Source organism: Chroicocephalus ridibundus, chromosome 14 (assembly GCF_963924245.1).
Source record: "Chroicocephalus ridibundus chromosome 14, bChrRid1.1, whole genome shotgun sequence".
Taxonomy (NCBI): Eukaryota; Metazoa; Chordata; class Aves; order Charadriiformes; family Laridae; genus Chroicocephalus; species Chroicocephalus ridibundus.
In genome coordinates, this window is record NC_086297.1 from 15,634,777 (window position 1) to 15,776,727 (window position 141,951).

General features: G+C 50.9%; 4 protein-coding genes and 1 non-coding gene across 16 annotated transcripts in view; 2 read left to right on the plus strand and 3 right to left on the minus strand.

Moving 5' to 3' along the window:
• Nucleotides 1–6,870: 6,870 nt before the first annotated feature.
• TRNAS-GCU (transfer RNA serine (anticodon GCU)) lies at nt 6,871–6,952 on the minus strand. The gene has a single exon. It is a non-coding gene; the product is annotated as a tRNA-Ser (tRNA).
• Nucleotides 6,953–17,374: 10,422 nt separating this feature from the next.
• On the minus strand, nt 17,375–63,840 carry LOC134523570 (NACHT, LRR and PYD domains-containing protein 12-like). Of its 12 annotated transcripts, XR_010073350.1 has the most exons (17): nt 63,777–63,840; nt 62,795–62,908; nt 62,184–62,486; nt 60,327–60,353; nt 58,041–59,754; nt 50,930–51,022; nt 49,707–49,877; nt 48,992–49,162; nt 44,263–44,430; nt 43,689–43,859; nt 43,143–43,313; nt 39,191–39,361; nt 35,443–35,613; nt 33,871–34,041; nt 32,174–32,344; nt 30,867–31,036; nt 17,375–19,033 (listed from the first exon to the last, which is right to left on the minus strand). XR_010073350.1 is itself a non-coding variant. In XM_063352617.1 (16 exons), exons 3-16 carry the CDS (start codon nt 62,464–62,466, stop codon nt 31,021–31,023), a joined length of 3,669 nt encoding a protein of 1,222 aa, XP_063208687.1. In that variant the 5' UTR covers nt 62,467–62,486; nt 62,795–62,908; nt 63,777–63,840; the 3' UTR covers nt 28,489–31,020. The 12 variants fall into 12 exon arrangements, 11 of the variants coding, with proteins under 11 accessions (XP_063208687.1, XP_063208689.1, XP_063208686.1 ...); XM_063352617.1 differs by lacking the exon at nt 17,375–19,033 and having other exon boundaries at nt 28,489–31,036; XM_063352616.1 differs by lacking the exons at nt 17,375–19,033; nt 30,867–31,036 and adding an exon at nt 31,088–31,632 and having other exon boundaries at nt 62,803–62,908.
• A 2,052-nt stretch (nt 63,841–65,892) lies between these two features.
• Nucleotides 65,893–80,071, plus strand: LOC134523527 (E3 ubiquitin-protein ligase RBBP6-like). Its single transcript, XM_063352493.1, is given in 12 exon segments — nt 65,893–65,952; nt 69,638–69,682; nt 71,832–71,920; nt 72,038–72,134; nt 72,960–73,099; nt 73,370–73,551; nt 74,313–74,416; nt 74,859–74,954; nt 75,447–75,472; nt 78,660–79,786; nt 79,789–79,932; nt 79,935–80,071. Coding segments are annotated over 10 exon segments (2,091 nt in total). The 5' UTR covers nt 65,893–65,952; nt 69,638–69,682; nt 71,832–71,882.
• Nucleotides 80,072–105,761: 25,690 nt separating this feature from the next.
• On the plus strand, nt 105,762–106,884 carry LOC134523414 (kelch-like protein 10; the record flags this gene model as incomplete). The annotated part of the gene is made up of 2 exons (XM_063352347.1): nt 105,762–105,898; nt 106,410–106,884. Coding segments are annotated over 2 exons (612 nt in total), but the record flags the coding sequence as incomplete, so codon positions are not given.
• Nucleotides 106,885–138,930: 32,046 nt separating this feature from the next.
• LOC134523528 (E3 ubiquitin-protein ligase RBBP6-like) overlaps nt 138,931–141,951 on the minus strand; it is an 8,237-nt gene continuing 5,216 nt past the window's right edge. The window contains 3 exon segments of the mRNA XM_063352494.1: nt 138,931–139,067; nt 139,070–139,213; nt 139,216–140,342. Of these exon segments, the coding sequence (XP_063208564.1) occupies nt 138,931–139,067; nt 139,070–139,213; nt 139,216–140,342 (1,408 nt within the window).

Consider the following 141,951-nt stretch of genomic DNA (forward strand, 5'->3'; position numbering starts at 1 on the left):
CCTCGTGCACCAGAGGAATGCCTCCACAGCCTTCCCACATCCATCAGCGGGGCAGGATGGCAGGCCAAGGAGGAGAGCAACCCAGCCACGCTACTCACTGCCTGCTGTAGCAGAGCTGTGAGGGGCTGTGTCTTGCTCCTGTCTGGTGGCAAAGGAGGCTACGTGAGGAGCAGGGTGTCTGTCCTGGCGTCTGCTCCTCTTTGCACCACCCCTCAGTTGCCAGAAGGGAGAGCAGAGAGGGAGGAGCAGCAAGGCTGTACTCAACCTCTCTCCTTACCCACGGTGGCCTTTGGCATTTGCTGGTGCACATGAGTAGTTAGAGCGCTCATCCCTCATAGAGCACAGGCTGGGAACAGGGCAGCCATAGGGCAGGTCGTCCCATTTGGGGAGTTCCCCTTTGAGGCTGGTTCCTGCTGGCAGCTTCCCGCGCAGACATTGCTGTGGGCAACCCGTGCCTCTTCTGCGGAGCTGGGCCACGTCTCAAAGGGCCACATCTCGGGGCTTTGGGGGTTGGAAGACAGAGGCAGCCACTTCCCTGCCCTTCAGTTGAGGACATGCTGAGGGTCGAGGGCCTCGCAGGTTCCTCACAGAGCCTCAGAGCCTTTCAGGAGGGAGCATCACTGGCTGCTTTGTCGGTGAGTGCACTTCCAGTTCCACCTGGAAAAGAGGCATGGGTGGCTGCCTCCCACCCTGGCACCATACTGATGCCTGGGACCTGTTTCTGCCTGTACGGAGCGAGCATGTTTCTGCTGTGAGCCGTGGCACTGGGTCGACCTTCCCGGCAGGATGGCACAACAGCCCCAGAGCATGGCCCTGCTGGAAACGATGGCAGAAGTAGAGGCAGAGCCATCGATCCCTTGCAGGAGAAGACAACATCCCCCTTCCAAGACCCTTCCCCGCAAACAGCACGGCCACCCGGGTGAAAGTGGGGCCCATCTTCCCAAGCAGCCTGGGCAGTCAGTGGCGGTTCTCAGTGCTGGTCACAGGCGGCTGGCCTTTGAGCTGCCCCCAAACCTTTCCAGACCGGCAGTCTCCTCTGTGTCTCATAGGGCAGCACCAGTTGCTGCCGCCTACGTCCGGTGGTCTGTCACACCAGTCCATCAAAAAAGCAGGCTCCCCAGGACCTGCGCACATAGAGGTGGCAACCTTCCTCAATTTGGTCTGTGCTCCAGAAACGTCTGGGAGTGGGAACGTCAGGGCACGTCCCTGCTGTCCTCCTTTGGCTGCTGTTTCACCAAGGAGCATGACAGGATTTCAAGGAGTCACTAAGTGGTTGGGCAAGATGCTAACAGCCATGACAACGCTGTACATAAAGCTGCATTTCTGCAGGAATGCGGACATGAAGTTGTGCCTAGGGTCCTCTGCACATCTGAAGCCATTTCCCCCAGAGCCCCTGATGCCAGTGCATGGATGATTCGCACCGCGGTGTCAATGAGGTCTCTCATAGTGCCTCAGCACTTTCTGGTGACTCACAGGTGACTCCAAGGTGGTCTGCTGGTGACACCTTGTAATTAAAGGGCCCTGAATGTGCCAATTCGTCCCTGAGCCAGGGAAAAGAAGCCAGACCCTCTGGGTCAGTGACCTGAACGAGCCCCCGGCAACGATGCAAAGACGAGTGTTGTTTGGGAAGACTGCGCCAAAGCAAACTGGTCCACTTGGTCATGGCTCTCTTTCAGGCATGAGTCAGCAGGCTCCTTCATCGCTCTGCAGGGCCACGCTGAGCCATTGATTCTCCTTGGCAGAGTAACGAGCAAAGTCCTGGCAGGCAAGGCAAGGGCTGCGCAGTTCCCAAAGAAAACGCTCTGGCCTTCCCCGACTGAAGACAACAGCTGAACTGCTGGGCTCGTTTTGCATGCCTGGAAAGCGTGTGCATCACTGAGGCGCAAGGGGAGCAGAGATCGGCCACCGAGCAGCCTGATCCACTCCAGCGATGGCCTCCGTGTCCCCATCCCTGAACACAACAGGGTTTCTCCCCAGACAGCAGGAGGACCTTGTTTGACCATCACCTTCCAATCACCCTGGGGATCTGAGTCTCCTCCATTCTCTGTCCCTCAGTGGAACAGCCATTCTGCAGAGGCTTGGCTGGGCTGGTCTCTGCGCAGCTCCATAGCCTGCAGGCACTGCTGTTGCTCAGGGTCGGCCTCAGCCCGTCAAAGAGAGACCCTTCTGAGTGGCCTTCACGCGTGCCCCACAGGCAAAGTCCTAGGTAAGCGGCGGCCACCTTCCCCAGGAGCGGCAGAAAGCGCACAACACCTACTCGTGGCCTGAATCTGCTGGGAGGCTTCACCAGCAACTGGAATGAGACCTCAAACGAGCATTGGTCTGGGGAAGAAACGTAATTGCTATCAATAAAATCCCTTCAGTGCTACCCAGGATGAAAAGGGAGCCAAGCATTTCAGGCAAAGGAGGCATCATCAAAGAAGGTCTTTCATCTACCGTCAGGGCTTTGAGGAGCCAAGATTGCTGTTTCTCAACACGCTTCATGTTTGTGTCATTTTTCAGCTCCCCTGGGGCTCTGGGCCGCCGTTTAAAAGTGTGCCCAACTCCCAGCTCTTCTATCCTCTCCTTGTGCCTTCCTCTGCTCTGCGGAGTTGGTAAGTCTCAGTTCATTTTGCCTCTTGTCTCCTTGGTTGGCAGGACAGTTTTTGTGGAGAGGGCTGCATATATTGTGCCTCCCTTGTCCTCATGGAACGGTCTAGGATGTGAAACAGGGCATTGGTAATGCAGCAACCGGAGGCAGCAGAGCGCCTCCATGGGGCCTCCATGCCTGGGAGTGGCAAGGCCAGCTGAGGTATAGGCTGCAAAAGATGTTGACTTGGACAGGGGCAGCTTCCCTGCGTTTGGACGCACCCTCTTGGGTCACCCTGCAATTACAAACCAATACAGCACCGCAGGCCCACCAAAATGCCCAGAAACCCCCTCTCTGCAGACACTGCAGGTCCATCAACTCTTGGGCCGTGCCATTGCTTCTGCCTTTGACAACGTTTACCGAGTGGGACCCTTGCATTTTGTGGGGCTATTGCAAGTAGCTCTGGCCAGGTTAGCCCAGGTCCCTGTGCCTGTCACATCCCAGGTGGGTGAGAGAAGATGTCTTCAGATACAGCAGGGTGTGACCAGGCAGCAGGGAGGCTCAGGTGGTGGAGAGGAGGGTGTGCATTGTGGAGTTTGGCCAAAATCAGAGGAGGGCACCATTGCGGGCCCTCCAGCTGGACACGGCTTTCTTGACTCGTGCCCCAACTCCAGTCTCTCTCCACTGAACTCCCAGCCGCTGCCCGTCGTAGGAGAAGCCGAGCCAGGCTCTGAAGGGGCCCGACAGCTAATGCCCTCTGCCCGCTCTTGCTCTTGCAGGGTCGCCTCCCTCCGTGAGACATGTCGTGCTACGGCCCGTGCCTGCCAGCTGCCTGCGGCCCCACCCCGCTTGCCAACAGCTGCAACGAGCCCTGCGTCACCCGGTGCGCTGACTCCAGCGTTGCGATCCAGCCCTCGCCAGTCGTGGTGACGCTGCCAGGCCCAATCCTCAGCTCCTTCCCTCAGAGCACAGCCGTGGGATCCACCGCGTCGGCTGCCGTGGGGAGCTCTCTCAGCGCTGGCAGTGTGCCCATCGCTTCTGGGGGCTCCCTGGCTCTGGGGGGCTTTGGGTGGTCCGGTCTGGGCCGTGGGCTCTGCGGGCCCCTGGCACGGGGCAATCTCTTATGCTGAAGCCCGTGGACTGCCTGCCCATGGTCAAGCATCAGGAGCCTCGAGGAAAGCCCTGGAGCCAGCCCTGAGAGCGCGGCCATGCTCTGCCGAGGAGCCGAGCGCGCACGCCTCTGCCTGGAGGAAGGGCCCGGCGCTGGCCTTCCGTCTCTTCCCAAGGGAGCCTCTCTCTTTCCCCCTCTTGCTCTGCTTTACCTTGCGCTCCCCATGAAATACGTCCTCTTTCCTTCTGCAGCGATAGGTCTAGGTGATACGTGGTTGCCAGAGCCTTGAAGAGGAATCGGAAAGGAAGCATCCCTGGCGTGGGGACTTTCCTTCAGATGGCAGCACTTCTCTGAGCTTTGCTCAGCCTCCAAACTGCATTGCTTAAGCTCTCGTCTTTTCCATTTTCCTTTGATTGTCTCATTAAAGGCATTGGGCACCAGCTTTGCCAGAGAGTCGTCTTTCATTCTCCCCTCTTCTCCAATACCAACCACCTGAGTATCCAAAAGAGTTCCTCCCTCGGTAGAACTAGAGGTTCCTCCTGAATATTCATAGAATCATAGAATCACCCCTATTGGAAGGGGCCGCAAAAGAGCATTTGGTCCAGTGTTCCGTGGGCAAGGGAGCCTAGACGAGATTACCTAGCACCGTGCCCAATTGCATCTTGGACACCTCTAGCCATAGGGACTCTACCATATCCCTGGGGAGACTGACGCAGCGCATGATCGTTCTCACTCTAAAAAATGTCTTTCCTACGTAAAGGTAAATCCTCTCCCGGTTGCTCTTTGTTCTCTCCACACGGTTCTTTGTGAAGAACTTCTGTCCTCTTTGTAGTGGCTTTTCAGCCCTGGAAAACTGTGATGAGGGCAGGGGAAGAGCATCACAGGACAGCACGAGAGCTGTATGAAGTTTAACAAAGACATAACCAAAGGGCCTGGTACAGGCTAGGTTGTATGTGGCTGAGGAGCTGCCTTGCTGAAAGGTACCTGGGGGTCCTGGTGGACAACAGCCTGAACGTACGTCAGCGTTGCACCGCTGCAGGAGCAAAGGCAAATCAGATCCTGGTCTGCATCTGAAGGTCCATTACTACCAGAGGTAGAGAAATGATCACCCCATTCCACTCAGCGCTTGTCAGGCCACATGTGGAGAACTATGTCCGGTTCTGGCCCCCACAATTTGAGAAAGACGCAGGCAGACTGGAGGAGGTCCAAAAGAGGGCCACAGAGATGATCAAGGGGCTGGAGAACCTGCCCTGTAAGGAAAGGCGGAGGGACTTCGGTGTTTTTGTTGTGAAGAGAAAGCTTGGGCAGGGAGGGCTCATCACAGTTTTCCAGTGCAGCCTTTGGCGCTGTTTCCCACAGCATTCTCCTGGAGAAACTGGCTGCTCATGGCTTGGACGGGTCTACTCTTCACTGGGTAAAAGACCTGGCCGGACGGCTGGGCTCAAAGGGTTGTGGTGAATGGACTTACATCCAGTTGGTGGCCGGTCCACCACCACCACCACCACCAGAACACCAGCTGTGTTCCCCACGGCCCAGTATTGGGGCCTGTTTTGTATAATACCTTCATGGCTGATCTGGTAAACTGCTGTGATGAGTGCAGGGGAAGAGCATCACGGGACAGCACGAGACTCAGCATGGGATGTTTTGGGGGAGGAACTAGAGGTGGGGGAAGGGAAGGCTCGGGGTGGTACTGGCAGGAAAAAACATGAGAAAACTAGAGGGAGATGTCATAACGTGTTTGTCCCTCAAGAACTGGTTGCTGTTCAGGATGCTTGCCTGGCCATGGCCTGCTTCTGATCAGTGCATCCTGTCTGGTCTTTGTCTTAAGTTCTGTTCTGAACTATTTGCCCTGGGGAGGGGCTCCCTATTCTGCGTGCACGTGTGTGTATGGAAGTCTATGGGGCAGCAACTGGAGTCACACCACAGGTCGACGTGGTTCCTGTCTCCTTGGTGACAGTCACTGGAGTGGGACCAGAGGTCATAGGGACTGTTTGTCTGGGGTGCCGGCACCTGGACAGACCAGGGCGAGTGGAAACAATGTGCCAGCTTGTGGAGTGTGAGAAAGCGAGTGTGTATAATTGCTGTCGAGTATCAAGCCAGATGATGCAGCGAGTGGAGCACGCCCAGGGGAGAGCATATCCCAAGGAAGAGATATCCCAAGGAACTGTCCAGGGACTGGTAGAGGGAGGCGGGTGGCCAGAGAAGTAGAAGTGCAAGTGTGTGTAAGAGCAGGGAGATCGTGTGGGCACGAAGAGGCTCCAGCCACCCCGCTGGATCGTCCCTGTCCCTCTGACCCCTGCCAAGTCGCTCCTGACCACCCGGGACAGCACATCCCTTTGTGGCATGGCTGGCTGCTGGCTACTCCTGCCTCCACACAGGTCTTCCCTGCAGATCCCCGCTTTGTCACAAAACTAGTTAAGGGCTTGGTGTGTCTGAAATATGAGGGGAGGCTGTGATAGCTGGGATTTTTCCCATACCTGGTGGAAGGGAATGAAGAGGGAGCACGACTCTTCTCTGTTGTACCAACTGGCAGCGCAAGAGGCAATGGGCACAAATTCCATTTCACGAAATGGAAACACGAAATTCCATTTCAAGGCCAGAAACCCCTTGTTGAGCCTGCTGGAGCCATTGGCTTGGACTACAGGATCTCAAGAGGTCCCTTCCAACTCCAACGATTCTGAGACTCTATGAACTGAGAAGGGCGATGTCTCCCATAAAAAAAGACGTTACTTGAAATGTTCTGTGGCAGAAAGTGGTTTACACGTATTTTGCTTTTTGTTCCTGTGGCTGCTTGAGCCTTACTGAAGTCAAGGTAGACAACATCCACTGCTCTTCCCTTCTTCACCAAGCTAGTCACCTCACTGTAGGAGGCTACCAGCTTGGTGAAGCATGACTTCTCCTCTGTCAATCCATGCTTACTACTCCCAAGCCAGCCCAGCCCACCTTCCTCGCTACCCGTGTTGGGAAACTGCTTCCAGGAGGTTTTGCTCCATCATCTTCCCAGGGACTGAGGAGAGGCTGATTGGCCTGATCCCTCCCTTCTGGTTCCTCTTGCCTGTGTGGAGACAGAAGCAGTCAAGGTGCGTCCTGAGCCACTTCAAACACTTGCAAGTTCCATCCCAAAATAAAGGCTACTTTGAGGGCACACATCCAGATGCTGGCAACTGAAAGCAACATTGTTGGAGCTGGTCGACAAGGATGGGATTCGAACCCATGCGTGCAGAGCACAATGAATTAGCAGTCCATCGCCTTCACCACTCGGCCACCTTGTCAGCATGTGACTGTGGCTCCTGCCACTGCTCCCACTGCTCCTGAGTGATGCTGCTTCTCCACCTCCTGATGCTGCTTCTCCTGTTCCGGCTCCAGCTCCAGCTCCAGCTCCTGCTCCTGCTCCTGACGCCTACACCTTTGTGTACTGCTTGGCAGCGGAGAGAAGGAGCCAGCCTCCGGCTTTTGCCTTTTGGGACTGGTCCACTCTCTCAACAGCTGGGCTGAGCTCCGGATACCTTTCGTAGAATCATAGAATGGTTTGGCTTGGAAGGGACCTTAAAGATCATCTCGTTACAACCCCTCTGCCATGGACAGGGACATGTCCCACAAGACCAGGTTGCTCAAAGCCCCGTCCAACCTGGCCTTGAACATCTCCCGGGATGGGCCATCCACAACTTCTTTGGGCAACCTGTCCTAGAGTCACACCACCCTCACAGTAAAGAGTTTCTTCCTAAAGTCTAATCTGAATCTACCCTCTGAAAAGAGGGTAGATTTAAACTGAAAAGTTTAAAACCATTACCCCTCGTCCTATCGCTACACTCCCTGATAAAACAGCCCTCCCCATCTTGTGGGGCATGCTGCCTCATGTTGAGCTTCTCAACAACAACCAACACCCCCAAGTGCTCCTCAGGGCTGCTCTCAATCCATTCTCCGCCCAGCCTGTATTTGTGCTTAGGATTGCCATGTGCAGGACCTTGTATGTGGCCTTGATGACTTCCACGAGGTTCAGGCGGGCCCAGCTCTCAAGCCTGTCAAGGCCCCTCTGGTTGGCATCCCTTCACTGCACCACACAGCTTGGTGTCATCAGCAGCATTACCGAGGGTGCACTCAAACCCACTGTCCATGTTGCCAACAAAGACGTTAAACAGCACCAGTCTTCTACCGTTGTAGAAGGCCACCACATTTGTCAGGCACGATTTGCCCTTAGTGAAGCCACGTTGCCTGTCACCGATCACCTCCTCAATTCCATTTGCCTTAGCACGGTTTCCAGGGGGATCTGCCCCATGATCTTGCCGGCCACAGAGGTGAGACTGACGGGCCTGTAGTTCCCCGCGTCTTCCTTTTTTCCCCTTTTTAAAAATGGGGGTTATGTTTCCCCTTTTCCAGTCAGCAGGAACTTCACTGGACTGCCACGACTGCTCAAACATGATGGATAGTGGCTTGGCAACTTCGTCCACTAGTTGCCTCAGGACCCGCGGATGTATCTCATGAGGTCCCATGGACTTGTGCACCTTCAGGTTCTCACGTGGACTCAAACCCAGTCTTCTCCTTACAGCGGGTGGTTCCTCACTCTCCCAGCGCCTGCCCTTGCCTTCTGCGACTTGGGCAGTTTGGCTAGGGCACTGGCAAGTGAAGGCAAGAAAGTCACTGATTACCTCAGCCTTGCCCATATCCTGGGTGACCAGGTCTCCTGTTTCCTTCCGGAGAGGGACCACATTTTCCCTAGTCTTCCTTTTGTCACCGACATTCCTATAGAAGCCTTTCTTGTTGCCCTGGATGTCCCTGGCTGGCCAGGTTGAACTCTGTCTGGCCTTTAGCTTTCCTAACCTGATCCCTGGCTGCTCGGACGATTTCTATGTTTTCCTCCCAGGCTACCTGTCCTTGCTGCCACCCTCTGTAGGCTTCCTTTTTCTGTTTGAGATTGTCCAGGAGCTCCTTGTTCATCCATGTAGGCCTCCCGATGTTTTTGCTCAACTTCCTCTTTGTTGGGATGCATCGCTCCTGAGCTTGGAGGAGGTGATCCTTGAATATTACCCAGCTTTCTGGGGCCCTTCTTCCCTCCGGGGCTTTATCCCACAGTGCTCTACCAGGCAGATCCCTGAACAGGCCAAAGTCTGCTCTCACAAAGCCCGGGGTAGCGAGCTTACTGTGCACCCTCCTCGCTGCCCTAAGGATCTCCACCACCACCACCTCACGGCCACTGCAGCCAAGGCTGCCCTTGAGCTTCACATTCCCTCCCCACCAGCCCCTCCTTGTTGGTGAGAACAAGGTCCAGCATGGCACCTCTCCTTGTTGGCTCCTCCATCACTTGGAGAAGGAAAATATCATCAAGGCATTCCAGGAATCTCCTGGATTGCTTATGCCCTGCTGTGTTGTCCCCCCAACAGATATCGGGCTGGGTGAAGTTCCCCATGAGGACCAGGGCTAGTGAACGTGTCTACAGAGGGCCTTGGTCTGCCCGAATGGATGGCCTGGAGCAGACCCCCACTATAACATCACCCATAAGCTCTTGGTCGGCTCCTCATCCCTCCCCAGGTGGAGCTCCATGCAATCCAGCTGGTCATTGGCATAGCGGGGGACAACCCCTTCTCGTCTCCCCTCCCTGTCCTTCCTGAAGAGCCTGTATCCTTCCATTCCAACACACCACTCACAGAAGCCATCCCACCACGTCTCTGTGATGCCAATAAATTATAGCCCTGCAGGCGTGCTCGCGTCTCTAGCTCCTCTTGTTTGTTCCCCAGGCTGATATTTTGTGTATCAGCATGTTCCCCGTGCTGATGCTTTTGGATACTCAGGTGGTTGGTATTGGAGAAGAGGGGAGAATGAAAGACGACTCTCTGGCAAAGCTGGTGCCCAATGCCTTTAATGAGACAATCAAAGGAAAATGGAAAAGACGAGAGCTTAAGCAATGCAGTTTGGAGGCTGAGCAAAGCTCAGAGAAGTGCTGCCATCTGAAGGAAAGTCCCCACGCCAGGGATGCTTCCTTTCCGATTCCTCTTCAAGGCTCTGGCAACCACGTATCACCTAGACCTGTTGCTGCAGAAGGAAAGAGGACGTATTTCATGGGGAGCGCAAGGTAAAGCAGAGCAAGAGGGGGAAAGAGAGAGGCTCCCTTGGGAAGAGACGGAAGGCCAGCGCCGGGCCCTTCCTCCAGGCAGAGGCGTGCGCGCTCGGCTCCTCGGCAGAGCATGGCCGCGCTCTCAGGGCTGGCTCCAGGGCTTTCCTCGAGGCTCCTGATGCTTGACCATGGGCAGGCAGTCCACGGGCTTCAGCATAAGAGATTGCCCCGTGCCAGGGGCCCGCAGAGCCCACGGCCCAGACCGGACCACCCAAAGCCCCCCAGAGCCAGGGAGCCCCCAGAAGCGATGGGCACACTGCCAGCGCTGAGAGAGCTCCCCACGGCAGCCGACGCGGTGGATCCCACGGCTGTGCTCTGAGGGAAGGAGCTGAGGATTGGGCCCGGCAGCGTCACCACGACTGGCGAGGGCTGGATCGCAACGCTGGAGTCAGCGCACCGGGTGACGCAGGGCTCGTTGCAGCTGTTGGCAAGCGGGGTGGGGCCGCAGGCAGCTGGCAGGCATGGGCCGTAGCACGACATGTCTCACGGAGGGAGGCGACCCTGCAAGAGCAAGAGCGGGCAGAGGGCATTAGCTGTCGGGCCCCTTCAGAGCCCGGCTCAGCTTCTCCTACAACGGGCAGCGCCTGGTTAGGGCCAGATCTCCCTGCAAATTTTCTTTATGTGCCAGGAGTGACCAAGGCAGGGCGTTGCACCATGGAAGTCGGACGAAGCACCTGTTGAACCAGTTAGTTGGTACGGGTGGTCCAGCCTCAGACTTCAGCAGAGCCACTGCTATAGAAGAGCCCAACTGAGTCCCTCTCGGAAAGGAAAAAAGCCTTCCCTCTTCTCTCACCAACTCACCTCCCAGAAGAGGGGAGCCCAGTGTATTTTCAAGCCTGAACCACGTATCAGAAGGCAAGCGGTCCCCCTGACAGCAATCCTACCGGCAGGAAGAGGAGTGGAGTTCAGACTTACCAAGTTCACCGTGCAGAGCAAGGGAAGAGCTGTGGATGGAAGGGCCTGGAGTGGCACGGGCTTTTTATATGCTGATCCAGCGCCTCAGGAGGCCTGGAACACGCCTTCTTTGTGAAGCGCGTTAACAAACAGCAATTTGAGGCTTGCAAAGCACAGCCAACAGACGAAGAACTTGTCTCTCTCATCCGAGAGGTCTGGCTTGCATTTCCCTACTGGGTTGAGAGCACAGTGATGCCTCACGTGCTGGCTCCTCAAAGCAACAGTCATCTGCAGTGCCATGCCAGTTCCCAGGAAAAGGTTTCAGTAGCTTCGGGCTTCAGGCCCTGTGTGTGGGTTGTGCCCATCCTTGGTGCGGAACATGACTACCACTCTCAGTCAGCCCTGCATCTGCGGAGCACTCCTGATGAAGGCCACTCAAGCAGGTCTCCTGCTGAATGGCTGAGGCTGACCCTGAGAAACACAAAGCCCCGCAGGGCCGTGGAAGGGCTCAGTAATCAGCCCAGCCCCGGCTGGATGCCTGTCCAGCCAAGGGACACCAAAAAGGAAGGGACTCGGATCCCCGGAGCTGGTTGGAAGGCAAAGGCCAAAGAAGGACTCTCTGTGAGATGGAGAGAAGCGCCTCGGTGTCAAGGGATGGGGGCACCGGGACCATTCCTAGAGGTGCCAGGTAGCTCCGAGGTGGCCCCAAAACAAAGGTAAAAAGGGGAAGGGGGAAAAAAAAAGGGTCTTGTTCTATGGAAATCTTTCAATTCTCATTCTTAAGGCGGGTAGTCAGCCCCAAGGGTGCAAGGTCAAAGTGGCGGACGAGTAAACTCGTAGGCATTTGGCTGAGGGAGCTTTTCCCTTTTGGTTGCCTTGCCAGCCCTGGGAAGGACATGTCCTCTTGTGGCTACAGTTCAAAGCAGAGCCTTCCTGCCCTCTGGTGTTACCACACGCCTGCTGAGGCAGGCGGATGCATGTGGCCTGCCTCAGCTTTGCTCAGGCACAGCAAATGCCTGGCTCCTCGTGCACCAGAGGAATGCCTCCACAGCCTTCCCACATCCATCAGCGGGGCAGGATGGCAGGCCAAGGAGGAGAGCAACCCAGCCACGCTACTCACTGCCTGCTGTAGCAGAGCTGTGAGGGGCTGTGTCTTGCTCCTGTCTGGTGGCAAAGGAGGCTACGTGAGGAGCAGGGTGTCTGTCCTGGCGTCTGCTCCTCTTTGCACCACCCCTCAGTTGCCAGAAGGGAGAGCAGAGAGGGAGGAGCAGCAAGGCTGTACTCAACCTCTCTCCTTACCCACGGTGGCCTTTGGCATTTGCTGGTGCACATGAGTAGTTAGAGCGCTCATCCCTCATAGAGCACAGGCTGGGAACAGGGCAGCCATAGGGCAGGTCGTCCCATTTGGGGAGTTCCCCTTTGAGGCTGGTTCCTGCTGGCAGCTTCCCGCGCAGACATTGCTGTGGGCAACCCGTGCCTCTTCTGCGGAGCTGGGCCACGTCTCAAAGGGCCACATCTCGGGGCTTTGGGGGTTGGAAGACAGAGGCAGCCACTTCCCTGCCCTTCAGTTGAGGACATGCTGAGGGTCGAGGGCCTCGCAGGTTCCTCACAGAGCCTCAGAGCCTTTCAGGAGGGAGCATCACTGGCTGCTTTGTCGGTGAGTGCACTTCCAGTTCCACCTGGAAAAGAGGCATGGGTGGCTGCCTCCCACCCTGGCACCATACTGATGCCTGGGACCTGTTTCTGCCTGTACGGAGCGAGCATGTTTCTGCTGTGAGCCGTGGCACTGGGTCGACCTTCCCGGCAGGATGGCACAACAGCCCCAGAGCATGGCCCTGCTGGAAACGATGGCAGAAGTAGAGGCAGAGCCATCGATCCCTTGCAGGAGAAGACAACATCCCCCTTCCAAGACCCTTCCCCGCAAACAGCACGGCCACCCGGGTGAAAGTGGGGCCCATCTTCCCAAGCAGCCTGGGCAGTCAGTGGCGGTTCTCAGTGCTGGTCACAGGCGGCTGGCCTTTGAGCTGCCCCCAAACCTTTCCAGACCGGCAGTCTCCTCTGTGTCTCATAGGGCAGCACCAGTTGCTGCCGCCTACGTCCGGTGGTCTGTCACACCAGTCCATCAAAAAAGCAGGCTCCCCAGGACCTGCGCACATAGAGGTGGCAACCTTCCTCAATTTGGTCTGTGCTCCAGAAACGTCTGGGAGTGGGAACGTCAGGGCACGTCCCTGCTGTCCTCCTTTGGCTGCTGTTTCACCAAGGAGCATGACAGGATTTCAAGGAGTCACTAAGTGGTTGGGCAAGATGCTAACAGCCATGACAACGCTGTACATAAAGCTGCATTTCTGCAGGAATGCGGACATGAAGTTGTGCCTAGGGTCCTCTGCACATCTGAAGCCATTTCCCCCAGAGCCCCTGATGCCAGTGCATGGATGATTCGCACCGCGGTGTCAATGAGGTCTCTCATAGTGCCTCAGCACTTTCTGGTGACTCACAGGTGACTCCAAGGTGGTCTGCTGGTGACACCTTGTAATTAAAGGGCCCTGAATGTGCCAATTCGTCCCTGAGCCAGGGAAAAGAAGCCAGACCCTCTGGGTCAGTGACCTGAACGAGCCCCCGGCAACGATGCAAAGACGAGTGTTGTTTGGGAAGACTGCGCCAAAGCAAACTGGTCCACTTGGTCATGGCTCTCTTTCAGGCATGAGTCAGCAGGCTCCTTCATCGCTCTGCAGGGCCACGCTGAGCCATTGATTCTCCTTGGCAGAGTAACGAGCAAAGTCCTGGCAGGCAAGGCAAGGGCTGCGCAGTTCCCAAAGAAAACGCTCTGGCCTTCCCCGACTGAAGACAACAGCTGAACTGCTGGGCTCGTTTTGCATGCCTGGAAAGCGTGTGCATCACTGAGGCGCAAGGGGAGCAGAGATCGGCCACCGAGCAGCCTGATCCACTCCAGCGATGGCCTCCGTGTCCCCATCCCTGAACACAACAGGGTTTCTCCCCAGACAGCAGGAGGACCTTGTTTGACCATCACCTTCCAATCACCCTGGGGATCTGAGTCTCCTCCATTCTCTGTCCCTCAGTGGAACAGCCATTCTGCAGAGGCTTGGCTGGGCTGGTCTCTGCGCAGCTCCATAGCCTGCAGGCACTGCTGTTGCTCAGGGTCGGCCTCAGCCCGTCAAAGAGAGACCCTTCTGAGTGGCCTTCACGCGTGCCCCACAGGCAAAGTCCTAGGTAAGCGGCAGCCACCTTCCCCAGGAGCGGCAGAATGCGCACAACACCTACTCGTGGCCTGAATCTGCTGGGAGGCTTCACCAGCAACTGGAATGAGACCTCAAACGAGCATTGGTCTGGGGAAGAAACGTAATTGCTATCAATAAAATCCCTTCAGTGCTACCCAGGATGAAAAGGGAGCCAAGCATTTCAGGCAAAGGAGGCATCATCAAAGAAGGTCTTTCATCTACCGTCAGGGCTTTGAGGAGCCAAGATTGCTGTTTCTCAACACGCTTCATGTTTGTGTCATTTTTCAGCTCCCCTGGGGCTCTGGGCCGCCGTTTAAAAGTGTGCCCAACTCCCAGCTCTTCTATCCTCTCCTTGTGCCTTCCTCTGCTCTGCGGAGTTGGTAAGTCTCAGTTCATTTTGCCTCTTGTCTCCTTGGTTGGCAGGACAGTTTTTGTGGAGAGGGCTGCATATATTGTGCCTCCCTTGTCCTCATGGAACGGTCTAGGATGTGAAACAGGGCATTGGTAATGCAGCAACCGGAGGCAGCAGAGCGCCTCCATGGGGCCTCCATGCCTGGGAGTGGCAAGGCCAGCTGAGGTATAGGCTGCAAAAGATGTTGACTTGGACAGGGGCAGCTTCCCTGCGTTTGGACGCACCCTCTTGGGTCACCCTGCAATTACAAACCAATACAGCACCGCAGGCCCACCAAAATGCCCAGAAACCCCCTCTCTGCAGACACTGCAGGTCCATCAACTCTTGGGCCGTGCCATTGCTTCTGCCTTTGACAACGTTTACCGAGTGGGACCCTTGCATTTTATGGGGCTATTGCAAGTAGCTCTGGCCAGGTTAGCCCAGGTCCCTGTGCCTGTCACATCCCAGGTGGGTGAGAGAAGATGTCTTCAGATACAGCAGGGTGTGACCAGGCAGCAGGGAGGCTCAGGTGGTGGAGAGGAGGGTGTGCATTGTGGAGTTTGGCCAAAATCAGAGGAGGGCACCATTGCGGGCCCTCCAGCTGGACACGGCTTTCTTGACTCGTGCCCCAACTCCAGTCTCTCTCCACTGAACTCCCAGCCGCTGCCCGTCGTAGGAGAAGCCGAGCCAGGCTCTGAAGGGGCCCGACAGCTAATGCCCTCTGCCCGCTCTTGCTCTTGCAGGGTCGCCTCCCTCCGTGAGACATGTCGTGCTACGGCCCGTGCCTGCCAGCTGCCTGCGGCCCCACCCCGCTTGCCAACAGCTGCAACGAGCCCTGCGTCACCCGGTGCGCTGACTCCAGCGTTGCGATCCAGCCCTCGCCAGTCGTGGTGACGCTGCCGGGCCCAATCCTCAGCTCCTTCCCTCAGAGCACAGCCGTGGGATCCACCGCGTCGGCTGCCGTGGGGAGCTCTCTCAGCGCTGGCAGTGTGCCCATCGCTTCTGGGGGCTCCCTGGCTCTGGGGGGCTTTGGGTGGTCCGGTCTGGGCCGTGGGCTCTGCGGGCCCCTGGCACGGGGCAATCTCTTATGCTGAAGCCCGTGGACTGCCTGCCCATGGTCAAGCATCAGGAGCCTCGAGGAAAGCCCTGGAGCCAGCCCTGAGAGCGCGGCCATGCTCTGCCGAGGAGCCGAGCGCGCACGCCTCTGCCTGGAGGAAGGGCCCGGCGCTGGCCTTCCGTCTCTTCCCAAGGGAGCCTCTCTCTTTCCCCCTCTTGCTCTGCTTTACCTTGCGCTCCCCATGAAATACGTCCTCTTTCCTTCTGCAGCGATAGGTCTAGGTGATACGTGGTTGCCAGAGCCTTGAAGAGGAATCGGAAAGGAAGCATCCCTGGCGTGGGGACTTTCCTTCAGATGGCAGCACTTCTCTGAGCTTTGCTCAGCCTCCAAACTGCATTGCTTAAGCTCTCGTCTTTTCCATTTTCCTTTGATTGTCTCATTAAAGGCATTGGGCACCAGCTTTGCCAGAGAGTCGTCTTTCATTCTCCCCTCTTCTCCAATACCAACCACCTGAGTATCCAAAAGAGTTCCTCCCTCGGTAGAACTAGAGGTTCCTCCTGAATATTCATAGAATCATAGAATCACCCCTATTGGAAGGGACCGCAAAAGAGCATTTGGTCCAGTGTTCCGTGGGCAAGGGAGCCTAGACGAGATTACCTAGCACCGTGCCCAATTGCATCTTGGACACCTCTAGCCATAGGGACTCTACCATATCCCTGGGGAGACTGACGCAGCGCATGATCGTTCTCACTCTAAAAAATGTCTTTCCTACGTAAAGGTAAATCCTCTCCCGGTTGCTCTTTGTTCTCTCCACACGGTTCTTTGTGAAGAACTTCTGTCCTCTTTGTAGTGGCTTTTCAGCCCTGGAAAACTGTGATGAGGGCAGGGGAAGAGCATCACAGGACAGCACGAGAGCTGTATGAAGTTTAACAAAGACATAACCAAAGGGCCTGGTACAGGCTAGGTTGTATGTGGCTGAGGAGCTGCCTTGCTGAAAGGTACCTGGGGGTCCTGGTGGACAACAGCCTGAACGTACGTCAGCGTTGCACCGCTGCAGGAGCAAAGGCAAATCAGATCCTGGTCTGCATCTGAAGGTCCATTACTACCAGAGGTAGAGAAATGATCACCCCATTCCACTCAGCGCTTGTCAGGCCACATGTGGAGAACTATGTCCGGTTCTGGCCCCCACAATTTGAGAAAGACGCAGGCAGACTGGAGGAGGTCCAAAAGAGGGCCACAGAGATGATCAAGGGGCTGGAGAACCTGCCCTGTAAGGAAAGGCGGAGGGACTTCGGTGTTTTTGTTGTGAAGAGAAAGCTTGGGCAGGGAGGGCTCATCACAGTTTTCCAGTGCAGCCTTTGGCGCTGTTTCCCACAGCATTCTCCTGGAGAAACTGGCTGCTCATGGCTTGGACGGGTCTACTCTTCACTGGGTAAAAGACCTGGCCGGACGGCTGGGCTCAAAGGGTTGTGGTGAATGGACTTACATCCAGTTGGTGGCCGGTCCACCACCACCACCACCACCAGAACACCAGCTGTGTTCCCCACGGCCCAGTATTGGGGCCTGTTTTGTATAATACCTTCATGGCTGATCTGGTAAACTGCTGTGATGAGTGCAGGGGAAGAGCATCACAGGACAGCACGAGACTCAGCATGGGATGTTTTGGGGGAGGAACTAGAGGTGGGGGAAGGGAAGGCTCGGGGTGGTACTGGCAGGAAAAAACATGAGAAAACTAGAGGGAGATGTCATAACGTGTTTGTCCCTCAAGAACTGGTTGCTGTTCAGGATGCTTGCCTGGCCATGGCCTGCTTCTGATCAGTGCATCCTGTCTGGTCTTTGTCTTAAGTTCTGTTCTGAACTATTTGCCCTGGGGAGGTGCTCTCTATTCGGTGCGCATTTGTGTTCAGAGGCTATAACTAGCCCAACTTATGCTCTTTTTGCTGTGATACACACTGTCAAATTCATGCTCGGATGGAGTCCAGAATTTTTTACCTAAATTTGTTACCTAATTTACCCTGTTGCCTTGGCTCTGTGTGGAAGAGGATGCGGAAGCAGCAGCCCTTTGAGCACCATGGACTCACAACTTCATAGGTATTGTCACTGACATCTCTGCATTGGTCACAGCAGGGGCCTGAGGTGTATTTTCAGCAATAACTGAAAAATTAAATGCACGAAACCCCTCTTTTATTGCTCAGAGTTTAGCCCCCTCCATAGATGTGATGAGTGGTGTCCTTCCCCATACCCACAGAGCACATCCTCTTTGCCTGCTGTAGATTTGATAAGATAAGTTTTAAACAGATGAGGTTTAACGGCTCCCCTTAGACATTGACTTCATTCTGTGCCTGTCTGCTGGAATACTAGTGTATGCAAGGAAGGGTACATATTCAACACACACACACGTGCGTATGCGTGCACACACATGTGCATGCACACTTGCAGCAGGAAAATTTTTGCATGTGAGGAGAGCAGGTCTGCATGACAGAACTTTTTTTCACAGCAAAAGTAGATTGAATAGAAGTTAACAGGTTGACAATACCTGTGAAGAAGGCACAGAAACATCTGGCAGAGCACTGTGCTGCTGGTTACACCAAGTCCCCTTAAGCAGCTGAACTAGGAAACCAGAGAATAAATCCAAAGTGCTGGGGAATGCAGTCTTCCTGATTTGGGCTTTTTTGTTCTTTTTTCAAAGGTATGAAATTGCCCCAATTGATTTGACGAGGAGGTGGCTAAGGAGAAGCACGCATAGATTTGTGATCCACTTTTGTTCTTCAGACCTGCCCCTTTCTCAGCCTCCTCCTGCCAAATCTCAATGCCAAGGGGAAGGTGTTTGGGAACTCAGTCAGGCCCTTGTTGGCTGCCCTCAAGGATTTCCTGACATGTGCCCACAGCTGGTACGACAAGCCTGCTGAGTCATGTAGAGAGGCATGCTCTCTCCTTTCCCCTCAGATTTGCTCAGTCTCAGCATAAAACCCAAGCTTCTCGGAGGCACCACTCGGGCAGTTTGACCTTGGACAGCCAATCTAAGCTTGGGTCAGCATGGACAGAGTGCTACCTGCCTGCCCGCCTTGAGGTAGAAAGAATTATGTTATGCTCTCATTTAGTGGGATAGGATGGAGAGGCGAGAAAAGGTATCTCTGTCCTGGATTTTACCTCTTTGCAAGGCTCCTGAATTGCACTTTGCAGGGAGGGCAGAGGGAGAGGGGAGCAGAAGGGCTGTACTCAACTTCCACCCTTACCCACAGCTTTTTTGGCACTGGTTGCTCAGTGAATATCACTGGTTAGAGCATGTAATAGGATGCAGGCTTTAATTGGACTCTGTCCTGGTTCCAGTGGGGATAGGGTTAATTCTCCCCAGGCTCCGGCAGGGACACAGGTATTCCATCCCGTGGGAGCCGTGCCCAGTCGGAGCTGCCAGGGGAGGCAGCAGGAGGTTGTGGCTTGGCAGCAGGCTGGGGTGTCCCGGGTCCAGTCAGTGAGTGGTGAGTGGTGGTACCGTAATCATCTTTGTACATTCCCCTATCCGTGTTATTGTTGCTGTTTTCTTGTTCCCTTTGCTGTTCTGTTAAACTGCCTTTGTCTCAACCCAAGAGTCTTGCCTTTTTCTTCCAATTCTTCCCGTGGCAGGGGAGGCTTTGAGAGAGTGGCCACATGGTTCTTTGTTGCCACCTGAGGACAAAACACTACAGTCCTTTTTGGCACCCAGCATGGGGCTTGAAGGGTTGAGATAACGACAAAATCCAACTAGAGCTTGGAAAAATGAATTTGTTGTGTGCATTTATTATATTAGGCAAATAGTCACTAGTCACCATGTTGTTTGATTTGTTCTCGTGGCTGTGTTATGTAAATTTCTATATGGCTTCCTGTGTATACTTCCCGTGATGCTGTTTATCACCTCTGGGAGAGGGATCAGGATTATAATTTTGCTGTCCTGTGTGATATCAGCTTATGATATGATAACGTCATTGTTCAGACGTATTTTGGGGTGTTTCTGTGGTTTTGCTGTCCTGCCTGTACCTTGGGCACCGTCTCTCAGAATTTATTAATAATTACACCCAGTCTATGGGGAAACAGGGGGGGACACTTTCCCCAGCTCTTTTGCCTCCCTTTTCTCCTTCGGGTCAGGTATGACAACTTTTAAGAATTTTGAATATCCTTGGGATGCTCAAACCAGCATGTTCCTAGTGTTATGTCTCCTGAATACGTTCCAGGTCTCGTTTAGGGTTACGCGACTATTTAAGACTACCACCCGGAGATCTGCTCCGAGGCTGGATAGTCAGGGGTGGCACGGCATGTGGGAGAGCATGGGCAGGTACCTAGAGAACTACTCACCTCCTGAGTGAGACTTCATCCCTGAACAATTACAGAACGCTGATAAAGTGGTAGAATATTTGAAGGGAAAATGCTGTGGTTATTCTGGAGAGGCACAACTCACCGCGCTGTGCTGGGCCCTGGCCAGTATCTACCAGGCACTGCTCAGTGTTACGCAGCACCCTCAGGGGGAAGAGATGGAGACCAGACCGACAGACACTGCGGCTACTGCAACCCCTGCGACGGACACTGCAACTACTGCAACCCCTGCGACAGACACTGCGGCTTCTGCAGCCCCTGTGACAGACTCTACAGCTACTCCAACCCTGGTGGCTGCCACTGCAGCTGAACCAGAAAACCAACCCGTGCCAGTATCAGTTGCCCCTCTACAGAAGAAGTACACGGAGAAATCAGTTGGCTTAGTAAGGGATGATGATGAAGCAGGGCCATCACGAGAACAGGAGGAAGAGGCAGAACCAGAGATAATCACCCCATCCCTATCCTTGATTGAGCTGTGGGATATGCGAAAAGATTTCAGCCAACTTTCAGGTGAGCACATTGTCACCTGGCTGCTATGGTGCTGGGTTAACGGGGCCAGTGGCCTGGAATTAGAAGGTAGGGAAGGCAGGCAGCTGGGATCCCTGTCTAGGGAAGGCAGCATTGACAAGGCAATTGGGAAGAAGACCCAAGCCCTCAGCCTTTAGAAATGACTCCTGTCAGGTGTGAGGGAGAGGTACCCCTTCAGTGAAGATGTTGTATGCCAACCAAGCAAGTGGACCACCATGGAAAGAGGTATCCACTACCTGGCACATCAGACCCACAGGAGTATAAGGCTCTAGTGGTCACGGGTGCACAGTGCACCCTAATACCATCAAGCTAGAGAGGGTCAGAACCCATTTGTATTTCTGGGGTCACAGGGGGATCCCAAGAGCTGACTGTACTGGAGGTGGAAGTGAGCCTAACTGGGAATGAGTGGCAAAAGCATCCCATTGTGCCTGGCCCAGAGGCTCCATGCATCCTTGGCATAGATTACCTCAGGAGAGGGTATTTTAAGGACCCAAAAAGGGTACAGTTGGGCCTTTGGCATAGCTGCCTTGGAGACAGAGGAAGTTAAACAGTTGTCTACCTTGCCTGGTCTCTCGGAGGACCCTTCTATTGTGGGGTTGTTGAGGGTTGAAGAACAGCAGGTGCCAATCGCTACCACAACGGTGCATCGGTGGCAATATCGCACTAACCGAGACTCTCTGATTCCCATCCATAAGCTGATTCATCAACTAGAGGTTCAAGGAGTGATCAGCAAGACTCGCTCACCCTTTAACAGTTCCATATGGCCAGTGCGAAAATCTAATGGAGAGTGGAGGCTAACTGTAGACTATCGTGGTCTGAATGAAGTCATGCCACCGCTGAGCACTGCCGTGCCGGACACGCTAGAACTCCAGTACGAACTGGAGTCCAAGGCAACCAAGTGGTATGCCACGATTGATATAGTGAATGCATTCTTCTCGACCCTTTTGGCAGCAGAGTGCAGACCACAGTTCGCTTCCACTTGGAGGGGCGTCCAGTACACCTGGAATCGACTGCCCCAGGGGTGGAAACACAGCCCCACCATTTGCCATGGACTGGTCCAGACTGCACTGGAACAGGGTGAAGCTCCAGAACATCTGCAATACATCGATGACATCATTGTATGGGGAAACACAGCAGAAGAAGTTTTTGAGAAAGGGAATAAAATAGTCCGAATCCTTCTGAAAGCTGGTTTTGCCATAAAACGAAGTAAGGTCAATGGACCTGCACAGGAAATCCAGCTGTTAGGAATAAAAATGGCAAGATGGACGCCATCAGATTCCAATGGATGTGATCAACAAAATAGCAGCTATGTCTCCACCAACTAGTAAAAAGCAAACACAAGCTTTCTTACATGTTGTGGGTTTTTGGAGGATGCATATCCCAGATTACAGTCTCATTGTGAGCCCTCTGTATCAAGTAACCCGGAAGAAAAACGATTTTAAATGGGGTCCTGAGAAATGACAAGCTTTTGAACAAATCAACCAGGAAATAGCCCATGCAGTGGCCCTTGGGCCAGTCCGGGCAGGACAAGATGTTAAAAATGTGCTCTACACCACAGCCGGGGAGAACGGCCCTACCTGGAGCCTCTGGCAGAAAGCACCACGGGAGACTCGTGGTCGACCCCTGCGGTTTTGGAGTCGGGGATACAGAGGATCCAAAGCCCGCTACACTCCAACAGAAAAAGAGATATTGGCAGCATATGAAGGGGTTCGAGCTGCTTCAGAAGTGGCTGGTACAGAAGCACAACTCCTCTTAGCACCTTGACTGCTGGTGTTGGGCTGGATGTTCAAAGAAAGGGTCCCCACCACACATTGTGCAACTGATGCTCCATGGAGTAAGTGGATTGCACTGATCACACAGCGAACTCGAATGGGAAACCCCAGTCGCCCCGGAATTCTGGAAGTGATCATGGACTGGCCAGAAGGCAAGGATTTCAGAATGTCACCAGAGGAGGAGGTGACGCGCATGGAAGAGGCCCCACCATATAATAAACTGCCAGAAAATGAGAAGAAATATGCCCTGTTCACTGATGGGTCCTGACGGATTGTGGGAAAGCATCCAAAGTGGAAGGCTGCTGTGTAGGGTGCTACGCGACAAGTTGCAGAAGCCAGTGAAGGACAAGGTCCATCGAGCCAGTTTGTAGAGGTTAAAGCCATTCATCTTGCTTTGGACATTGCTGAGTGAGAAAAATGGCCAGTACTTTCACAGAATCATAGGGTTGGAAGGGACCTCTGGAGATCATCTAGTCCAGCCCCCTGCCAGAGCAGGGTCACCTAGAGCAGGTGGCACAGGAACGCCTCCAGGCGGGTTTGGAATGTCTCCAGAGACAGAGACTCCACCACCTCTCCGGGCAGCCTGGGCCAGGGCTCTGCCACCCTCACAGCAAAGAAGCTCCTCCTCATGTTTAGGTAGAACTTCCTATGCTCAAGTTTGTGCCCATTATCTCTTGTCCTGTTGCCGGGCACCACTGAAAAAAGACTGGCCCCATCCTCCTGACACGCACCCTTTAAGTATTTATAAGCGTTGATAAGATCCCCCCTCAGTCTTCTTTTTTACAGACTAAAAAGACCCAAGTCACTCAGGCTTTCCTAATAAGAGAGGTGTTCCAGTCCCCTAATCATCTTGGTAGCTCTCTGCTGCACCCTCTCCAGCAGTTCCCTGCCCTCCTTGAACCGGGAAGCCCAGAACTGGACACAGTACTCCAGGTGCGGCCTCCCCAGGGCAGAGCAGAGAGGGAGGATGACCTCCCTCCACCTGCTGGCCACACTCTTCTTGATGCACCCCAGGATGCCATTGGTCTTCTTGGCCACAAGGGCACATTGCTGGCTCATGGGCATCCTGTTGTCCACCAGGACTCCCAGGTCTCTTTCAACTGAGCTGCTCTCCAGCGGGTCATCCCCAACCTGTCCCGGTGCAGGGGTTATTCCTCCCCAGATGCAGCACCCTACACTTGCCCTTGTTGAATTTCATAAGGTTCCTCTTTGCCCAGATCTCCAGCCTGTCCAGGTCTCTCTGTATGGCAGCACAACCTTCCGGTGTGTCAGCCACCCCCCCCAGCTTTGTGTCATCAGCAAACTTGCAGAGGGTGCACTTCATCCCTTCATCCACGTCATTGATGAATATATTGAAGAGGACTGGACCCAGTACTGACCGCTGGGGAACACCACTCGTCACTGACCTCCAACTAGACTCTGTGCCCCTAATCACTACCCTCTGAGCTCTGTCTTTCAACCAGTAATCTATCCACCTTACTGTCCATTCATCAAGCCCACTCTTCCTAAGCTTTCTCTCTACAGTGATTCATGGACAGTGGCAAATGCTCTGTGGGGGTGGTTACAGCAGTGGGAGCAGGGCAACTGGCAGCGCAGAGGCAAATCCATCTGGGCTGCTGAACTATGGCAAGATGTTGCTGGCCGGATAGAGAATCTGGTTGTGAAAGCATGTCGTGTAGCTGCCCATGTACCCAAGAGTCAGGCCACTGAGGAACATCAGAACAACCAGCAGGTGTGTTAGGCTGCTAGGATTGAATCAGGTGGATCTGGACTGGCAACGTAAGGGTGAACTATTCATAGCTTGGTGGGCCCATGACTCCTCAGGCCATCAAGGGAGAGATGCGACATATAGATGGGCTCGTGACCGAGGGGTGGACTTGGCCATGGACACTATTGCACAGGCCATCCATGAATGTGAGACATGCGCTGCAATCAAGCAAGCCTCTTTGGTGTGGAGGACGATGGCTGAAATATAAATACGGGGAGGCCTGGCAGCTTGATTATATCACACTGCCACAAACTCGCCAAGGCAAGCGCCATGTGCTCACAATGGTGGAAGCAACCACCGAATGGCTGGAAACATACCCTGTGCCCCATGCCACTGCCCGGAACACTATCCTGGGCCTTGAAAAACAAGTCCTGTGGCAACATGGCACGCCAGAGAGAACTGTGTCGGACAATGGGACCCATTTCAGAAACAGCCTCATAGACACTTGGGACAAAGAGCATGGCATTGAGTGGGTACATCACATCCCCTGTCACGCACCAGCCTCTGGGAAGATAGAACGATACAATGGACTGTTCAAACTACACTGAGAGCAATGGGTGGTGGGACTTTAAAACATTGGGACGCACATTTAGCAAAGGCTGCCTGGCTAGTTAACCCCAGGGGATCTACCAATCGGGCTGGCCCTGCCCAATCAAAACTTCCACGTGCTGTAGAAGGGGATAAAGTCCCTGTAGTGCACATGAAGAATATGCTAGGGAAGACAGTCTGGGTTAGTCCTGCCTCAGGCAAAGGCAAACCCATCCATGGGATTGCTTTTGCCCACAGACCTGGGTGCGCTTGGTGGGTGATGCGGAAGGATGGTGAAGTTTGCTGCGTACCTCATGGGGATCTGATTTTGGGTGAGAATAGCCAATTAATCAAATTGCATGATATTAATTGCTAAATAACCCTGCCACTGTATGTTCTTGTTACTTACTATAATTGCTATCAATTGTACTACAGTAAGAATCACCCAAATCAATGACAGATGGACTTTGATGAAAAACTGAGTAAAGCACAGCGGTGATGGGATCAGAACTGACCTCAGCAGCTGGTGCCCAGCAACTTCCTCGAGATCTGCATCTTCAGCCCATGGACCGTGGGCACCAGCTGCACTGGGTACACCAGCCGCAAGCTCCAAAAATACAACATGCAACAGTCCAGCACCACACACCATCTCACCTGCCCTGAAAGACTGTTCTAACGGACATTTTAGAGGGATGGCCCATAGGCTAAGGGCATTATATCTGTATGAATATATATGTACATATATATATATATAAAAAAAAAAGACAGGGGAAAGCGGTGGTAATTCATTGGAACCTGTAAGATCTGGACATGACGTAGATGGTATGGAATAAGGGGTGGATAACATCCTGGTTCCAGTGGGGACAGGTTAATTCTCCCCAGGCTCCGGCAGGGATACAGGTATTCCATCCCAGGTGAGCCGTGCCCAGTTGGAGCTGCCGGGGGAGGGGGCGGGAAGTAACCGCTGGGAGCGAGCTGGGGGTCCCAGGTCTGGTCGGTGAGCGGTGGTTCCGTAACCGTGTTTGTACATTCCCCTATCCGTGTTATTGTTGCTGTTTTCTTGTTCCCTTTTGCTGTTCTGTTAAACTACCTTTGTCTCAACCCACAAGTTTTGCCTTTTTCTTCTGATTCTTCCCTGTGGACAGGGGGCGGGAAGCTTTGAGATAGTGGCACGTGGTTCTTTGTTGCCGTCTGAGGCCAAACCATGACAGATTCCCACTGGGGGAGCTTGAATTTGGTAGCAAGAGTGAAGGGAATGGAGAGGGCAGACACTTACCCCTGAACAAACAGGTTTCTCTTGCCAGTTTGGGGTTTATGCTTGGGAACACTTCAAGGCTGGAAGCAGTGGCCACAGCCCTAAAAATGCTTCACGGCCTAAAAAGGCCTTGGGAGCATTTTTTTTTTGTTGCTTCCATAACCACTTGCCTTTTCTCTTCTCCCCTCCCCCTGTGATTTTATACACAGGGCCTGTTCTCTGGCCCCTGCCCGTGGACACACTCCAGTATTCCACACTAGAAAGGACAGAAAGCTGGGAAAGCTGCAGGACCACCACTTCCTGTGAGTGAAGACAGCTTGTCTGGGAGGCATCTTCGCTTTAACATAGCATTGCTTCATTTCATTTGGGTTTCAGCTAAAACTTCTTCTGGAGCTTCTAAGCTGTCAACACCTCAAGGCAATCATGGCCACGGTTTGCTGTCATGCTCTTCTTTCTATCCATAGAGAACATGTGGGTGTTTAGTTTAGTTTTAGGGGTTGGTGGGCACACCTGAGTGTCACAATTCTTGGTGACTCCACAACAAGCTTCTGGCCTGTGCTGAAATGTCTTCACATGTTTTAACCCCTTTGACACCCTAACCCGCACCACTGGGACGGCCAGGGTGGCTTTGCTCTTCATGTTCTCCACAGCCCCTTGTGCTGCCACACCAGCAGCCCTCCACACCGTCTTCTCCCCAGGCCTCTTGTCAGGGTATGAGCCCTCAGCACAAATCTGAGCCATGCCATGTAGCCCAGGAATGCCATATTGCCATTGCTGGTAAAGGGCCACGGGCCTGGCATGGACTGTGCCAGGGTCAGGCTTATCAAGCTTGCTTTGCATGAAATTGTCTCAACCTGCCCAGAGCTCTGTTTTCATGTGACTTAGCTGTAACAGCAATTTTTCTAATAACTAGGTGGCTGTCTAATTTTATCTTACTTTGCTTTGTATGGTACAACCCTCTTTTTTGTTAGGGAGTTGTATTATTGCAAGAATACAACTCAGCTGTATTATCGTATTGTTGTTGCTCCCGTAATTTTGTACAGTTATTCCAACAATAATAGAGCTATTCTGTGTGGAATGAGACACTTGCTACTCAGGTAATGACACAATGTAGAGGAATGTGAGACTGAGACAGCAAAGGTCTTGAGAAGAGGAACACGGCATGTAGTGTGGAGGAGTAACAGGCACAGGATGAGAGATGGGACGCAGCGTGGCCCTGGACACGAGTGTTGTCCCAAATCTGAGTTCCTTTAACCTGGTGTGCAAGAAGCCAATATACACCCAGAGGTGAGATACTGGTTTATCTCATTTCTACGCAGAGATACATGCTAGCTGGTTGACCCAAAAAGGTAGCACGACCTGGTAAGCTCAGAGTTAAGTATTATACATTTGAAGTAATGGTTAAACAATAGTTATCAGTACTTCCTACAGTTACACTTAGCCTTCCTCATTCCCATTGGTTCTTACTCTGCCTCATCTCTACTTAAAGTTGCAGCATCCTCTCTTTTCACTAGTCATGCGCCCCAAGGAGGGGGCTTTCCCTGCCTGAGGGTGGGTTTTTTTACTATGTTAATTAGGATAGTTCACTCAACTATTAGGATAGTTCAAATAACCTTGTTAGCAGTTCTGTTCCTCTTGAGCTTTTCTTGGTATTCCCTTATTTTGGCTAATTTATGGTATCCTCCTGCTCTGTTTCCAGGGTCACCTGTTGCTAACTATTTACAGTGGTTAATTGTACCCTTTACTTCTAGTATTTCTCCAACACCAAGGGCCTAAAAACATCTCACCATTGGACGGTGAAGTAAATGCAGCCCTGGGGCTGGATAAAACCATTTTCAGGGGAGTAGCAAAGAGGACAAAGAACAAGTGACCAACCTACGTAAAATGCACCACGTATAGTACCTGCAGATGTAGCGTGAACTTGCAGACAAGTGAAGAAAGACCAAGGTGTGAACGTATGGTAGGAAACATACCAAGACTTCCTAGGAGGAAGAATCAATCATCATCAAAATTACTTGGTTTGGGATGACTTTCAAGCAAGCACTCACCAGTCTCTCATCCCTCTCCAATGCTCAGTAGTTTTCTCTTACATACTCTCCACTTCTCCAGCAGGATGGGTGTCCCCACTTGAAAAAGTAAAGCCGAGAAAGTCAAGTCTATAGAGCAATGGCTATGCAATTTGCAGAGAAGAGTTTGACCTTTCTTCACTTGAAGAGGTCACAAAACACCTTGCATGGCAGGAAAATGTGTGAGCCACAGAGGCTGGAGGTAAGCAGAGTCCCACTGTGAAACGGACTGGGGATCTGAGCCTCCTTTGTTCTCTGCCTTTCAGGCAGACAGGCATCCTGCAGCGGTTTGGCTGTGCTCCGAGCTCGTCCATGGCTCTGCAGGGACTTGTTTTTCTCAAGTCAGCCTTGAGGTCAGCCTCAGCCCCTCAAGCCGAGTTACATCAGGAGTGCTTCACACCAGAATCCTAACTGAGCGGTGGCCAAATTCCTGTGGTGTGCTGGCCCCAGCCAACAGCCAGGCACACACAGCCACTCACTCACTCACCCCTCTCTTCTCCAGGACACAGATTAAACAGAAGGAAGGCAAGAAGACTTGTTCATGAAGATAACAGGAGTCTAATAGGTGAAGAAAAAGCTGCACATGCAAACAAAGCAAAAAAAGTAAAGTACTCACTCCTTCCCATCAGCAAGCAGGTGTTTATCCACTTCCTGGAAAGCAGAGCCTCAGCATGCAAAGTGTTCCTTGGGAAGACAAATGACATAACCACAAACATCCCCCCACTTCCTCCTTTCCTTGAGCTTTTCTTGCTAAGCATGTGTCGTGGTTTGGCCTCAGATGGCAACAAAGAACCACATGCCGCTCTCTCGAGCTTCCCTAATATGGGAAGAATCGGAAGAAAAAAAGGCAAAACTCATGGGTTGAGACAAAGGCAGTTTAACAGAACAGCAAAGGGAACAAGAAAATAATAACAATAACATGGATAAAAGAATGTACAAACACGATTACGGAAGCGCTGCTCACCAACCAGACCCGGGACCCCAGCCCGCTCCCAGGGGTGACTTCCTGCCCCCTCCCCCGGCAGCTCCAGCTGCAAACCGCTCACCTGGGATGGAATACCTGTATCCCTGCCAAAGCCTGCGGAAAGTTAACCCTATCCCTGCTGGAACCAGGACAGCGTGACATAACATGGTATGGAACATCCCTACCCTACACCCTTGGGCAGAGTGGGAAAAAGAGAAAGCCTTCATGCTGTGTAAGCACTGTTCAGCTGTAAGAGACGGCTCGTGAATTCCCTGACAGGAGGGAGAAGGTCCTCCAAGCCTTCAACGGAATGCCTCAAACACTCGCAAGAAGATAAATAGGTGTTCAAAGAACGGATAAGGCTAACAGGCGCCTGAAAAGCAGTGGTAGGACTGTCTTGTGAAGGCAAGATAGTTCTGCCACTGGTGTGATGAGCTTGCCAAGTTCTCTGTTCTCAAGGCCATTGTGTCCAATAAGTGACCTTTGCTTCATTATCCACAAAACGCATATGAAAGTGCACAACCCTGCATATGCTAATGAAGATTATAGAGATCATGCTAAACTTGTATGACTATGACACTTGTCTCTCCACCCACATCTTGCTACACGTCACCTGGGAGAAGGGAGAAACCTGAGACGAGGCTCTCCTCAGCAAGGGGGGTGGACCGTGCTAATTCAGCAAACATGAAATGGGAAAATAAGTGCCTCTGAGGAGGGAACAAAGAAGAGAAAGAAAGACAACGACCGTGCCTGGGAAGATTTTTCCCAAGAAAGAAGATTACGCCTGGGAAGATTCCCTGAAAAAGACACCGGAACCAGGACCAATGATCTCTTTATCTCTGTCTTTTTCTCTGTCTTTTCCTTTCTCTATCTCTCAGTTTCTCTTTCCTTTTTGAGTTGTTAAGTTACGACCTTAAGTACCGCTTGCCATAAGTTGTTGTATACCTGTTGTTAAGCAACACAATGCATACCTCACCATTTGCTATAATTTGTTATGTACCTAACTGATTATTGTCAACTTGTTAAGACCTACACTAATCATTTTGGGAAACTGATAAATGTTTGTATGCAGACCCTCAGATTTATCTCACCTTAGTCCACGCTGGTGGGGATTTACGAATCTGAGTCACTTACCGCCCCTCTTTCCTGAGAGTGGGACATGACAGGCCTGGTCACAGGACAAGAGTTAACAGGCACAAACTTGAATACAGGCAATTCCATCTCAACACGAGATGGAATTACTCTAAGGGTAACAGAGCACTGAAACAGGCTGTCCAGAGAGGCTGTGGAGTCTCCTTCTCTTGAGGTATTTTAAACCCGCCTGGACACATTGCTGTCCAACCTGCTCTAGGTGAACCTGCTCTGGCAGGGCGGTTTGACTAGGTGATCTCCGAAGGTCCCTTCCAACTCCTACAAGTCAGTGATTTTGTGAGAGGTGAACCATATCACTTTAAAACCTAGAGCAATGGGACTGTTAGCCCTTTTACAGTCAGGCTCCCCACATCTGTTCAAAAAACAGTATTCAGTTAATGTTCCTCTTTACATACATCACATCATACTCATACATGCCATCATTCACTTTCCTGCTTTTCTCCTTCAATCATGCACTTCTCAGGCATGTGTAATTGGCTAATTACTTTCTCCATGAGTTAAGACACATACAAACCTCACTTCACCATCGGCAGCTGACGATGGAACCCGTCACACAGCCTAAGGCCTGTACAATACAGATGTCTTGTAGTCATCCTTTATACTCGGTGAAAAGGAACAGAAATTTCCAAGGCATGGTTCCACCACGTCTAAAACAGGCTGCCCAAATAATGTTCTAGCAGTTCTTACTCCTCTTTACTAAGAGGAGTATATAAGACATAAGCAGCTGGGGAGAAGTTCAGTTGCCTGAACATAAGGGCCATTTTAGACACTTTATGGTGTGACAGTCATCTGCGTGGGGCTGGGAGGCATAATACAGGGTCTATGGGAGACCTTCACTGTAATAAAACAGAGCCACAGGCCAGGTGGGATATCGCAGGGTCTCGCCAGCTTTGTTTTGTGCAATGGTGTTTCTTGTCTTGAAGCAAGTGCTGCGCAGAGGGAAATGTAAAAGCTGCATGACAGCAAATATATTTCTTTTCTAGCAAAAAAGTTTTCTCTATGATCACCAGATTTTCTATTAAAGAACACATCTATTTGTAAACTTCACCAATCCTAAAAACCGTAACTGGGTCATTCTTTGAGAACCCAATTCAGCAAAATATCAAGTACCTAGCATACCATATAAATTCACAGGAAGTTTCCAAAACCAGTGATGGCATCACTCAGCCAGAGAGCCTGGCTGCAGAGAACCCTGCTCAAGAAATGTAGCATTTATTCCATCCAGTCTTTTCTTCTCTCAGGGAGCTAGCTTCTGTTGTGTTTCTTCATTTAATTATGATCTGATCCACCTTTGGAGAGAAGTAGAAAGAACTGTTTAATGTACCCCAAGTATTGACTACTGCCTGACACCTGAGAGCACTGCACAATTAGACACACATACCATTCTTACTTCACAGCACCATGCCTGCCAGACCCCCGTCTTGCTGTCATCCCCATTCCCCAGCTGCTGCTCTCATAGCCCAGAAGTATCATGTGGAGGGCAGTGGGGATCAAAAAGCCTGGTCTGGTCTAAGCTTTTTTGCTTCCATGAAGGCCCTTGACCAAGGCGATTTCTTCTCGTTCAGAGCACACAAATCTCATTCAGCACACACTTAACTACAAGTAATTCAGACCTAACTGTGTTTCAGTCAGAAGAAATAAGTGGGGTGTCCATCTTAGTTGCATCCTCATCTACAGAGCACAGTGTGAGACCTGTGGTCTTCAGAAAAGCACCTCACTAGACCTAGGAATGATCCAGCTCTCTACAGTCCGTGGCCTCTGCAGGGTCTCCTTCAGCATGAGGGCCTGAAAACACTCCTTCCACTGAAAGGAGACAGAATCCACCAAAAACTGCAGCGTGAGGATCTCCACGGGTTTAAGAGATGGAGTCCTAGCTCCTTGAAGGCTGTGAAGGAATAGACATATAATTCTAACTCCTGATCTTACACCATGAGAAAGCAAAGCAAAGCAGTAATTCTAACTAGTTCAACCCCTACTTCAACCCCTATGACATCAACACCCTTGAGGAAGGGACTGATACGTGACTGGTAATTTTGGAAATGGGATATGATTCTCCAGAAAGAGTAGTAACAAGGCCTGAAGCAGATAGCTGGACAAAAGCAATGACAGATATCAGAAAAGTTCACTGGGAATCAAGTGAGAATTCATCTTCTTCATAACGTGCTTCTGGCATTTAGACAGATTGTAGGACTTGGGTACAGGAAAGAAGATGCCTGCCGGGGCATCCTTTTCCCAGACTATTCTTGCTCTCCCTCCGAGGAGTGCAGGTAGAAACCATGGGATGACCAGGGACCCAGTGCTGCAAACAAACCTTGCTTGCAGCCTTCTCTTAAAGAAGCAGCAACACACATTCTCAGTGACACACCCCATTGAGAACTGCCCACAGGGCAGCTGGAAAAATTCCCCATGGATCCCTATGTCCTTACCGCAGTGTCTGCAGCTGCCAGTCAGGATGTTTCAGCTTCTCACATAACAGCTGCACTCCAGAGTCTTCCAGGTTGTTAAAACTAAGGTCCAGGTCTCTCACGCTCAGATTGGTGCTGAGCACCATGGCCAGATAGCCACAGCAGGCACCGGTGAGCATGCAATTCCACAGCCTGCAGAAGACACATCGTAAAAAGGTATGAGGCTCACAATAGCTGTGACGACCAATGCACCCTCTCACAAGGCCCCTGACTGTAAGCCTAGCCTATTCCACACCCCACCCACACTGACTACATGCCAACCACTTTGTCAGTGAGTGACCAGCACTGGAGCCAACACCCATTCTCAGTCCAACCTGAAGCCAACCCTCAGCCAGCCCCTTCTCAGAGATGCACACAAGAGGGAATGGGTTCAAGCTGCAGCAGGGTAGGTTTAGACTGGACATTAGGAAAAAATTCTTCACAGAAAGCGTGGTCAGGCACTGGAATACGCTGCCCAGGGAGGTGGTGGAGTCACCATCCCTTAATGTGTTTAAGAGTCGTTTAGATGTGGTGTTGGGGGATATGGTGTAGGGGAGAACTTTGGAGAGTGGGGTTGATGTTGGACTCGATGATCCCAAGGGTCTTTTCCAACCTGAATGATTCTACGATTCTATGATAAGAGTCAATCAGCGCAAGCTGCATAACACAGGAAACTCTAATTAGATTTTAGAAAAAGTTTCTTAACCATGAGTGTGTTCACCAAGGCTCCAGAGAGGCTCCAACCTAAATCATTTTATGATTCTGGGTTACGATACCACCATGGGCAATACCCTGCTGGCTGACAGCCCTTCTTGCCTGGAATACAGATCTGTGGAGACACTGCTACAGTCGTTCGAACCCTCCCCGCATTCATGATATAAATCCAATGATGCACTCCAACAGAAAACATGGTAACAGGAATTCCGCTTTTGCCAATCTAATCCTTATTGCAGGACCTGCTCATTCCTGGCAACGTTTCAAATCTCTAGACAAAGACCTCCACTAGCTTCTGCCCTGCATCCTTCCACTGCCCAGCTACTCTCCTGGCTCAGGTGGGAGAGCTGACAAGACTGTTAATTAACCAGTTCACCCATCTGTGTGTGTTTCAGGATCCACTTCCTCCTTCATTGCCTCCACATGCCCTTACACAACTCCTTCAAACTTCCACAGCACTGCTCTATCCCACTATAAAAGCTGACTTTCGAGCTCAGCCCCATAGCACAAATCCCAGAAGAGATCCCTACATTTCAGCTGATCACACAGAGGCCCCTGCACTATTTCCAGACACAATGACACCCCAAAGGGGTGGACATACCCCTAGGGAGCCACAAATTCACACACACTGGACCGAGGAGTCAGACCCGACAGCAGAGACCTTTCACAGGGAAGGATGCTTGGCCCTCTTCCACTGCTTGCTTACTTGGGCCTGTGCACCCCTGAGGCTACAGAGACCAGGAACACAGCAGGAGCTGGCTGGAGGGACACCTCTTTCACACACTCTGCATGTTCTCCTGTCATGGCACGCATGGAGCATGGGCTTAGCAGGGACCCAGTGCTGAAGATATCTGAATTTTAGCACCCTCACACCTTTGCAAGAAGCAGCCAGAAAGCCCAAGTCCCACTGAGTGCTGCCCATGGTGTAGCCAAGGAAAAGCCCGACAGAGCCCCATGTCCCTCACCGCAGCGTCTGCAGCTGGCAGGAAGGATGTTTCAGCCCCTCACACAGCAGCTGCACTCCAGGGTCTCCCACTATGTTAAAAGCAAGGTCCAGGTCCCTCAGGCTCTGGCTGGTGCTGAGCACTACTGCCAGGTCCCCACAGATGGTGCTGGTGAGTTGACAATGGCATAACCTGCAGAGGACAAAAATGGACAAGATCCATCGAGTTGTCACAGACACCAGGACAGATGCTCTTGCTCACCAACCCATCATCAAGTCAGCGACCATATGCCAGGGCCATAGCACTGCTCACACTCACCACATGCCCGCCTCATGGCTAATGACGGGCCAGCACCCCAAGCCACCACCTGCTGCCAGCCCAGCCCACGGCCTCCCCCATCCCCTCCCCTTCCAGGAGGCTCTGCAGCCCCTCAGCCCAACAGCTCTGCCCCCACCACGTAGGACCCACCCTGGGGAGGGCTCACCATGAACCCACCACCACCCTCTCCACCCACCGATCCCAGACAGCCTGGCCACCACATGGCCCATCCAGTCCTGCCCAACTCAGGACTGGGACAATAAAGGTAGCAGACACTGACAGTTCAGGTCTGCCACGCTTTCCTTCAGAGCACCTGGAAGCATTGTTCCCTGAAGGTGATGCAAAGGGAAAGCACCCAAAAAGATCCAGAGTGTGAACATCACACCTTCCACATCAGCACTTCTGCCCTGTGCATCTAGCCCCGTGGCTCAGCACTATTTACAATGGTGAACACTGCCTTTCAGTCCCCCAACCTTCTTGATTAATTCCCACCACCTCCTGCCCCTGACCCTCTTCCCCACTGACCGGGTACCTCCAAAGGCTAGAGACAACAAGCGGGGACTTCTGTGAACTCCAGGTTCTCCACAGACACAGTCACATCAGTGTGCACACCAGTGCTCCCACTGCCCCATGAGGGTGTGCACAGCTGGATTTCACTCTCTGCCTAGAGGGTCCCAGTGCAATGGGGCATACCCCGTACAACTCAAACACCCACCTGGGGCTCACACTGACGAGACAGCATCTATGCAAGAACACTGACATCGGGAACGGTAGCTCGGATGGCAATGCGAGTAGAAAGGGAAAGACTGGAACGGCAGCTGAGTGACTCAGACCATGTGTCAACACATGTCTGCAAAGGCAGACACTGTGCACCCAGGAGATCAGGACGGACTCTCCAGCTCAGTCCCCCTGGAAAGGTCAAAAGGATAGCCCTGCCTTTCCACTGCTTGCCCACAAGCCTCTCTACTGCAGTAGAAGAGGGAAGCATGCCCAGAGAAGCATGCATCCCCCTGTGGTACTACAGAGACCAGGGCTGGGGCAGAAGGCCCCTAGCCAAGACACCTGTCACAGCTATTAGTGCTGTCCTGGCAGGGCAGGGCAGGGCAGGCGGGGAGCATGGGCCGAGCAGAGATCTCACCCTGCAGATGCACCTCACTGGTAGCCTGTCGCCACCCCTGCATGCAGGCAGCAGCTGCCCTGCCCCAGCCACAAGCTACACTGAGTGTCACCCATGGGGCAGATGGAAAAGGCCCCGAGGAGCCCCATGTCCCTCACCGCAGCGTCTGCAGCTGGCAGGAAGGATGTTTCAGCCCCTCACACAGCAGCTGCACTCCAGGGTCTCCCAGCTCATTATCAGCAAGGTCCAGCTCCCTCAGGCTCTGGCTGGTGCTGAGCACTGCTGCCAGGTCCCCACAGATGGTGCTGGTGAGTTGACAATGGCATAACCTGCAGAGGACAAAAATGGACAAGATCCATTGAGTTGTCACAGACACCAGGACAGATGTTCTTGCTCACCAGCCCATCACCAAGTCAGTGACCATATGCCATGGCCACAGCCCTCACTGCTCACACTCACCATATGCTCACCCTATGCTCCACCTTGCCCATTTAGGCCCTTTGGTTTTTGCTCAAGACCTTCCAGGTACTGCTGGCAGCTTTTCAGAACAGGCCTTCTTGATTATGCTTTGAGATCTTATACATGTTTTGTTCCGCCATGAGCAAGAAAACCTTCCCTTTGTAGAGCCCTTCCCAGAGCAAGGCCTCCTTTTAACTTTGCTCTGATCTAGGGAAAGACAGCTCTTACCACCTCAATTTACAGCGAGCTGCCCCTTATGTGTTTATAGGGTGGACAGGGAAATAAACCTCCATATGGCTCAACAGTGAAGCCACCAAATGAGCTCTCCCATTTCAATATCAAAACAAAACATTATGCACATTGTCTGAAAATCAAAAGAAATACTGGTGAATGGGGCTCTGAGGTATACAATTGGAGGGAGGATAATGCAGGAGAAAGCACAGCTCCAGCTAGGAGAAAGACAGAGAACCCACTTGTGGTGCACTGTGGCATAACGACACCCACGCGTAGTCATAGATGAGCAGCAAGTACAAGAGAGTGACGAGAGAGGGCTAGAGCTTTAGAGACGTAAAAGCTAGAGAAGAAGTAAAGAAGTTCTTGCTTAACTAAGTCTGAAAAGTAGAAAGGAGAGCAAATGCCCTGAGCACCGAGGGAATGCCGATAGCAGTTGGAAGAAAGAGACCTCCTCGGTAATAATGTCCCCTGGAAAGACAATGTGACTATGAAATATGGCATAATTCCACTCAACAGGACGGGCATGACCATAAGTAGTTAGAAAGCAGATTAGCTTGGCAAAAGAAGACCTAGGGTCTGGTTAACCACCCTTCTGCAAATGTGAAGAGCAACAGGTATTCTGGAAAACAGGTCTGTGAGGACCTTCAGACAATTCTTCAGACCCTCCTTGCATCAACAATTTAAACCCAAGGATGCAAGATTTTGACAGAAAAAACAGCATCAGTGACTACTACTCGGTCAATCTAATCTTTGCTGCTCATTCCTGGCAGCATTTCAAAGTCTTCAAGCAAAGACTGATGTAAAGATCTCTGTTCATCTCTGCCTTGCATTGCTCTGCTGCCCAGCTGCTCTCCACATGCACAGGTGGGAGAGCAGGCAAGACCATTTTAATAGCCCAGTCCAACTGCACACTTTTCTCAATCCATTTCCTCCTGCATGGCTCCACAGATTCTTGAACAACCCTCCCAGCTCCCACAGTATTCCTCCTATGCTCTGGTATAATAGGTGGGATCACAAGCTTAGTACCACTTCCACCTGCACAACGACCTTGGAAAAGCAGATACCACTCCCTCCCCTTCACAAATCTGCCCAACTTCTCCATCTGATGAGTGCCATTTCCAATATCAAAATTCCTCGGTTAGCCACCCCGGCTTACAAGATGAAAAAGGCTGAACGGAGCTGGATGCCAGGAGGACTCTGAGGGTAAAGGGACAGACTGCATTACATAAGAAAAAGTTATAATGTAAAGATGGCTTCAAAAACATACACAACAGAACGTGACTGACAGTGACCTCACCTATACAAGGGGTTTGCTCCCCTCTTTCAGTTTAAAACCGTTACCCCTCGTCCTATCGCTACATTCCCTGATAAAGAGTCCCTCCCCAACTTTCCTGTAAGCCCCCTTCAGGTACAGGAACACTGCTATAAGGTCTCCACGGAGCCTTCTCTTCTCCAGGCTGAACAACCCCAACTCTCTCAGCCTGTCCTCACAGCAGAGGGGCTCCAGCCCTCGGATCATCTTCATGGCCCTCCGCTGGACCCGTTCCAACCAGCCCATGTCCATCTTATGCCGAGGACTCCAGAGCTGCATGCAGTACTGCATCTGGGGTCTCACCAGAGCAGAGTAAAGGGGCAGAATCACCTCCCTTGACCTGCTGGCCACGCTTCTTTTGATGCGGCCCAGGATGTGGTTGGCTTTCTGGGCTGCAAGCGCACATTGCCGGCTCATGTTGAGCTTCTCGTCCAGCAGCACCCCCAAGTCCTCCTCAGGGCTGCTCTCATGCCATTCTCCGCCCAACCTGTATTTGTGCCTGGGATTGCCACGACCCAGGTGCAGGCCCTTGCACTTGGCCTGGCTGAACTTCTTGAGGTTCTTATGGGCCCACCTCTCAAGCCTGTCCAGGTCCCTCTGGATGGCATCCCTTCCCTTCAGCGTGTTGAGCGTGCCACACAGTGGTGTCGAAGGCAAAGTTGCTGAGGGTGCACTCAATCCCACTGTCCATGTCTCCGATAAAGATGTTAAACAGCACTGGTCCCAGTACCAATCCTTGAGGGACGCCACTCATCACTGGTTTCCACTTGGACATTGAGCAGTTGACCGAAACCTTTTGCGTGCGGCCATCTAGCCAGTTCCTTATCCACCATCCATCCATCCATCAAATCCATGCCTTTCCAATTTAGAGACCAGGATGTCATGCGGGACAGCGTCAAATGCTTTGCATAAGTCCAGGTAGATGACGTCGGTTGCCCTCCCCTTATCTACCAATGCTGTGGCAACAACATAGAAGGCCACCAAATTTGCCAGGCATTACCTGCCTTTGGTGAAGCCATGTTGGCTGTTACCAATCACCTCCTTATTTTCCATGTGCCTTAGCAGGGATTCCAGGAGGATCTGCTCCATGATCTTGCCAAGCACAGAGGTGAGACTGACCGGTCTGTAGTTCCCTAGGTCTTCCTTTTTTTCCTTTTTGAAAATGGGGGTTATGTTTCCCCTTTTCCAGTCAGTGGGAACTTTACCAGACTGCCACAACTTTTCAAATATAATGGAAAGTGGTGTAGCAACTTCATCCACCAGCTCCCTCAGGACCCATGGATGGATTTCATGAAGTCCCATGGACTAATGTACCTTCAGGTTCCTCAGAGGGTCTCGAACCTGATCTTCTCCTGCAGTGGGGGGTTCTTCATTCTCATAGCCCCTGCCTTTGTCTTCTGCAAATCCATTTCAGTAACACTGGAAAGGGACCTGAGTAACCCAGCAAATGTCTCGATAAATGACCATGGCCACCCTGTGCTAATGCAGATATTAGCATGCTGGGAGATCAGGACGGACTCTCCAGCTCAGTCCCCCTGGAAAGGTCAAAAGGATAGCCCTGCCTTTCCACTGCTTGCCCACAAGCCTCTCTACTGCAGTAGAAGAGGGAAGCATGCCCAGAGAAGCATGCATCCCCCTGTGGTACTACAGAGACCAGGGCTGGGGCAGAAGGCCCCTAGCCAAGACACCTGTCACAGCTATTAGTGCTGTCCTGGCAGGGCAGGGCAGGGCAGGCGGGGAGCATGGGCCGAGCAGAGATCTCACCCTGCAGATGCACCTCACTGGTAGCCTGTCGCCACCCCTGCATGCAGGCAGCAGCTGCCCTGCCCCAGCCACAAGCTACACTGAGTGTCACCCATGGGGCAGATGGAAAAGGCCCCGAGGAGCCCCATGTCCCTCACCGCAGCGTCTGCAGCTGGCAGGAAGGATGTTTCAGCCCCTCACACAGCAGCTGCACTCCAGGGTCTCCCAGCTCATTATCAGCAAGGTCCAGCTCCCTCAGGCTCTGGCTGGTGCTGAGCACTGCTGCCAGGTCCCCACAGATGGTGCTGGTGAGTTGACAATGGCATAACCTGCAGAGGACAAAAATGGACAAGATCCATTGAGTTGTCACAGACACCAGGACAGATGTTCTTGCTCACCAGCCCACCACCAAGTCAGTGACCATATGCCATGGCCACAGCCCTCACTGCTCACACTCACCACATGCCCACCTCATGGCTAATGACGGGCCAGCACCCCAAGCCACCGCCTGCTGCCAGCCCAGCCCACAGCCTCCCCCATCCCCTCCCCTTCCAGGAGGCTCTGCGGCCCCTCAGCCCAACAGCTCTGCCCCCGCCATGTAGGGCCAACCCTGGGGAGGGCTCACTATGAACCCACCACAACCTTCTCCACCCACTGATCCCAGACAGCCTGGCCACCACATGGCCCATGCAGTCCCACCCAACTCAGGACTGGGACAATCTGTAGCAGTGATGAATCAAGGATCCTCTTGCCCTCCAACCATTATCTTCTACTGCTTTTCCCTGTGGGCACCAATTGTACAGAGAGGGCTGAACTACAAAGTATCAAACATGTCTCTGGGGGCAACAGTCTGGGGCTTGTGGGCCCAGGTGATCTTCTCCTTGATCCTTTATTGAGGGGGAAGGATTGAGGAGGTGTGGAGGTATCCCATGGGTCAACAGTGTATTGTTGTCAGCTGGTGTTGACAACAGTCTTCAGGTTTTTACGATCACGGGGTCATCTTTGAGGCCTGATATGTGCTTTAAAATAGGTGGGATCCAGTTGTGTAAGTGGGATAAAACATTCTTGCCAACAGGCTGTCCAAGGAGAGCTTTAAACTAGGCACAATCGGTAATGGAGAGGATCATCAAGAAACAAGTGAGGAAGTGCTGGACAAGGTTGGCACGTAATGTGTTTTCAATGACGCAAACTCAGAGACCTTCTAATCAAGAAAAAATGTCTGAGAGGTGCCCACCCCAAGTGCATCTGCATACATACATAAGGAACTGCCTACAAGACAGAACTATGGGGAAAGCTCTCACATCCTTTTTTGGACATCAGCATGGCTGTGCGCGTCTCTGAAGTCCACACACACTAATGCATGACCACAGGGAACAAAAAAGATAAATTAGATGTGTGCATACAGTAGCACGTCTATGATCTCTCTGGAGTTAGAGAGACATGCTGGAATTCCTCACGTGACTGGACTGCTGCAATAGATGGATATAGGCCCTTTAGGAACCTGTCTAGAAGGTGGCATGAGGACTTATGCTTTACATGAGATCAGCAGAGATCCATGGAGTTTTGTCTGGAGACGGACATTAAGCCAGTTAAGAGCTTATAGCTAAGGATTAAAGGGCAGACCAAGAGAGGTGAGACTGTGGTGATAACCATCTGATCAGCAATTGGAAGCCCCTGGTCCTCATGAGGAACTTGAACAAACCCGATATCTGCTGAAAGGAAAAAAACATCAGGAAACAAACAAGGTGAGAGGTTTCTGGAGTGCGTTGACAACAGCTTTCTGATACAAGTGATGGAGCGGCTGACAAGGGGAGGCGCTCTGCTGGACTTCCTGCTTACAAACAAGGAAGAACTGATCAGAGGTGTAAAGACTGGGGACAGCCTTCGCTGTAGTGACCATGAGATGATGGAAGTCAGGATCCTGAAAAGACTGGTTAAAAAATTGGAAAAAACCCCACACCAAACCCCCCAAATATAAAACAACCTCCCCCCGCAAAAAGCAACATCATAACCCTGGACTTAAGGAGACATGACTTTGGCCTGTTCAGAGATCTGCAAGGAAGAATTCTTTGTCTTGGAAGAGATCCTGATATTGAAGGATCACCTCCTCCAAGCTCAAGAACATTGCATCCCAACAAGCAGGAAAACAAGCAAAGGTGGCAGGAGGCTTGCATGGATGAATGAGTTCTGTCAAAACTCAGTCATAAAAAGGAGGTGGAAGCAGGGGCAAGTGACTTGGGAAGAATATAGAGACACTGTCCAAGCGTGCAGGGACAGAGTTAGGAAAGCTAAAGGTAACCTGGAGATGAATCTGGTAAGGGACATGAAGGATAACAAGAAAAGTTTCTACAGGTCCATTAGCAGCAAAAGGAAAACTAATGAAAATGTGGACGTACTGCTAAATGGGAATAGGGACCTGGTCACAAAGGACATGAAGAAGACCAAGGTACTGAATGCCTTCTTCACCTTGGTCTTCACTGATAAGACTGGTCTTCAGCGATGCCAGCTCCTTGAGACAATGGAAAAGTCCAGGGCAAGGGTAGACTCATAATCTGTTGAAAGGATCACATTACAGAATATTTAAACAAACTGGACATAAACAAGTCCATGGGGCCTGATGGGATGCATCCATGAGCACTGAAGAAGCTAGTCATTGCCACTGCAAGGCTTTGCTCAACTATCTTTGAAAGGTCAAGGTTATCAGGCTTTCTTCCTGTGGACAGGAAGAAAGCAAATGTCACTGTTAACTTCAAGAAAGCCAAGAAGAAGGATCCAGGGAACTACAGGCTGGTCAGCCTTACCACCATCCTGGGAAGCTGATGAAGAAAATAATCTTGGAAACCATTTCCAAACATACAAAGGACAAAAAGGTAACAGAGTAGTCAGCACAAATTTACAAAGGGCAGATCATGTCTGACCAACCTGTAAAGGATGAAATGATTGGATGGATGGATGAGCAGTGGATGTTGTTTATCTCAACTGGTTTTTGACTCCCCTAACATCTGCATAGAAAAACTGTTGAGTAATATCCAGAAAACTAAACAGCAAAGACTGAAAAGTAGATTTTGATCAGTTGCACAAAGTTCACCTGGAGGCCAGTAACCAGTGGAGTATCTTCAGGGTCAATACTAGACAAATGCTGTTTAACATCTTCATTAACGTCCTGGACAATGGGACCAAACACACTCTCAGTGAGATTTCACATGAGCGAGCTGCGATTCAGAGAGACGTAGACAGGCTGGAGAAATGGGTAAACAGCAACCTTAAAGGCCAACAAGGGAAATACAAAGTCCTTCATGTGAAGATGAATAACTCCGTACATCAGCAGAGATGGCGGGCTGCTGGAAAGGAGCTTGGCTGAAAAGGACCTGGGGGTCTTGGTGGACACAGAGCTGAACAAAAGCCAGCAATGTGCCCTTGTGGCAAAGGTGGCCAAGGTCATTCTCAGTAGCATTAGGAAGAGTGTTACAAGATGTTCAGAGAAGGCAAGTATTCACCCTTTACTCAGCACTAGTAAGGCCACATCTGGAGTGCGGTATTCACTTCTGGGCTTCCGAGTACAAGAAAGACAGGGACATATTGAAGAAAATCCAGAGAAGGACCACAGGCATGATTAGTAAACTGAAGGATCTGTCATAGAAGGGGAAGCCATGTGAGCTGAGACTGTTTAGCCAGGAGAAGAGAAGGCTTAAGGGCATCTCATCAGAGTAAAGAAGAGAGTGACAGACTCTTCTCAGTGATTTCCAGTGAACATTTAAATATAAGAAAAAAAACCTTTTAATGGTGAGGGTGGTGAAACCCTCTGGGGTATTTTTGTCCATAGAGGTTGCAGAGTCTCCCTTTTTGGAGATGCTGAAAATGTGATGGAACACTGCCTGAACAACCTGCCATAGTAACCCTGCTTTGAGCAGAAAGATTAGACTACAACATCTCCAGAAATCGATTACAAATTCAACCACTCTGTCATTCTATGATTCTGTGAACGTGAGCAATGCTGGAAGAGCAGCTAGAGGCAGAGACGGCTCCGGAAAGGAGGCTGAGTGAACTAGAGTATGTGCAAACAGTAGCCAGTGAAACAACCACAACCTTAAGGAGCCCCATGTCCCTCACCGCAGCATCTGCAGCTGGCAGGACGGATGTTTCAGCCCCTCACACAGGAGCTGCACTCCAGGGTCTCCCAGCTCGTTTTCTCCCAGATCCAGCTCCCTCAGGTTCTGGTTGATGGCGAGCATTGTGGCCAAGTCCCCACCGCAGGCACTGGTAAGTTCACCCCGAAACACCCTGAAGGGGAGATACATTGATAAGTGCTGTGGAGCTCATCACAACCTCAATGGCAGATGCAACCGCCCACCAGTGCCTCGCCACACCGATGACCATAAGCCATGACCAACAAACCCTTCCCACACTTGCCACATGCCCACCACTTGGTTAATGAGGGACCGGGGCTGCAGCCACTGCCCAATCCAAGGACAGGCCGATGGCCTCCCCTCAGCTTATCCCTTCCCAGGAGGCACTGAAGAGCCCCCCTGGCCCTGCAGCTCTGCCCCAGCCATGCAGGAGCCATCCCTGAGAAGGGATCCACACAGCCGTACAACCCATCATGTCCTGCCCACAAAGATGCTGGAGGACATCCTCAAGAAGACCCGTGTCCCTCACCGCAGTGTCTGCAGCTGGCAGGAAGGATGTTTCAGCCCCTCACACAGCAGCCGCAATCCAGCATCTTCCAGCTCATTTCCCTGCACATCCAGCTCCCTCAGGCTCTGGCTGGTGCTGAGCACTGCAGCCAGCTCCCCACAGCAGGCACTGTCAAGTTGACACCACCGCAACCTGCAGGGGAGACACAAGGAAAAGAGCTGCAGGACTCATCACTGACAGGTTGACAGATGTAATGCCTGCCAGCTCCTTACCATGCCAATGACTGTAAGCCATTGCGACAAATCCTACTCGACACTTCCCCAGCAGCAGGGAGCTCAGTAGACACACACCAAGCAGGGACCCCTGTGACCAGGGTGCCTGGAAGAGCTGTGTGAGGAGCACCGTGGAAGGCACAGCCACCAGCTCCACCTGCACAGTGCTTCTTCTTCAGGATGAACAGGGACCCAACACTGCAGACTCACCTGGCTTAGAGCCTCCCCTCATTCTTGCAAGAAGCAGCCTCCCAGCACCAGCCTCATTGTGTACTACCCACAAGGCAGCTGGGGAAAAATCCAAGGAGCCTCCTATCCCTCACCACAGTTTCTGCAGCTGGCAGGAAGGATATTTCAGCCCCTCACACAGCAGCTGCAATCCAGGGTCTCGCAGGTCATCAATAAGGTCCAGCTCCCTCAGGCTCTGGTTCGTGCAGAGCACCGCAGCCAGATCACCATAGCAGGTGCTACTCTTTATGCAATTCAACAACCTGCAATGGAGACACATGGAGATGAGCCAAGAGGCTTGTCACTGCTGTAGTAAGAGACAGAGCCACTCACCAGGCTCATACTCATGAACAATGGGCAGAAACACTGCCCCACACTGTCTGGAATACAAGCGCCCATCATCACTCCCCCTCTTCAGCTAAGGGGACCAAAAGATCTCAGAAACCTCAGAGGGCTGCCTCCTCTGCCTCTCTCCACAGCCCAGGAGAAAAGCCTGAAGAACTGCATTGTTACCCTTTCTCATGGCATACAGAGGAATGGCTTCACCCAAACGGGTGAGAAGTCATATTTAAAAGGCAGGACACAGCATACAGCAGGAAAGCCAATGGTGTCTTTACGATGGTCCCTCACAACCAGGAACAGTCCCAGAGGGCACACATGGCCAAAAACTATTGGAACTGAATAGAGAGCACTTCAGACAGGACAATGAGAGATGAGCATCACTTGGCAGATGAAAATGGAGGAGAGGAATCGTGGCTGACGGAGAGACAGAGGCCCAGCACTGTGCAGCAGTAGGTCACCCTGGAACTGTGTTCACCGCCAGCAGTGAACTGCCACAATAGCCCTGCCCTGCATCCCTTCACCTGGCAGTCCTGGCAAAGAGAAGGAAGCAACATTACAACAAAGCCTTCAACATGCTAATGAGGGCTTGGCAATACCTGCCAATGTTATATATTTCTGGATGCGTAGATGCATTGCAGAGAAGCGCAGTATGTCTGCCTGTGTGCCCCCCACACCTAGCTCCCAGGTACTGCCGCACTGATGGAGGTTTGCACTGGCTGCACCGGAGTCTAGAGAAAAGAGAACCAAAAGGGAAGAGGGAAAGATCTCCCTCTCTGTGAAGTGAGGCATTTCATCTGTGCTGGCTTTTGAAGCTTTCCACACCAAAAGGTCACAAGAGACTATTCTCTCAGCAAGGACTCTGACAAAGAAATGTATCAGGACATGAGGGCTTGGAGTGTTTAAAGAGTTCTTTGTTCCTGCTGAAGGTGCTGCTATGTGTTTCAGAGTGCCGGCTCCAAACAAGGGGTCACATACTGCCCTAAAGAGGACTTGGCAAGGACTGGAAGGAAACAGCAATGGCTAGCTCTTTTCCTTAGGGCATTTAGATAAGACTTCTCATCAGGATCATGCTTTTGAAGCAGAGTGCACCCAGTTATTGTGTGCTGGTCACACTGTGGAGGGGTCTCTTCTCAGTAGGTTTCTTTGAGATAAGCTGGGCACAGCAGTTGCACTCCAAAAGCAAAACTACATGGAACAGCTGTCAGAGGGCTTACGGCTTACCAAACCACAGGTGATGCAAAGGGAAAGCACCCAAAAAGATCCAGAGTGTGAACATCACACCTTCCACATCAGCACTTCTGCCCTGTGCATCTAGCCCCGTGGCTCAGCACTATTTACAATGGTGAACACTGCCTTTCAGTCCCCCAACCTTCTTGATTAATTCCCACCACCTCATAGAATCATAGAATCATAGAATCATAGAATCATAGAATCATAGGGTTGGAAGGGACCTCTGGAGATCATCTAGTCCAACCCCCCTGCCAGAGCAGGGTCACCTAGAGCAGGTTACACAGGAACACGTCCAGGTGGGTTTTGAATGTCTCCAGAGTTGGAGACTCCACCACCTCTCTGGGCAGCCTGTTCCAGTGCTCTGCCACCCTCAGGGTAAAGAAGTTCCTCCTCATGTTTAGGTGGAACTTCCTATGTTCCAGTTTGTGCCCATCGCCTCTTGTCCTGTCCCTGGGCACCACTGAAAAGAGCCTCGCCCCATCGTCCTGACACCCACCCTTTAAGTATTTATAAGCGTTGATAAGGTCACCCCTCAGACGTCTTTTTTCCAGACTGAAGAGACCCAAATCCCTCAGCCTTTCCTCATAAGAGAGGTGTTCCAGTCCCCTAATCATCCTCGTAGCCCTCCGCTGCACCCTTTCCAGCAGTTCCCTGTCCCTCTTGAACCGGGGAGCCCAGAACTGGACACAGTACTCCAGGTGCGGTCTCACCAAGGCAGAGTAGAGGGGGAGGATGACCTCCCTTGACCTGCTGGCCACGCTCCTCTTGATGCACCCCAGGATGCCATTGGCCTTCTTGGCCACAAGGGCACATTGCTGACTCATGGTCATCCTGTTGTCCACCAGGACTCCCAGGTCTCTTTCCACAGAGCTGCTCTCCAGCAGGTCAGCACCCAACCTGTACTGGTGCATGGGGTTGTTCCTCCCCAGGTGCAGCACCCTACACTTGCCCTTGTTGAACTTCATAAGGTTTCTCTCTGCCCAGATCTCCAACCTGTCCAGGTCTCTCTGTATGGCGGCACAGCCTTCCGGTGTGTCAGCCACCCCACCCAGCTTGGTGTCATCAGCAAACTTGCTGAGGGTGCACTCTATCCCCTCATCCAGGTCATTGATGAATATGTTGAACAGGACTGGACCCAGTACTGACCCCTGGGGAACACCACTCGTCACTGGTCTCCAACTAGACTCTGTGCCCCTAATCACAACCCTCTGAGCTCTATCTTTCAACCAGTTTTCTATCCACCCCACTGTCCATTCATCTAACCCACACTTCCTAAGCTTCCCTATGAGGATGCTGTGGGAGACCGTGTCAAACGCCTTGCTTAAGTCAAGGTAGACCACATCTACCGCCCTCCCCTCATCTATCCATCTAGTCATGCCATCGTAGAAGGCTATCAGGTTAGTCAGACATGATTTCCCCCTGGTGAATCCATGCTGAGTACTTCTGATAGCTTTCCTTTCCTCCACGTGCCTTGAGATGACACCCAGAACGAGCTGTTCCATCATCTTTCCAGGGATGGAGGTGAGGCTGACCGGCCTGTAGTTCCCCGGCTCCTCCTTCTTGCCTTTCTTGAAGACTGGAGTGACATTGGCTTTCCTCCAGTCCGCAGGCACCTCGCCTGTTCTCCAGGACCTTTCAAAGATGATGGAGAGCGGCCCAGCAATGACTTCCGCCAGCTCCCTCAGCACTCTCGGGTGCATCCCATCAGGGCCCATGGACTTGTGAATATCTAGATGATCTAATTGGTCCCTCACTCGCTCCTCCTCAACCCAAGGGAAGTCGTCTTCTTTCCCTGTTACTTTATTCAATGCCTGGGACTCCTGAGGGCTGGGCCGAGCAGAAAAGACCGAAGCAAAGAAGGCATTCAGTAACTCTGCCTTCTCCACATCCTCCGTCACCATGACTCCTGCCTCATTCAGCAGTGGGCCTACAACTTCCCTGGTCTTCCTTTTGCTTCCAATATACTTGTAGAAGCTCTTTTTGTTTTGCTTGATGTCCCTAGCCAGGTCTAATTCCAAGGCGGCCTTGGCTTTCCTTGTTTCATCCCTGCACGCTCGGGTGGCATTCTTGTAATCCTCCCAAGGGGTCAGTCCCTTCTTCCACTTATTATAAACTTCCTTCTTCCACTTGAGCTTTTTCTGAAGCTCCCTGCTCAACCATGCAGGTCTCCTGCGTCCCTTGGCCGATTTCTTTCTCTTAGGGATGCACCGATCCTGAGCTTGGAGGAAGTGGTCTTTGAATATCAACCAGCTTTCTTGAGCCCCTTTGCCTTCCAGAGCCCTAGCCCACGGGATCTCTCCAAGCAGTTTCTTAAAGAGGTCGAAGTTAGCCCTCCTGAAATCCAAGGTTGTAATTTTACTTCTTGTTGTTGTTTTGTGGATAGTACCCATGATCCTGAACTCAATCATTTCATGATCACTACAACCTAGGGTGCCCCCAACCTTAATGTCCTCCACCAATCCCTCTGTGAACCTCCTGCCCCTGACCCTCTTCCCCACTGACCGGGTACCTCCAAAGGCTAGAGACAACAAGCGGGGACTTCTGTGAACTCCAGGTTCTCCACAGACACAGTCACATCAGTGTGCACACCAGTGCTCCCACTGCCCCATGAGGGTGTGCACAGCTGGATTTCACTCTCTGCCTAGAGGGTCCCAGTGCAATGGGGCATACCCCGTACAACTCAAACACCCACCTGGGGCTCACACTGACGAGACAGCATCTATGCAAGAACACTGACATCGGGAACGGTAGCTCGGATGGCAATGCGAGTAGAAAGGGAAAGACGGGAACGGCAGCTGAGTGACTCAGACCATGTGTCAACACATGTCTGCAAAGGCAGACACTGTGCACCCAGGAGATCAGGACGGACTCTCCAGCTCAGTCCCCCTGGAAAGGTCAAAAGGATAGCCCTGCCTTTCCACTGCTTGCCCACAAGCCTCTCTACTGCAGTAGAAGAGGGAAGCATGCCCAGAGAAGCATGCATCCCCCTGTGGTACTACAGAGACCAGGGCTGGGGCAGAAGGCCCCTAGCCAAGACACCTGTCACAGCTATTAGTGCTGTCCTGGCAGGGCAGGGCAGGGCAGGCGGGGAGCATGGGCCGAGCAGAGATCTCACCCTGCAGATGCACCTCAATGGTAGCCTGTCGCCACCCCTGCATGCAGGCAGCAGCTGCCCTGCCCCAGCCACAAGCTACACTGAGTGTCACCCATGGGGCAGATGGAAAAGGCCCCGAGGAGCCCCATGTCCCTCACCGCAGCGTCTGCAGCTGGCAGGAAGGATGTTTCAGCCCCTCACACAGCAGGCGCAGTCCAAGGTCTCCCAGTTCACTTCCTTCAAGGTTCAGTTCCCTCAGGCTCTGGCTGATGCTGAGCACTGTGGCCAGGTCCCCACAGATGGTGCTGGTGAGCTGACATTTCACCAATCTGAAAAAGATCCACCAAGTTGTCAGAGCCACCAGGACAGATGCTCATGCCCACACCAGGCCAATGAGCATAAGCCACGGCTACAAACCCCACCAATGCCCACCCCACAACCAATCTCCTCCCAGAAGGTACCCCTCAACCCCACAGCTCTGCCCCTGTCAGTGGGCAGCTGCCAGGCCCTGCCTCAGCAGCCTCATTCCTGCCTCCCCCAGCAGTGGGGGCTGAGAAGATGCACACCAGGCAGGCAGCCCTGCGACCAGTGTTCCTGGAAGAGCTGGGTGAGGAGCATGGCAAGGGCACAGCCACCAGCTCCACCTGCACAGTGCTCTTCTCAGGGCTAGAGCCAGAAGCAGCTCCTGCTTCCTGATGAGACCTCTCCCTCAATATATCAATTGGGAGGAACAAAGCCATGCTTTAAACACAACAGGCTTATTGCAAACTGAAGTGGGAAGTGCTGCCTTCCCATAGAGCCAAGAAAAGTTAAAGGAGACCTTGGAGTAGGTAAGGCTCTGGGAAATGCCATGTGGAGCCCCATGTCCCTCACCGCAGCGTCTGCAGCTGGCAGAAAGGATGTTTCAGCCCCTCGCACAGCAGCTGCAGTCCAAGGTCTCCCAGGTCATTATAAGCAAGGTCCAGCTCCCTCAGGCTCTGGCTGGTGCCAAGCACTGCGGCCAGGTCCCCACAGATAGAGCTGGTGAGTCGACAGCACCACAACCTGCAGAGGAGACACAAGGAGAAGAGCTGTGGGGTCATCACAGCTGCCAGGCCCTCACCAGGCCAAAGCCACAATCCCTGCCCACCCCATGGCCAATGATGGGCCAGTACCATAGCCACTGCCCGCTCCCCTTTGTCAGTTCCCTCCTAGGAGGCACTCGTTGGCTCCTCATGCCCCACTGGTCTGCTTTGGCCACAGGGACCTAGTCCAGAGGATGGTCATGCTGGTGGAACAGGGACAGGGTCACACCCAATGCCAGCTGGCCGTGCCTGCAAGCAGCCATGGGGCTGCCCTGCCCTGGCATTGGGCCTGGCTCCCTGCAGGCTGCTGGGTGCCCAGAGGCACCCAGGCCCACACTCGCTCTGCGGGACACAGCAGCCCCCTCCTGCAAAGGCCAGCTTTGCCCTCAGGGCTGGGCAGGGGGCAGCTGCCAGGCCTTGCCTCGGCCACCACAGCCCTGCCTTTGGGCTGTGCTCCTGGGGAGGAAGAGGAAACCCACAAGAACGTGTCAGATTCACTAGAGCCTGACCTTGGGCCGAGGTTTCACTGCGGATGCCCCTTCACGGATGTACAATTTGCTCTGCCATCCCCCCGTCTGGGGTGGGAAACCACTTGGATATCTCTGATGTGGTTTTATCCTGTCTCTAATGAAGTAAAGAAGTGCAGAGGAAAAGCAAGTCTCCTCCTTGCTTCCTGAACATCTTGACTCCTGATCTGAAATCAAGGTCTCTTTCTCCATCCCCTCCCCATCCTTAGTTGAGGTTCCCAGATGGACAGTGCCAGGTTCCAGTAGAGCCATGGAAAATCCCTTTCCCCAAATGCCTCATTGCAGGGCCCTTGAATATTACTCTATGGTATTAGGGTTGTGAACACAAGCTCTATCAGGCTGTGGAAGGACTCCACCTCTCCAACACCTCCTCACAGTCGATAGGCTTAACAGCATCAAAGAAAGGGACTTCCTCATCAGCAGGTAAACAGAGGGAGCTGCCTATTTGAGAGAAGGGCTGCCATTTTTGTTTATATGTCTCTCAGGAACAGAATAGTTTTCTCACTTGACTGTTTTTAATTTGCTCCTTGGATTTCCTAAAGCTTGACAGAGCAGGGACACCGGCAGTGAAGTGGACTCCTCTGCCTGGGGTGCATGCCTAGAAAAGTAAAGAACACATGATCTGCATTAGAAGATGCAAGCTGAATTCATTAATAATTCATAAACATCAAGATAGCATGTTAGAGAGCATAACATCCCACTCAAAGCACAACTGTAAGTACTTCCAGTTTACTGCAAAAAAAACCCCAAAAACACGAAAAAACAGATGTGTCTCATACTGTGCAATTCTAGGTCAGATTTATATGAAATTCACAGTAATCACAAATGCTGTACTGTACATGGCTACATGAGACATGTCTAGTTTTGCTGTCCACGTACACAGATTGTGTTAGCTGTGGTCAAGTTTGTTAAGAAGTATTCCCAGGGAAGACAGGCTGGTGCTATTCACTCTCATCTCCAAACCTTCAAGGAGCAATGCACTGGGCTGCCTCAACAGAGGTCTCCAAAACCACCTCAGCTCTGATCAGATTAAAAGACTCTGTTCCTTGAATTCAGAGGAGATTCTTTTGAGAACTCAGGGACTGAAGAAGAGAAACTGCCCCGGCTGTGAAGGAAAGAGAGAGCTAACAGTTTCCCCAAGCAGGAGACAGGAAAAGGAGTACATTCACAGCCTTCACTTCTGGTGTTAACCCCTTCTTATAAGCTGTGTTCCTTCTCTGCACATTAACCAATACTGTTTGGAAAAGGGTGACTGTAGTCCCCACCGAGCACCGAAGTCCTAAAGACAGGATCCAAGAGACCAAGTCCAGTTTGGGCCCAGTGAGTAATGCCACCTGTACTATAAGCAGAAGCCCAGTGCCTTGGGAGAAGAGCAAGAACCTACCCTCAGGGCTGTAACTGCACAGATCTGGAAAGCAGTAAGATCCACAACTAGCCCAGGGTCCAGGCAGATGTCCTTTCTGGGGGTACCTTTGAGGAGTGGGCCCATACAAACCTCACGAAGTTCAATAAGACCAAGTGCAAGGTCCTGCTTCTGGGTGAGGGCCATCCCCAGTATCAGTCGAGATGGGGGCATGAATGGATTGAAAGCAGCATTGCAGAGAAGGACTTGGGGATAGTGGTGGAAGAAAAATTGCATACAAGCTGGCAATGTGTACTTGCAGCCCAGAAATACAATCATATCAGCAGCTGTCTAAAAAGAAGCACGGCCAGCAGGTCAAGGGAGCTGATTCTGCCCTTCTATTCTGCTCTCATGAGACCCCACCTGTAGCACTGCATCCAGTTCTAGAGTCCCCAGTACAAGAAAGATACAGACCTGTTCGAACAGATCCAGAGGAGGGCCATGAAAATGATGCAAGTTTTGGAACACCTTTCTTACAAAGAAAGGCTGAGAGAGCTGGCGTTGTTTAGCCTGGAGAGAAGATTCTGGGGAGACAATACTGCAGCTTTTCAGTACTTAGAGGACATCATAAGAATGACAGAGAAAGACTTTTTACCAGGGCCTGTAGAGACAGAACAAGGGGCAACAGCTTTAAACTGAAAGAGGGTAGATTTAGACTGGACATAAGAAGAAATTTTTTAAGAGGGTAGTAAGACACTGGAACAGACTGTCCAGAGATGTCATGGATCCCCTATCATTGGATGGGTTCAAGGGCAAGCTGGATAGGGCTCTGAGCAACCTGAGGTAGTGAAAAATGTCCCTGTCCATAGCAGGGAGATTGGACTAGATGATCTTTAAAAGGTCTCTTCCAACCCAAACTATTCTATGGTTCTAACTGTTGGGCAGCCAGGCTCTCGCTCAGTGTAAGTTGGAGCAGGACAATAAACTTGCTCTTTCCACTCTACTTGTGACAGACTTCTGCTGCCTGGAGCTTCCAGCATTTTCCTTAGTTGTGGTAAGGCAACACCAGGAACTTTTCTCCTAACATTGACAGGGAAACACCCAGAGGGTACCACCGCCATCCCTTTCAAAATCCTTACCAGTCACACTACTGACAGTGGAAATACAGATACAGAAAAGAGACCTATGCACCATCCAAGTCCCAGGTATAGGGTTGCTTTGCCAGATAAACACAGGCTTGAGCCACCACAACAGATGTCCAGATGCCACTGGTGGATCCTACAGCACAGATCAACTCTGGCACAGTCACATTACCTGTCAGAGCTTTTAGCAGGAAGAAAACACCCCTAGGAAGAAGTGGAGCGCATGCAATCACAGGATGCAGAAGGCCATATCTCGTGCATCAAAAGGGCAGGGGTGAATTGGATACCTCTATACAGTGTCTTCTTGAGCCTGCGGATCTCTCCAGCAGTCCGGCTTTGCATGGCCTCTCACTTAAGCTTAACTCTTACAACAGGAGGAAGGAGTTTATGACAGGCAGAGGCAAGACAGGGGATAGGAATTTTCTTTAAAAAGGCTGGACACAGAAATAGAAAGCAAAGCTATGGGCTCCGCACCCTATCCCCTGAGCCATAAGGTCGTGTGCGGTGCTGCCTCTCATACAGTTCAGTGCATAGTATGTCCCTGTTTAGAATGAGAATATGTGAAAAGCCCACAAGACAAACAGAACTCATCAATCTGGCTAAGACTGACTTAAAAACCTCAGTGGAAAGAGTCAATACTGTAGCTCTGAGCAAGCAGCCTTTATGTCAAACAGCCGTAGGGTAAAAACCCTTGGAAAGTTTATGAGGTCACCCTTTCCACAGAGCTCTCTTCCTGAACACTGTTACTTATATGAGCACTGTAGTTGACAAAAGTTTACTTATGAAGAAAAATTCTCATCTCAGGCACTCTCTTCCTATAGAGTAGTCCCAATGCCAGACCCCAAATTACAGCAGCTTCTCCCATTTAAGAGACACTTTTCACTGAAAGAAACCTTGAAAAGAAGCAAAATACATCCACCGAATATATTTAGGTTCTCACACAAACCATCAGTTTGATGTCTAGCAGCTGGAACCTGGATGAAAGGAACACACCTGAAGCCTATGTGCTGAAAGGATTGAGAACACTCTTGGAAGGCAGCAAGCATACCTGAAAAGGCATATCTGCAAGAGACTGCTTGCTGTTGGGCTCCACTGACTATAGATCTGCACTGCGAATTCAGTGCAAGATAGCCTGAGCTGAGTTTAGAAGGAAAGGCCTTCAAAAGACTTCAAAGGGCATTGTTAGCACAGATCACAGAATGACAGGGGCTGGAAGGAACCTCTGGAGATCATCTAGTCCAACCCCCCTGCCAGAACAGGTTCGCCTAGAGCAGGTGGCACAGGAACGCCTCCAGGCGGGTTTGGAATGTCTCCAGAGACAGAGACTCCACCACCTCTCCGGGCAGCCTGGGCCAGGGCTCTGCCACCCTCACAGCAAAGAAGTTCCTCCTCATGTTTAGGTAGAACTTCCTATGCTCAAGTTTGTGCCCATTATCTCTTGTCCTGTTGCCGGGCACCACTGAAAAAAGACTGGCCCCATCCTCCTGACACGCACCCTTTAAGTATTTATAAGCGTTGATAAGATCCCCCCTCAGTCTTCTTTTTTACAGACTAAAAAGACCCAAGTCACTCAGGCTTTCCTAATAAGAGAGGTGTTCCAGTCCCCTAATCATCTTGGTAGCTCTCTGCTGCACCCTCTCCAGCAGTTCCCTGCCCTCCTTGAACCGGGAAGCCCAGAACTGGACACAGTACTCCAGGTGCGGCCTCCCCAGGGCAGAGTAGAGGGGGAGGATGACCTCCCTCCACCTGCTGGCCATACTCTTCTTGATGCACCCCAGGATGCCATTGGTCTTCTTGGCCACAAGGGCACATTGCTGGCTCATGGGCATCCTGTTGTCCACCAGGACTCCCAGGTCTCTTTCAACTGAGCTGCTCTCCAGCAGGTCATCCCCAACCTGTCCTGGTGCAGGGGGTTATTCCTCCCCAGATGCAGCACCCTACACTTGCCCTTGTTGAATTTCATAAGGTTCCTCTCCACCCAACTCTCCAGCCTGTCCAGATCTCACTGTATGGCGGCAAAGCCTTCTGGCGTGTCAGCCACCCCCCCCAGCTTTGTGTCATCGGTGAACTTGCGGAGGGTGCACTCCTTCATCCAGGTCATCAATGAATATACTGAACAGGACTAGACCCAGTACTGACCCCTGGGGAACACCACTCATCACTGACCTCCAACTAGACTCTGTGGCCCTAATCACGACCCTCTGAGCTCTATCTTTCAACCAGTTTTCAATCCACTCCACTGTCTGTTCATCTAACCCACAATTCCTAAGCTTCCCTATGAGGATGCTGCGGGAGGCCATGTGAAAAGCCTTGCTGAAGTCAAGGTAGACAACATCCACTGCCCTCCCCTCATCTACCCATCCAGTCATGCCATTGTAGGCAGCTATCAGATTAGTCAGACATGATTTCCCCTTGGTGAATCCATGTTGAGTACTTCTGATAGCTTTCTTTTCCTCCATATGCTTTGAGATGACGCCCAGAACGAGCTGTTCCATCATCTTTCCAGGGATGGAAGTGAGGCTGACTGGCCTGTAGTTTACTGGGTCTTCCTTCTTGACCTTTTTGAAGACTGGAGTGCCACTGGCTTTCCTCCAGTCCCCAGGCACCTCGCCTGTTCCCCAGGACCTTTCAAAGATGATGGAGAGTGACTCAGCAATGACATCTGCAGCTCCCTCAGCACTCGTGGGTGCATCCCATCAGGACTCATGGACTTGTGGATATCCAGTTTACTTAACTGAACTCTAACTTGACCCTCCTCAACCAAAGGGAAGTCTTCCTTCGTCCAGACTTTCTCTGTTACCTCCAAAGTCTGGGACTCCTGAGGGTCGGCCTGAGCAGTAAAAACTGAAGCAAAGAAGGCATTCAGTAACTCTGCCTTTCCTGCATCCTCTGTCACCATGGCACCTGTCTCATTCAACAGCGGGCCCACATTTTCTCTAGTTTTCCTTTTGCCTCCAATATACTTGACGAAACCCTTCCTGTTGACCTTAACTTCCCTTGCTAGGTTTAATTCCAAGGAGGTCTTGGCTTTCCTTGTTTCATCCCTGCATACTCTGATGGCATTCTTGCAATCTTCCTAAGTGGTCAGTCCCTTCTTCCACGTGCTGTAAACTTCCTTGTTCCACTTGAGCTTTTTCAGAAGCTCCCTGCTCAACCACGCAGGTCGCCTGCTTCCCTTGTCTGATTTCTTGCTCTTAGGGACACACCGATCCTGAGCTTGGAGAAAGTGGTATTTAAATACCAACCATCTCTCTTGAGCCCCCCTGCCTTCCAGAGCCCTAGCCCATGGGATTTCTCCAAGCAGTTTCTTGAAGAGGTCAAAGTTAGCCCTCCTGAAGTCCAAGGTTGCAATCCTACTTGTTTTACGCATACCAATTGTTTCAGATCATTTGTTTCAGAAATGCATTAGCTTTAGCTATGCTTTGCAATGCAAGTCTTTCTAGTTAGAATATGAGATCTCTGAAGCGCCCTATTCCAGTGGAAGACTCACAATGCCACACCTAAAGGTGCAGCAGGTTTTCCAGTTTAACAGACATTTACCACCCTAATTTGAAAGAAATCTGCAACAGTAAATCTCTTCACTGAATGCAATCTCACACAATCAATGTGTGAGAACAGAGTGAATGACAGGACCACACCTTTGTGGTGGAAGGACTGAGAACATCCTTGGGCACTACCACAAGTCTGCTGCAAAAGGCAGTATTTCAGCCAGAAGCAGGTGGTGGTGGAGAGACAGTGGGTCTCTGAAAGATCACAAATCATAGAATCACCGCATGGTTGAGGTTGGAAGGGACCTCTAGAGGTCATTTGCTCCAAGGCCCCTGCTCAGGCCACCTCAAGCAGGTTGCCCAGTACCATGACCAGCAGCTTTTGAATATCACCAAGGATGGAAACTCCACAACCTCCCTGGGCAACCAGTGCCAGTATTCCGTCACCCTCACAGTGAAAAAGGGTTTCCTGATGTTCAGAAAGAACCTCCTGTGTGCCCATTGCCTCTGGCCCTGTCGCTGAGCACCACTGAAAAGAACCTAGCTTTGCCCTCTTTGCACCCTCCCTTCAGGTATTTATGTACATTGATGAGATCCCCCTAAACCTTCTCTTCTCCAGGCTGCACAGTCCCAGCTCTTTCAGCCTTTCTTCATATGCACGACATTGAAAAAACAAAGTTGAAAAACTGCTCAGCACTTGCCTTCACTATCCCATTGACACTGCATACACTGGGCTGTGTGAGCCTAGGAAGGTGCAAGACTTTCTCTATAACTGGCCTCAATATTAACTGTCTTTTAAAAAACAAAGAAAACCCACATTACTTGAAATAGCACACATCAAATAACTGTAGTGCTACTTCCCCTGATACAAGACACACTACCTGACTCTTTTCAGCCCTGTCTCAGTCCAAGTTCCATCTTTGGACAATCCTAAGCAAAGGTGTAATTTTCAAATAAAGTTTCTATCCCCCCACCAGGACCACTCCTCCTGGGCTGACAGCTCCACAGTCATAGGCCTCTCTCCTTTCGAAGAACAGAGGACTGTGCTTTGACAGTCATCCAGTATCACAAGAAAGTCTCTCCACAATGAGAAGGTTGCACCCCACAGATGAGAAGGGCATAAAGTGATGTTCTACCCAAGTCCTAACAAGCCCTCCACAGCATGAGCCAACTGGACAGGCAAATTAAAATCCCTTTAAAAACCTTTTCTGAAGAGGAGAATGGGTCTATACTACTATAAAAGTAGTATGGGGGGGAGAGATGCCTGTATTTCCTGCAGAAAAACATCACGCCAAGGTGATATTTGCCTTCACCTAGGAGCAAAGGCTTTGAAAAGAAAAAACGACGTCTGCATTCACTGCTCTCTTCCACCTTTATGCAACTGCTCACACAGCAGGTCCTGCCTCCATACATGTTCTCCATAATAGGCTTAGTGAATCAGTAAAAAGATATGTAACATGGATAGGGGATGGAGGCAGGGAAATTTTGTTAGTATGAGAGCAGGAAGATTCTCTTCACCATAGCATTAGCTTTACAGAGGTTTTTATAATGGAAAACTTCCAAACATTTTTAGTTTTCAAAAACAGAGAAGACCAATTTATGTAATCGAGAAACTCCACTCCTGTGGTGGCCAGCAATACTTACTGATGTGACCTATCTGGAGGTCCTGGAACAAACTTGTTTTCATGGTCTTCCAGTGCAACTGAGCACCATTCAAGACAAAAGGAGTCCAGTCCAGTCCACTGTTTGACACAAAATGAAAGGATCATTTGATCATATTGGCTCAGGATGCAGTCTTTCAGAAGTATCCCAGTGAAATGCTCCAATGCATTGCTCACAAATGTTTCTTCTTGAATCTCAAACAAACAGTGAAATACATTCAAGTTGTTAATCGCTCTACCAGAACATGAAGTTGCACCTTGGCCTATTTGAATCCACTTCAGTACGTCTTTCTTAACTCTAGGTGAGATTTTACACCCAGTTCTTTCTACCAGGTACTCGCTTGTTTCCTCATTTAACAAGCCAAATAGGAATCGTACCACTAATATCCAATTTGTATCATACTTACTGTACTGTTTTAACACTTTATTTATATCCTTCCCTGGCATCCCCAATTCTCCTGTTTCCTTATTGTCCTCCAGTGCATAGAACAATGCTGCAAAAAACTCTTGAAAGCTCAGGTGAATGAAGCTGTAGACAGTCACACATTTCATATGGTTTCTTATAACACTCTCATTCAGAAAAAGGGAGAGGAGAACTGGCTGATTTAAGCCATACGCCTCAATCTCCTTTTCATGAAACAGGATCTTCCGCTTCCAGATTCCATCAGCAGCCATGCAGCAAAGTCTGCTCAGGAACTTCTTCATATCCTGCTTCAGATGGTCACTCCCACGTTTGAGTAAGCTGGAAAGGTACAGCATGTACAGCTCTGTCGTTGTTCTAGAAGTCTGGGCAAGATCTTTCCCTTCAGTAAGTTCTTGTTCAAGGACAGTGCAGATGGTCCAACACATGATGGGTACAAGGCACATGGCAAAGAGAGTATCATTTCTTTTGACAAAGGTCATAGCTTTTTTTGCTTTATCTTCATCCCTGAAAAACTTGTGGAAATATTCATCCTTCTCAGCATCTGAAAAACCCAATATTTCTACATAACGCTCCTCCTTTAAACACCGTCCCAGACTTTGAAGAGCTGTTGGTCTTGTAGTGATGAGCAAGGAGGACTGAGAGAAGAGAGTTTTCTGAAATAAACTGCTCAGAACTATTTCCACTGGCTTCCTTTCCCCACAGTCAGAACACAGTTTATTTTTTGGCTGATCACAGGGAAACCTCAGTTCATCAAAGCCATCAATGATGAACAGGAGTTTTTCAGGACTAGCCAGGATTGCTTCAGGTGGTGCCTTTCCACAGGGACAGCAAGCTGAGATGAGATCCACCAGACTCAGCATATCTACCTGATAGGAAAGGTTGATTTCTCTACAGTTTATGTAGAAAGCATAGTCAAATTGTGCATAAATGGCTCCTCTTGCCCAGTCTAACATGATCTTTCTTGCTGTCACTGTCTTTCCAATCCCTGCGCTACCCACTATCACAATGATCTGCGGCGTTTGACCTCTTTCATCAGGCCGAAAAAGCGTTTCTACAGTAACTGCAAAGTGAGTATCCTCCCTCACAACTTCTGCATGTCTTCCTCTTAGACCCAGGACTTCATGTTCTTGTTCACTTCTTCCCAGAGGGTTCATAACCATCACCAGCTTCGTGTATCTACTGCTTAGGGTCATATTCTCACCCAGACGAGCATTCACCTCTTCAAATGTATGGAACTCTCTTACTACATGGTCTCTGTATTTCTGCCTGTAATCTAAAACAGTAAGAAACATAAGTCCCTAATAAGTGTAGATTTCCCATTAGCTCCTTGTCATTAAACACACTGCCACTACACTGCACTTGTTTTATACGACTTACAAAGACCTTAACAATGGCTCACAATGAACACCCACCTGAACAGGCGTCTCTATGCTTTACTTAAGGAAGGGGTGGGGGGAACCCATTAGGGAGCACAGGACCCACTGGGGAAGAACGCCTTCATGGGAAAAATGGCTGAGGATATAGTTGAAATAGAGTTGCTAAGCATACTCCTCTTTCTATAAAGCATTGTGGCATCTTTACTAAAGAAGACTTCCAGTTTCATTTCTCTAATGGAAGATGAAAGGTTAACAGTGCTCTGATCAATCTCCACTGCAATAAATAGGAAATAATTAAAGTTGCTTAGCTATCACGCATCAAACCACCTCTCTTCTCGCAAACTCTTCCAGGGAAGGATAATCTGAACTGTACTTTGCATTCCTTATGTGGACAGATGATTGCACACTGTTGTCTCCTGCCTGAGACAGCAGCCCATAGCGTAATGGTTCCTGCTGAAGTGGCACTTACCTTCAGCTGACATTCCAGGACCCAGAGCTGAAACAGAAATTGAACACGTGTATTAGCATTGTCTGCAGCAGCATCCTATGGACAATACTCAGGGGCAGCAGATTCCTCCAGGGCCCAGTCCTTGCCTAAGATCCCAGAGGACAGTCAGTGATTTGCTACTGACACTGGCACATCAGCATTGTGAATGCTCCCAACTCACTGAAAATCCAGACAGATCTCAAGAGTTCTTTCAACCTGCCAGTATTTCTGTCCAAGAAACACCAAGCCTGACACCTCTGCTCAATGTTGCCTTTTCCTGGAGGTCTCAACTGAGCCCTGCTGCAAGAGCTTTCTTAGTTCCATGAGCAACTCTCCGCTCTTGCTGGCTCAGCCCCTCCATGCTGGTTCATTCAACAGGGCTTTGTAAAAGGTGCCTGTGCAGGTGCACCTGTGTGCTGGACACACAGCGGGTATACAAAATGCTGTATGACTGAAGGCCTGGGAAAGGGTCTGGCCTCCGAGTCTCACACAGCATGCAAGGCTGGCAGACACAATAGAATCAAAAGCAAGGCCAGTAAAAGGGGCGCTTTGCAGTCATTTATGGAAAGGGGCAGGAAAAAACATTAAACTAAAATTCTTCCTCTTCCATTGCTTAAGTCACAGAGTCGTAGAATTACCTAGGTTGGAAGGGACCTTTCAGATCATCTAGTCCAACCATCAATCTAACTCTGAAAAAAACCCATCCCTAAACCATATCTCTAAGCACTACGTCTACCCATCTTTTAAAAACCTCCAGGGATGGTGACTCAACCACTTCCCTGGGCAGCCTGTTCCAATGCTCCTCCCTCCCTGTCTTGGGCTGGAATTAGCACCTAGACTTTCATTCTCCCTACTCAAGTTCTCTAGTTAAAACCAAGAGCACCAAATTCTGGTCTTTCAAAGCAAAACAAAAGCCGGAAAACATACTGTGTTGTCTTCCTACCTCACTCATGACACCAAGGCCAGGGAACTTCTGTCTTCCACAAGACTGGGCTACTGAGACAGACAAGAGTTCAAGCAGCGCATCTTCTCATAAGCCACTCACCTGAGACACCCCATGAGGAGCTCCCACAGGCATCAGAGCCCTGGACTTTAGACCATAAAGGTTATAAAGACCCAAAACCAGGAAGTCTGTTCCCTGTCTGTCTTGAAACTATATCAGGATTCACACCCATGCTAAGCACAACAGTCTGGGATCCCCTACAGCCTCTCTTTCCTCTCTGCTCACACTCCTGGGGACAAAGGCATAATCCCTGGGTTCCTGCACATTCCTGCAGCACAGAGCCCCAGGCAGGTATGACCAGAGCCTCCTCAGACACAACCAAAGGGAAAGCACATGGGTTCATGCTCTAACACTCACCATCCATCCCATATCCCAGAACCTGTCTGACAGTCAGGGGTGAAGGCAGCAGACAACCACTGCACTACCTTCACATCAGGAGGGAACCCTTCTCCTACTGAGGAACCCCAGCTCCCACATGGGGCCGTGCTTCCTTCCTGACGCAGGACAAGAGCCTGGGCTGGGGGCCACAACCCATCCCATCTGATCAAGAGGTTCTCCTACTCTTGAGGACAAACACTGTGGGTCTGACAGGGAGACCTCAGGGGGAAAAAGAAGAATCTGAACAGCAGTCCCTGAAAGGGACATGTAGAGCAGCAGCAGGAAGGAATTCCTGCAGTTATTCTCCTTAGGAAGGAATGCACTGGATTTCTCCTCCCATTTCTCCAGCGCTTGAAAATTGTTCTCTCTCACAACTGCTAAGAAGTCACTTGCACTTTTTCCAGGGACCAGTCAAAGAGAAAGGAAGAAAAAGTATTCATAAACTCCAGTTTCCTCACCTTGCTGTCTCTTCTGTTTCAGTTTAGCTGCAGTGTCTCTTTTATTGATCCCTTCCAGCACACAGATGGCTACCTCCACAGCAGTCTCTGGTCCATAGTGCTCACACATATGGTCAGCAAGCCTGACTGCATCATTGGTTTCTTCAAGTAAACCTCTGGATAGATTGGGTGTGCCTTCATAATCAATATGTGATAATTTAAGCTTGAACTTAATGAACATGCCCAACACAAGATCCTCCAGTGCTTCTAAAACGATGTTCCAGGAATTCATCTCTTCTGCCATCACTCTGTGCTAAAAGTACCCTGGGGAAAAATGTAGATATTTAAGGCTAAATGCTCTCTGAGACCACAGTACTTCTCTCAGCCTCTCCCTGCAACTCCTGCCTCAGGCACAGGGCTAATAAATGAAGCCAGACTGTTGCAGTATCCCTATATGCACCACGCAGAAACAAATACAGCAACCAGGGCACCTGAGGAATGCCTGGGCTCCCTGCCACACTAGCCATGGCAGCAGGACTGGGGCTGCACCCTCTTTATTTCTGGAGACAGTGGCTAGTGTGGGTGGAGAGCTGCTGTCTCTACAGTACTAACACCTTCAGGAGATCACGCACCCACTCACATCACCAGCACCACCGCAGCTCTCAGTGCATCCACAGTGTTTGCCTGCTTGCAGCTCTGCATCTCCCAGGAACAAAAGTGGCATCCAGGGAACATGAAGCCTGTTCCTGCAGGTACAATGCAGAAGCGTTTCACCAGGAACATCAGAACATTGCCCCAGAAACTCGCCATATCCCGAGTGAAAAAGACTTTCCAACATATCACCTCATTAAAAGGCTCACATCATTCAGTTTCTACAGGCTGCAAAGATATGGCTTTCTGCCCTTCAGCTCAGGTCTCTATTGCTACCCTTGCAGGCCTGTGTGTTGTGTAGGGAGCAAATAGGGGTGAATGAAGAGCTAGGGGCTCAGCCAGGAGCAGGGAGGGTGACAGCAGCCAATCCCCGTGCAAGGCTCCGTTAACAGCACCTGCTCTGGCGCAGCCCCAGCTCCAGGGGACCACCTCTGACCCCCTCCCCAGCCCACACGCATTTCCCTTGGGACCACGAGGGCTGAGAAGGGACAGAAGCTGCTTGCACATCTGTGCCTCGGCACGGGGTCCGGCTTCTGCCCTGCTGCAGCTGCTCTGCAGCTCCACGCCTTCCCGGGCACCCCTCCATCCAGCTGGGCAGCGCAGGGTCCCCCGGCGCAGCTCCAGCACTTGTCTCCCTCCTCCAGAAAAGGGCCGCCTCCTCCCCGCGGCGGCTGCTGAGGCTGCTCCCTGGGGCAGCCCTCCATTGCTAAGGGCCGCGAAGACCGGCCGCAGGTGAAGCCCCGCTCTGCTGCCTCCAGACCCGGGATCTCCCCAACCCCGCTCTGCTTCCATGGGCCCCGCTCCCCCTCAGGACCCGCTTCCACGAGCACCGGGACACGACGCAGCCCCGCTACGCTCCCCCCAGCCACGGGACCGCACCAAGCCCGCTCCCCGGGTCACGCCCCAGCCCGCCTCCGCTTCCCCGACAGACCCCCCGCCCCGGGACCCAGCCCGGCCCGCTACCGTCCCCGCCGCCAGGCCTCACTTCCGCAGGGCGGCCGGACCTCCCGCCCCCGCGGCGGCCCCGAGGCGGGGGGAGCTACGGCGGGCGGTGAGGGCCAGTCCTAGCAGGAAGCGCGCGACTGCTGCCGCCTGGCGCTGAGGCACTGCCGTGGGTCTTCACTCCCTCCTGCGTCAACTAACTCATAAAAGTGGAGAGTTACACTTTAGGGAATGGCATGCAGGGGCAAAACATGCCTCAGCACTACCAGCTGCAGTCTGTGGCGCGGAGCTCTCTTGGAATCTTGTTCCAAAACGGGTCCTGGAGTCTTGCTATGATGGATCAATGGAGGCACAGAAGGTGCACTCTACTATCCCGGGCATCTCATCGTGACCTGGGCTCTCAGCACCCACCAGTAATAAAAAAAAGAAAAAGACGCAAACCGCTATCAAGAATCAGCAGCTAACATTATCTTCTAGCATCATCACTCCCTTCCCCAAGCATCTCTTCCTCTGCAGAAGACTTCTTAGCTCTTCTAGGTACTGCCTTAATCTCAAACCTGGACACAGGAAAAATGGGTTCCTTTGCTAGATTAATGCTCAGGCCAGCTCCACAATCTAGGCCACTGATGGAACCACTGAGCAGTGCTGGCCCCAGAAGGAGCCCCACCAGGCAGAGGCTTTGTTATTTTACCTCAATCCTCCTGTACCACCTTGATCCAAGACAATGCTTTGGAGATTTTTTGACTCACTCAAGACATGGGAATGCCACAGTCAGAGGAGCTGCATCCATCTGGTCTTTCACCCACCCTCTAAGAGATGCTTTTCTTGTTATATACAAAGCAATGGAAATACTCTGGTTTTATTAAATATTTTGGCAATTTGCACCCTAAGAATGTGATTGAGGTGAAACCCTATGAAAGATGCCTAAATTCTTCTGTATATAAAACTAGTCCCATCTAACTTGAATAATGGAAAAATGGAAAACAAAATCAGCAAACGAGTATGCATAAACCTAGAGTATGCATAAACCCAAAGTATGCAAAACCAAGCATGAAATTAACTGGAAAATGTCAATTTCATACCAAGCATGAGCTAAGAAGGACCTGACCTCATCAGAGAAGGACTGCAGAAGCTAATAGACTCACTTTGGAAACTGGGGCTGCAAAGACACAGCCAGACACAGCCAAAACGAGATGGAAGGATTTCTTTTTCCAATATGACCAATTTTCTCTGCAACAGTGACAGAAACATCTGGAATGACTCCAGGGAAAAGATATCAGCGCTCACAAAGGCCCTTCTATTTCTCAGTGAGTTAGCTGCTTCCCATCATCCTGTTATTGGATGGTGGGAGCTGTCTGCACGGTGCACTTAACAAGCAGATTGAAAACGAGCGTATCTCTATTTATACATGCAAGGACAGTCTATTCAGAAGGCAGACATCCATGCTTCTCTTCTAACAGTCAATGAATATTCACAAAATACTAAAAGAGGACTTATTCCTAAGAGGACTTATTCCTAAAAGAGGACTTATTCCTCTTTTTGCATCGTACACCTGTTGTGCACGTTCAAATTGACCTCTGCAGGCTTGCAGAATTTGTGGTTGCTGTCCTCATATATGCAGTCTCTTTCTAGGAGAGGTGCTGCCACTTGTAATCTTCTGCAGAACCGCCAAAACCCTCCGTTCAGCACAGGCGTAGCAATCTCGGCCTTTTTGTGGAGCCGCTGTTGCTTACCCCATGTGTTTATCCCATGCTTATCCCATGTGCTTCAGGCACATGGCTGTTTTTGGAAGGCATTTCAAGGCTGTCTTCATAGGTAATTTCGTTTGACTCTCTCTGCTCTGCAAAAAGTGACTTCACGTCCCTTTAGTTAATTCAAAATTAATTCAAAGAATTCACGTCCCGTTGGTTAATTCAAACTAGATGACCCACTTAAGAGGGGAGATAGCACTTTAGCTGCAACCAATTCTGCCCTACTTCTGAAAGTAAGCTCAAGTCCCCAAAATGTGTGTGATCCAAATTCCAGCACAGCCAGTTTTGTTTCCATTTCAACGGAAAGCCCTGAGCAGCTGAGGAGTCTGGCTGTTGATGCTCCAAGAAATAGACACAGGTGGTGGGCTCTCTTCTGTGTGGAAGTTCTGATCACCTTTATTTCTTCTAGAAGCGGAACTGAGCCGGTGAGTGGAACATCAAAAGCAGTATGTAAAAACACAATCTCACCCTTTTTTCAACACCTTTAATTCTAAACAAGAAATTCTAAGGAAATTCTAAACAAATAGCCTTGTGTTAATTTTGCAAACATTAACTTCATATATTTTCCAGTAAAACACTGTATATATTGCAATTGCAGTGTATTTAATTCAGCATAGTAAAGACTGAGTAATGCCATCGCTTGCGCAGTTCGAATGTGAATATTGGTATTTGTGCCTCGTAACGCATTGTATTTCATATTGAACACGCTGGGCTATTTCCTGTATGACTTTGTGTTGAACAGGTGATATATGATGGTTTTTAGATCACGCCGGTTCAAGGTTTGCACACTGATGTGCTACATCTGTCTGTCTATAGCTAGCCAATATGTATGCTTGTATGGGGGTGTGGGGTTTTTGTTTCTTGCAATAAAAATTGTTTAGAGAGTTTTGTGGTTTTTTCATTTTCACATTGTATCACTTAGCTTCTGTTTTTAAGTACTTTTTTGCCTAATGCTTTTTGAAAATGTTTTCAAAAACGACTGAGAAACCATTACTGCTAAACTTGGTACTGTTTCTTACTTGTGACTCAGGGGCTCAACAAATACCGAACCCAACATATCCCATAGGTTTTGAGGACAGTTCTGATTCCTTTTCATGTCCTTAAATACTTGGGCATTTGTTCCTAAAAACTGTACAATTGAAGTGATACTGTTTGGGCCCCTCTGAGTACCTCAGTGTCTTTAACAGGTTGACGTGAATTTACATATCCTTGCTACAGAAAGTGGTATTCTGAAGTTCTGCATTTATCTTTCCACTTTATCTGATGAAGCAGTTTGTCTCCAAATGAAAATATCTAAACGCCAGTGTACAAATTCTGGCACAAGGTTATAGCCCGGTGCATTTGTGGGTAAAGCTCAATGTGTACCTCAAGGAAACCTCCAAGGGTCCCACCATCCTCAGAGGCAACGCAGAGGGCATCTCCTGTCCCAGCAGGGCTGTCTGCTCTGTAGGAGCTGCCTTGGAACAAATGCCACCAGAAGTACAAGTTCCAGCCCTGCCCGTAGACTGCAGCGACCCCCTTGGTGTCACTGGGACCTGTTGATTGCTTTTCAGAATTGTAGCTGCGTTTCCTCTGGGGTTTTGCCCTTGGGCTTCTGTTCTGGCTGCTCATCTACTAACCCGCAAGAGCTGTTGTGTGGTGAGACGGTAAGGAATGGAGGATGGTGAGGGGTCGGTGGCTCAAAGGCCCAGAAGGTGCCGCCTGGAGCCTGGGCTAGCACTTGTACATGAGGACGGGCTGGGTTTTTCCTTGGCATGTCAGTACATCCAGACTTCTTCGGAAGGACGTGCTGCACTTGCCCCAGCGTCCCAAAGACAGTCTGCAGTGCTCTGGGCAAACCCACTTGTTAAGTGACGGCATGGTTAGGAAGAAGCGCTTAAGACAGGAAGGAAGTCTAATGTGTTGGGATTATTGACTTTGGGGGGTATGTATGTATTGAGCTACCCCTGCTTTAAGGGGGCTTGTCCCCGTCCCCACTGCGCTCCCGTTGCCATGGCCTGTGTTCCAGCTGCAACTGCGGGTGCCTGGCGACGGGCACAACACAGCACTGCTCCCCTGCTCTCCACGCAGCCATTTTCCCCTGCTCCTGACACCTCAAACAACAAACCCAGCCCTTCCCTTCTCCCGACACCTCTCTGCGTGTGCTGACATTAAGGAGTTATCATGAAAGCCCTAAAGGAGGGGACACTTATGCTGCCAGAGGTAGGGCCCCACTCCAGGGAGGTGGGCACCCCCACCGCCCGGGCAGGCTGGAGCAGGCACCGCGGGGATGGAGTGGGGTGGGCACCCTGCTCTGGGGAGCTCGGGGGGCTGGGAGCTCGGCTCACCCTCTCCCCCCACCCCTGCAAGGCCAGGGGCTGGGAGAAGCCTTTCTGGGCTGCTCATGCCCTGCTGGGATCGGGCCTCCCTGCACCGGGGGACACATCCCCCGGCGACCCCAGGGTCCCTGGGCTGGTGCCGGAGGGATGCTCGCCGGGAGCAGGCAGGTGCTGCCCGCAGCCTGAGCTGGTGCCTCCGCTGCCCCTTTCCAGGCTGGAGCCCTGGGAGATGATCCCTGCCCGCGGAGCAGCACTGAGCATTTGAGGATTTGGCACTTGGCTTGAATACTGTGTGAAACTGTGTGTTTCAAAATAGTCCTTGTAGTATAAAACTTACTGTGTGGAGCGTTTAATTTTTCATCTTTATTTCTTCACTAGAATGGTGTGAGGCATTACACTAACCCTGGATCACTGGATCTGATCAGTTGGGTTGGAGTTAGTTTAACTGACCCAGTCAAATTTATGTAAGCCACATTTATAGTATTTGATCTGATTCAGATGGGTTTTTATTTCTTGAAAAGCATTATTTTTCTCGTTGCTTGCTAGCATGTGTATAAACACAAGTCACATGCTCATAAATAAAGTTCCCATTCTTTTAGGCTCGTGTGTTCCCTGCCATGTCTGCGTTATATTTCTAAGTGGCATCTTACCACCAGCCAACAGAGGTGTCTCAAAAAAGCCACCAAAAAACAAAAGGAGGGAGGGCAGAAGCCTTGCATTGCTCTTTACATGTCCTCTCTCTCACTGTAAATCAGCGCAGCCTCAGGTGCTTCTAGTGTTGGAGACACAATTAGCTTTAGTCTGAAATCTACCTCAGGTCTTGGTCAAAAGTGTGGGGATTTTGTTTTGTTTTGTTTGAAATACACAGGTTTCTGTATGTATTTCAAAGCAGAACCTGGATCTTAGTGTGGTAGGAATAAATCACTGGGAAGTTTGCCAATTATTGTTGTACCATAGAGCGGGAAACGTAAAATTAGTTAAGACTTTTTGAAAAAGGATGCACAAAAGCTTATTCTTTGGCTATTTCTTCATCGCCTTGCTCTTACGTTAGCTGTCATTGCCCGCTTGCAAATGTGTGCTGCCTCCTGCTGTTACTGCAGCCAAAGCGAGGAAGGGGATCCTTTTAGTGTGGCTGTGCCAGTGACTGCAAGGATCTCTGTCGTGGTGAACACCTTCATTTCAGTAATTTGAGCAGCTTATTCTTTTTTATTGGCTGATGGTTTGGATTGCTGTTTTTGTTTGGGCTTGGTGGGGTATGGCAAGCGTGGCATTTTTAACCTTCTTGAGCGGAGGGGCAGAGTTCCTGTTCCAGGGCCGATGTGCCGGTGCTTTATTCTGACAGGCAGCTGTACTCTGTTCCTAGAAGTGTAATCACGTGCTTTTATCAATGATGTGAAATTAACCATTAGTTTACAAACTACACTGAAGGCAAGTTTCCCGCAGTGATGAGTCCTTCTCAAATAAATATTTTTTTAAAAACCTTTTCAGATGAAAATTGACAGCCGCCTTACCTCTTCGACTTTTAAGCAGTTGTGAGCATTTGACAAGGGTCCCTCTCTGAGATATTCGGGAGCAAGCAGCTGATCTCAAGCGGGTTTGATTCATTTAGTTTCTTCTCATTAACCACACGGGCACTCCTAAGCCCTCATAGTTTTGGACTTTGTTTTGTCCAAAGACAAATTACACCGGGTTTGAAACGCCTCTTTCAGTGTCGCTCAGAGGATATAGTGCTGCTCTCAGCCTAGAGTAGAGGTTGACTATCGCTGTGTTTTGATTGTGGAACTTGAATATGTGTCTCATTTTTTGTGAACAGATTGATGACTCTCCTGCACCTCTTTCTCTGGCCCAGCTTGTGAAGGTAAAAATATATATATATATATATATATATATATATATATATATATATATAAATCTTGTCAAATACTTACCCCCTCAAAAAAAAGTGTTTGCTTTATATTTTTAAATCTTATGCTGTGGTCTATAGCTGGATAGCTGTTGTAATGTGAACAAAACTTAAATTTAATTTTTAATAATTTAAAGTATTTATTTTAACTTTAAAATGCATGTGTGTTTCGATACTATCCTGTAAAGAGCAGTTCCCAGTTTGGGCAGAGAGAAGGGGAGTACCTTATCAGCCTCAACATAACGTTGCAGGATTACTCATCTTCAAGACACAAAAAAGAAGCCCTTCAGACGCTGTTTACCATTTTTCACATGTCTCATTAATTTTGCGTTGGAAACGAAAACATTTTTTACAGAAGAATGGAACTGGCTGCAAGTTATGGACATTTCAGGGGGCTTTGCCCCAGCCAAAATACTGTAACACGGACACTTGCACGGCTATTTCTCAATTGCCAGTCATTACAGTTACAGATCCATTCTTTGAGAGTTGCACAACTTCATAAATTCACAACACAAAATTTGTCTTGTGAACAACACAGACTAATTTGTTTGCACACCGACTGTGTAAATTCTGAAAACGTACCTCATCGTTTATCGGAATATACCAATGTGTATGTGTGGCATATTAGCAGCTGTGACCTCCTGAAACCGTTGTAATACTGTGTTTTGCTCTGGAACTGTTTGCATTTTTTGCTCAACAATGCGTAACTTTGTCTGGGAAAGCTCTAGCGATTGCACCTTGTGAAATCTGTAACCTCACGTGAAGTTTTACTTTAAACTGTGAAAAACTGTCCAAGTGGGGTACATGTTTAAGCTTTTGAGACAATTTAAGTATTTCAGAAAAATACGGCAGCTCAAACCTGTTACTTTCTCTAACCTCTTTAGTGCAGACTGGCTTAGCATGGAGGCAATGTGTTATCAGTCTTCTGGTTTGTTACTACGATGTATTAAATGCTGTATTTCAATTTTGGTCTATTCCTAGTAATGTTTTGTGGGTTTTGGACGTGCTTTGTAAACCGTTTGGGTTCCAACACGTGAGTCAAGCATCTGTAAAGTTTTCTGTAAACGTTAACGGAAATGACTTCAGAGATGTCCATCTGCATTATGTTACTGTTGAGAAAAAACTACATCTAAGAAACAACCAATTAATAAAATGTAGAAACTAGTTTGTTGCTTTTGTCAATGAATGCATATAAAACCAAACCCATGAGTGGCTGATCTGAAGGATGGGTACCTGAAGGTCCAAATCATTGACAGTTACTCCCTTAGACCCTGCTTGTAACTGCACTTGTGTCTAATAAAAACGTTTTAAGAAATGCTGCTTAAATAAATCCAGCGGGCTTCAATAATTTGAGGATCTAGTGCTGCACAAGGCTTATATTACAATTTGTACGTTAAAAGGACACAGTCAACTGGAAAAGACCTGCAGGTTTTGCTTACTGTAGTTAAATCACTTAATATGAAGAAGTTAGTAGGGGGAGAACACGCGGTTTGGACTGCCAAGAGCACATGATGGTCAAACTTCTACTGCAAAGAGTCTTTTGTCTTGCTGAGGGATTATAAAAAGCTTGATTCCTTTTAACGCTTCTGTGTCTGGAGCTGAATTTCAGCGAGCAGAAACAGCTTCCCCGACTCTTGAGTTGAGTGTCCTTTTAACGCTGCAAAGTGTAAATAGCGATTATTGCATACATCTTTCTTCATTAAACGTACAGTGGATATCTCCTCCTTCCAATAGTCTGGAGCTTAAAAATCAGTTGAAGAGTACTGCATAGCATAATTTTTTCTACACATGGCTTCAGTCCGCTTGGAAGAAAACTGGAGGGGTTACACAAGTCTTTATGTGAGGTGCAAACAGAACCCAAGGTTTTGAGTGCCCAAGAATGCTCTTTTCCAGGAGGTTAACGGGCACATCAACGTCATGTGGTGGCGTAAGGACTCCCCAGAACATCTTCAGGACAACAGTATTTTCTATAAGCAGCTGTTCTCATGCAGCCCCAGCTAGCGTTGTGCTGCTCTTTACAGGATGGGGTGAGTGGTGTCGTCTCTGGCTGTGTGGGCGCAAATGTGTTTCTAACGCGTGTGTCAAATGCTTACCTGTTAAACAGACCGACAATCTGGCTGAAGCCAATGCTTCCGAAGAAGACAAAATAAAAGCTATGATGATACAGTCTTGCCGTGAATACGATCCAATCAAGTAAGTGTCGATAATGTCAAATCTGTTCTTTGAAGATTCTGGAAAAATTGTGGAGATATTTGTTTGAACAAGAGAGACACATGCATACCTTTTTCTTCTTTTCTCAAAAACTTTTAGTTACGTGACCAAACCCTGGGATACACCTCCACCATCCTATATATGCTTTCGTTGCGGAAAACCTGGCCACTACATAAAGAACCGCCCAACGAATGGGGTAAGACTGCGGGGGACTTCTGCTGTGACTTCGCTTTTCATTTTTCACGTGGCAGTTACGTAACAAATACATGAACACTCAGATTAGGAATTCTTTCTCTTGGGGTGAAATACAGGGGTTATAGGGCAATGTTGCAAAACCCTTCAAAATTCAAGGGAACCCTGGAATTTAAAACTTAAAATGTTCTTTTTTCTTGGTCGTAGATATTCAGTACGTCCATAGATCTTTCTCTGTGAGCTGTCATGCGTATTTTTATATATTTCAATACTATTGAAAATCTTCCTGGTTTTAACGTTTTTTAATGTCAGTTCTCAGCTTTTAGAATTCCACATAAAAGGAAGGTGTTTCTCTTGACCCCACCAACTGAATATTTGCGTGTTTTAATTACACGAGTCTCTGGTTGAGTATTCATGCCGTGTAATGTTAGTCACTGAATGCATATGCAACCTTCGTACGTATCGACGGTGAACTTAAGTTTCTCCAGTGACTGGTTCAGAGCCCTGAATTGGGCTCTCCCTCTGAATTGCGCTGTGGAGGAGGAGCGGGTTTGTGCCTCTTCTCCGGGTGGATGGTGAGCTAAGCAATACGTAATCCTTGCGGAAGCTGAAGTTAAGCAAAAGAATGTCCACGGAGTTCAAAATGCTGCTGAAGTCTTTGAAACATCCTGGCTATATTCCCGTAGCAAAATAAGTATTTTAGTTGAGTAACCCTTAGGCTAGGTAAAAGGAGAGGACTAAGGGCTTTTGCTGCTTAAATTAATCATCAAAGTGTCATTTTAAGTGTGGGTCTTAAGATGAGCTATGTCTGCATTTCTTTTCTGAACAGGACAAAAATTTTAAGCCTGTTCCCAGAATTAAGAAGAGCACGGGAATTCCAAGCTCTTTCATGACGGAGGTGAAAGATCCCAATACCAAGGGTGCTATGCTCACAAACAGCGGAACATATGCAATACCAATTAATAATGCGTAAGTATGGAACTAATTGGACTGACCAAAAGGTGAAGGAGAGAAACCATGCGTAAATGTCTGAGTGGCAATGCAGCCAAGTTGGCCGGCATCTGTAACCACGAGGGAGGAAGCACTGTCATTGTATGTTAAGCTCAAAATCTGTGATAATTTCTCGTATTAAAATAGGGCGGTCCTGCTGTTCACGCCCCTGGAACTCCAGAGCTTGGAAAAGCTTTCCTGTACCCATCGTTAACTTTTTTCTTTTTCCTTCCCCACCCCGCCCTCCAGGGAAGCTTATGCTAGAGGAAAGAAGGAGAAGCCTCCCTTCTTACCAGCGGAGCCGTCCTCCTCCTCCTCCTCCTCCTCCTCAGAAGACCCTATTCCTGATGAGTTGTTATGTCTCATTTGTAAAGAGATAATGACTGATGCAACCGTTATTCCCTGCTGTGGAAACAGTTATTGTGACGAATGTAAGTGTTACTGCCCTGTTTGTTCACTCCAAACACCACATCTGATTTTCTGAAAGCAGAAACAGGAGATGACAAAATTTCTTTGTTACCAGTTCTATTCCATACTTAAGCATCTGCTGAATAGGAAAGGACTCTTCTCGTATAAAGGAAAAAAAAAAAGACAGAAAGCTTTTTTCCTTTTTTACGTATCTAGTTAAATCCTCTTCACATGCAGAAGGACAAGCATGAGGAGAGTGCATAGCTGCGCAGGTGATTACAGTATTAGATATTGAATACATTTAGGTTTTTTCACAGCCCCTTCTCTCACACAAAATCGTATGGCCAACTCTGGTTGGCTCAGTACAGCCAACCGTACTGTGGTCTGCCACAAACCGATAGTTAGGCATTTAATCCACATTCTTCTCCACGGGAGAGCTGGTTAAAACCTTCAGAACTCGAGGCTACTGATGTTCTTTTGAGCTGTGTTTTATTCATTAACCTGCAGGGTGGTGACTTCTCACTGTACTAGAGAGTGGAAAAAAGAATAGTCGAAACATCCAGACGCAGCCGTCTTCAAACGCTACATTAGTAAAATACCAAAACTGCACAGTTATTTGCTGCATCCTAGAAGTGTGTTACACTATTGAACATTCATAGCTTCGTGCTCTCAGTTCGAGACCATATTCCCCCATTAATCATATATGTCTTTTTATGATTGATTGGAGCCCCCAGAATTTCCTTACATTGGCTAAACCTACTTTGATGATTCTAATTACGCACAGGCATTAGAACAGCATTGCTGGAATCTGAGGAACACACATGCCCAACGTGTCATCAGACAGACGTTTCCCCTGATGCTTTAATTGCCAACGAGTTCCTACGCAAGGTAACAGGATGACTTTTATGTAAACTGTAAGAAAAGTCTATTTGCAAAAAGCCAAAAGGGAAGAAAATATTAATTTACATCTCCTCAAAAACCGCTAAATTAAACAGGCTATATTTACTTTTCAAATTCATTATCTGTTGTTAGAGAAGCTGACAACTCTTTGGAGACAATGGGGCAAATTCAGGTCGCGCTTTTGTTTAACATGATTGCCTTACTTTCAAATTCGGTGTTAACACTGAAGTATTTTAAATACAGGTACTCTGAGTTACCAGTTGTTACTACCAGTGTTTAAGGCGATGTGTTCGTGTATTTGTATGTTGATTCATTTTAGGATTGATAGCATTTACGGGATTACACAAGTAATTTTACCCTGTGGAGGCTTTTGTTCATGTATCTACTGAAGTTTCATGTTACCTTGTGGTAAATGTTCTTCTGCCTCTAGGCTGTGAACAACTTCAGCAATGGAACTGGCTACACAAAAGGGCTCCACCAGACCATTCAGCAGCAGCAGCAGCAGCCGCCACCACCTCCACCACCACTCATGACTGTTGCACCTCCTGGACCTTTTCAGTAAGTAAATCTGTAGATCAACATGAATATAAAAGACACCAAGATGCCAAAGTCACATTATTCTTCTTCTTGAGCTTCTCCACCAGCGATTTATGTCTCATTAGAGGCAGTTCCAGATAACTGCGGAAGTTCTGTTTTGTGAAAGTCCTCGCTTTGAATGAGGACACTTTGATAAGTCGGAAGTGTGCCTCCTGCAAGAACGTTCTCACAAGTATTGCTTGTTTGCTTCCCTTATCAGTCATTCCGTACAGGCTTACCCGGAGAGAGGAGCGCTTTTTCCCCAGGAGCCCTTTCATTTGAAGTGGCTAGCAATTCCTAAAGAAACCATTTTGTTATGGCAAACCTTCTTGAGTGCGTTAATTTCTCTTTAGTACTGAGGAAATAATATTTTCATGGAAAGTGTAAAAGCACAATTGTGGGTAAAATAGGCCAAGTGTTTTCACATTACTTCTTTCTGCAGTATTTCTACCATCAATCTTATGATAAGTCAGAGCCATCCTCAGTAACACACAGCGCAGTCAGCGACACATACAGATTGGATAATAAACACTGAACCACTGTAAATGTGAAGTATTTACAAACATGATCGTCTAAGTGTGCAACCCATGAAGTCATAGGAAAATATGTGAAAAACCTGTTCTATTGTTTAGGGCTTACATCCTTTGACTTTGTGCCTTGGATGCAAACAGCCACTCTGTCCAGAAGAGTGTCAGGCTCAGCCGTACCGCTGAATACAAAGGACTGCAATCCAAAAGAACCTCTAAGGCAGCCCCTGAAGTAGCACAGAAACATTTCCTAATAGAATTGCAGTGCTTCCGTCTTCCACAACTGAGGCTCTCTCTGGGGGTTAAACGTACTCTAATCCTTTCATGTGCAGCTACCTTAATAAAATATGTTTCCAGTGAGCTTTCTCTTTAACTGCCAGCAGTCCACATGGACTTCTCGACAGCGCTTCATTTGGAATTGGCCAAGTTGACTTCTGTAAATCTCATGAAGATTATTTTGTAAATTTTTTTGTCCATTTACAGTAGTCAGCCTTTTCTCATCTTGGACTTTCCGTTTCAAGTAGCACTTCAAAAGACTGCTTGAACAATAAAAATTTGGGGTTTTTTTGTAGCAATGCCGCTAGCGTTATACCTCCTGCTGCTCTGGTGACTGCTGCTGAACCTTCTGCATCTCCCTCACTGTCAGTCAGCAGTTTGTCGAAAGAGAAGGTAAGTTGTATTTCAACATATGCAGTGATTCTTGCATTTAGTGGAGCTTATTTTCCAACCGTTTGCATTTACTCACAAGGCCTGTCAGGTTCCTGTACGAAGACAACCAGCATTACCGAGTCGTCTGGGCCCCCAAGGACAATCAGTGCCCACGACTGGTACGTGACTATAACTTCAGAATTTCTTTAAAAAATTACCTTCAGATACACTGAATGGGATTTTTCTCTTTTTCCTCTCCCGACTCCAAAAGGTCATCCAACGAGAGCCAGGACACCTCGCTCAGCAGGTGGCAGACCAGGCTGGGAACTGTAAGTATTCCACAGCAATTCAATATATTACTGCTTGTAACGAGGCCATAACACCTAACTTATACAACAGCTGATTTACAATGAAGAAAGTATGCACAGATAGCTGTGGAGAATACAAGTGGTAATTAATTTTTAAATGACTTAATTTGAATTGGCTTTGACAGAGGGAGTCAGTGCTTGCGGTGAGATTATTTAACATAAAAACCCGGTACATGATTGAAAAGAGGACTCTGAAAAATGAACAGTTTTTTAGGATGCTATAGTTCCATATAAAAATGAAATAGAATCAAAGGATCGGATGGAAAGCCACCCTTTTGATTGCTGGCTGAACGGAGCTGAAAAAATTGATTTCCCAATAGAAACCAGACTCCAACATTCTGGTTTTTTTTTTTGACAACTTAGTTGATACTGATTGAGCACATGATTGGAAAAGTCAGTGCTGTTATTTTCTGACAATTTTGAATTTCTTCAATGTAGTCATGTCCAATAGCCAAGCTGCTTTCTCTCAGATGGAGAGAGAGGAGCCCGTCTTATCTATTATCACAGTGTCAAGCTAGTCCTTCCTTTTGGTATAAATTTGTTCTAGGTAGATTGTAAGGGTGCATCGTGTTTATAAAATCTTAGGATAAATAAATAACAGAAACCAGGATCCATCCCACAGACTGTCTGAAATCTTAATTCAGTAAGCAAGAAAATAATAATTCAGGGACAAGAACAGGCCAAATACGTCATCAACAACATGGGAAGTATTACGTGTATCAAGGAGTGGCAGAGGAGCGGTGGACACTCAGCACATGGGAGATGGGAGTCTCTTTTAAGCACGGGCAGCCTCCACGCACAGTCGCAAAGCTGAGTATCAGGAGAGAAGACTGAGGGACCTGCCGGGAGTGAGGATGTGGAGGGCAAGTATGAAGATCAAGAAATGAGTGTAGTCTCAAATGAACAGAAAGCAGGGAGAAAAATGCTTAAGTTGAGAACAAGAAGTGCTCGCCACCATGCTCCCGCTTCGTTCTCTTTGCTCTTTAAAATCAGGGCAGAGTATTACAAATGGTGACACGCATCTTGGGGTTTCTTTAGAAGTTCAAATCGAGGACACCCACACTGTGAATGCACCCAAAGGAGGATTCAAGCCCCAACACTACCAGCATCAACACCAGTCTTTGTGCCTGTGCCTCCACCTCCCTTGTATCCTCCACCACTGGAAACTGGTGGCTTTGGCTAGTATTTTGTTGACACTGTTAAACTTTTCTTAGGAATTGAAAGATACGACTTGCGTGTAAGGAAATCTTGAATGGGTGAAGGACTTTGAGGGGAGGAATGATGCTAATGAACACACGTGGAATAATGTGAAATGGTTCTTTAAAAAATAATAAAAGCAAACCTAGTGAAGAAAAAGATCAGGGTAGCTGACATCTTCTATCCCCAAAAATCACGTGGGCAGGAGTCTGAACAGCTCTATTAGTAACGCTGCCGGTATCTTTCCTAGAGTAATGGCAATGGGTCATAGACCTAGAGGCTGAGTTCAGAAGCCGTCACTATCCTTGGTTAGAGCTATTATGTGCAAAATTTTGCTAGGACATCTGGCTATAAGTGCCCTGTATGTAGGATTGCCGTACAATCCGTATTTTGCATCTTGTACAAATTGCCAAATAAGTAGTGAAGTTAAATCGAATAAGCAAGCATTTTAAAATTGAGCTTTACTGTCTTCTTGATAGTGCACTGTAGCCATTAAGACTTGCTCTTTTTGCATCTTACTGCACCAAAAAGGATTAGCACTGCGTGTCGTGGCTGAGTAGTGAAACACGTGTGCGTTCACGTACCAGCAGAAGCCAGTATACGCCACCTTCAATCAATCCATAGCTGTGGTAGTTCATGTGACAGAAATGGTGGATATAAACTTACCCTTCCTCTATGCTTTTGCGCTATCAAAGCAGCAGGTGTTCTCTCTTGTAAGCAGAAATTTTTACATGTTATCACGGTCTTCAATTTGCAGTAGCGTTATGTCAGCAGCTGAACGCAGCTTTGACATAAGCATATGGAGAGGGGGAAAAAACAACCCAAACAAGTAATTTTGGGAGGAAAAAAAAAACGGGAGAGTGACTGTTTTGAATTAACTTAATTTATGGGTTTTGTGTTGTTTTTTTTTCTAAGGTCTAAGTCTCCCTCTAGTGCTTCATTTTCCTCCAGGAGTTCGTATACCCACTCCAAGTCAAGATCAGGTTCTTCCCGCCCTTGCTCCAACTCTCGATCATTTAGTCGTTCCCGTTCTCGTTCCTTCTCGCGATCACCACCCTATCCAAGAAGAGGCAAAGAGAAGAGTCGTAACTATCGCTCTAGGTCAAGGTCACACGGTGATCACCATTCAAAGTCACGGTCACCCCCATACAGAAGACACCATCCACCGTCAAGGTCTCCAGCGTTTAGAGGCCGGTCTCCCACTAAATGGACTATACCTCAAGGGGATGGAGAAAAGCAGTACTTTAACAGATACAGAGAAGTTCCCCCGTATAATATGAAAGCTTACCATGGCAGATCTGTTGACCTCAGAGATCCATTTGAAAAGGAGAGACCCAGAGAATGGGAAAGGAACTATAGAGAATGGTACGAAAAGTTTTACAAGGGCTTTGCTGTTGGCGCTCAACCTCGACCACCAGTAAATAGAGAGAACACTTCTCCAGATAGGTTTGGTCCACCTGGGACTGGACGAGAGAATTTGCCATACGCTCGGGGACGCAGGGAAGACTATCCTGGTGGGCAAAGCCACAGAAGTCGTAATAGAGATGGAAATGACCCTGAAAAACCTTCTGGAAGAGAGCGCCACGGCATGAAAGATCCACCAAAACCAAATGAGAAGGACATGGAATATCCACTGGAAGATGGCAAAGGAAATGAATGTAAAAAACACCGGAAGAGAAGAAAAGGGGATGAGAATAAAGGATTTCCCAATGCTGAGTTTTTAGAAGGTGCAAGAAAACACAGAGAGCCAGTAACAGCAGAAGACATTAAAACAGACTCTCTGTTCACGCTCCCAAGCAGAGATGATGCCACCCCTGTCCGAGATGAGCCTATGGAAGCAGATTCTATTGCTTTCCAATTGGTGTCTGAAAAGGAGAAAGAAGAGAAGGACAAGGCGAAGATGAAAGTAGAAGTGGCGGTGCCTCCCAAGAAAGACAAAAAAGCTAAAGGTTCCCAAGGGAAGGTGGACACCGATCGTGAAGAATCTCTCAGTATTTCACAGGAACCTCCTGTGAAAAAAGTGAAGGAGGAGTTGCCAAAGACAACGAGAAGGCTCTTGTTACCCCATGGAAAGTTCACCCAAAAGTGACAAAAGATCACCCAGAAACCAGGCCAGCCAAGGAGGAAAAGGCCAAGAAAGACCATCCAAAAGAAACCAAGTCGGACAAGCCCTCCAGCAAAGAGCATAAGTCAAAAAACCTGCTGAAAAAAGCAAACCTTCTGATGCAAAACCCGAAAAAAGAAAAAGAAAAGTAGATAAAATTTTTGATAAGGAACATTACTGTGTTTTGTCATTAAGACCACGGAGCTGTATAATAATGACGTAACAGCCCCTGCTGAAGACGTCTGTTGAAGTACTGTGTCTGCAAAAGATGAGGACGCTGCAGAAAAAAGTCCTAAAGAACCAAAAGACAAGGCTGTTGCTAAGGCAAAAGAGGATACAGCGGCAACCTCCTGCAGTTGACCAGCCTGATGCAAGCCAAAGCCAAAGTCAAAGCGGTCCTAGCGTTAGCCGCAGCCACAGTCAAAGCCCTTCTGAGAGTTGGACTCGAAGCCACAGCGGCAGTGCCAGCTCAGGAGAGAGTCAAGACAGCAAGAAAAAGAAAAGGAAAAAAGAGAATAAAAAGCACAAGAAGCATAAGAAACACAAGCAGCGTAAGAAACACATTGGAAACGAAACAGAATTCGCAGAGAGCCAAAAACACAAACACAAGAAGAAAAAAATCGAAGAAGAGCGAAGAGAAGGATGACCAAAAAGTGAAATCTGTCACTACATGGAATGACAGCTAATGAAAAAATGACTGAATTCTTAAGTCTGTATCAAATTTTGTTAAAATGTAAACGAATTCAGGCATGGCAAATAATGGCATGGAGGAGACTGTGCTGCCCTTAAAATATTGCAGCTGGATTTTTACTTCAGAGCTTTATAGAAGTGAACATTTTGTACAGAACTGTGAGTTGTGACATGCAACGTGAAAGGTTTTGCTGGGGCATCTTAGTTTTAACGACCGTTCATTAGTTTGGGTGGAGTTTCAGGTACTGTGAACATTTTCATGGTTGAGTATGTTTTTTAATTGCCTGTCAGAAGCAGCTGTTATAACTGATTATAAAATACCAGCAGAATGAATTATAGAATACACAGAACCCTGTTACATCACTTTTTGATTACAATAAAATGTTTTCAGTAAACTGTCCAACGTGATGAGATTTCCAGTGACAGCGGGACATTAGCCGAGAAAAGACTAGTGACAGAAAAACGGCAGCAGTAAAAGCTTGCTGGTAGCTAACATGTGTGAAAAATAACATAGCAACGCGTTTAGTTTTGAAAAGACTGGTAGGACTTTAAATCTTTTGAACTGATACAACGTGGGGAGGTATTGCCAAGAGCTGCACGTTGTTCACGTGCCAAGTGGACTTGATTTTATATTGTAAAAGGTAGCATATGGCCCCAAACACACAGCCAGTATTAACAGCTGGGACTATTTTAAAATAACGTTATGTATGAAGCTGTCACATTTCAACATTGTTCCAGTTTGTTTAGAAAGCTGTTGTCATTTGCCAGCAAACATTTACACACATGCTTTAAGATGTCCTGTAATCTGTATTTCCTCTCATAACTCTGCTGATCCCCAAGATGCTTGTGCTTTTTAAACAGAACCTTTAGTAACAGTATTTTCACATGGTGGTGCCACGACACAGAACTAACCCATTAATAGTGGGGTTCAGCAGATGAGTTTGGCATAAGAAGAAAGGCCACTAGAAAGTCAGGCTTCTGCTTTAAACTGCTTTGAACAGCGACAATCTAGAAGGCATAAATTTAATTAAATGTAATTGCATGGAAGTAAAATTTTGGACGTTTCTTTATGGCATAGCTCCATAAAACCAGGCAGAATCCCATATTTTTATACGACCTTGTGCCGAAAAAGCTGTAGTCAAAGCCCGCCAAGCTCAGGTAAACTCTCCTCTCTTTTCAGAGCGCTATAACAGCATTACTGTGATTTTTCAGACTCCTGCAAATTTAGTTTACTCTGCATATGGAGTTTCTATGATTACTTTTTTCCAGGTTTTTTGAGCTGAAGAACACCTGGCATGCAGTTATGCTCAGGCCTGAGTAGGTAATTTCTACTACATGCATGTTTAGAAGTCTCCTGACCGAATTTCTGAAGATTTTAGGCAGTGCCAACAGTAGTGTGAAGGGAGGTATCCAAACAGGGCGCTCTGGGTGAGGGTAAATGCTGGAACACATGCGGCGAAATACAGTTCAGGTGGTGAAACCGCAGTGAAGGAAAGCATGCTTACAGAGCAAAATCAGTTTGGACTGTTGTTCAGACTTAAGAAACAGATGTTGACTCAGTGACTAAATTTAGTATGTTCCTTCTGGAACAATACTGCTTGGTCATCTTCTAGAGGTTAAGTGTGGTCCGTTCCATGGAAATGATCACAGATCCCACGGTCTGTCTTCAGAGAACCCTTGGACCAAGATACCTCATCTCCCCTCTTCAGGTGGGGCAGAATGCGCCTGAACAGTTTGAACACACTGACACGCGGCAACTCTTAAGCTGGAAAAGCTCAGGCAGGGACGTAGGTGGTTTGAAAATCTAAGTGGAAATGACCAAACACAAAGCTACCCTAAAGTGGGTGACAGACTCATAGGTTATCATCCACAGCTCTGAAAAAAAGAACTGTGTGAAGAAGACAAAGGCGTAAGGCACAGGATAATGTGGTGCACGGGTAGAGATAAAATCAGGAAAACTAGGACACAAAATGAATTTTAGTTAGAGTCCCTAGTAATTGTTTTGCATTTTAAAAGTGAAGGCCAGGAAAGAAAAGCTTATATCCATTGCTTAATGAGAGAGAAGAAATAACGGTTGAAACAGTAGTAGCAAATACATTTTTCCTTAGTCTTCACCAGAAAAGGTTGACTGTAATCAGCTTCAGGGAAATTTAGGTCAGTAAAATACCAGGATCATGGGCTAGAGAAAAGAGTATGTTAAACAATGTTTCGGAGAAAACAACTGCTTGACTAGTAAGGGTACGAGCCAAAGGCCTTTTTTAAACTGAGGGATGGCGTTACAGCTCTGACGACTGAAGAGCAAACCTTGTACCTACCTTCAAAGGGGAAAAGAATTGGAGTGTGCTTACATACTTGTTGTAATATCACTCCAAATTTGGCCAATTATTTTATAGTGTATAAACACACAGGAGATAATAGGAGGAGGAACAGTCATGCTCAAACTGAAGAACAAGAGTCAGACCCAGCCCTGTCTCTGCAAACTCTGGCTGTGAGAGCACAGTGTGGGAACCTGAGCGCTGCCGCAGATGAGAACAACGTGTGTTTACATATTTGTTGGAGTCCTCTGCACAAGAAGGACACGGACCTGTTGGAACGGGTCCAGAGGAGGGCCATGAAGATGCTCAGAGGGCTGGAGCACCTCTGCTGTGAGGGCAGGATGAGAGCGCCAGGGTTGTTCTGCCTGGAGACAAGAAGGTGCCGGGGAGACCTTAGAGCCACCTTCCAGTCCCTAAAGGGGGCCTACAGGAAAGGTGGGGAGGGACCCTTGGTCAGGGAGTGGAACCATAGGACGACAAGAGCCATCAGTGAACAAGGCACACTGTTTCTCATTACCTGAGAGTTTGTCATATGGTAGGGCTTCCTCAGCACGAAACACCACTTCCTCTGGGGGCATTCCGGAGTCTTTGCCTTCAGGCCAGTTTGTGATCACTTCTACAATTCCTGGACAATTTGGGTTTCCTATTTGAGCTCACTGTGTGATTAAGGCAACCCACTTACTCCAGGCAGCACTGGGGGCATGATGAGTAGAAGGAACTTTGCCTTTGAACATCCAGCCCAGTAGTGGCCATCGGGGCACCAGGAGGAGCTGTGCTTCGGTACCAATTCCCTCTGAAGCAGCTCCAACTCCTTCACATGCTGCCCGAATTTCTTTCTCAGTTGGAGCATGGCTGGCCTCAGAGCCTTTGTATCCTCGACCTCAGTATCCTAGGGGTCAACCTCGAGTCTCCCCTGGTGCCTCCCCTGGAGTCTAATTACTCTTTTTTCCAGCACCCATTTGTTTGGGGGTTTTGTTTTAAAACCTCAGTGAGCTCTGATGTGGGAATAGCAAACCGTCCCCTCCTCATCTTTAGAAAGAATGGTACATTGAAGGAAAACTGTTCATATAAGCTCTAAATGACATGTTTCCACTGTCAAAGGTTGTAACACTTTTTAATATCTTCGCCATCCTCGTCTTCTTTCTCTTCACTTTCTTCTGATGGCACTATGACTACCATACCTCAACACAGTATTCACGCAAATCATATGTCGGAAAGTAATGGAAGACTGGTGGGGAGGACTGCAAATACGCTCAAGTGACTTGCACCTGGGGTGCGAGAAGGAGGAGGAGGACACATCCCCATGTCTGTGGGAGAACACAGGTCACCTGAGGAAGTGGGTTTTGAGTGCACTTAGGGGACATTGGCCAATGTGTTGTGGGGCCAAGTGGGCTATGTCCAGCCACAGGTCATACACCTACCCCACTCTGTGTTCACCGAGGGGGAGCCTGGGGGCTGTATTTGCCGTTTTTGTGTGTGTGTGTGTGTGTGTGTGTGTGTGTGTCCCAGTTTCCTCCCCACCCCAAACTGTGCCTCCCATCCCCTCAGTTTCCCCCAACACCACACCATAATCCAGGAGGAAGAGGTGCTGCGTCCTCCCCCTCCCCAACACCCTTCAGGCCACTGCAGGGTCACTTGGGCTGCGGGGAGGGGATGTGATGGTGGGCGGACCCACAGCAAGCATCACTCCAACCCATCCTCCCCCACCCCACCACCATCCCAGCGGCCTCAGCCTCACCTCCTCATCACTGTCGGGCGGGTGCCAGTGGCGATGGCAGCCAGAAGCCCCGGGGCCCATGGCTGCCATTCAGCGGCATGGCCAGGGCATCCTGACTCTCTGGGGCGCGGTGGCTCCCTCGGAGATGGGGCGTTCCATAAGACGGGGGCGACTGAGGGGAGGGAGGGCTAGGAGGGGGGGAAGAGGGGCCTCGGGCCTGGGCCGGGGGCTGCTGGGCCTCGGGCAGGCCTCACGGGCGCCATGGCGAAGGTGGGCCTGGCCACCAGCGGAGCCCGCCTTCTTCCCCCCTCGATCTCTGCCCTCATAGGTCGGGAGCGCTGTCAGTCTCCTCCCCTGAGGTGCTACTGCTGCTGATTGGCCCCAGGTGGGCAGGCTGCTGGGCTGCAGTGCCCGCCCTTCATGTCTGATTGGCCATCTGGGCTGTCACTCTGCCCTAGTTTCAGGCCCACCCTCCCCTGAGGTGATGCTCTCTCTTATTGGCTGCCTGAGGCGTTGCTCCCCTCCCGCCCTGCCCTCTGGGGATGTTTCCTCTGATTGGCTGCCTGCTTCCAGTCAATCGCATGCCTTGCCCCGCCTCCCCTGAGGCCATTGGCTGTCCCGGGCCCCTGCCTCCCCTCCTGGGCGGGCGCTGCCAGGCGACCGGCTCCACCTTCAGGGGTTGGATACGCCCCAAGGGCCTGTGGGCCCTGAGGAAAGGCCGTGGGGCATCGAAGACAGGTTGGGGCCCTCAACGTGAGGATTTCGGCCGAGGACAGGAGGCTTTGGGCACGCAAAGGGTGGGCTAGATGCAAACAGTGGCGCTTTGGACCCTGAAAACAAGGGGGACCGACCTCTTGGTTCCGGCCTGAGCGGGCTTTGGTGTCCAGGAACTGCCCGCAAGACACCACCTCTCCTGTCCAGAGGGAGCAGCATGAGGGGTGGAGCCCGAAGGCATGGGCTGAATGGGCTCCGTGGGCATTTTGTGGACTTTTTATGGACATTTTACAGTGGTGCTCCGTTGACTGAGGGAGTGCTGCCTGTGCATCCTGTCAAAAGGGTGGGAAGGGGAGCGGTGGCTCCTGAGGATGCACTGGGTGGTGCGGGACCTGGGCCTGACGTTCGTGGTGTGGAGTGAGGGGTGGAGAAAGGACTGCCGTGGTTTGACGCCGGCCGGTAACTGAGCACCAGACAGGCGCTCCCTCACTGCCCCCAGCGGGACGGGGGAGAGAATCGGAGGGGTGAAAAGTGAGACGGCTGGTGGGTTGAGGTAAAAACCATTTCATGATTGGAACAACAGGATAGTAAGAGTAACAATAAATTGTGATGAATAAGAAAATAACACAAAGGGAGAACTAAACCCCGAGACAGACAAGCAATGCAAAGGAAAGCACTTGCTTACCACCAACCAACTGATGCTCAGCCAGTCCCCGAGCAGCAGCCCCCTGCCAGCCTCCCCCCAGGTTTGTCACTGAGCACGACGTCATACGGCACGGAATGTCCCTTTGGTCAGCTGGGGTCAGCTGTCCCAGCTGTGTCCCCTCCTAATGCCCTGTGCACCCCCAGCCTGCTCGCTGGTGGGGGGGGCTGAGAAGCAGAAAGGGCTTTGATGCTGCGTAAGCACTGCTCAGCTCAGCCATCCTTGCGTGATCAACACTGTTTCCATCACGAATCCAAAACATCGCCCCATACGAGCTACTATGAAGAAAATTAACTCCATCCCAGCCAACACCCGCACAGCTCCACAGAACAAGAGAGGATTTGGATGCCGGGAGAAATGACGACTCACCAGCTTTGCGGAGCTTGGATGCCTTTCCGTGCCCTGAGATGTTTCAGGAGGGGCAGGTTGGGCTAAAGCCTCTCTCCTCTTCCTTCCAGGCTTTGTGGTCTAGCGGCACAGCTGGGGCTTAGTTGCCAGGACAGCCTGGGTCCGCGGGTGCTGTCCTGCAGGCAGCAGCAGAGGCCAGGAGGGACACTGTCTGCTCAGGCCACTCAGGGTGGTCCCCATGGGAAGGACACCATGGGACGGGGCTTGTTATTCCAGCTTTATTAAAAACAAAGAATTATTCAAATCTATGGCCCTTTTCCAGAGGATTCTTTCACTTCTCCATGGCTCAGATGAGCCAGCAGCACAGCCACCGCAGGCTCCATCCTCGTGTTCTCACGGGTTTTGTCAGGTTAAACACGGTCTGAGCTGCCAGGGAGCTGATCGAGCGCTCGCTGTCTCTCCTCAAGGGCAAGAGGGCTGCAAGAGAAGGAAGCAGAACAGACATGAACCCCCACTGCGTGCAGAGACCTCCTCCATCCAGACCATGCCAGTCCCACTCATCTCTTTCCCTGGCCAGGAGGAGCAGGTGAGACAAACAGACCAGCTGGAAGCTGTTGCTGAGGAATGCCCCATGTGGCCCTGACGTGTTCCTCTTGCCCCTGAAGCAGCTCCCTGGAGCAGGGTTAGGCATGGCAGCACCCTGCCCAGGCTCTGTCCCCTGCCCCACCAGCCCAGCACTGCCCCTACTCACCGTTGCAGACATTCAACACTTTGGTCTGACTTAGGTTCCTCAGGTGCTGCACGGCAAGCCCTAGGCACAGAATTCGCGTCAGAGCTCTGCTCCCCAGCACACGCCCGGCAGCACGGCCCCTGGCCCTGCCAGCTCGGGGCTGCACGCCCTCCTGCCCCTCAGCAGGGCTGAGCCCAGGGAATGGCAGCACCCAAGGGCAGTGGGACTGAGCAAGGCTCCCAGCGAGCCCACCTGTGTGGTGGGCCCTGCAGAGGGCAGCCAGGGCTCTGGCACTGCAGGGCTGCCCCTCACTGCCAGTGCAGCGGTGGGGACAGGGGCCTGGCTGCGAAAAGAGGGACCCTGGGGGACGTGGCTCACCGATGAACCGGACAGCCGCCTCTCGCAAGGTGGCCTGAGTGTTGTGCAGGTACAGCAGGCTCTGAAACAGATAGTCTTCCGCCCTGCTCCTGTCATGCACTAACTGGAGAGAGCACAAGGGAACGGGGCTGGCACAGACCCTCCTCAGCCATCTAGACTAGCCTCTCCTACCAGCATCCCCCTTCCCTCCCAGCGCTTCCCTTCTCCCAGCCAGGAGCCCTGTGGGGCTGAGGTCCAGAGGGAGCTGCAGGCAGAGGGGGCCCGAGGACGGCGAGACTCCTCTGTCCCACTGCCAGGGCCCAGATGGGCCGGGGTCTCCTTCAGCACCCCGGGGGCAGGGAGGGGAGAGGGGCCTGGAGAAGAGCCCTTGGGGGCTCCGTGCTTGAGGGCAGGGAAGGAGAATGCAGCTGCAGGCTGTGTGCTCCGGGCGGGAGCAGAGGCAGAGTTGCACAGCGGCCCACGGGCACCTGGAGCAGCCCTTGTCCACCCGGCCCTGGGGCTTGGGGCTTGTCCTCACCAAGGACTCTCCGATTAGGTGCGTCTGGTTTGTCTCGGCCAGGTGGCTGAGCCTCCTCCACCCCAGGAACTCGGCACAGGTGAGGAGGGTGTCCCCAGAGGCCTGCAGAGAAGCGGAGGATGGGAGATGGCACCAGAGCCCAGGGAAGGAGAGCTGGCATCCTCCTCCTCTTGGCCAGGCTCCGAGCCTCTCCCAGACCCTTATGGGAAGAGGCAGCGGGGGACCGAGGCTGAACTGGGTTCAGTGCCCAGGGCAGGGACACGGGGCAGCCACCACCTCGGGTGTCTCATGCTGCCGGCCAGCAGAAGAGAGATCCTCATGAGCTGCTGAGCTGCCACCAGGGCTGGGGGCAAATTGAAGGGCAAAGGAGCTGTGGGCCCTGGGCTGTAGGCAGGGAGGGTGGGAGTGCCAGAGACAGCGGGGCAGGACAGGGCCAGCAGCACCTCCCACGGGCATCCCCCAGCAGGACGCTTGGCTGCCCAGCTGGGGCTGCCCCGGCTCCTTCACGGCCAGGCCCAGGGTGGGCAGAGCTTTGATGCGGGGATGCAGGGCCAGTCCGCTGCCGGACTGCGGTGTCAGCACGCCCTTCCCCGTGACACTGGTCGCTGGTCACTGTACCTGTGCCACGCTCTCGATCTCATCGCTCATGTGGAGGAAGAGCGGGAGCAGGACCCTCTGCACTCTCTTCTTCATCTTTTCCTTGTTTGTCCCCACCACGGCCTTCATCACATCTTTGAAGAGGCTCATGGAGAGCTCCCGCACCTGGCTGGACTCCTGGTAGGGAGGAGGACAGGGGGACTTCATCAACAGCCGCTCCCTGCCCACGGTGAGCAAGGGCGTTAGCGTGGCTGATGTGAGGGGAGATGCTCTGGGCTCAGATCCCGAACACAGGAGCTGTGGGCCCGCTGTGCAGCTGAAGCTGAATGGCCCCAGAGCCCTGAAAGGCCAGGCAAGAGGAGCGAGGAGGGCAGCCCTGCCCGAGTGCTGCCCACCGGGCTGGGCTGAGGGGCAGCTGTCTGTGCAGAGCGCCCATCTGTAGGGCTGAGGTGCCCACGGCAGCCTTACATCATCAAAGAGGGGTAGGAGCTTCTCCGCCAGCTGCACAGCAATGAGGCTGGCCTCCTCAGTCTTCATGTCACCCATCATGCTCCTGAGGAACACCAGGGCCTTCATCTTGGCATCGGTGTTGGCATCCTGCAGGTTCTCCATGATGTCTGGCAGCAGGACCTGCATTTTTGTTGCCTGTATGAAACACACAGTTTCCTTATGACGAAATGGTGAACGGCCACCCTGGCAAAAATGCACTGGTTGCTAAGCACCAGCCTCCCGTGCAGCTTCCCAGCAGGTGGCACAGGAGTCACTGCAGCAGCCTCCTGGCCCGCACTGGCCACTGATGGCATGCAGGGAGAGCAGGAGGAAGGGAAGGGATTGCGGGAGAGCAGCGTCCCCTTACTCAGCCATGCCCTTTACCGACCAGGCGGAAGGGGCAGATGGACTGGTAACCCTCTGTGCCTGGAGGGCTCCGCCGGCACCCACCAGCCCCCTCCGTAGCAGGGAGGGTGACTGGACCTGACACCCCACCTTCTGACTCCCAGCCAAGGCCAAGCCACCGCATCACCCACTGCCCCAGGCCCCAGCTGCCAACGTGGCTCCGCTTGGCTACACCTTGCTCACCATCTTAGGTTTTTTCAAAAGCGTGATGAGGACACTGAGCACCAGCGAGAGCATCACTGAGCTTGGACGCCTCAGGTACCTCTGGGTTCTGTACAGGGCAGCAAACTCCTCGGTGTCAATGTCAGTGTAGAGCAGCAGCTAAAACGAAGACAGCGGTTAGAGAGCAGCAGAGCCTGCGGGGCTCCCTCCGCCACGCTGGCACGAAGGAGGCGTTACCCGCCAGCGGTGGCAATCGTCTCCTCTCCCCAGAGTTGAAGCCCGCTCAGGCTGTGCAGAGGCCATTCCTCTGCCCCAGGCCCAGCACCTGGCCTGGCTCTGGCTTCTGCCCCTTTCTCTGCCCCAGGTTTTGGGGCTGCAGAGCGGGGCGGGGGGAATCAGAGCGCTGCCCGGGCAGGCGCAGGCTTTGTGTTTGTGCACCAGGGTCAAAAGGGCCCAGGGTGGCCCCAAGAGTCTGGCAGGGGGTCTGGCTGGTGCTGGGCAAGGCCCTGCTGGCCCTAAGGGGCTGTGTCCCTCTGTATGGGGGGAGGTGGCCATTTGGAGGCAGACCGGAGGGGAGGGCTCCGTGCCCGTTTCCCTGGGGAGGCAGGCACAGCCCTGAGGATGAGCGTGGTCACTCACAGCCAAGGGATAGATGCAGGCGTCCTCCGTGGCACAGCTGAACACCTTGCGCACCCGCTGGTCCTGGAGCACGCTGAGCGGCTCCGTCAAGACGCTCCACAAAATCCAAGGCACGGAGATCATCACCTCCCACATGGCCAGGGCAGCGCTGCAGACCCAGAGCGCTGGGTCAGCAGGGCTGCCTCGGCCACTGCGCCGTGCCTGGGCCAGCCTCTCCGGGCCCTGGCTGTGCTGAAGCCCTGGCCCTTTCACTTGGGGTGTGCGGGGGCCCTGACTGGGCAGGCGGCAGGGGGCTGCGGTGGTGTTCCCCCTGGGGCTGGGAGGAGCCTGGTGGTGGGGCTCTGGCTTGGCCAGCTCTGGCTGCTGCAGGCCCGGTGACCCACTGGTTCTGGGAAGCGTGGTGGGATGGAGGGCCCTGCTCCTCAGCGATGTCCTGCAATATTCCTTGGGTCTGGCAGCCAGAGAGTCCCCGCGTCCCTCTCCCCACAGGTCACAAGCCCTCAAGGCTGTCGGGGCTAGTACCTGTCACAGGTTGGCGAGATCTTCAACAGGCTCCTGACCACTTCTCTGGGGCACCACTCGGTCATTCGGAGGAGAAGTGAGTCCAGGCTGTGCCGGGCTGGCTCCGTGCAGATGCACTCCACGTTTTTGTGGATGTACCTCATGAACTTTGGTACCTGGAGAGGACACAGGTGAGGATGGTGTGGCCACTGGAGTGCAGCCATTTCTCCAGCTGCGACTGAAACTGCTGCCCTTCCCATCCCTCTCTGTTGCCTTGAAAAGGCTTCAGGTGCCCGAGAGAGCTGGCTTAGGGAAGGAGGGAAGAGCAAGGCCTGGCAGGGCTCACAGGCAGGGCAGTCCAGCCACAGGGCACTTACATCTGTCAGCCAGTAGCCAGGGTCTAGCACGACCATGTCCAGGATGCTGCTGCCCATCTGCCTGTCACAGATGTCATCTGATGTCAAGGCCTCGATTGCAATGAGGACAATGTCTGTCACCTGAGAAGGCTCAAGGTGTAGTCCAAACACCTACGGGAGGAAGGAAGGGAGGGAAGCCATGTCATGCCAAGCACCCTGCTGGTGCTGCTAGACTGAGCACCCGAGGAGCTCTGGCGACAGATGCCCGGCAGTGCTGTCAGCAGTGCCCGCAGCAAAGGTGGCAGCAGGGGCTGCAGTCTCTGCAGGGCCGAGCATGAGAGCAGAGGGTCCCCAGGGTGAGGGAGGAGGCTTGGGTTCATGGGCATAGTGTGCTGGCCCAAGAGAGAACCAGGGCTCGCTGCTGCTGAGGAGGGCTGGAGCTGCTGCTGGGACACTGGAGTGCCCCCCTCACATAGTCCCTGCGCGGGGACAGCAGGAACCCTCTCACCGGGGACAGGGAGGCCACGCGAGACCCACTGATTGTGCGTCCCTTTGCTCACACAAGCCTCCTGCTGGTGACACGGACAAGAGTCCCAGGAAGGGGGCAGCTCGTTACCGTGGTCGACTCGCTGCTGTCAAGCGAAGAAAGCGAGCAGCTGCTCTCGGAATCCCATCCTGGTTCGAGCTCTGGATGCTCTGGATTCTCCTCTGGCAGTGTCATGCCTACAAGGAGGGGAAACAGAGAAGAGTCAGTAGGATACAACATCTTTGCCAACAAGCTTCCCAAAGGGTGGAAAGAGCTTTAAGCTCGGCATGGCTGAGGAGGAGGAGGCTGTGCTGGGGAGGGCTCCAGCCCTGAGCGGCCCTGGCATTCAAGCACCGCTTTGCCCCCTGCCCGTGGGACCCCTGCTGCCAGTGTGCCGTGGAAACGGGATTCCGGCATCGAGGCGGTCGCGCTTGCTGGCCCTGCCAGTCCCGGAGGGGCTCCTCACTCACCCATCTGCAGCGGCTGGACCATGGTCACCTCGTAGGGCTCCGCTGGAGACCTGGTCTCCTGGGGAGCCGCCACCTCCTCCCAGGCCACCCTGGGGCTGCTGGGGGGTCTCTCCGCCATCCTGCCAAATGGAGGAAAGCGTGGGGGAGAGGGGAGGGCAGCTTAAGGGGAACACCTCAGTGCCGTGGGGCTACTGGGGGTGGCGGGGAAAGAAGTGGACTTGCGCTTGGAGTCTCCTCGCCAGCTCCACACTCCCGCCCTGTCCTGTCGCCGTCCTGCCGGACACTGCAGGACTGCAGCCACGCTGGCTTTCTATGGTGCTGTGGGGTGTCACGCAGTGATGTCACAAAGGGCCCCACTGAGACCCGCTCCCCGGGTCAGGAGGGGCAGGGCGTCCACTTTGGGGGGGGCAGGGAGCCAGCTCACCATTGGCCCATGGGTCCTCTCTTGGTGCCCCCAGACCCCCATCCTGTACTCTCCGTCTCGTCCCAGAGCCGTGTGCTCACACACCCCGGGCGTGGCCCCAGGACCTCCCGGGAAGACCCCTGCTTCTTCCCATCCGTGTAGTGTTCTCCTCACATCTCTACAGTTTCTGGCATCTCACAGTTACGTCCTTTCCCACAGTCTGAAAATCTCTTTCAGTACCAGGAAGCAAAAGATGTTTATGCCTGCTCCTCTCACAGAATCACCGAATGGTAGGGCTTGGAAGGGACCTCTGGAAATCATCTAGTCCAACCCCCCTGACAAAGCAGGTTCAACTACAGCAGGTTGGACAGGATCACGTCCAGGCAGGTTTGGAATCTCTCCAGAGCAGGAGACTCCACAGCCTCTCTGGGCAGCCTGTGCCAGGGCTCTGCCACCCTCACAGTAAAGAAGTTTTTCCTCATGTTCAGATGGAATTTCCCGTGTTCCAGTTTGTGCCTGTTGCCCCTTGTCCCATCCCAAGGCACCACTGAAAATAGCCTGACCCCATCCTCTTACCACCCGCCCTTTACATATTGATGAGCATTGATGAGATCCCCTCTCAGGCTCCTCTTCTCCAGGCTGAACAGCCCCAGGGCTCTCAGCCTTTCCTCAGCAGAGAGGTGCTCCATCCCCTCAGCGTCTTGGTAGCCCTTTGCTGTCCCCTCTCCAGCAGTTCCCTGTCCTTCTTGAACTGGGGAGCCCAGAACTGGACACAGATCTCCAGATGTGGCCTCACCAGGGCAGAGTAGAGGGGGAGGATGACCTCCCCCCACCTGCTGGCAATGCTCTTCGTAATGCTCCCCAGGAGACCATTGGCCTCCTTGGCCTCTGTCATGGTTTTGGCCAAATTGGCCAATGGCCGGCGACAGATGCTCCCCGCCCAGCCTCTTGTGCATGGGGAGGAGGGGGAGAGATAAAGAGAGATTTATGAGTTTAGAAGAAACTAAACTACTTTAATGAAATATTGATAATAAGATAAAAAGGAAAATAATGAAACAGATACAGTTTATACAAAACCCTATTAAGCTCCCAGGATGACGTCACCGTCAGGCACTGGGGAAGTCCCAGACTGGACTCAGCAATGGGTGGGAACCCGTTGGACAGACTTGGAGTCAGGAACACACGGATCGGGATCAAAGGCAGATAACAGACAGCGTCCTCCTCGGACGTCAGCCCTTGAAGAAAGAGACTGACCCTTTGATCCCTCGGCTTTCACACCGAGCATGGGGCAGATGGGATGGAATACCCCTGTTGGTCAATTTTGGGTCACCTGTCCTGTCCGCTCCTCCCCGCAGGTGGGACCCCTCTGCGCTTTTCCGCTTCTGACCCTCTAACGGGGCAAATAACAAAATTAGCTGACCTTGGTTGTTACAGCAATAAGTATAAGAGCCTCTGTGCACACCATTCCATGGCACAAACTGTCTTATCACTCTGAACGAACCGTTTCAGACACAACGTGCCGTTAATTTCAGAGAGTTAGAAGAGGCCTAGCTAAGAAGTAAAAATTACTGAACAGAAAGTTGGTTCTGTTTTACCTCAAACCAGGACATTCCACCCCTTATTCCATACCATTTGCGTCATGCTCAGATCACTAATACTTTGTCTATCAAATCTATCCATATACCATATATATATATATATATATATATAAAAATAGATACATGCAGGTTACTCAGTTATGATTTTACCTACAAAAGTTCACTAAGTCCATTTAGTTCGTAACTGTAGAGTTTCATCTCTCATAGCAGAATCTCAGGGTAGGAAAGATAAATGAAATTCTCAGGGATGAATGAAATTCAGTGTGGTTCGTGCCCATGGGTATCATGTCCATCTCAAAGGGTTGTGCTGGACATCACTTGATGAAGCTGGTTCAGGTTTTATCACTACTGTGTTATCCTGAAAAACACTTACAGAACACTGTTAGTATCATATAACGGTTAATATCATACAGCTCGGAATTAAGTCTTCTCACCCAGGGTTAAATTTCCTTGGGGTACACATTGAGCTTCCCCCTTCTCCAGCATCACCCACCAAGTACATCCAGGTCCTTGAGCAAAAACAGTCCCACGAATGGGTTTGCCTTTGCCTGAGGCAGTAAAAAACCAGTTTTCCCTAACATATCCTTTCATGCACCACAGGGACTTTATCGCCTTCTACAGTATGTAAAAGGTCTGACTGAGCTGCACCAGCTCGATTGATGGATCCCCTGGTGTTAACTAACCAGGTAGCTTGTGCTAAATGCTTGTCCCAGTTTTTAAAGGATCCACCACCCATTGCTTTCAGGGTAGCTTTTAACAATACATTGTATCGCACAACTTTCCCAGAAGCTGATGCATGATAGGGGATATGACCTACCCACTCAATACCATGTTCTTTTGCCCAATCACTTATAAGACTGTTTTTGAAATGAGTCCCATTGTCTGACTCAATTCTTTCTGGAGTACCATGTCGCCACAAGACTTGCTTTTCAAGGCCCAGGATGGTATTTCTGGCAGTAGCATGGGGTATGGCGTAGGTTTCCAACCATCCGGTGCTTCCTTCCACCATTGTAAGCACACAGCGCTTACCCTGACGGGTTTGAGGGAGGGTGATGTAGTCTATTTGCCAGGCCTCCCCAAATTTATATTTCAACTATCGTCCCCCATACCACAAAGGTTTTAACCTTTTAGCTTGCTTGATTTCGGCGCATGTTGCACAGTCGTGGATAACCTGTGCAATAGCGTCCATGGTTAAATCTTCCCCTCGGTCATGAGCTCATTTGTATGTTGCATCTCTTCCTTGATGTCATGAAGTGTCATGGGCCCACTGAGCTAAAAACAGTTCACCTTCATGTTCCCAGTCCAAATCTGTCTTGAAAATCTTAGCAGCTTGGTCCACTTGCGGATTGCTTTGATGTTCCTCAGTGGCTCGACTCATGGGTATGTGGGCATCTACATGGCGTACTTTCATGACTAGTTTCCCTAGACAATCGGCAATATCTTGCCATAATCCAGTAGCCCAGATGGTTTTACCTTTGCGCTGCCAGTTGTTCTGCTTCCACTGCTGTAACCACCCCCACAGAGCACTGGCCACCATCCATGAGTCAGTATAGAGATAGAGTACTGGCCACTTTTCCCATTCAGCAATGTCTAGGGCCAGCTGGATGGCTTCTACCTCTGCAAATTGACTCCAGTCACCTTGTCCTTCAGTCGCTTCTGCGACCTGTCGTGTAGGACTCCATGCAGCAGCTTTCCACCTTCAGCGTTTTCCTACACTACGATAAGATCCATCAGTGAACAGAGCATACTGTTTCTCATTATCTGAGAGTTCATTATATGGTGGGGCTTCCTCAGCACGGGTTACGACCTCCTCAGGTGGCATTGTGAAGCCTTTGCCTTCGGGACAGTTTGTGATCACTTCTACAGTTCCTGGACAACTGGGGTTTCCTATTCGAGCTCACCGCGTGATTAAGGCAGCCCACTTACTCCAGGTAGCATCGGTGGCGTCATGAGTAGAAGGAACTTTGCCTTTGAACATCCAGCCCAGCACTGGCCATGGGCGCGCCAGGAGGAGCTGTGCTCAGGTACCAGTTACCTCTGAAGCAGCTCTAACTCCTTCACATGCTGCCAAGATTTCTTTCTCTGTTGGAGTATAGTTGGCCTTGGAGCCTTTATAGCCTCGACTCCAGAATCCTAGGCGTCGACCTTGAGTCTCCCCTGGTGCTTTCTGCCAGAGGCTCCAGGTAGGTCCATTGTCCCCGGCTGCAGTGGAGAGCATATTTTTAATGTTCTGTCCTGTTCCGACTGGTCTAAGAGCTACTGCATGCACGGTCTCTTTACTTTGCTCAAAGGCCTGTCGTTGCTCAGGACCCCGCCTAAAATCATTTTTCTTTCCAGGCCCTTCATAGCGAGGTTTCACAATCTGACTATAACCTGGAATGTGCATTCTCCAGAAACCCACAACACCTGAAATGGCTTGTGTTTCCTTTTTGTTAGGAGGCGGGGACATAGCTGTTCTTTTGTTAATCACATCCATTGGGATCTGGCGACGACCATCTTGCCACTTGATTCCCAAGAACTGGATGTGTCCTGCAGGTCCCTTGACCTCACCTCTTTTTATGGCAAAACCTGTTTTCAGAAGGATCTTGGATATTTTCTGACCTTTCTTGAAACCTTCTTCTGCTGTATTGCCCCACACAATCATACCGTCAATGTATTGCAGCTGTCCTGGAGCTCCCCCCTTCTCCAGTGCAGCCAGGATCAGCCCATGGCAAATAGCAGGGCGGTCTTTCCACCCCTGGGGCAGTCCATACTGGATGCCTCTCCAGGTGAAAGCAAACTGTGGCCGGCACTCTGCTGCTAAAGGAAGAGAGAAAAATGCATTAGCAGTGTCAATTGGAGCATACCATTGGGCTGCCTTTGACTCCAGTTCATGTTGCGCTTCTAGCAGGTCTGGCACAGCAGCACTCAGTGGTGGTGTGGCTTCCCTTCAGGCTACGGTAGTCTACTGTTAATCTCCCATCTCCGTCAGACTTCCACACGGGCCATATTGGGCTATTAAAGGGTGAGCGAGTCTTTCTGAGCACTCCTTGGGTCTCCAGCCGACGAACCAGGTTCTGGATGGGAATCAGGGAGTCTCGGTCGGTGCAGTACTATCGTCGATGCACCGTGGCAGTAGCAATTGGCACCTGCTATTCTTTAACCTTCAGCAGTCCCATCACAGAAGGGTCAACTGAAAGGCCAGGTAAGGCAGACAGCTGTGTACCGTCCTCAGTCTCTACAGCTGCTATACCAAACGCCCACCAATACCCTTTCAGGTCTTTGAAATACCCTCTCTTGAGGTAGTCTGTGCCAAGGATGCACGGAGCAACCGGGCCAGTCAAAACGGGATGCGGCTCCCATTTATTCCCAGTTAGGCTCACTTCAACCTCCAGTACAGTCAGTTCTTGAAACATGCCTGTCACACCAGAAATAGTAGGATTTTGCCCCTTTATGATTCAAGGGCAATAGGGTACACTGCGCACCAGTGCACACTATAAGCAGAGAGATTCCTATCTGGTTCGGAGAACACCTTACCATGGACTGGAGCAGCCAACCTCCTGGAAGAATTCTTTCTTCACTCTGCTTGAACTTGCAACTCAAGCACTCGTGCTCGTGGTACCAGGGTAGATTTTCTACCCCATTTACTCATGCAGAGCCCTGTCCCCCAGCTGGCCTCGGGAGGGACACCGGGGCACACAGCCCAAAGGTGCCGGGGCCTGGGGCTCTGGGAAAGCAAAGGAAAGGCAAGGCAGCTGGGCTGGCAGGGTCTTACAGCAACCTGGCGATCACCAGCTCCTCCTGGAGGAGGAGAAGGCTCCTCTCGCTCCTCTTGCGGCCCCAGGTCAGCCGCACGTCTGCGCTCAGCACCGCCTCGGCCTCGGTGAGAGCCTCCCTGCGCAGCAGAGAGCGGCAGGCGTGAGCAAGGCCGCTGGTGCGGGGCCCAGCCGTGCCCGCCTGTCCCCGAGCCACGGGAGGAGCCCACCTGGAGCCACAGCAGCAGCTGGCCTGGCCCATCCCGCCCGGGACAGGAGGACCCTGGCTCTGCTCCGCCAACCCCTGCCTCCTCCCAGCGCTGCTGCGTGCCAGCACAGCTCCGTCCTGCTGGCGCTGGTGGCTGCTGGCTCCAACGGACCAACGGTCCCAGCCCAACGGAAAGTGGGAGGGGCCCTGGGGGGGCCTGGCCTGGGGGTTCTCTCCACTCTGCCCATCTCTGCCTTGCACTGGGGAGCCCCGAGCAGGACACAGCGGCAGGCAAGGAACACCTCCCTCCACCTGCTGCCAATGCCCCTCGCCTTGGCCTTCAGCGCTGCTTCCTGGCCTCCAAGCAGACTTGGTGCCGCGGCTCACCACCCTCTGGGCCGGGCCAAGCAGACGCTTTTCCAGCCACGGCACAGCCCCTCCGCTGCTGTCATGCTCTGGCTGCACGGGCTTAGTCCTCCCCACGTGCAGGACCCTGCGCTCGCCCTTCTTCAACTCCCTTTGGTTCCTCTGCCACCAGCTCTCTACGAAGGGGAACCTTCAGTCAAAAGCCTTCATTCTACCTTCATTCAGAACCCTCATCCTACCAGAGCTTCATTCAGGAACCCAGGGATCAGGATCAACAGCAGAGAAAGTGGCAGGCTCCTCCTCAGCCACGGGCCATTGCCGCAGCCCCAAGCCATTGATGCCTCCGCTTTTCCCCTGAACGTGGGAGCTGGGAGGGAACACCCCATTGGTCAGTTTGGGTCACCTGACCTGCCCAGGCCTTCCCACGGCTGCCGGCCCTGCCCAGGGGAAACACGCCAGTCACCACCCCTGCTGGCCACAGCAGGCAGCGTGGGCAAGAGGCTCTCCCTGAGCAGAGAGCTGGCTCTGCTGCGCCCCAGCCCAGGGCCGGTGGTTGCTTGCGTGCAGTCCTGAGGCACAGCTCCCTGTTGGAGTGGCCTCCCCAGCCCATCTGCCAGCTCCCCAGGTGAGGAGAAATAACTGGACTGCAGACGATCCAATGTGAATCAACAGAAGCCGTTTATTAATCACAGATCATCATCTTTTATACCCTGTGTTGTAGCCGTACACGCGACTCGCTTATTTCTGATTAGCTAGTTACACTGTCCACGCGCTGTGCATGCAGTTCGTTCACACATCAGATTGTTTATAAGAATTCTCATAGTAAATTGCTTAGTCATTAGCACAACATGTTTTCTACCTTCTCAATTCCCGTTTTTCCCATGTACTAATTCCATCTTCTACTGCCTGTTTTGCTCTTAATCTAATCTCTCATAGTGGGGAGGCTGGCTCACATGACCGTTTTCTCTCAGACACATTCCTACAATACCCCTTTTTCTTCTTGAGCCAGCCAGACCTTATGCATGGCATTTTCTATCATGTCAGTCACTTTGCGGAGAACACACGAGGCTACCATAATCAATAATAATATAACCAACAATAGCATGAGCCCTTGCTTTAGTAAATCTGATGACCATCCCGTTATACCCCATGACCTTAACCAATCATCGAAACCATTTTTGACCACTTTTAATTTGGACATGTTATCCTTCAGATCCTGTAACTGCTTATGAATGGATGATGAGTGGTCGGAAAGGTTCATACAACACATACCTTCAAAATCTTCACATCTATGACCCTGAGCTAACAGCAAAAAATCAATAGCCGCTCGATTTTGCAACGTAGCATGCCAAATGCTATCAACATCAGTAAGCAAGCTAGATAGGATTTCAGTTGTAAGGTTTATCTGTTTACTTGCCCAACACCCTACCTTATTCAACATATTTAATGCTGTTGCTGTTCCTAGTGAAGGAAGATTACTTAGCCCTATTCTTTGTCCGAGATTCGAAAATGTTATATGGTAGTCACAGGATGGAGTGAAGGTATGAACTGTTCTCTTGGCTCTGTATTTACTGTGTGCTCTGCTCACTGTGTCTTTGGCCGTACGCAGGCCTCTGCTCATAGATCTGCCACATCTCCCCCTTTTTTGTTTAACACCAGACCATTTATTAACAAGGTCGCCATGACTTGTGCTTCTACTCGTTGTGACGCTCTTAGCAGGTTATATACTAAACACATCCAGCACTGGATTGAGTGGAGAAGTACAGGCTAGAGTCGCTGCACGCATGGCCAGTGCATGCAGCAAGTCCCACCAGACTCTCCTGCACTGGATTGAGTAGAAAAGTACAGGCCAGTCGCTGCATGCGTGGCCAGCGTATGCAGCGAGTCTCACCAAACTCATGACCCAGCTTTGCTAACAGCAGCTGTCTGATACGTGACTACATTGTTGTAATCCCTTCTTGTTATCTTCTTCTGTGAAGGTCGGGTTCTCATGGATACACACATAGTTTTTAGAGCAACATATTCTACAACTCGTACAAGGGTACGATGCAAAGCAGCATTTACAACTGATCGTATAATGCTTATTAAACATGGCAAACAGCATACTAAACATAACAGACAAATTCCTTCCACACAGGCAATGAGTATAATTTGCTTCAACCCACCCCACCCCCAAGTCCATCCAGCAAAGAGATTTCACCCAGTGGTCTCCACAAGTTGCTGGTTTGGTCGGTGCAGTTCTTGCAACTGGGCATGGATGAATTTGGAGCGGTCACTTAGATTCATACAATACAGTCCTTTAAAATTTTGACAACCATGTCTGTGATCTGAAAGCAAAAAATCAGTAGCAGCTCTGTTTTGCAACATCGCATATCGAATACTATCTACATCTAGCAATACCTCAGAAATAGCGGTACTAGTAGCATTGTTAAACTTATCCTTGGCAGCAAGAGAGTCCTTGTTATCACGAATCCTTGCCAGCAAAAGAGTCCTTGTTAGCAAGAGCGCATGCGGACTCCCTGTTCTTGCTGGTACTGTGCTTTGATCTTCTTCCACAACAGGCCAAGATTCTCAAGCAGCTCGATAAGGTGTCTGTGAGTCCATTACAGGCTTATGTCATCCAAATGTTTTTCTTGCCAGCACCCAAGACTGAATAACACTTGGTGTGATATATGTGTTTTCCAGCACCCAGGTGCGAGTCCCTTGAGTGTATTTACAATCCTCCTCGCCGATCTTCTGTTGCTTTCCCATATTCCACCCCATTGCTCAAGAGACCGCTTCTGCTGGGGTTCATTTTAGTCTCGCAGGGTATAACACAGAGCAATCTACTAAGGCATGCAATAACATAGACACATATAGGAAAAAACCAAAACCATATCTCTATGGTACTGCTTTGAATCAGGTGTCCTATTTCTCTTTTTCTGACACTTTCTCATAGTGCGTATGGCATACTTTTGTGCTAACGTGGCACATTTCCCATCTAATTGTTCCTGTTTGGTTTCTTTCTTTTTTTTTTTTTTTTTTTTCTTTTTTTCTTTTTTTTTCTTTTTTCTTTTTTTTTCTTTTTTTTCTCTTTTTTCTTTTTTTTTTTTTCATCACTTACGACTGACATAAAAGTCTGCCTTTGCAACAAAACCTCAGTTTCTCATTTTCCCTTAAGTTTCTCATTTTCCTACAGAGCATCCTATAGATTTTGGCTCAGCTCCTTTTCCCAATCAACCATGATCTTATAGACAAACAACAAACAACCAGCGATACGCCCTGCACGGGCGAGCCGTTCCCGAGACCGTAAACGTGTCGGCTGGTGAAAACTCCCCCAATATTTCAGGACTTCCATCAGTTCTACGGCCCATCCTGGTGTATCTGCCTGGGGCGCGCTTGCCTTACGTCTAAACATTGTGTATATACAAACTTCTTCACCTGACGGAGTGTCAGCCCTAGTCTCGTACGAGAACAGTACCACACCGGGCAGAACACCTGCTCAAGGGGAGTCACCTAACGACACTGCACACAACAAAAAGCAAACAGTAGCACACATGCTGATCAGCAGGTATAAGCTGGCTCCCACACACACTTACACAGCAGACATACAAAACCAGCACTTCTATCTCAGGGAGACGACTGGGGAGGCGCGGGGATGAGGCGGGCAATGGCAGGAGCAAACAGCTCCGGCTCTGTCCTTCTCTGCTGACATTCTGCCTCCTCCATCGGCCTCAGGTGGAGCAGAGGGGATCAGCAGGGGATCATCCCAGACCTTCGGACCTGGCCTGTTCGATCCCCCTCCCGTGGGTTGTAATGCTGCAAAAGCCCCAGCTGCCGTGGCTCGCTCCGCCTTCATATTTTGTAAGGTTGATAACACCAACCACCATGTCATCGCTAACGGTGATGCCTCTTTGTCTCCTTTACTTATCACTTCCCACAGTTTTTTCCCAACAGCCTCCCATATTTCTGGTTTAAAAGCTGTCTGGGGCTCTGGTGCGAATCCGTTCTCTCTGCACCAGGTTAACAACCTTCGGAGCATACGCTCATCGTATTTCACCCCTCTCTTAGAGAGGATATGCAGGAGAAGTCTTACTATAGCCCCTTCTTCTTTGGTTACTTGTTGCCTCATCTCCTGCCCCGGCTGCTCACCTCTCTCTGGGTGTCCGTGGCCACGTCGTCTGTTTCCTCTATTCTGGATTGCCGCCCAATCCGGCCAGTCTCAGTCCAGCTGAGCCGTCCTCCAGCCGGTGGATCTCCTTCTGGGTCTTCCGCCCCTCGCATTCTGTTGCTCAAGCCAAGCGCCGATCGGTATCACGTCCGGGTCACCATCTGAGGAGAAATAACTGGACTGCAGACGATCCAATGTGAATCAACAGAAGCCGTTTATTAATCACAGATCATCATCTTTTATACCCTGTGTTGTAGTCGTACACGCGACTCGCTTATTTCTGATTAGCTAGTTACACTGTCCACGCGCTGTGCATGCAGTTCGTTCACACATCAGATTGGTTACAAGAATTCTCATAGTAAATTGCTTAGTCATTAGCACAACATGTTTTCTACCTTCTCAGTTCCCGTTTTTCCCATGTACTAATTCCATCTTCTACCGCCTGTTTTGCTCTTAATCTAATCTCTCATTGTAGGGAGGCTGGCTCACATGGCCATTTTCTCTCAGATGCATTCCTAGACCCGGGCACTTGAGGGTGCAGCCCAGCAGGGCCCGGCAGGAACTTGGGCATCTGCCATTTGCTGAAGTGTTGCCTGAGCTCCTCCTCTGCCAGCTGAGCCCAGCACATCCTCTCGCCCCAAGGGAAGCTCTTCTCTGCTCGGGCCTTTTGCCCAGGTCTGCAGGGCCTGGCACGTCTGGAGGCTGGTCTGGCTGGGACCCTCCTGCCCCAGGGGGACTGGCAGAACCGAGAGCCGCCTCAAGCACTGCCATAGGCGAGTGAAGGCCGGGAGGGTTCTAAAAGGGTGCCAAACAAGTCGTGAACCTTGAGCGTCTCTCGAGCTTAATGATGAGAATTCTTCCCAGCAGCTCGTGCGGGGCTCTGTTTCGCAGCTGTGCTGAAAAGAGCCCGGAGAGCCCCGGGGTGCGCTAGTTCTTGCAGTGCTTGCGCGGCACCGAGGGCTTTTCTGCTCCTCAGACTGCAAGCCAGCGAGCATGCTGGGGGTGCCCAAGAGGCTGGGAGGGGACAGAGCGGGGACATCTGACCCCTACCGCCCAAAGGGATATCCCACACCCTACCACTGGGCGGGGTGGGGGGCGGGCAAAGGTTGGTGGGCGCTATCCTTGCTCGGGGCCTGGCTGGGCATCGCTGGCTTGCTGGTCAGCAAGTGCTTTCTTTTGCATCCCTTGTTTTCCTTGGGCTTTCTTTTCCACTCTCCTGGTTTCTAACCCACCAGTTTTCTCCCTTTCCCCCTTCCGATGCTCCCCCTGCACCCCACTGCGCAGGAGCGAGGGAGCGGCTGTGTGGTGCTGAGCTGCCGGCCAGGCTTCAGCCACACCAGCCTGTGAGCAGGGCTCCCCCTTCCTCCTCCATCACGTTGCGGGCATCCCCTCTATCCCACTGGCATGCCCAAGAGCCTCAGCACTCCGGCTGCTCTTGGAGCCGCTTCCAAAGCTTTTTGGGTGAGCTGAGGCATTTACGGTGCCCAGCGTGGAAGGGAATGCGCGGCATTGCCATGAGCTGGCGGGGGCTGAGGAAACTGCCCCACAAGCAGTGTGCCAGGAGGACGGCTGGCCGCAGGGGACAGCAAGCTGCAGGGGAGGGTGGCTGCGTAAGGACCTTTAGCCCTTGCTGGCCACTGAGCCCTGCCTACGTCTTGCCCTGGCTCTGAGCGCATGGCGCAGCTCCGAGGAGAGAGCCGAGCCTCAGCAGGACGTGGTCCTGGGCAACCTGCTCTAGGCGAGCCTGCTGGAGCAGATGTTGGAGCAGGCCAGCTCTGCACATCCCCCATTTTCTTGTCATTTAGACAAGGAGTCCATCACCCGATGTCCCCCCCCAACCTGGGAAAGGGAATGGGGAAAAAGTCACGGAAACAGGAGGGCTGAAAGAGAAACAAATTTAATAGAAAAAGTAATTCAGACAGGCTGAGAGAGTTGGCGTTGTTCAGCCTGGAGAAGAGAATCACGGAGGAGACCTTATAGCAGTCTTCCAGTCCATAAAGGGGGCCGACAGGAAGGTTGGGGAGGCCGTCTTCATCAGGGAGGGTAATGATAGGACAAGGGGTAACGGATTCCCTGGGGTAACCTGTGAAAACAGGGTAGCCACTAGTGGGAGGTGTCCCTGCCTAGGGCAGGGGGTTTTAACTAGTTGATCTTCAGGGTTACTTCCAACCCGAACCTTTCTATGATTCTATAAATCCCACCCACAGGACCCAAAAAACCCTCAATATCCCTCATAGGGAATCCCAAAGGACCCATGGGAACCCCCCCAAGTTGTATTGAGCTCTACATATCTTCCTATGTGGTCCTATCTGCTAGAATTGTGTCTTTTATGGAGACTGCCAATGGCGTTGCATTTTTTCTTATTGTATGGGATTGAAAATCAAATACTAAATGGGAAGACGATTAGGATTTTGTTGCAGTTCCTGCATTTCCAACAAAACTTCCAATACTGCTGTATTTGTGGCGTTTTTACTGGCATTGGTGGAAAGAGGCGGTTTGCATTTTAGGTTCCATTCAGCTTTCTGGCTGGCTTTGCAAAACTGACTTGTGCTCTGAGGAGATGTGGTCCTTGAACCTGGTAACGTGGCTGCTTCAAACTGCTAGCTCTTGAGAGAGCTTCTGTTAAACACAAGTGTTTTTCAGGTACCAAGCTTCCAACGCGAGGCTGGCAAGAATTTTTCTTTTCTAGCTAGGGTAGATGGTCATGGCAATAAAGTGTTACAATGAGCAGTATACGCTGCTACTTGTTTCGAAGGCTTGCTTTCTCTGTCTGTTTTCCTGTTTCCCAAATGTCTCTTTCCCCTTCTTTGCTTTCTTTTAAAAGCTTGGAGTCTTTTATAGACGGTGCCTAGTGCTGTGTCCATCTTTTCTTTCCTCTCCTGTGTGGAAGTCCACAGAGCCCAGCGACCCCACGGCTCCGCCCCACGGCAACATGGACCACGGGGACCCAGACCTCGGCCCCACAGAGGGGCTGTGGAGGGGCTCATGGCCGGTCCTGTTCCCCCCCACACCTGTGATGTCATTATGGGGCACATTCCAGAGCCACCGAACAGGCAGGGGTTCCACTATGACGTTGGAGGGAGGGCAAGGACTAAGTGCTGTAAGCACCCAAGAGAGAAGCATCTCCCAGTGCCTCAGGCGTCGAGGTGGGGGACAGCCTGGCTCGCACCGCATACTCCTCCTCACCCAGGGAGAGGAAGATGAGCGCTGTGGCTTGCACCGCCTTCCACGGGCTTTGCCCAGAAGGGAAGCTGGGCAATGGGATCATCAGCGTGGATGGCATTGAATTCATTGCTCACAAGATGATCCTCTCTAGCTGCAGTCCGTACTTCAGGTGAGTGCTTGAAGGAGGAGGGGATGGGGCCAAACAGTATTTCCTGCTCTGTGCCACGCTGTGCCTTTGCGTATCTCCAGCGCTTCCCTCGGCACTCCAACTCTCCTCCAGCAGTTCCCCCTAGTGCTGGTACCTCCCCGGACACCAAAATTCATCCACAAGCTAAGATCGAACAGCAGCGCTGGAAGTGGGGTCTGGCAAAGCCCCAGATACGGTGCAGGGCTGAGAGCGTGGCCAGCCTGGCTGCTCTGCTGCCAGGCGGGAGGCTTTCCATCCCCACACACTGTTATTCTCTGCTCTTCTCTTTGAAGCAAGGTGCCCGCTCGCCCTGTGGCTCCTTGTTAAAACAACCGGCTAGTAAAACATTCCTTCATAAAACTCCACGGCCTCCCAGCATGGCTACTGCTAGTGCCCAAATTGGTGCCCGGGGAAGGAGGCACAGGGGATAATGGGGTCAGGGTTTCACACAGCAAGGCCGCTTTCTTCCCCAGCACTGCTTTGTTTTTTTCAGGGCTTTGTTCTCCAGCAGCTGGAGCAATGCCGAGAGGAACGTCTATCAAATCCCCGGCACTTCCTCACAAATGATGAGGCTTCTCATGGAATACGCCTACACCGGGACAGTGCCGCTCACGGATGACAACGTTGAATGTTTGCTAATCGCGGCAGACCAGTTCAACGTCCTGGACATCGTCAGACTGTGCTGCGAGTTCTTAAAATCCCAGCTGTGCTTGGAAAATTGCATCGGCATCTGGAGATTCACAGGCTACTACTACTGTCCTGACCTGCGAGAAGCAGCCCATGAGTTCATCCTGCATCACTTCGAGGAGGTGACCAGGGTGTCCACAGAGTTTCTGGCGCTCTCCTTCAATGAGCTGGAACGCCTGCTGGAGAAGGATGAGCTCCCTGTGAAAGAAGAGGCCGTGCTCGAGGCCGTTCTGAAATGGGTTGCCCATGACCTGCAGAGCAGGAGGCAGCACGTTGTAGTCTTGCTGGGCAAGGAAGGGTGGAAGTGTGGACAGAAGGGATTTGTTTTCTTTAAATAAACTCAGCGTTACTGACAGTTAAGACTTTGCTTAAAACTTTTGAACTCACGTGTGTGCACTGGTATGAATTTGTAGTCCATGTTCCCTGTACTTACACGTCCCTCATGCAAAACTGCAAGTGCCATGTCTATCAGTTTCATAGGAACTAGATTTTCATCAGTGTCCCGGAAGGTCCTATTGACCAGCTCTTTGAAGAGCTGGAATTTTGCTTTCCTGAGATTCAGGGTCCTGACTTTACTCTTCCCCCTGACGCCCACACCCCTCAGGACTGTGAACTCCACCAGCGCCCGACCACCGCAGCCCAGGCTGCCTCCAATCTTGATGTCACCCATTAGCAGCTCATTTGCATTGGTGCCCTTCAGGTCCAGTATGGCCGCTCCTCTGGTGGGGCTGTCTGTGACCTGGTTTAAGAAGTTATCTTCAAGGAACTCGGCTCTGGGAGTCTCCTGGATTGCCTACAGCTTGCCGGGCTGCTTTTCCAGCAGCTGTCGGGGTGGCGGAAGTCCCCCAGCACGACGAGAACCTGTGAGCGCGGAGTAATGGCAACTAGGTGTCAGCTTTGCAGCAGCACGGTGGCTGCCAGCTTCTCCCGTTTGTTGCCCATGCTGCAGGCATTGGTGTCGAGGCACTTTTGCTGGTCTGTCAGCCATGTCACTTTCTTAGAGGAACACACCTTAATTCCTTTGAGCTATTCACTGGTGTTCCCCTCTTTTCTCCCCCTCTCTTGACTCCTCCCCTTTGGCTCCCCCCCATTACCTCAGGAGCCATTCCCTCATCTCTGGAAGACTTCAAGCGTCCTCCAGTGTTCCCAGCACGTGTCAGAGCAACAGGCTGAGGGCCCGCACTAGCACCCCAACCCTCTGCCTTGGTGTGTTGTCCCACTGCTTGTCACAGGCAAGCCTGATATTGTCCCCCTCCCCTTTCAAGCCTAGTTTAAGGCTCTGTCAATGAGCTCTGCTCACTCGTGAGCAAAGACCCTGTTCCCCCTTTCAGAAAGGTGAATCCCATCTGACGCCAGCAAGCCTCATGCTGTGCAGGCCGCCCCATTCTCGAAAACCCCAAAATGTGTGGGTGACATCAGCCACGGAGCCATGTATGAATAGACTGTGTCCATCTATTTCTTCCCATGTTGCTGCCCACAACGGGAAGGAGAGAGGAGAAAATACCCTGTGGTTCAGATTTCCTTACCAACCGTCCCGAGGCCCTGAAGTCTCTTCTGGTGGCCCTTGGACTATGTGTTGCGGCACCTGGGAAGGTGGGCTGCGCAAGGAGGGGGTTCCCCATCCATCCTGGGCATGGACTTGCCTCCATTCGCTTCTTTCCTTGAAGCTACTGTCATAGCCTGGCAGGGGGAGGTTGCAGGATCCCCTTGATCTTGTTGGGGTTTTTCTGGTGGCTGATCCTGTTTCTGTCTCAGGGAGGGCAGAGCATGATTCCACCAGTCTGTCTCTTTGTTGGACTCCCTGATGCTCCTTAACCTTTCTACTACCTCCCGTAGCCCTGTCACCGAGCTGAGCTGATCGTCCACCCGGTCACACCTCACGCTGCTGTTCTCACAGCTGCCCTCCGTTACGAGGGAAATTCTCTGGCAAGCCCTGCAGCCCAAGACCCGCATGGTTTCACTGGAGCTCTGTCTGGGTTGCCACATCCATTCCGGTGAGTGCAGACGACGTGGCTTTCTGCCAGGTGGATACGGTAGCTCTGCTCCTTCTGAGACTGCGATGACCACCAATGGAGCTCAACTTTTGAGCTGGTAGAGTGATGATGCCCTGCCACGCAGACTGTGCCACACTCTGCTTGCAGCGCTCCTGGTCACTTCTAGTCCCCAGGCGGTTTTTTATCGGTGTGGGGTAGCCGCTGTGGCTCTGTCAATGCCCACACCTTGTCAGCATCTTCCACCAGAGCTGCTGCCTCCTGGTGGGTCTCTCCACCGCCCTGGCTTTTCCCTGCCTCGGGAGACCCCCTGTGCATCAAGCTCTGCCGCTCCGCTGCGGATGGGGCCAGCGCACCTCGGCGACTGACTCCAGTAGCTGGCATTTAGCATTCTAGATTAGAGGAATGTAATTTATCACAAGCAGATATGACGCTTCCCTATGTGTACTGCATTCAGGACCTTCAGTGAAAACCTGCTTCTGTGTTGATGATACATGTGCCCCCAAACCAGCATGGACAAGACAAACATTTATTATTTGGAAGCATCATCCTCTATTCACAGAAACCCTTTTGCCCTATGGACTTTTATACACTTTGCACTTTTTACGGCTGAGTCATTTTAGTTAATAAAAAATGAACAGTTTTAAAAAAGTGACAAGTCTTTTTCAAGTTTTGTCTATTTTCTGGTAAAGTGTGATTCTCAAGTACTGTGTTAATTAAAAAGTAAGCCAAAAGGTTGCAGTTTAGAAAAATCACACAAAGTTTACTGTATAAAATTTCTATACTCATTGTTTTGGAAATATTAGAATATGCAGTTACGTTAAATAGCTTACAACCAAGACTTATCAGAATCTCTTGTGACGCAAATGTAAAATTCAGAAAATCTGAAGGGCTATTTTATCATTTTTTTCCTCTGTTTCTTAGGTATAAGCTTTATGACTGCTTTTGGGGTAAGTTGTTCACGTTGTAATACTGCTTGTAGTGCACGTTGCGTAGACAGACTTCCTTTTCCCAAACCTTTATCAGTGCTTTGTGGTTTTATGTGTCGATCAGCGATGGAATGTTTTATTCTTTGGAAGCACTTTACACGCCACAAGGAAGCGAAGCATTACTATTCAGGCTGAGGTGAGTTGCTGACGTGAGGGCATGTGAAGCATTCGCTGGTTCAGCGCAAAGTCCTCCCCCAGGCACACTGTCGCTGCCTTCAGCTTTATCCTGAACCTCACACCTTCGCTCAGAAAAGGAAGCTGGATTATTTCTACATGCTGCTGTGATTTGGGCAGGAATCTATGCAACTAAAACTGGACGCAGATAGAGCTGTGCCAGTCCTTTAAGATAGAAATGCAATTAGTATTCTCATTTCCAGTCAGCGTACGGTGTATTGCTCAACCCGAAGAGCTTGTGCTTTGAATGAAGTACTGTTTTCAGCGTCTTCAGCTATAAAATCAATGAAATGCGTATGAAATTTTGAATTTAACCATTTTCAGGTGATTAATTCCATTTAGTACTGCATGTTTTTCTCACCCAGACTGGAATTTCAGGAATGACTAACTGGACTCTAAAGAATATGTCTGTTTCAATTAGTCTGAATGAACAGGGTGTTTTAAAATAGTACCTCAAAACTGTGTTGTAAATTGGTTATTTTGTTAGAGAATAAAACACCAAGCCTATGATGAGAATTCTTCCCAGCAGCTCGAGCAGAGCTCTGTTTTGCAGCTGTGCTGAAAAGAGCGTGGAGAGCCCCGGGATGTGCTAGTTCTGATGCTCCCCTTGCACCCCACTGCGCAGGAGCGAGGGAGCGGCTGTGTGGTGCTGAGCTGCCGGCCAGGCTTCAGCCACACCAGCCTGTGACCAAAATCGTTCCCTCCCGAGGGGGAGAGTGTCGGAGGATGTCGGAGTGGGAGACGGACCCGGAGTAACGATGGAATCTCAATATGAGTATGATCGTTCTCCCTTTATTCAAGTTTTCACAGAGTATATAGAGACAGGCAATAAGAGCACGCGCTAGCGGCAGCTATATGATTGGCTTACAGTCTCTGTCCACGCGCTGTGCATGCAGTTCATTCACAGATCAGATTGGTTACAAGAATTCACATAGTAAATTACTTAGTCATTAGCACAACATGTTTTCTACCTTCTCAGTTCCCGTTTTTCCCATGTCCTAATTCCATCTTCTACCACCTGTTTTGCTCTTAATCTAATCTCTCATAGTAGGGAGGCTGGCTCACGTGATCATTTTCTCTCAGACACATTCCTACAATCCCCCCTTTTTCTTCTTGAGCCAGCCAGACCTTATGCATGGCATTTTCTATCATGTCAGTCACTTTGCAGAGAACACACGAGGCTACCATAATCAATAATAATATAACCAACAATAGCATGAGCCCTTGTTTTAGTAAATCTGATAACCATCCCGTTATACCCCATGAGTTTGACCAATCATCGAAACCATTTTTGACCGCTTTTAATTTGGACATGTTATCCTTGTTGTGACGCTCTTAGCAGGTTATATACTAAACACAATTAAAAACAGAATCAAAAAGAACCCTGCTGAGGCAATAAATACCCAGATTCCTAAATTTAGCCCAGAAAGCCAATTTCTTTGGATTTACCCACGAGAAATCCTTTTGTAATATTTCAAATACATTGCGGTTGCTGACAGCACAAGCGACCCTGGAAAAACAATCGTGGTAACATTTCAATCATCATAGTTACTGGTTTTGAAAAGGTATGTGGCAAAAATACCCACTCTAATGCAGTCAGGCTCTTTGCGAGTGCATCATCCCACTGTCCTATCAGGGCATAAAGTTGAAATTCTTGTAGGAAGGTGTTCAGTGCGTCTTGCAGCAGTAGTAGACTATATCTTATCTTGCAACATACTGTAATGCCTTCAGAGCTGTTGGGGTTAATGAAAATAAAACTTACGGGGGGGGGGGGGGGCAGACACAGTGCTTCAGGGCATCCCCTGTACCTTCAAAGTGTGCTCATGTCTCTCTCCCCCTCTCTGACCCGAGACAGCCTCCTTATATCCTGCATGGGATTGACTGAAGAAGTACAGGCTAGAGTCGCTGCATGCATGGCCAGCGCATGCAGCGAGTCCCACCAGACTCTCCTGCACTGGATTGAGTAGAAAAGTACAGGCTAGAGTCACTGCACACGTGGCCAGCATACGCAGCGAGTCTCACCAAACTCATGACCCAGCTTTGCTAACAGCAGCTGTCTGATACGTGACTACATTGTTGTAATCCTTCTTGTTATCTTCTGTGAAGGTCGGGTTCTCATGGATACACACATAGTTTTTAGAGCAACATATTCTACAACTCGTACAAGGGTACGATGCAAAGCGGCATTTACAGCTGATCATATAATGCTTATTAAACATGGCAAACAGCATACTAAACATAACAGACAAATTCCTTCCACACAGGCGATGAGTACAATTTGCTTCAACCAACCCCACCCCCAAGTCCATCCAGCAAAGAGATTTCACCCAGTGGTCTCCATAAGTTGCTGGTTCGGTCGGTGCAGTTCCTGCAGCCGGGCATGGATGGATTTGGAGTGGTCACTTAGATTCACACAATACAGTCCTTTAAAATCTTGACAACCATGTCTGTGATCTGAAAGCAAAAAATCAGTAGCAGCTCTGTTTTGCAACATCGCATATCGAATACTATCTACATCTAGCAATGACTCAGAAATAGCGGTACTAGTAGCATTGTTAAACTTATCCTTGGCAGCAAGAGAGTCCTTGTTATCACGAATCCTTGCCAGCAAAAGAGTCCTTGTTAGCAAGAGCGCATGCGGGCTCCCTGTTCTTGCTGGTACTGTGCTTTGATCTTCTTCCACAACAGGCCAAGATTCTCAAGCAGCTCGATAAGGTGTCTGTGAGTCCATTACAGGCTTATGTCATCCAAATGTTTTTCTTGCCAGCACCCAAGACTGAATAACACTTGGTGTGATATATGTGTTTTCCAGCACCCAGGTGCGAGTCCCTTGAGTGTATTTACAATCCTCCTCGCCGATCTTCCGTTGCTTTCCCATATTCCACCCCCTTGCTCAAGAGACCGCTTCTGCTGGGGTTCATTTTAGTCTCGCAGGGTATAACACAGAGCAATCTACTAAGGCATGCAATAACATAGACACATATAGGAAAAAAACCAAAAAACATATCTCTATGGTACTGCTTTGAATCAGGTGTCCTATTTCTCTTTTTCTGATGCTTTCTCTTAATGCTTATGGCATACTTTTGTGCTAACGTGGCACATTTACCATCTAATTGTTCCTGTTTGGTTTCTTTTCTTTTTTTTTTTTTCTTTTTTCTTTTTTTTTTCTTTTTTTTTCTTTTTTTTCTCTTTTTTTTTCTTTTTTTTCTTTTTTTTGTTTTTGTTTTTTTTTTTTCCCATCACTTACGACTGACATAAAAGTCTGCCTTTGTAACAAGAGCTCAGTTTCTCATTTTTCCTTAAGTTTCTCATTTTCCTACAGAGCATCCTATAGATTTTGGCTCAGCTCCTTTTCCCAATCAACCATGATCTTATAGACAAACAACAAACAACCAGCGATACGCCCTGCACGGGCGAGCCGTTCCCGAGACCGTAAACGTGTCGGCTCGTGAAAACTCCCCCAATATTTCAGGACTTCCATTGGTTCTACAGCCCATCCTGGTGTATCTACCTGGGGTGCGCTCGCCTTACGTCTAAACATTGTGTATACACAAACTTCTTCACTTGACGGAGTGTCAGCCCTAGTTGCATACGAGAACAGTACCACACCGGGCAGAACGCCTGCTCCAGTGGAGTCACCTAACGACACTGCACACAACAAAAGCAAACAGTAGCACACATGCTGATCAGCAGGTATAAGCTGGCTCCCACACACACTTACACAGCAGACATACAAAACCAGCACTTCTATCTCAGGAAGACGACTGGGGAGGGGAGGGGGCGAGGTGGGCAATGTCAGGAGCAAACAGCTCCGGCTCTGTCCTTCTCTGCTGACATTCTGCCTCCTCCATCGGCCTCAGATGGAGCAGAGGGGATCAGCAGGGGATCGTCCCAGACCTTCGGACCTGGCCTGTTCAATCCCCCTCCCGTGGGTTGTAACGCTGCGAAAACCCCGGCTGCTGTGGCTCGCTCCGCGTTCATATCTTGTAAGGTCGATAACACCAACCACCATGTCGTCGCTAACGGTGATGCCTCTTTGTCTCCTTTACTTATCACTTCCCACAGTTTTTTCCCAACAGCCTCCCATATTTCTGGTTTAAAAGCTGTCTGGGGCTCTGGTGCGAATCCGTTCTCTCTGCACCAGGTTAACAACCTTCGGAGCATACGCTCATCGTATTTCACCCCTCTCTTAGAGAGGATATGCAGGAGAAGTCTTAATATAGCCCCTTCTTCTTTTGTTACTTGTTGTCCCATCTCCTGCCCCAGCTTAATCAGTTTGAGCAACAGTTTCGCTGGTGTTTCAATCCCTCTCTTAGAGAGGATCCCAGCGAGTAGCGTGGCCGCAGCTTCTGTTTCCATAGCTGCGCCTGGGATGTGAGGAGCAACCTCACGCCGTTGTCTGCTCCCGCTGATGCGCCCAAGCAGCACGTCTCCCAGCCGAAGTTTCCCACTCCCCTCCTCTAGCTGCTTACCGCAGTCACGGAGAACTCAGTCGCGCTGAACCATCCTCTGCTACCAGATGTCGGAGGATGTCGGAGTGGGAGACGGACCCGGAGTAACGATGGAATCTCAATATGAGTATGATCGTTCTCCCTTTATTCAAGTTTTCACAGAGTATATAGAGACAGGCAATAAGAGCACGCGCTAGCGGCAGCTATATGATTGGCTTACAGTCTCTGTTCACGCGCTGTCCATGCAGTTCATTCACAGATCAGATTGGTTACAAGAATTCACATAGTAAATTACTTAGTCATTAGCACAACATGTTTTCTACCTTCTCAGTTCCCGTTTTTCCCATGTCCTAATTCCATCTTCTACCACCTGTTTTGCTCTTAATCTAATCTCTCATAGTAGGGAGGCTGGCTCACGTGATCATTTTCTCTCAGACACATTCCTACAGGAGAGGGCTCCTCCTTCCTCCTCCATCACGCTGCGGGCATCCCCTCTATCCCACTGGCATGCCCGAGAGCCTCAGCACTCCGGCTGCTCTTGGAGCCGCTTCCAAAGTTTTTTGGGTGAGCTGAGGCATTTACGGTGCCCAGCGTGGAAGGGAATGCGCGGCATTGCCATGAGCTGGCGGGGGCTGAGGAAACTGCCCCACAAGCAGTGTGCCAGGAGGACGGCTGGCCGCAGGGGACAGCAAGCTGCAGGGGAGGGTGGCTGCATAAGGATCTTTAGCCCTTGCTGGCCACCGAGCCCTGCCTACGTCTTGCCCTGGCTCTGAGCGCATGGCGCAGCTCCTAGGAGAGAGCTGAGCCTCAGCAGGACGTGGTCCTGGGCAACCTGCTCTAGGCGAGCCTGCTGGAGCAGATGTTGGAGCAGGCCAGCTCTGCACATCCCCCATTTTCTTGTTGTTTAGACAAGGAGTCCATAACCCGATGTCCCCCCCCCACCTGGGAAAGGGAATGGGGAAAAAACACGGAAACAGGAGCGCTGAAAGAGAAACAGATTTAATAGAAAAAGTATTTCACACGAATAACACTAAAGACCCAGTCCTGATCCTGATCCCAACAGCAAGTCGACAAGGATTCCGCTCAGCCCCTTCTCTCTGCAGGAAGCTGAGCGCTGCCAGCGGGGGACAGCAAGTGTCACACACCGCGAGTGCTACAGCTTCGGGAGGAAGGGAAGGCCGCAGGGGCCCAGCGCCCGGGCAAGAAGTTCTCTGGATGGGCGCCATCAAGGGAGAGAGAGAACTGTCGCTCAAACCAGGACACGGACTCAGTTGGAAGGGAGAACAGCTCATTTTATTCTGGACATCGACTGGGGAGGGCCCAGGAGTCCCAGCGCTTCAGCCGGTGAGAACCCATCAGCACCTGCAACGACAGAGTCCAAAAGCTCTGCTAAACCCCTAGAGGCAGGAGGAGGCAGGGTTTTGTCGCCCTCTCTTTGGGGAACAGCGCTGAGGAGGCATTGTTTATGGCCCAGAAGAGAGAGCTGCTGCTGGCGTTGGCTGCGGGATGGCTCTGGCGTCTTCTCCCCACGGGTGATGCCCTTAGAGGCCCCTGCGTGTGCAGAGGTGCTCAGTGCCCCTGTGCCACACAGCGGGGCTCCATTGGGAGCCCCCGGGGAGCTGCCGTGGAGTTCTTCCCAAAGCCTGCGTGGCACAGTCCCTCACCGCCCCCCGACAGCCAGCTGGAGCAACTGAGCACCCTCAAGTGCCCGGGTCTAGGAATGCATCTGAGAGAAAATGGCCATGTGAGCCAGCCTCCCTACAATGAGAGATTAGATTAAGAGCAAAACAGGCGGTAGAAGATGGAATTAGTACATGGGAAAAACGGGAACTGAGAAGGTAGAAAACATGTTGTGCTAATGACTAAGCAATTTACTATGAGAATTCTTGTAACCAATCTGATGTGTGAACGAACTGCATGCACAGCGCGTGGACAGTGTAACTAGCTAATCAGAAATAAGCGAGTCGCGTGTACGACTACAACACAGGGTATAAAAGATGATGATCTGTGATTAATAAACGGCTTCTGTTGATTCACATTGGATCGTCTGCAGTCCAGTTATTTCTCCTCAGATGGTGACCCGGACGTGATACCGATCGGCGCTTGGCTTGAGCAACAGAATGCGAGGGGCGGAAGACCCAGAAGGAGATCCACCGGCTGGAGGACGGCTCAGCTGGACTGAGACTGGCCGGATTGGGCGGCAATCCAGAATAGAGGAAACAGACGACGTGGCCACGGACACCCAGAGAGAGGTGAGCAGCCGGGGCAGGAGATGAGGCAACAAGTAACCAAAGAAGAAGGGGCTATAGTAAGACTTCTCCTGCATATCCTCTCTAAGAGAGGGGTGAAATACGATGAGCGTATGCTCCGAAGGTTGTTAACCTGGTGCAGAGAGAACGGATTCGCACCAGAGCCCCAGACAGCTTTTAAACCAGAAATATGGGAGGCTGTTGGGAAAAAACTGTGGGAAGTGATAAGTAAAGGAGACAAAGAGGCATCACCGTTAGCGATGACATGGTGGTTGGTGTTATCAACCTTACAAAATATGAAGGCGGAGCGAGCCACGGCAGCTGGGGCTTTTGCAGCATTACAACCCACGGGAGGGGGATCGAACAGGCCAGGTCCGAAGGTCTGGGATGATCCCCTGCTGATCCCCTCTGCTCCACCTGAGGCCGATGGAGGAGGCAGAATGTCAGCAGAGAAGGACAGAGCCGGAGCTGTTTGCTCCTGCCATTGCCCGCCTCATCCCCGCGCCTCCCCAGTCGTCTCCCTGAGATAGAAGTGCTGGTTTTGTATGTCTGCTGTGTAAGTGTGTGTGGGAGCCAGCTTATACCTGCTGATCAGCATGTGTGCTACTGTTTGCTTTTTGTTGTGTGCAGTGTCGTTAGGTGACTCCCCTTGAGCAGGTGTTCTGCCCGGTGTGGTACTGTTCTCGTACGAGACTAGGGCTGACACTCCGTCAGGTGAAGAAGTTTGTATATACACAATGTTTAGACGTAAGGCAAGCGCGCCCCAGGCAGATACACCAGGATGGGCCGTAGAACTGATGGAAGTCCTGAAATATTGGGGGAGTTTTCACCAGCCGACACGTTTACGGTCTCGGGAACGGCTCGCCCGTGCAGGGCGTATCGCTGGTTGTTTGTTGTTTGTCTATAAGATCATGGTTGATTGGGAAAAGGAGCTGAGCCAAAATCTATAGGATGCTCTGTAGGAAAATGAGAAACTTAAGGGAAAATGAGAAACTGAGGTTTTGTTGCAAAGGCAGACTTTTATGTCAGTCGTAAGTGATGAAAAAAAAAAAAAGAAAAAAGAGAAAAAAAAGAAAAAAAAAGAAAAAAGAAAAAAAAAGAAAAAAAGAAAAAAAAAAAAAAAAAAAAGAAAGAAACCAAACAGGAACAATTAGATGGGAAATGTGCCACGTTAGCACAAAAGTATGCCATACGCACTATGAGAAAGTGTCAGAAAAAGAGAAATAGGACACCTGATTCAAAGCAGTACCATAGAGATATGGTTTTGGTTTTTTCCTATATGTGTCTATGTTATTGCATGCCTTAGTAGATTGCTCTGTGTTATACCCTGCGAGACTAAAATGAACCCCAGCAGAAGCGGTCTCTTGAGCAATGGGGTGGAATATGGGAAAGCAACAGAAGATCGGCGAGGAGGATTGTAAATACACTCAAGGGACTCGCACCTGGGTGCTGGAAAACACATATATCACACCAAGTGTTATTCAGTCTTGGGTGCTGGCAAGAAAAACATTTGGATGACATAAGCCTGTAATGGACTCACAGACACCTTATCGAGCTGCTTGAGAATCTTGGCCTGTTGTGGAAGAAGATCAAAGCACAGTACCAGCAAGAACAGGGAGTCCGCATGCGCTCTTGCTAACAAGGACTCTTTTGCTGGCAAGGATTCGTGATAACAAGGACTCTCTTGCTGCCAAGGATAAGTTTAACAATGCTACTAGTACCGCTATTTCTGAGGTATTGCTAGATGTAGATAGTATTCGATATGCGATGTTGCAAAACAGAGCTGCTACTGATTTTTTGCTTTCAGATCACAGACATGGTTGTCAAAATTTTAAAGGACTGTATTGTATGAATCTAAGTGACCGCTCCAAATTCATCCATGCCCAGTTGCAAGAACTGCACCGACCAAACCAGCAACTTGTGGAGACCACTGGGTGAAATCTCTTTGCTGGATGGACTTGGGGGTGGGGTGGGTTGAAGCAAATTATACTCATTGCCTGTGTGGAAGGAATTTGTCTGTTATGTTTAGTATGCTGTTTGCCATGTTTAATAAGCATTATACGATCAGTTGTAAATGCTGCTTTGCATCGTACCCTTGTACGAGTTGTAGAATATGTTGCTCTAAAAACTATGTGTGTATCCATGAGAACCCGACCTTCACAGAAGAAGATAACAAGAAGGGATTACAACAATGTAGTCACGTATCAGACAGCTGCTGTTAGCAAAGCTGGGTCATGAGTTTGGTGAGACTCGCTGCATACGCTGGCCACGCATGCAGCGACTGGCCTGTACTTTTCTACTCAATCCAGTGCAGGAGAGTCTGGTGGGACTTGCTGCATGCACTGGCCATGCGTGCAGCGACTCTAGCCTGTACTTCTCCACTCAATCCAGTGCTGGATGTGTTTAGTATATAACCTGCTAAGAGCGTCACAACGAGTAGAAGCACAAGTCATGGCGACCTTGTTAATAAATGGTCTGGTGTTAAACAAAAAAGGGGGAGATGTGGCAGATCTATGAGCAGAGGCCTGCGTACGGCCAAAGACACAGTGAGCAGAGCACACAGTAAATACAGAGCCAAGAGAACAGTTCATACCTTCACTCCATCCTGTGACTACCATATAACATTTTCGAATCTCGGACAAAGAATAGGGCTAAGTAATCTTCCTTCACTAGGAACAGCAACAGCATTAAATATGTTGAATAAGGTAGGGTGTTGGGCAAGTAAACAGATAAACCTTACAACTGAAATCCTATCTAGCTTGCTTACTGATGTTGATAGCATTTGGCATGCTACGTTGCAAAATCGAGCGGCTATTGATTTTTTGCTGTTAGCTCAGGGTCATAGATGTGAAGATTTTGAAGGTATGTGTTGTATGAACCTTTCCGACCACTCATCATCCATTCATAAGCAGTTACAGGATCTGAAGGATAACATGTCCAAATTAAAAGTGGTCAAAAATGGTTTCGATGATTGGTTAAGGTCATGGGGTATAACGGGATGGTCATCAGATTTACTAAAGCAAGGGCTCATGCTATTGTTGGTTATATTATTATTGATTATGGTAGCCTCGTGTGTTCTCCGCAAAGTGACTGACATGATAGAAAATGCCATGCATAAGGTCTGGCTGGCTCAAGAAGAAAAAGGGGTATTGTAGGAATGTGTCTGAGAGAAAACGGTCATGTGAGCCAGCCTCCCCACTATGAGAGATTAGATTAAGAGCAAAACAGGCAGTAGAAGATGGAATTAGTACATGGGAAAAACGGGAATTGAGAAGGTAGAAAACATGTTGTGCTAATGACTAAGCAATTTACTATGAGAATTCTTATAAACAATCTGATGTGTGAACGAACTGCATGCACAGCGCGTGGACAGTGTAACTAGCTAATCAGAAATAAGCGAGTCGCGTGTACGGCTACAACACAGGGTATAAAAGATGATGATCTGTGATTAATAAACGGCTTCTGTTGATTCACATTGGATCGTCTGCAGTCCAGTTATTTCTCCTCACCTGGGGAGCTGGCAGATGGGCTGGGGAGGCCACTCCAACAGGGAGCTGTGCCTCAGGACTGCACGCAAGCAACCACCGGCCCTGGGCTGGGGCGCAGCAGAGCCAGCTCTCTGCTCAGGGAGAGCCTCTTGCCCACGCTGCCTGCTGTGGCCAGCAGGGGTGGTGACTGGCGTGTTTCCCCTGGGCAGGGCCGGCAGCCGTGGGAAGGCCTGGGCAGGTCAGGTGACCCAAACTGACCAATGGGGTGTTCCCTCCCAGCTCCCACGTTCAGGGGAAAAGCGGAGGCATCAATGGCTTGGGGCTGCGGCAATGGCCCGTGGCTGAGGAGGAGCCTGCCACTTTCTCTGCTGTTGATCCTGATCCCTGGGTTCCTGAATGAAGCTCTGGTAGGATGAGGGTTCTGAATGAAGGTAGAATGAAGGCTTTTGACTGAAGGTTCCCCTTCGTAGAGAGCTGGTGGCAGAGGAACCAAAGGGAGTTGAAGAAGGGCGAGCGCAGGGTCCTGCACGTGGGGAGGACTAAGCCCGTGCAGCCAGAGCATGACAGCAGCGGAGGGGCTGTGCCGTGGCTGGAAAAGCGTCTGCTTGGCCCGGCCCAGAGGGTGGTGAGCCGCGGCACCAAGTCTGCTTGGAGGCCAGGAAGCAGCGCTGAAGGCCAAGGCGAGGGGCATTGGCAGCAGGTGGAGGGAGGTGTTCCTTGCCTGCCGCTGTGTCCTGCTCGGGGCTCCCCAGTGCAAGGCAGAGATGGGCAGAGTGGAGAGAACCCCCAGGCCAGGCCCCCCCAGGGCCCCTCCCACTTTCCGTTGGGCTGGGACCGTTGGTCCGTTGGAGCCAGCAGCCACCAGCGCCAGCAGGACGGAGCTGTGCTGGCACGCAGCAGCGCTGGGAGGAGGCAGGGGTTGGCGGAGCAGAGCCAGGGTCCTCCTGTCCCGGGCGGGATGGGCCAGGCCAGCTGCTGCTGTGGCTCCAGGTGGGCTCCTCCCGTGGCTCGGGGACAGGCGGGCACGGCTGGGCCCCGCACCAGCGGCCTTGCTCACGCCTGCCGCTCTCTGCTGCGCAGGGAGGCTCTCACCGAGGCCGAGGCGGTGCTGAGCGCAGACGTGCGGCTGACCTGGGGCCGCAAGAGGAGCGAGAGGAGCCTTCTCCTCCTCCAGGAGGAGCTGGTGATCGCCAGGTTGCTGTAAGACCCTGCCAGCCCAGCTGCCTTGCCTTTCCTTTGCTTTCCCAGAGCCCCAGGCCCCGGCACCTTTGGGCTGTGTGCCCCGGTGTCCCTCCCGAGGCCAGCTGGGGGACAGGGCTCTGCATGAGTAAATGGGGTAGAAAATCTACCCTGGTACCACGAGCACGAGTGCTTGAGTTGCAAGTTCAAGCAGAGTGAAGAAAGAATTCTTCCAGGAGGTTGGCTGCTCCAGTCCATGGTAAGGTGTTCTCCGAACCAGATAGGAATCTCTCTGCTTATAGTGTGCACTGGTGCGCAGTGTACCCTATTGCCCTTGAATCATAAAGGGGCAAAATCCTACTATTTCTGGTGTGACAGGCATGTTTCAAGAACTGACTGTACTGGAGGTTGAAGTGAGCCTAACTGGGAATAAATGGGAGCCGCATCCCGTTTTGACTGGCCCGGTTGCTCCGTGCATCCTTGGCACAGACTACCTCAAGAGAGGGTATTTCAAAGACCTGAAAGGGTATTGGTGGGCGTTTGGTATAGCAGCTGTAGAGACTGAGGACGGTACACAGCTGTCTGCCTTACCTGGCCTTTCAGTTGACCCTTCTGTGATGGGACTGCTGAAGGTTAAAGAATAGCAGGTGCCAATTGCTACTGCCACGGTGCATCGACGATAGTACTGCACCGACCGAGACTCCCTGATTCCCATCCAGAACCTGGTTCGTCGGCTGGAGACCCAAGGAGTGCTCAGAAAGACTCGCTCACCCTTTAATAGCCCAATATGGCCCGTGTGGAAGTCTGACGGAGATGGGAGATTAACAGTAGACTACCGTAGCCTGAAGGGAAGCCACACCACCACTGAGTGCTGCTGTGCCAGACCTGCTAGAAGCGCAACATGAACTGGAGTCAAAGGCAGCCCAATGGTATGCTCCAATTGACACTGCTAATGCATTTTTCTCTCTTCCTTTAGCAGCAGAGTGCCGGCCACAGTTTGCTTTCACCTGGAGAGGCATCCAGTATGGACTGCCCCAGGGGTGGAAAGACCGCCCTGCTATTTGCCATGGGCTGATCCTGGCTGCACTGGAGAAGGGGGGAGCTCCAGGACAGCTGCAATACATTGACGGTATGATTGTGTGGGGCAATACAGCAGAAGAAGGTTTCAAGAAAGGTCAGAAAATATCCAAGATCCTTCTGAAAACAGGTTTTGCCATAAAAAGAGGTGAGGTCAAGGGACCTGCAGGACACATCCAGTTCTTGGGAATCAAGTGGCAAGATGGTCGTCGCCAGATCCCAATGGATGTGATTAACAAAAGAACAGCTATGTCCCCGCCTCCTAACAAAAAGGAAACACAAGCCATTTCAGGTGTTGTGGGTTTCTGGAGAATGCACATTCCAGGTTATAGTCAGATTGTGAAACCTCGCTATGAAGGGCCTGGAAAGAAAAATGATTTTAGGCGGGGTCCTGAGCAACGACAGGCCTTTGAGCAAAGTAAAGAGACCGTGCATGCAGTAGCTCTTAGACCAGTCGGAACAGGACAGAACATTAAAAATATGCTCTCCACTGCAGCCGGGGACAATGGACCTACCTGGAGCCTCTGGCAGAAAGCACCAGGGGAGACTCAAGGTCGACGCCTAGGATTCTGGAGTCGAGGCTATAAAGGCTCCAAGGCCAACTATACTCCAACAGAGAAAGAAATCTTGGCAGCATGTGAAGGAGTTAGAGCTGCTTCAGAGGTAACTGGTACCTGAGCACAGCTCCTCCTGGCGCGCCCATGGCCAGTGCTGGGCTGGATGTTCAAAGGCAAAGTTCCTTCTACTCATGACGCCACCGATGCTACCTGGAGTAAGTGGGCTGCCTTAATCACGCGGTGAGCTCGAATAGGAAACCCCAGTTGTCCAGGAACTGTAGAAGTGATCACAAACTGTCCCGAAGGCAAAGGCTTCACAATGCCACCTGAGGAGGTCGTAACCCGTGCTGAGGAAGCCCCACCATATAATGAACTCTCAGATAATGAGAAACAGTATGCTCTGTTCACTGATGGATCTTATCGTAGTGTAGGAAAACGCTGAAGGTGGAAAGCTGCTGCATGGAGTCCTACACGACAGGTCGCAGAAGCGACTGAAGGACAAGGTGACTGGAGTCAATTTGCAGAGGTAGAAGCCATCCAGCTGGCCCTAGACATTGCTGAATGGGAAAAGTGGCCAGTACTCTATCTCTATACTGACTCATGGATGGTGGCCAGTGCTCTGTGGGGGTGGTTACAGCAGTGGAAGCAGAACAACTGGCAGCGCAAAGGTAAAACCATCTGGGCTACTGGATTATGGCAAGATATTGCCGATTGTCTAGGGAAACTAGTCATGAAAGTACGCCATGTAGATGCCCACATACCCATGAGTCGAGCCACTGAGGAACATCAAAGCAATCCGCAAGTGGACCAAGCTGCTAAGATTTTCAAGACAGATTTGGACTGGGAACATGAAGGTGAACTGTTTTTAGCTCAGTGGGCCCATGACACTTCATGACATCAAGGAAGAGATGCAACATACAAATGAGCTCATGACCGAGGGGAAGATTTAACCATGGACGCTATTGCACAGGTTATCCACGACTGTGCAACATGCGCCGAAATCAAGCAAGCTAAAAGGTTAAAACCTTTGTGGTATGGGGGACGATAGTTGAAATATAAATTTGGGGAGGCCTGGCAAATAGACTACATCACCCTCCCTCAAACCCGTCAGGGTAAGCGCTGTGTGCTTACAATGGTGGAAGGAAGCACCGGATGGTTGGAAACCTACGCCATACCCCATGCTACTGCCAGAAATACCATCCTGGGCCTTGAAAAGCAAGTCTTGTGGCGACATGGTACTCCAGAAAGAATTGAGTCAGACAATGGGACTCATTTCAAAAACAGTCTTATAAGTGATTGGGCAAAAGAACATGGTATTGAGTGGGTAGGTCATATCCCCTATCATGCATCAGCTTCTGGGAAAGTTGTGCGATACAATGTATTGTTAAAAGCTACCCTGAAAGCAATGGGTGGTGGATCCTTTAAAAACTGGGACAAGCATTTAGCACAAGCTACCTGGTTAGTTAACACCAGGGGATCCATCAATCGAGCTGGTGCAGCTCAGTCAGACCTTTTACATACTGTAGAAGGCGATAAAGTCCCTGTGGTGCATGAAAGGATATGTTAGGGAAAACTGGTTTTTTACTGCCTCAGGCAAAGGCAAACCCATTCGTGGGACTGTTTTTGCTCAAGGACCTGGATGTACTTGGTGGGTGATGCTGGAGAAGGGGGAAGCTCAATGTGTACCCCAAGGAAATTTAACCCTGGGTGAGAAGACTTAATTCCGAGCTGTATGATATTAACCGTTATATGATACTAACAGTGTTCTGTAAGTGTTTTTCAGGATAACACAGTAGTGATGAAACCTGAACCAGCTTCATCAAGTGATGTCCAGCACAACCCTTTGAGATGGACATGATACCCATGGGCACGAACCACACTGAATTTCATTCATCCCTGAGAATTTCATTTATCTTTCCTACCCTGAGATTCTGCTATGAGAGATGAAACTCTACAGTTACGAACTAAATGGACTTAGTGAACTTTTGTAGGTAAAATCATAACTGAGTAACCTGCATGTATCTATTTTTTTATATATATATATATATATATGGTATATGGATAGATTTGATAGACAAAGTATTAGTGATCTGAGCATGACGCAAATGGTATGGAATAAGGGGTGGAATGTCCTGGTTTGAGGTAAAACAGAACCAACTTTCTGTTCAGTAATTTTTACTTCTTAGCTAGGCCTCTTCTAACTCTCTGAAATTAACGGCACGTTGTGTCTGAAACGGTTCGTTCAGAGTGATAAGACAGTTTGTGCCATGGAATGGTGTGCACAGAGGCTCTTATACTTATTGCTGTAACAACCAAGGTCAGCTAATTTTGTTATTTGCCCCGTTAGAGGGTCAGAAGCGGAAAAGCGCAGAGGGGTCCCACCTGCGGGGAGGAGCGGACAGGACAGGTGACCCAAAATTGACCAACAGGGGTATTCCATCCCATCTGCCCCATGCTCGGTGTGAAAGCCGAGGGATCAAAGGGTCAGTCTCTTTCTTCAAGGGCTGACGTCCGAGGAGGACGCTGTCTGTTATCTGCCTTTGATCCCGATCCGTGTGTTCCTGACTCCAAGTCTGTCCAACGGGTTCCCACCCATTGCTGAGTCCAGTCTGGGACTTCCCCAGTGCCTGACGGTGACGTCATCCTGGGAGCTTAATAGGGTTTTGTATAAACTGTATCTGTTTCATTATTTTCCTTTTTATCTTATTATCAATATTTCATTAAAGTAGTTTAGTTTCTTCTAAACTCATAAATCTCTCTTTATCTCTCCCCCTCCTCCCCATGCACAAGAGGCTGGGCGGGGAGCATCTGTCGCCGGCCATTGGCCAATTTGGCCAAAACCATGACAGAGGCCAAGGAGGCCAATGGTCTCCTGGGGAGCATTACGAAGAGCATTGCCAGCAGGTGGGGGGAGGTCATCCTCCCCCTCTACTCTGCCCTGGTGAGGCCACATCTGGAGATCTGTGTCCAGTTCTGGGCTCCCCAGTTCAAGAAGGACAGGGAACTGCTGGAGAGGGGACAGCAAAGGGCTACCAAGACGCTGAGGGGATGGAGCACCTCTCTGCTGAGGAAAGGCTGAGAGCCCTGGGGCTGTTCAGCCTGGAGAAGAGGAGCCTGAGAGGGGATCTCATCAATGCTCATCAATATGTAAAGGGCGGGTGGTAAGAGGATGGGGTCAGGCTATTTTCAGTGGTGCCTTGGGATGGGACAAGGGGCAACAGGCACAAACTGGAACACGGGAAATTCCATCTGAACATGAGGAAAAACTTCTTTACTGTGAGGGTGGCAGAGCCCTGGCACAGGCTGCCCAGAGAGGCTGTGGAGTCTCCTGCTCTGGAGAGATTCCAAACCTGCCTGGACGTGATCCTGTCCAACCTGCTGTAGTTGAACCTGCTTTGTCAGGGGGGTTGGACTAGATGATTTCCAGAGGTCCCTTCCAAGCCCTACCATTCGGTGATTCTGTGAGAGGAGCAGGCATAAACATCTTTTGCTTCCTGGTACTGAAAGAGATTTTCAGACTGTGGGAAAGGACGTAACTGTGAGATGCCAGAAACTGTAGAGATGTGAGGAGAACACTACACGGATGGGAAGAAGCAGGGGTCTTCCCGGGAGGTCCTGGGGCCACGCCCGGGGTGTGTGAGCACACGGCTCTGGGACGAGACGGAGAGTACAGGATGGGGGTCTGGGGGCACCAAGAGAGGACCCATGGGCCAATGGTGAGCTGGCTCCCTGCCCCCCCCAAAGTGGACGCCCTGCCCCTCCTGACCCGGGGAGCGGGTCTCAGTGGGGCCCTTTGTGACATCACTGCGTGACACCCCACAGCACCATAGAAAGCCAGCGTGGCTGCAGTCCTGCAGTGTCCGGCAGGACGGCGACAGGACAGGGCGGGAGTGTGGAGCTGGCGAGGAGACTCCAAGCGCAAGTCCACTTCTTTCCCCGCCACCCCCAGTAGCCCCACGGCACTGAGGTGTTCCCCTTAAGCTGCCCTCCCCTCTCCCCCACGCTTTCCTCCATTTGGCAGGATGGCGGAGAGACCCCCCAGCAGCCCCAGGGTGGCCTGGGAGGAGGTGGCGGCTCCCCAGGAGACCAGGTCTCCAGCGGAGCCCTACGAGGTGACCATGGTCCAGCCGCTGCAGATGGGTGAGTGAGGAGCCCCTCCGGGACTGGCAGGGCCAGCAAGCGCGACCGCCTCGATGCCGGAATCCCGTTTCCACGGCACACTGGCAGCAGGGGTCCCACGGGCAGGGGGCAAAGCGGTGCTTGAATGCCAGGGCCGCTCAGGGCTGGAGCCCTCCCCAGCACAGCCTCCTCCTCCTCAGCCATGCCGAGCTTAAAGCTCTTTCCACCCTTTGGGAAGCTTGTTGGCAAAGATGTTGTATCCTACTGACTCTTCTCTGTTTCCCCTCCTTGTAGGCATGACACTGCCAGAGGAGAATCCAGAGCATCCAGAGCTCGAACCAGGATGGGATTCCGAGAGCAGCTGCTCGCTTTCTTCGCTTGACAGCAGCGAGTCGACCACGGTAACGAGCTGCCCCCTTCCTGGGACTCTTGTCCGTGTCACCAGCAGGAGGCTTGTGTGAGCAAAGGGACGCACAATCAGTGGGTCTCGCGTGGCCTCCCTGTCCCCGGTGAGAGGGTTCCTGCTGTCCCCGCGCAGGGACTATGTGAGGGGGGCACTCCAGTGTCCCAGCAGCAGCTCCAGCCCTCCTCAGCAGCAGCGAGCCCTGGTTCTCTCTTGGGCCAGCACACTATGCCCATGAACCCAAGCCTCCTCCCTCACCCTGGGGACCCTCTGCTCTCATGCTCGGCCCTGCAGAGACTGCAGTCCCTGCTGCCACCTTTGCTGCGGGCACTGCTGACAGCACTGCCGGGCATCTGTCGCCAGAGCTCCTCGGGTGCTCAGTCTAGCAGCACCAGCAGGGTGCTTGGCATGACATGGCTTCCCTCCCTTCCTTCCTCCCGTAGGTGTTTGGACTACACCTTGAGCCTTCTCAGGTGACAGACATTGTCCTCATTGCAATCGAGGCCTTGACATCAGATGACATCTGTGACAGGCAGATGGGCAGCAGCATCCTGGACATGGTCGTGCTAGACCCTGGCTACTGGCTGACAGATGTAAGTGCCCTGTGGCTGGACTGCCCTGCCTGTGAGCCCTGCCAGGCCTTGCTCTTCCCTCCTTCCCTAAGCCAGCTCTCTCGGGCACCTGAAGCCTTTTCAAGGCAACAGAGAGGGATGGGAAGGGCAGCAGTTTCAGTCGCAGCTGGAGAAATGGCTGCACTCCAGTGGCCACACCATCCTCACCTGTGTCCTCTCCAGGTACCAAAGTTCATGAGGTACATCCACAAAAACGTGGAGTGCATCTGCACGGAGCCAGCCCGGCACAGCCTGGACTCACTTCTCCTCCGAATGACCGAGTGGTGCCCCAGAGAAGTGGTCAGGAGCCTGTTGAAGATCTCGCCAACCTGTGACAGGTACTAGCCCCGACAGCCTTGAGGGCTTGTGACCTGTGGGGAGAGGGATGCGGGGACTCTCTGGCTGCCAGACCCAAGGAATATTGCAGGACATCCCTGAGGAGCAGGGCCCTCCATCCCACCACGCTTCCCAGAACCAGTGGGTCACCGGGCCTGCAGCAGCCAGAGCTGGCCAAGCCAGAGCCCCACCACCAGGCTCCTCCCAGCCCCAGGGGGAACACCACCGCAGCCCCCTGCCGCCTGCCCAGTCAGGGCCCCCGCACACCCCAAGTGAAAGGGCCAGGGCTTCAGCACAGCCAGGGCCCGGAGAGGCTGGCCCAGGCACGGCGCAGTGGCCGAGGCAGCCCTGCTGACCCAGCGCTCTGGGTCTGCAGCGCTGCCCTGGCCATGTGGGAGGTGATGATCTCCGTGCCTTGGATTTTGTGGAGCGTCTTGACGGAGCTGCTCAGCGTGCTCCAGGACCAGCGGGTGCGCAAGGTGTTCAGCTGTGCCACGGAGGACGCCTGCATCTATCCCTTGGCTGTGAGTGACCACGCTCATCCTCAGGGCTGTGCCTGCCTCCCCAGGGAAACGGGCACGGAGCCCTCCCCTCCGGTCTGCCTCCAAATGGCCACCTCCCCCCATACAGAGGGACACAGCCCCTTAGGGCCAGCAGGGCCTTGCCCAGCACCAGCCAGACCCCCTGCCAGACTCTTGGGGCCACCCTGGGCCCTTTTGACCCTGGTGCACAAACACAAAGCCTGCGCCTGCCCGGGCAGCGCTCTGATTCCCCCCGCCCCGCTCTGCAGCCCCAAAACCTGGGGCAGAGAAAGGGGCAGAAGCCAGAGCCAGGCCAGGTGCTGGGCCTGGGGCAGAGGAATGGCCTCTGCACAGCCTGAGCGGGCTTCAACTCTGGGGAGAGGAGACGATTGCCACCGCTGGCGGGTAACGCCTCCTTCGTGCCAGCGTGGCGGAGGGAGCCCCGCAGGCTCTGCTGCTCTCTAACCGCTGTCTTCGTTTTAGCTGCTGCTCTACACTGACATTGACACCGAGGAGTTTGCTGCCCTGTACAGAACCCAGAGGTACCTGAGGCGTCCAAGCTCAGTGATGCTCTCGCTGGTGCTCAGTGTCCTCATCACGCTTTTGAAAAAACCTAAGATGGTGAGCAAGGTGTAGCCAAGCGGAGCCACGTTGGCAGCTGGGGCCTGGGGCAGTGGGTGATGCGGTGGCTTGGCCTTGGCTGGGAGTCAGAAGGTGGGGTGTCAGGTCCAGTCACCCTCCCTGCTACGGAGGGGGCTGGTGGGTGCCGGCGGAGCCCTCCAGGCACAGAGGGTTACCAGTCCATCTGCCCCTTCCGCCTGGTCGGTAAAGGGCATGGCTGAGTAAGGGGACGCTGCTCTCCCGCAATCCCTTCCCTTCCTCCTGCTCTCCCTGCATGCCATCAGTGGCCAGTGCGGGCCAGGAGGCTGCTGCAGTGACTCCTGTGCCACCTGCTGGGAAGCTGCACGGGAGGCTGGTGCTTAGCAACCAGTGCATTTTTGCCAGGGTGGCCGTTCACCATTTCGTCATAAGGAAACTGTGTGTTTCATACAGGCAACAAAAATGCAGGTCCTGCTGCCAGACATCATGGAGAACCTGCAGGATGCCAACACCGATGCCAAGATGAAGGCCCTGGTGTTCCTCAGGAGCATGATGGGTGACATGAAGACTGAGGAGGCCAGCCTCATTGCTGTGCAGCTGGCGGAGAAGCTCCTACCCCTCTTTGATGATGTAAGGCTGCCGTGGGCACCTCAGCCCTACAGATGGGCGCTCTGCACAGACAGCTGCCCCTCAGCCCAGCCCGGTGGGCAGCACTCGGGCAGGGCTGCCCTCCTCGCTCCTCTTGCCTGGCCTTTCAGGGCTCTGGGGCCATTCAGCTTCAGCTGCACAGCGGGCCCACAGCTCCTGTGTTCGGGATCTGAGCCCAGAGCATCTCCCCTCACATCAGCCACGCTAACGCCCTTGCTCACCGTGGGCAGGGAGCGGCTGTTGATGAAGTCCCCCTGTCCTCCTCCCTACCAGGAGTCCAGCCAGGTGCGGGAGCTCTCCATGAGCCTCTTCAAAGATGTGATGAAGGCCGTGGTGGGGACAAACAAGGAAAAGATGAAGAAGAGAGTGCAGAGGGTCCTGCTCCCGCTCTTCCTCCACATGAGCGATGAGATCGAGAGCGTGGCACAGGTACAGTGACCAGCGACCAGTGTCACGGGGAAGGGCGTGCTGACACCGCAGTCCGGCAGCGGACTGGCCCTGCATCCCCGCATCAAAGCTCTGCCCACCCTGGGCCTGGCCGTGAAGGAGCCGGGGCAGCCCCAGCTGGGCAGCCAAGCGTCCTGCTGGGGGATGCCCGTGGGAGGTGCTGCTGGCCCTGTCCTGCCCCGCTGTCTCTGGCACTCCCACCCTCCCTGCCTACAGCCCAGGGCCCACAGCTCCTTTGCCCTTCAATTTGCCCCCAGCCCTGGTGGCAGCTCAGCAGCTCATGAGGATCTCTCTTCTGCTGGCCGGCAGCATGAGACACCCGAGGTGGTGGCTGCCCCGTGTCCCTGCCCTGGGCACTGAACCCAGTTCAGCCTCGGTCCCCCGCTGCCTCTTCCCATAAGGGTCTGGGAGAGGCTCGGAGCCTGGCCAAGAGGAGGAGGATGCCAGCTCTCCTTCCCTGGGCTCTGGTGCCATCTCCCATCCTCCGCTTCTCTGCAGGCCTCTGGGGACACCCTCCTCACCTGTGCCGAGTTCCTGGGGTGGAGGAGGCTCAGCCACCTGGCCGAGACAAACCAGACGCACCTAATCGGAGAGTCCTTGGTGAGGACAAGCCCCAAGCCCCAGGGCCGGGTGGACAAGGGCTGCTCCAGGTGCCCGTGGGCCGCTGTGCAACTCTGCCTCTGCTCCCGCCCGGAGCACACAGCCTGCAGCTGCATTCTCCTTCCCTGCCCTCAAGCACGGAGCCCCCAAGGGCTCTTCTCCAGGCCCCTCTCCCCTCCCTGCCCCCGGGGTGCTGAAGGAGACCCCGGCCCATCTGGGCCCTGGCAGTGGGACAGAGGAGTCTCGCCGTCCTCGGGCCCCCTCTGCCTGCAGCTCCCTCTGGACCTCAGCCCCACAGGGCTCCTGGCTGGGAGAAGGGAAGCGCTGGGAGGGAAGGGGGATGCTGGTAGGAGAGGCTAGTCTAGATGGCTGAGGAGGGTCTGTGCCAGCCCCGTTCCCTTGTGCTCTCTCCAGTTAGTGCATGACAGGAGCAGGGCGGAAGACTATCTGTTTCAGAGCCTGCTGTACCTGCACAACACTCAGGCCACCTTGCGAGAGGCGGCTGTCCGGTTCATCGGTGAGCCACGTCCCCCAGGGTCCCTCTTTTCGCAGCCAGGCCCCTGTCCCCACCGCTGCACTGGCAGTGAGGGGCAGCCCTGCAGTGCCAGAGCCCTGGCTGCCCTCTGCAGGGCCCACCACACAGGTGGGCTCGCTGGGAGCCTTGCTCAGTCCCACTGCCCTTGGGTGCTGCCATTCCCTGGGCTCAGCCCTGCTGAGGGGCAGGAGGGCGTGCAGCCCCGAGCTGGCAGGGCCAGGGGCCGTGCTGCCGGGCGTGTGCTGGGGAGCAGAGCTCTGACGCGAATTCTGTGCCTAGGGCTTGCCGTGCAGCACCTGAGGAACCTAAGTCAGACCAAAGTGTTGAATGTCTGCAACGGTGAGTAGGGGCAGTGCTGGGCTGGTGGGGCAGGGGACAGAGCCTGGGCAGGGTGCTGCCATGCCTAACCCTGCTCCAGGGAGCTGCTTCAGGGGCAAGAGGAACACGTCAGGGCCACATGGGGCATTCCTCAGCAACAGCTTCCAGCTGGTCTGTTTGTCTCACCTGCTCCTCCTGGCCAGGGAAAGAGATGAGTGGGACTGGCATGGTCTGGATGGAGGAGGTCTCTGCACGCAGTGGGGGTTCATGTCTGTTCTGCTTCCTTCTCTTGCAGCCCTCTTGCCCTTGAGGAGAGACAGCGAGCGCTCGATCAGCTCCCTGGCAGCTCAGACCGTGTTTAACCTGACAAAACCCGTGAGAACACGAGGATGGAGCCTGCGGTGGCTGTGCTGCTGGCTCATCTGAGCCATGGAGAAGTGAAAGAATCCTCTGGAAAAGGGCCATAGATTTGAATAATTCTTTGTTTTTAATAAAGCTGGAATAACAAGCCCCGTCCCATGGTGTCCTTCCCATGGGGACCACCCTGAGTGGCCTGAGCAGACAGTGTCCCTCCTGGCCTCTGCTGCTGCCTGCAGGACAGCACCCGCGGACCCAGGCTGTCCTGGCAACTAAGCCCCAGCTGTGCCGCTAGACCACAAAGCCTGGAAGGAAGAGGAGAGAGGCTTTAGCCCAACCTGCCCCTCCTGAAACATCTCAGGGCACGGAAAGGCATCCAAGCTCCGCAAAGCTGGTGAGTCGTCATTTCTCCCGGCATCCAAATCCTCTCTTGTTCTGTGGAGCTGTGCGGGTGTTGGCTGGGATGGAGTTAATTTTCTTCATAGTAGCTCGTATGGGGCGATGTTTTGGATTCGTGATGGAAACAGTGTTGATCACGCAAGGATGGCTGAGCTGAGCAGTGCTTACGCAGCATCAAAGCCCTTTCTGCTTCTCAGCCCCCCCCACCAGCGAGCAGGCTGGGGGTGCACAGGGCATTAGGAGGGGACACAGCTGGGACAGCTGACCCCAGCTGACCAAAGGGACATTCCGTGCCGTATGACGTCGTGCTCAGTGACAAACCTGGGGGGAGGCTGGCAGGGGGCTGCTGCTCGGGGACTGGCTGAGCATCAGTTGGTTGGTGGTAAGCAAGTGCTTTCCTTTGCATTGCTTGTCTGTCTCGGGGTTTAGTTCTCCCTTTGTGTTATTTTCTTATTCATCACAATTTATTGTTACTCTTACTATCCTGTTGTTCCAATCATGAAATGGTTTTTACCTCAACCCACCAGCCGTCTCACTTTTCATCCCTCCGATTCTCTCCCCCGTCCCGCTGGGGGCAGTGAGGGAGCGCCTGTCTGGTGCTCAGTTACCGGCCGGCGTCAAACCACGGCAGTCCTTTCTCCACCCCTCACTCCACACCACGAACGTCAGGCCCAGGTCCCGCACCACCCAGTGCATCCTCAGGAGCCACCGCTCCCCTTCCCACCCTTTTGACAGGATGCACAGGCAGCACTCCCTCAGTCAACGGAGCACCACTGTAAAATGTCCATAAAAAGTCCACAAAATGCCCACGGAGCCCATTCGGCCCATGCCTTCGGGCTCCACCCCTCATGCTGCTCCCTCTGGACAGGAGAGGTGGTGTCTTGCGGGCAGTTCCTGGACACCAAAGCCCGCTCAGGCCGGAACCAAGAGGTCGGTCCCCCTTGTTTTCAGGGTCCAAAGCGCCACTGTTTGCATCTAGCCCACCCTTTGCGTGCCCAAAGCCTCCTGTCCTCGGCCGAAATCCTCACGTTGAGGGCCCCAACCTGTCTTCGATGCCCCACGGCCTTTCCTCAGGGCCCACAGGCCCTTGGGGCGTATCCAACCCCTGAAGGTGGAGCCGGTCGCCTGGCAGCGCCCGCCCAGGAGGGGAGGCAGGGGCCCGGGACAGCCAATGGCCTCAGGGGAGGCGGGGCAAGGCATGCGATTGACTGGAAGCAGGCAGCCAATCAGAGGAAACATCCCCAGAGGGCAGGGCGGGAGGGGAGCAACGCCTCAGGCAGCCAATAAGAGAGAGCATCACCTCAGGGGAGGGTGGGCCTGAAACTAGGGCAGAGTGACAGCCCAGATGGCCAATCAGACATGAAGGGCGGGCACTGCAGCCCAGCAGCCTGCCCACCTGGGGCCAATCAGCAGCAGTAGCACCTCAGGGGAGGAGACTGACAGCGCTCCCGACCTATGAGGGCAGAGATCGAGGGGGGAAGAAGGCGGGCTCCGCTGGTGGCCAGGCCCACCTTCGCCATGGCGCCCGTGAGGCCTGCCCGAGGCCCAGCAGCCCCCGGCCCAGGCCCGAGGCCCCTCTTCCCCCCCTCCTAGCCCTCCCTCCCCTCAGTCGCCCCCGTCTTATGGAACGCCCCATCTCCGAGGGAGCCACCGCGCCCCAGAGAGTCAGGATGCCCTGGCCATGCCGCTGAATGGCAGCCATGGGCCCCGGGGCTTCTGGCTGCCATCGCCACTGGCACCCGCCCGACAGTGATGAGGAGGTGAGGCTGAGGCCGCTGGGATGGTGGTGGGGTGGGGGAGGATGGGTTGGAGTGATGCTTGCTGTGGGTCCGCCCACCATCACATCCCCTCCCCGCAGCCCAAGTGACCCTGCAGTGGCCTGAAGGGTGTTGGGGAGGGGGAGGACGCAGCACCTCTTCCTCCTGGATTATGGTGTGGTGTTGGGGGAAACTGAGGGGATGGGAGGCACAGTTTGGGGTGGGGAGGAAACTGGGACACACACACACACACACACACACACACACAAAAACGGCAAATACAGCCCCCAGGCTCCCCCTCGGTGAACACAGAGTGGGGTAGGTGTATGACCTGTGGCTGGACATAGCCCACTTGGCCCCACAACACATTGGCCAATGTCCCCTAAGTGCACTCAAAACCCACTTCCTCAGGTGACCTGTGTTCTCCCACAGACATGGGGATGTGTCCTCCTCCTCCTTCTCGCACCCCAGGTGCAAGTCACTTGAGCGTATTTGCAGTCCTCCCCACCAGTCTTCCATTACTTTCCGACATATGATTTGCGTGAATACTGTGTTGAGGTATGGTAGTCATAGTGCCATCAGAAGAAAGTGAAGAGAAAGAAGACGAGGATGGCGAAGATATTAAAAAGTGTTACAACCTTTGACAGTGGAAACATGTCATTTAGAGCTTATATGAACAGTTTTCCTTCAATGTACCATTCTTTCTAAAGATGAGGAGGGGACGGTTTGCTATTCCCACATCAGAGCTCACTGAGGTTTTAAAACAAAACCCCCAAACAAATGGGTGCTGGAAAAAAGAGTAATTAGACTCCAGGGGAGGCACCAGGGGAGACTCGAGGTTGACCCCTAGGATACTGAGGTCGAGGATACAAAGGCTCTGAGGCCAGCCATGCTCCAACTGAGAAAGAAATTCGGGCAGCATGTGAAGGAGTTGGAGCTGCTTCAGAGGGAATTGGTACCGAAGCACAGCTCCTCCTGGTGCCCCGATGGCCACTACTGGGCTGGATGTTCAAAGGCAAAGTTCCTTCTACTCATCATGCCCCCAGTGCTGCCTGGAGTAAGTGGGTTGCCTTAATCACACAGTGAGCTCAAATAGGAAACCCAAATTGTCCAGGAATTGTAGAAGTGATCACAAACTGGCCTGAAGGCAAAGACTCCGGAATGCCCCCAGAGGAAGTGGTGTTTCGTGCTGAGGAAGCCCTACCATATGACAAACTCTCAGGTAATGAGAAACAGTGTGCCTTGTTCACTGATGGCTCTTGTCGTCCTATGGTTCCACTCCCTGACCAAGGGTCCCTCCCCACCTTTCCTGTAGGCCCCCTTTAGGGACTGGAAGGTGGCTCTAAGGTCTCCCCGGCACCTTCTTGTCTCCAGGCAGAACAACCCTGGCGCTCTCATCCTGCCCTCACAGCAGAGGTGCTCCAGCCCTCTGAGCATCTTCATGGCCCTCCTCTGGACCCGTTCCAACAGGTCCGTGTCCTTCTTGTGCAGAGGACTCCAACAAATATGTAAACACACGTTGTTCTCATCTGCGGCAGCGCTCAGGTTCCCACACTGTGCTCTCACAGCCAGAGTTTGCAGAGACAGGGCTGGGTCTGACTCTTGTTCTTCAGTTTGAGCATGACTGTTCCTCCTCCTATTATCTCCTGTGTGTTTATACACTATAAAATAATTGGCCAAATTTGGAGTGATATTACAACAAGTATGTAAGCACACTCCAATTCTTTTCCCCTTTGAAGGTAGGTACAAGGTTTGCTCTTCAGTCGTCAGAGCTGTAACGCCATCCCTCAGTTTAAAAAAGGCCTTTGGCTCGTACCCTTACTAGTCAAGCAGTTGTTTTCTCCGAAACATTGTTTAACATACTCTTTTCTCTAGCCCATGATCCTGGTATTTTACTGACCTAAATTTCCCTGAAGCTGATTACAGTCAACCTTTTCTGGTGAAGACTAAGGAAAAATGTATTTGCTACTACTGTTTCAACCGTTATTTCTTCTCTCTCATTAAGCAATGGATATAAGCTTTTCTTTCCTGGCCTTCACTTTTAAAATGCAAAACAATTACTAGGGACTCTAACTAAAATTCATTTTGTGTCCTAGTTTTCCTGATTTTATCTCTACCCGTGCACCACATTATCCTGTGCCTTACGCCTTTGTCTTCTTCACACAGTTCTTTTTTTCAGAGCTGTGGATGATAACCTATGAGTCTGTCACCCACTTTAGGGTAGCTTTGTGTTTGGTCATTTCCACTTAGATTTTCAAACCACCTACGTCCCTGCCTGAGCTTTTCCAGCTTAAGAGTTGCCGCGTGTCAGTGTGTTCAAACTGTTCAGGCGCATTCTGCCCCACCTGAAGAGGGGAGATGAGGTATCTTGGTCCAAGGGTTCTCTGAAGACAGACCGTGGGATCTGTGATCATTTCCATGGAACGGACCACACTTAACCTCTAGAAGATGACCAAGCAGTATTGTTCCAGAAGGAACATACTAAATTTAGTCACTGAGTCAACATCTGTTTCTTAAGTCTGAACAACAGTCCAAACTGATTTTGCTCTGTAAGCATGCTTTCCTTCACTGCGGTTTCACCACCTGAACTGTATTTCGCCGCATGTGTTCCAGCATTTACCCTCACCCAGAGCGCCCTGTTTGGATACCTCCCTTCACACTACTGTTGGCACTGCCTAAAATCTTCAGAAATTCGGTCAGGAGACTTCTAAACATGCATGTAGTAGAAATTACCTACTCAGGCCTGAGCATAACTGCATGCCAGGTGTTCTTCAGCTCAAAAAACCTGGAAAAAAGTAATCATAGAAACTCCATATGCAGAGTAAACTAAATTTGCAGGAGTCTGAAAAATCACAGTAATGCTGTTATAGCGCTCTGAAAAGAGAGGAGAGTTTACCTGAGCTTGGCGGGCTTTGACTACAGCTTTTTCGGCACAAGGTCGTATAAAAATATGGGATTCTGCCTGGTTTTATGGAGCTATGCCATAAAGAAACGTCCAAAATTTTACTTCCATGCAATTACATTTAATTAAATTTATGCCTTCTAGATTGTCGCTGTTCAAAGCAGTTTAAAGCAGAAGCCTGACTTTCTAGTGGCCTTTCTTCTTATGCCAAACTCATCTGCTGAACCCCACTATTAATGGGTTAGTTCTGTGTCGTGGCACCACCATGTGAAAATACTGTTACTAAAGGTTCTGTTTAAAAAGCACAAGCATCTTGGGGATCAGCAGAGTTATGAGAGGAAATACAGATTACAGGACATCTTAAAGCATGTGTGTAAATGTTTGCTGGCAAATGACAACAGCTTTCTAAACAAACTGGAACAATGTTGAAATGTGACAGCTTCATACATAACGTTATTTTAAAATAGTCCCAGCTGTTAATACTGGCTGTGTGTTTGGGGCCATATGCTACCTTTTACAATATAAAATCAAGTCCACTTGGCACGTGAACAACGTGCAGCTCTTGGCAATACCTCCCCACGTTGTATCAGTTCAAAAGATTTAAAGTCCTACCAGTCTTTTCAAAACTAAACGCGTTGCTATGTTATTTTTCACACATGTTAGCTACCAGCAAGCTTTTACTGCTGCCGTTTTTCTGTCACTAGTCTTTTCTCGGCTAATGTCCCGCTGTCACTGGAAATCTCATCACGTTGGACAGTTTACTGAAAACATTTTATTGTAATCAAAAAGTGATGTAACAGGGTTCTGTGTATTCTATAATTCATTCTGCTGGTATTTTATAATCAGTTATAACAGCTGCTTCTGACAGGCAATTAAAAAACATACTCAACCATGAAAATGTTCACAGTACCTGAAACTCCACCCAAACTAATGAACGGTCGTTAAAACTAAGATGCCCCAGCAAAACCTTTCACGTTGCATGTCACAACTCACAGTTCTGTACAAAATGTTCACTTCTATAAAGCTCTGAAGTAAAAATCCAGCTGCAATATTTTAAGGGCAGCACAGTCTCCTCCATGCCATTATTTGCCATGCCTGAATTCGTTTACATTTTAACAAAATTTGATACAGACTTAAGAATTCAGTCATTTTTTCATTAGCTGTCATTCCATGTAGTGACAGATTTCACTTTTTGGTCATCCTTCTCTTCGCTCTTCTTCGATTTTTTTCTTCTTGTGTTTGTGTTTTTGGCTCTCTGCGAATTCTGTTTCGTTTCCAATGTGTTTCTTACGCTGCTTGTGTTTCTTATGCTTCTTGTGCTTTTTATTCTCTTTTTTCCTTTTCTTTTTCTTGCTGTCTTGACTCTCTCCTGAGCTGGCACTGCCGCTGTGGCTTCGAGTCCAACTCTCAGAAGGGCTTTGACTGTGGCTGCGGCTAACGCTAGGACCGCTTTGACTTTGGCTTTGGCTTGCATCAGGCTGGTCAACTGCAGGAGGTTGCCGCTGTATCCTCTTTTGCCTTAGCAACAGCCTTGTCTTTTGGTTCTTTAGGACTTTTTTCTGCAGCGTCCTCATCTTTTGCAGACACAGTACTTCAACAGACGTCTTCAGCAGGGGCTGTTACGTCATTATTATACAGCTCCGTGGTCTTAATGACAAAACACAGTAATGTTCCTTATCAAAAATTTTATCTACTTTTCTTTTTCTTTTTTCGGGTTTTGCATCAGAAGGTTTGCTTTTTTCAGCAGGTTTTTTGACTTATGCTCTTTGCTGGAGGGCTTGTCCGACTTGGTTTCTTTTGGATGGTCTTTCTTGGCCTTTTCCTCCTTGGCTGGCCTGGTTTCTGGGTGATCTTTTGTCACTTTTGGGTGAACTTTCCATGGGGTAACAAGAGCCTTCTCGTTGTCTTTGGCAACTCCTCCTTCACTTTTTTCACAGGAGGTTCCTGTGAAATACTGAGAGATTCTTCACGATCGGTGTCCACCTTCCCTTGGGAACCTTTAGCTTTTTTGTCTTTCTTGGGAGGCACCGCCACTTCTACTTTCATCTTCGCCTTGTCCTTCTCTTCTTTCTCCTTTTCAGACACCAATTGGAAAGCAATAGAATCTGCTTCCATAGGCTCATCTCGGACAGGGGTGGCATCATCTCTGCTTGGGAGCGTGAACAGAGAGTCTGTTTTAATGTCTTCTGCTGTTACTGGCTCTCTGTGTTTTCTTGCACCTTCTAAAAACTCAGCATTGGGAAATCCTTTATTCTCATCCCCTTTTCTTCTCTTCCGGTGTTTTTTACATTCATTTCCTTTGCCATCTTCCAGTGGATATTCCATGTCCTTCTCATTTGGTTTTGGTGGATCTTTCATGCCGTGGCGCTCTCTTCCAGAAGGTTTTTCAGGGTCATTTCCATCTCTATTACGACTTCTGTGGCTTTGCCCACCAGGATAGTCTTCCCTGCGTCCCCGAGCGTATGGCAAATTCTCTCGTCCAGTCCCAGGTGGACCAAACCTATCTGGAGAAGTGTTCTCTCTATTTACTGGTGGTCGAGGTTGAGCGCCAACAGCAAAGCCCTTGTAAAACTTTTCGTACCATTCTCTATAGTTCCTTTCCCATTCTCTGGGTCTCTCCTTTTCAAATGGATCTCTGAGGTCAACAGATCTGCCATGGTAAGCTTTCATATTATACGGGGGAACTTCTCTGTATCTGTTAAAGTACTGCTTTTCTCCATCCCCTTGAGGTATAGTCCATTTAGTGGGAGACCGGCCTCTAAACGCTGGAGACCTTGACGGTGGATGGTGTCTTCTGTATGGGGGTGACCGTGACTTTGAATGGTGATCACCGTGTGACCTTGACCTAGAGCGATAGTTACGACTCTTCTCTTTGCCTCTTCTTGGATAGGGTGGTGATCGCGAGAAGGAACGAGAACGGGAACGACTAAATGATCAAGAGTTGGAGCAAGGGCGGGAAGAACCTGATCTTGACTTGGAGTGGGTATACGAACTCCTGGAGGAAAATGAAGCACTAGAGGGAGACTTAGACCTTAGAAAAAAAAACAACACAAAACCCATAAATTAAGTTAATTCAAAACAGTCACTCTCCCGTTTTTTTTTTCCTCCCAAAATTACTTGTTTGGGTTGTTTTTTCCCCCTCTCCATATGCTTATGTCAAAGCTGCGTTCAGCTACTGACATAACGCTACTGCAAATTGAAGACCGTGATAACATGTAAAAATTTCTGCTTACAAGAGAGAACACCTGCTGCTTTGATAGCGCAAAAGCATAGAGGAAGGGTAAGTTTATATCCACCATTTCTGTCATATGAACTACCACAGCTATGGATTGATTGAAGGTGGCGTATACTGGCTTCTGCTGGTACGTGAACGCACACGTGTTTCACTACTCAGCCACGACACGCAGTGCTAATCCTTTTTGGTGCAGTAAGATGCAAAAAGAGCAAGTCTTAATGGCTACAGTGCACTATCAAGAAGACAGTAAAGCTCAATTTTAAAATGCTTGCTTATTCGATTTAACTTCACTACTTATTTGGCAATTTGTACAAGATGCAAAATACGGATTGTACGGCAATCCTACATACAGGGCACTTATAGCCAGATGTCCTAGCAAAATTTTGCACATAATAGCTCTAACCAAGGATAGTGACGGCTTCTGAACTCAGCCTCTAGGTCTATGACCCATTGCCATTACTCTAGGAAAGATACCGGCAGCGTTACTAATAGAGCTGTTCAGACTCCTGCCCACGTGATTTTTGGGGATAGAAGATGTCAGCTACCCTGATCTTTTTCTTCACTAGGTTTGCTTTTATTATTTTTTAAAGAACCATTTCACATTATTCCACGTGTGTTCATTAGCATCATTCCTCCCCTCAAAGTCCTTCACCCATTCAAGATTTCCTTACACGCAAGTCGTATCTTTCAATTCCTAAGAAAAGTTTAACAGTGTCAACAAAATACTAGCCAAAGCCACCAGTTTCCAGTGGTGGAGGATACAAGGGAGGTGGAGGCACAGGCACAAAGACTGGTGTTGATGCTGGTAGTGTTGGGGCTTGAATCCTCCTTTGGGTGCATTCACAGTGTGGGTGTCCTCGATTTGAACTTCTAAAGAAACCCCAAGATGCGTGTCACCATTTGTAATACTCTGCCCTGATTTTAAAGAGCAAAGAGAACGAAGCGGGAGCATGGTGGCGAGCACTTCTTGTTCTCAACTTAAGCATTTTTCTCCCTGCTTTCTGTTCATTTGAGACTACACTCATTTCTTGATCTTCATACTTGCCCTCCACATCCTCACTCCCGGCAGGTCCCTCAGTCTTCTCTCCTGATACTCAGCTTTGCGACTGTGCGTGGAGGCTGCCCGTGCTTAAAAGAGACTCCCATCTCCCATGTGCTGAGTGTCCACCGCTCCTCTGCCACTCCTTGATACACGTAATACTTCCCATGTTGTTGATGACGTATTTGGCCTGTTCTTGTCCCTGAATTATTATTTTCTTGCTTACTGAATTAAGATTTCAGACAGTCTGTGGGATGGATCCTGGTTTCTGTTATTTATTTATCCTAAGATTTTATAAACACGATGCACCCTTACAATCTACCTAGAACAAATTTATACCAAAAGGAAGGACTAGCTTGACACTGT

Coding starts and splice junctions, on each gene's coding strand:
- LOC134523570 (XM_063352616.1), bottom strand. CDS start 62,466: ATGGCAGAAGAGATGAATTCCTGGAACATCGTTTTAGAAGCACTGGAG. Junction 39,362..43,142: donor TGCCAGCTGCAGATGCTGCG/GTGAGGGACATG, acceptor TGTCCTCTGCAG/GTTATGCCATTGTCAACTCA. Junction 35,614..39,190: donor TGCCAGCTGCAGACGCTGCG/GTGAGGGACATG, acceptor TGTCCTCTGCAG/GTTATGCCATTGTCAACTCA.